Raw genomic sequence first — 144,179 nt, forward strand, 5'->3', positions numbered from 1 at the left:
AGATCCAGGAGAACTGATGGTATAGTTCCACTCCAAATCCCAAAGCCTGAGAATCAGAAGAGCTGATGGAATAAGTTCCAGTCTGAAGGATAGCAGGCTTGAGACCCAAGAGCCAATGTTTCAGTTCGAATCTGAAGGCAGGAAAAGACCAATGTCTTAATCAAGGAAGTAAGGCAGGAGTTCCCTCTTACTTGCAGAAGAGTCATCTGTTTAGTGTAATCAGGCCTTCAACTGATTAGATGAGGCCCACCCACATTATGGAAAGCAATCTACTTAGTCTACTGATTCAAATGTTAATCTCATCCAGCAGTACCCTCACAGAGTCACCCAGAATAATGTTTAACCAAATATCTGGGCACGCTGTGAACCCATTCAGGTTGACACACAAAATAAACCATCACACTGTCTTCCACCTAATACTTTTAGCAGACACTAATGATTATTGCCTATGTTAATTGCCTCATCAGGTGCTTAAAATGGTGATTTTTAAATGCCAACATTCTTTCTGCATTTATTAACTAGAATTCTATCAGTATGAACCTTTCCTCATCAGCTATTTGATTACTCTGAAATACAGTTTGTACAGAAAGGCTGTGATAAATTTGTCCTTTTTGATGACTTACTTTTCTTTTTTTTTTTTATTTAAAAAAAAATTTTTTTTTAACGTTTATTTATTTTTGAGACAGAGAGAGACAGAGCATGAACGGGGGAGGGTCAGAGAGAGGGAGACACAGAATCTGAAACAGGCTCCAGGTTCTGAGGTGTCAGCGCAGAGCCCGTTGCGGGGCTTGAACCCACGGACAGTGAGATCGTGACCTGAGCCGAAGTCGGACGCTTAGCCGACTGAGCCACCCAGGCGCCCCGATGACATACTTTTCTTTTTTTTTTTTTTTTTAATTTTTTTTTCAACGTTTTTTATTTATTTTTGGGACAGAGAGAGACAGAGCATGAACGGGGGAGGGGCAGAGAGAGAGGGAGACACAGAATCGGAAACAGGCTCCAGGCTCCGAGCCATCAGCCCAGAGCCTGACGTGGGGCTCGAACTCACGGACCGCGAGATCGTGACCTGGCTGAAGTCGGACGCTTAACTGACTGCGCCACCCAGGCGCCCCGATGACTTAACTTTTCTAAGTAGTTATCACTAATACAACCACAAACTCCTTGTCAGTTGTCTGAATCATTTTCAGTATGGTCATTCCCATCAGATGCTATATTAATTTTATCTTCCTAAACTAGGCTCTCCAAGGGCCTTCTGACTTCTTGGAGAGCCTTCTAATTATCCTCTAGACCTGGTACATGGCAGTCATTCTCAGATCTTCCTTCACCATAAATCTGGGAATTCCTTTTGACTGTTTCCTGTGTGGAAACGTCTATTTTCTGAATGCCCTCTTTCCATTAGCTGGAGCACATCCTCCAATATTTCCTTGAGAAAGGGTGTATGATAATTCCAAATTCTAGGTGGGAAATGCCTTTCTTTTGGAACTCTGAAGGTATTGTTCTATTTATCTTCTAACTCTCAGTGTTTTTCTTAGTACCTTCAATTCATTTTCACTCCTGATTCTTTGTTTTTGAACTGTCCTTCTCCTTCGAAGTTTGTAGGATTTCCAGGCAACAGTACTATGCATTGTACATTCAATTTCTATCTTTTGAGCTGGACATTCAGGGAAAGACTCCAGTCCTTCACTTCTAGGAAATTTTGTTTAATGATTTACTTAGTTATTTCCTCCTATGATTTTTCTCTTTCTGGAATTTCTAATATGTGGATGTTGGATTTCCTGGACTATTCTTTTAAAAATTCTATTTCTATTTTTTGGGGATTTTGCTCTGCATTCTGGAAGCTATCTTCACCTTTTCTTCCATTTCTGTTATCTTGTTTTTAATTTGCAAGAGCCTCATTTTAATTCTGAATATTTGTGGCATTGCCATTTCACTGATAAATCCTTCAATATGTAACTCTAAAATTACTCCTTTAAAAAATATAACAATGTTATTATCACCAAAAAATGTAAGTCTTTACTATCAAGAATCCAGGTACCCTTCAAATTTCCTCTATTGCTGTATACATTAAAAATTCTTCTCTATGTGAGTCAGTCGTGAAATAAGTTTCATATGGTTCAATTGCTTAATACCTCTCTTAAGTTTTCTTTTAATCTTCAGTTCATTTGTTTTTTTTTTTTTTTTTTTCCTTCTCCTTTTAATTTAATTATTGAAGAATCAGGTCCTTATGTAGAGATTTCCACAGTTTGGATTTGGCTGCTTGCATTTATGGTGATTTTACATCTTTCCTCTGCATTAACTGTAAACCGGTAATCAGATCTGAAGGCTTGATTAGAATCAGGGCAAAGTGTCATCAGGAGGCAAAAAAGTTCTGATGTCCTTTATTGTCATGATGTTAGCAGCCATGAGCAGCATTGTCTTTATACATTATTTCATTAGAAGGTACAAAATGGTGATATTATAATTCCATCTTTCCTTCATCTATTAGCTGTATTTCTACAAAGAGAACTTCCTCTCATCAACTTTTTTCGTTACCTTACTTACAGTTAGTGCAGAGAAGGCAGGGTAAATTCTTTCCTTTTATTTATCAGTTTCAAAATAATGAGTTGGCTCACTAGCATCCTCCAAGGGTGGCAATGAGTTGTCTTTAATTATAATCATTATGAACACGGACATTTAAACATATTTGGTTTATTTCAATACCTTACAGTTTTTATCCTTTTAGTGCTCTAATCTAATTGTACCATCTTTGACAGGAGAAAACTTCTTAAAGTTGGCTTCTGAGTCCTTTTGACATAATTCTAGTGGGGTTTTTTTGTTGTCTGTTCAATCCTAGTGTTTTTTGATGATTTCCTTGTTTCTGGTTTGACAAGATGTTGCAGGCTCATTTGCATGACTGATGTCTGGAATCATGAATTTGAACTGAGAGTATCAATATAAAGTCATGATGTATTTTAACCCTAAAAATGTCTTTCGTTGGGAAAAGCTCACAAATATGGACTGAGAAGCAAGGAGTACAACTAAAAGCCCAGACTGTGATATCTTTATACCATTTCCCTTTAAATACCATTTCCTAGGACTCCTTGAAGAAATGGCTGGGGCGCCTCGGTGGCTTAGTCTCAGATCATGACCTCATGGTTTAGGGATTTGGAGTACCCCATGCGCTGTGAGCCCAGAGGCTGCTTTCAGATTTTCTTTCTCTGTCCCTGCCCCGCTCTTTGAGAGTTGAGAATTATATCGAAATTCAATTCTATATACAGACTTCAAATTAAACACCCCTTAGAAAAAGCTACAGGGAACCACTGAATTGACATTTTACATGGTCAAGTAAACAAGGTTGGATTTAAAATTTTAGAAGTACCACTCTGACAGCAATTCAAAAATGGAGTAACATGCGTGTGAGCAGCAGCCGCACAGGTGGAGGGTGCTCAGTTAAGGGGATTAGTTGTTATTCATCTTGGATAGCGAGAAGGCCTAACAAACGACGGTAACGGTGAGGGAAATAGACTGATTTGCTAGTTATTGAGAAGCAGTACCCTCAGGTCTTAGTGATTGAAGATGATGTGGTGGGGGGCGTGTGGGAGGGGGCAGGTTCAGAGTACTATTTCTGTGCCCGCGGCAAGCTTTGGAAAAGTCCTTAGAATGGAGGGGTGGGGGGAGTAACTCGTGGAGGAAGTCCTCCCCCCCACCCCCATTTTCCTACGAACTGGTCCTATATTAATTAGGTGAATTTGAGAATGTCCTGCACAGGTGGGCAGTCTACCCTTTGGTAACCAGCAGCCCTCCCTAAGCCTGGATTTCAGTCCTCTAAGACTTCTCGGAAAAACTAATAATATAGGGGCCCTTTTGGCCTAGCGGTTGAGAATTACTGGACAGAAATCTCCTGATATGAAGCGAGGTCGCCAAGTGGGGAAGGAAGCACCTTGCAGAAGACCGCTAATCCCAGTCGAGATATTAATTATTGATGACCAAGGAAGGGGCATTGACTGTTTCTTGAAGTTACGCGTTGAGCAGAATTTTAAAGCCACCAAGCAGAACGTGTGGAGAATAAGCTGTTCAGTAAATCATTTCTTCCCTTTGCGAGGCTGGAAAATCCCTTTTTAAATGTGGCCAGGGTGGCAAGGATACAGAATGGGCAGACAGAAGACTGGTGGCCGCGCTTATGGAGGAAAAGTCAGAGGGGCAAGAGACTCCATCAATGTTTCTTCCCAGCCAGCATCAGCTGCAGGGAGCCCGGAACCTCCCTTGCCCTTCCGTGTGGGTGGCCCGCGCCTGGGACTTGGCTCCAGCCTCAGCGCCTGCGCAGCACAAGGCGTCAAACCCGGGAGAGGCTAGGAAACTTCCACGACTACCTTCCCAGGCCCCGCCCCTTCCTCAGAATCAAGAGGGAGGAGCATCGTGCGCGCTCGCACCCTTGCAAGCGCCAAAACCCCACCCCCAGCTCCTGCCTAAGGTTCTGGCCCGCCGCTTCGCCCCTCCCCACATACCTCTGCTCCAGATCCATTTCGGAGGCGCAACCAACGCGCCACGCAGTAGGAGGCACGAGCACGAGCGCGTGCGTACGTAAGCGCGCGCCGACTCGGGCGCAAGGAGGCCCCGCCTTTTCGTCCCGCCCCGCCCCGCCCCCGTCGGCCTCTCCTCCGGCTACTCTCCTGGCTTTTAGGATCCCGGCACCCGCGCGCGCTCTGCAGCTATGGAGGTACCTGGGAGCCTGTGCAAGAAAGTCAAGCTGAGCAATAATGCGCAGAACTGGGTGAGTCGGGGCAGAGAAGCGAAGGAGGCTCTGGGAGGCTCTGGTTGCAGCTCGTTCCGGAGCCGCTCCTTCCCTCCCGCCTCCTCTGCATCCTCCCTGGAGCTCGGGGGATGGTACCCGAGGCCCGCGGCGCCTTCCAGCTGGGGCGGTGGGGGGTGCCAGACGGGCTGGCGCGGGGGGGTCTCGGGCTGGGCGCTGTGTGCGGTCCGACCCACCCTTCGTGGGAAGAATGCTCCCTTACCGTGCTCCTCGACTCAGATGAGACCTCGAAGAAAATCTTTCGGGAATGAGCTGACGGCTACGGCTACGGAAGCTTGCACCCCCGACAGGGGATGCTTCCCGCATCTCTTGGAGTGGCCAGAAGGTCTGCAGAGGAGGCGAAGGCGGGCGCATTTTCATTGCGTTCGTGGTTTTCCTTGGCTCTGCCAGTGCATTTATCCCAGGTTTGGATCCATCGCCACGTCTTTCCATTTGCGAGTTTCAGTGTGAAGGGAGAGTACCCAACAATGTGGCCATTCATGAGTTGAGACTGCTCTGAACTGAGGTTCTTTGTGGCTCAGTATTAAATCGGAATGTTTGACAAATAACATGGAGTTTTAAGGACTCGATTCCTGGAGACAGTAAGGTATGGGTAGACTAATGGTTTATAACGTTTAGCAAGGACTGCCAATTGGATTTGATGGTTAAGTGCTGTCTCCTCAGGAGGTTGTTTCCTTCCTTATTTCTTTGATGAGAAACAGCCTTAAGATATTGTAAGTATAGAGCAGATTGAGGTGGGGGAGGGGGAGGTGGTGTCCAACTTTGGAGTCAGGAAAGGCGCTGGTTTTAAGTTTAGATGGGTTTTTATTTCACAGCACAATCCGATCATGAGGCTTAATTTTAAATGCAACCTCGTAAATCATCATTAACCTTGATGAGTTAAAAAAAAAAAGCCATTTCAGGCAAATATTCATTTGATGTGAGTTTATCGTATCTGTTGTTACTTAAGATTCTCACCTGATTCCTTTCTTCTTTTAATTATTTAATCTTCTGTGATAAGGAGGGAAAGGAATAAAAGGTGAATTAGAACATTGGAAAGAGCACTGGACTACTGGCCTGGTCTCTGGTTCCAGCTTTGCCATTTAGTAGCTGAGTGAACTTGAGGAAAAACATTCTATTTCTTTAACCCTTAGCTGTCTTAACAAGGGTGTAATAGTGTGCACTTCTCTAGGTTGTTTCAAGGAGCAAAGAAGATAATGCATTTGAAAGTTCAGTGAAACCACTACCATGTAACTTGGTGTGGCTCTTGTACCTCATGGTATTTTTTAGTTGGTGAAATAAGGTTGGCTAAATTAGGGTATTTACAGATGATTTCATTTACACCGTCCATAATTTATTTTTTAACTGTTTGCCAAATAGGTGTTCATTCTTTGTAGAGACCTTTGCCACTGATGGAGAAGATGAAAAATGAGGGACTCCATGCTTTCTGGCCAGTTGCTCATGGCCTGGTTGGGGCTGGAAGTGGCATTTGCCAGGTGATGAGTATTTCAGACCACAGTGACTAGTGCAAGACATGTTTTATCGCAGTTTAGAAGGGAGATTAGTTTATCCTAAATGTTTGGGGAAAGTTTATGGAGGAGAAATGTGCCCAGATTTGTGAGGCAGAGAGGAACTGTATGAATAAAGGCTGGAAATAAGAATTAATAATAATACTATTTTTTATAGAAACAAGGAAACCTTGTTTAACCACTCTGGAGAATTTTTACAGAGGAGTGGAGAGAAGTTTGAATGGGTTAGGGTGGGGCTAGGTTATGCAGTTGTTAATGTTAGTTAAGACTTGATTCCTTGGGAGATTTTTGGTGAGGCTAGAATTTTTAATTTTCTGGGCCTTATAAGTCTTTTTTTGCCCCAATAGAGAACATCCGTCATATTTTCCTTTCACATACTGAAGTCAGCTGATACACACAAGTGTGAAGAACCCATACGCCTTTAAAGTTTCCATCACATGATGAAATTGGATTTCCAGGAAGGTTGGGCTACTGAGGAAATTAGATACTGTTACAGCCTAGATGTGGAAGTCTTAGAAAACAGATAGGGTTATAGTGAGGTCTAAATGAACTAATAGATTTAGAGCATGCTGGTACATGAACACTGTTTAAGTTGTTCTTGGTATTGATTTATCCGATGCGAGGGTGCAAAGGGCCGGGTTAAAGCACCTGTGGGAATAGCAGAATAGGTGCATTAAAAACACACAAGGAACTCTCTGACCCTCCCCCGTTCATGCTCTGTCTCTCTCTGTCTCAAAAATAAATAAATGTAAAAAAAAAAAAAATTATAAAAAAAAAACAAAACACACAAGGAAGAGTAAGAAGGAGCTGACTGACTAACTAGAATTAGGGAATGAAAGAGGGAGGCGTGTTAAAAGTTGGATCCTGAGGTTTTAATCTTGAGAAATGGGGAGATAAGTTGTGCTGTGCTGGGAAATTGGGAAGTAGGCTGGAGGCTGGGGTAATGCTGATAAAAGTTAAACACTGAAGGAGAATTTACTGTGTGCCCAATACCGTTTTAAATGTCTTACTTAAGTTAACTTACTGACTTTTTGCAACATTTCTGAGGTGGATATCATGAGAGAGAGTCATTGAAAGCTGCCTGGGCTCAAATCTGGGCTCTGTTCTTTACTAACCACATAACCTTTGGCTAGTCACTTGATTTCCCTGTGCTCATCTGTAAAATGGAAGCGTTGGTCTCACTGGGATGTTGTGAAGATTTAAAGGAGCTAATATATGAGAGATGCCTACAGTGCCTGGCATATAGTAAATGTTGTGTATAGTTCTTATTTTCACAGTTATCCTATAAGTAGTATTTCCATATTATAGATGAAGAAACTGAGGCACAGCGATGTCATAGAGTTTCTTAGTGGTGGATCCAATTTTAAGCATGCTGTACACGCGAGACAGCTTTTAGTAGATATGCTCTCCATAGGAATATAGTGAGAGCCACATAATGTAGTTGAAAACTTTCTAGAGGGTCCATTGAAGAAAAAAGAAACAGGTTGAAATAAATTTGATTAATGTCTTTTATTTAACCCAACATATTTAAAACAGTCATTTCAACATAAATGTAACTTCAATACTATCATAACATAAAATTACTAAGATATATTACTTAAGGGTGTATTTTACACTTACACATCTCAGTTCAGACTAGCCTCATTTCGAATACTCAGTAGGGACATGTGGACAACATGATAGAGACTGAGGTGGGTTAAGATTGGAAATAAAGATTTGATGATTAAATTTGAGTTAGAGAATGAAGAGAAAAATGAGAGACTAAGTCCTAAGCTTTGGGTAGTATCTCCTGTGAAGGAACAGGTAAGAGAAGGGGCTTCATGAGAGCTAGGAAAGACCTAGGAAAATATAATGTTCTGGCATTGGGGAGCATTATTTAGTATTAGAGGGAGATGTCTCCATACATCTACAAGAATGGTTAAAGAGAAATCAGGAATAAACTTGCTTCGTTAGCTTTCTCATACCTCAGTCTGTCAAAGGATCAGATGTAATGCATTTCATTCTCCATCTGACTGAACCTTTCTATACTGAGACCAGCTTTTTTCTTTTTTTTTCTTTTTTTAGGTTTGTTTATTTTGAGAGAGACACAGACAGTGTGAGTGGGGGAGGGGCAGAGGGAGGGAGAGAGAATCCCACGCAGGCTCCATGCTCAGTGCAGAGTCTGACATGGGGCTCGAATTCGTGTAACTGTGAGATCATGACCTGAGCCGAAACCAAGAGGACATTTAACCGATTGAGCCACCCAGATGCCCCAATGTGGGACTAGCTTTTATCTGCCCTTAGGAGTGTGTGAGTTGGGCTGAGGGAGATGTGGGGCACTCAGTTCAGGTCCAGGGGTTACTCACCCATTTGGTAGAATCATGTTGGGTTGAATTCCTTGCTTGGACCTGCCTTACTGGGGAGTTGGAGCCTCCAGCCCACGGAGTGGTTTGACATTCAGAAGCAACCTGTAGTCTCATTCTGGTTTGCCTTTCCATACCCCTATCTCCTGCTACTCCCCAAATTTCCATAGCTCCTTATCTCCAGCCCCAACTTTTCTTCTGTACCTTTCATCCTCATGGTTTTACACAAGCCTTTCCTTGTGCCTGGGCTGCACGTTAACCTTTGTCACTTCCTAGAATCTTCGCAGAGCTGTGGGTTTCTTTATCATACGGTGGCCCTCCCTCCTGTATGCGCACACTCTTACACATTGCTGAATTGGGTATGCACCCCTGTATTATGTTGTATGCTGCCACTATCACGTATTATGTAGTGATACTTCATTACAGATGTTTTGTGTCTACACTGAGCTTCTCACATAACAAGATGGGGATAAGGAATATGGTACATAGTAAGCTTGGGTGCTTCAGACATTAAAATCCTTAGATAACATTAATATCTCTGCACAGCTTTAGAGAATATGCTTCATATGTGGTAGGATTCAAATTATAGTTTTGTCACCACCTGTGTGATCTTGGGCATATTACCGTAATACGTCTGTGCCTCATCATCCTCAAAGGTAATGATGTGAATAATAAGATACAGCTTATGGTGGACCTATATCTCCACTAGGAAATAGTGCATATCTCCTAGGGTTATAGTGGGGTTTATTTTTTTAAGTTTATTTATTTTGAAGGGGTGCCTGGATGTCTCAGTCGGTTAAGCGGCTGACTTCAGCTCAGGTCATGATCTCGCGGTCTGTGGGTTTGAGTCCTGCGTCAAGCTCTGTGCTGACAGCTCAGAGCCTGGAGCCTGCTTCCGATTCTGTGTTTCCCTCTCTCTCTGCCCCTCCCCTGCTTGCTCTCTGTCTCTCTTTCAAAAATAATAATAAACATTATAAAAAAAATTTTTTTTAAAGTTAATTTATTTTGAGAGAGTGTGCACATGCACACATGAGTGAGGGAGAGGCAGAGAGGGAACCCTAAGCAGGGTCTGTGCTGTCAGCACAGAGCCCCGTAGGGGTGGGAGTGGGGGTAGCTCCATGTAACAAACCGTGAGATTGCAACCTGAGCCAAGATCAAGAGTTGGATGCCTAACCAACTGGGCCACCCAGGTGCTGCTATAGTGAGGTTTAAGTAAGTCAGTATATTTGAAATACTATGGTGATACCTGGCACATGAACAATATTTAAGGTGTTGTTCTTCTTATTTTTTATTATTAATTTATATTTTTTGAGGGGGGGGGAGGAGGGACAGAGAGAGAGAGAGAGAGAGAGAGAGAGAGAGAAAATCTTAAGCAGGTTCCACGCCCAGTATGGAGTCCCATGTGGGGCTTGATCTTGCAACCGTGAGATCATGACCTGAGCCGAAATCAAGAGTCAGATGCTTAACTGACTGAGCCACCCAGGTGCCCCCTTGTTATTATTTATTCATCAAATATTTAACACCTACTCTGTGTGTGCCTTTGTTCTAGGTGCTAGGGATGCAGTAGTAAAAAGACAGAGAAGGTATTGTATTCTACCTGGGAAAGAGTCAATTAAAAAGCAAACAAATAAATGAATGAGATAATTCTCCCTTTTACCAGTTCTACCTTTTTTGAGCCGTTTGTCCCATACACTGTTAGATGCCTTTCACAGAAGGCCAGTAGCTCATTCTGGATTTTGGAGGAGACTGAGGTGGAACAGAAAAGAAACACGCATGCAGAACACCCAGCTTATGAAAGGCCGAGGCAGAGGCCAGTATTTTCATTCTTCAGAGCATTGGCCTGGCCATGGTCAGGGGCAGGTATTGATCTGCTGCTGGAAAAATTGCCTAAAGAAGAAGGAAAGCTGGATTTCCACCAAGAATGTACTCTTACGAATGTTGACTAACAATAACAAGAACGATAACAAGGTCTGGATCTGTGTTGTCGAATCTGATAGCTGCTAGCCACCTGTGGCAACTTAAATTTAGTTAAAATTAGTAAAGTAAGAAATTCTTTTCCTTAGCTGCACTAGCCACATTTCAGGCACTCCACTGCCTAGTGGCCAGTGTATTGGACAGTACAGTATAGAAGATTTTCATCATCTCAGAAAGTTGTATTGACAGGGCATGTCTAGATAGGAACTTTGGGGTGGCTGCCAGCATTTCTTCTACTCTCTGTGTATTTATGTATTCATGTATTCATTTTTACTCTCTTTCCAGGGCAAGAAATTTTGAGAGCTAGTGGCTACTTTGGAATCCTAGTTCTGGGTGATTCTGTAGCCCTGGCTTCTGGCATGATACCTGGCAGTATTAGCTTCCCCCTCAGCATACTTGTGTCTCTACATGTGAATTGTGAAATAAACTTTCCCAGCCTGAGCTCTGTTACATTGAATTTTGAGAAGTAGTTCTCTACTCTGGTGGCTCTCAACCAGATAAGATTTTGCCACTCCCAAGGGGGTGTTTGGCAGTATCTGGAGACATTTTTGATTGTTAGCGTGTGCCTGTGCTGGGGGTGCTTCTGGCATCTGTTGGATAGAGGCCAGAGATGCTACTAAACATCTGACAGTGCACAGAATGGCTCCCACAACAAAGAATTATCTGGTTCAAGGAGTCGTTACTGCTGAAGCTGAGAGACCCTGTTTCTCCGCTTTGTTTTGGGTAAGAAAAAGGGAAAGGAAATGGCATAGCTCTGATATGCAAAATTAGGAATTTAAAGTAAGATCCAGTTGATAATAACATTTTCTTATTCACCAGCTTGGAAGTTACCATTTTTGCTCTTTTTTTTTTTTATGTTTATTTTTGAGAGAGCACACACGTGTGCACGCACACCAGTGGGGGAAGGGCAGAGGGAGAGGGAGACACAGATTCCGAAGCAGGTTCCAGGCTCTGAGCTGTCAGCACAGAGCCCCCGCATGGGGCTCGAACTCACCATGAGATCATGACCTGAGCTGAAGTCGGACGCTTAAAACTCCCAACTCTGAATTGTTTTGAAAGCAAGTTACTAAGTAATGTAAATGAAGAGAATAACTTTTTTTCTTTTTTGGTATTTACCTAAGTGGTAATTATTTCTGTGACATGTCCTTTTCTAAGGATATAATTCCTTACCGAGTGAGTTTTAACCAATAAAAATAGTGGGAATGTTAGACATTATGTATAGAAGTCCAGTTTCAATTTAGATGATGTAGCCATTGTTCTGTGTCTTCTTTCTAGTTTCCTTGATGTTTGCATCCTTTCTCTGTGTCTTTATCTCTCGTATGTTTAAGTTTTTTTTAGTATATTCAGAGTTGTACAACTATGTTTAAGTTTTTTTTTAGTATATTCAGAGTTGTACAATCATCACCAGTGTCTAATTTTAGAACATTTTTTCACCTCAAAAAGAAATCCTGTACCCACGAGCAGTCATTCCCCTTCCTACCTCTTCCTTTCTCTCTAGCTCTTGACAGTCCATAATGTTTTCTGTCTGTGGATTTTCCTATTCCAAATTTTCCTATAAATGGAATCCTACAACATATGGCTTACTGCATCTGGCTTCTTTAACTTAGTATAATGTTTCCAAGGTTCATCCATGTTGTAGCATGTTATCAGTACTTCATTCCTTTAGGTGGTCGAATCATGTTCCATTTTATGGATATATATTACATTTGGTTTATCCATTCATCAGGTGATGGACATTTGAGTTTCTGTTCTTTGACTTTTATGGGTGATGCTGTTGTGAACATTTGTGTCCATGTTTTTTGTGTACTCTCGCATGGTTTTAGTAGTTAATATCAACATCTGAGGTAGACGTTAGTGTATTTTTGTCTGTCCAGCTTCTGAACTCCCTTCGTATGTATGGGGAGTCCCCCACTGTCACTGTGGTGGGAGATGCAGGGGTCTGTCATGGTGTAATGATTTCTTTATTTATAGTTTGTCTCCTTACCTGAAATGTTATCTTATCCTCAGTATCTAGAAGGGATCAATGACTAAAATAGTCTTAGATTCGTTTCTGACTTCTAGGAATCTTAGAGCTGGGCTTTCTACCTGGAGGTCATCCTAGGGCCCTTCCATTAAAGTTACCGACATTTTGAAATTTTGATTCAATATATAAATGTTGCTTAATCTTTAAAACAGGCTAGTTGGGTACCTATGATGTATATGCAGAGTGCATGCATGGTATAGTTGATGGCTATCAGATAAGCCTCGTAGGGACTTAGTTTTGATTCAGGAGGTCTGGGGGAGAGCCTGAGATTCGCTTCCTGATGAGCAACATCATTCCATTGTTGCTGTGCAGCATGTTTGGGAATCTCAGGGTGTTAAGTATAGTATTTTCAAGTTTTCTCAGCCTCCAGCAATGTGTGATCTTCACTTTTGCTGTTTGCCTTTGGCTTGTTAATGTTCAGAAGATTAATTCCACTTGTGGGTAACTAAGTTATCAGTGACTGTGAACTAAAGGTTTCTTCTTTTTTTTTTAAATTATTTTTCAATGTTCATTTATTTTTGAGAGACAGGGAGAGACAGACCATGAGCATGAGTGAGGGAGGGGCAGAGAGAGAGGGAGACACAGAATCCGAAGTAGGCTCTAGGCTCTGAGCTGCCAGCACAGAGCCCGATATGGGGCTCAAACCCACGAACCGTGAGATCATGACCTGAGTGTAAGTTGGACGCTTAACCCACCAAGCCACACGGCGCCCCAAGGTTTCTTCTTTTTTGTATGTACTCTGCCATGTCTTCACTTTATTCACATGTTACGCTACCATCTCTCCATAGTATGTCTTGAGACATGAAAGAAACATGACTGTTACTGTTTCAGAGATTCCCTTGACAGGGAAAAATCTGTTATATAAGATGGCCGACAGGACTGATAGGGGAACTCCAGTCCCTCCAGCCTGAAGACTCCCCTTCCGGGTTCTTCTTCCCACCCTGCTTGCTGCCACTGACACCAAATTACTACTAATGAGGAATGCAGAAGTAACAGACTATAAATTGTCCCTTCTGTTGATCTGGGCTCAGACCTCTGGAGGGTGATCTCTGAGCCCACTGGTCTAAAATAAACCTCCTGCCTTCCAAGATCTCCGAGTGCTGCTTGGTTCTTCTGCCAGGTGATCCAGACCAGTTTCCGTAACACCCTTTCAGGAATACACTGTTCAGCAGTCAGCTTAAGGTGGGTGGTGGGATGGATGATAGATGTCGAGTCCAGAATTATACTTGTTATTTGGTATATGCTCATTGCTTTTACACATTCCACTTAAAAAGGCAGAGTTGTTCATAAAGTCATGATAAACTCATAAGGCATAAAATTCTCTAAATGGCATCATAGGAGAAGTTCATTTGTCCCATAGGGAAGTGGACAAAATAATAAAACCGCCCATGTGGAAATTAAGGACGGTCCAAAAAGGCACCCTGGGCCACTTGTGTGCGTCATGACAGAAGTGTGTCAAATGTGTAGAAAGTGTGCACCACAATTGTCAGAGGCCGTGTGAAGTTAGCCTGGTAACAGGACTGAGAGTTGTTTAGCCCTGTGTGTTGAAAGTGAATAAATTCTGTTGAAATGAATCATCCCAGTTCTGCTAGACTTAAGATTGCTGAATGTTGGTCTTCATTGGCACGTTAGGCAGGGAAAACAAATCATACCTTAAAATAAGTGCCTTATATCTAACTTTTACTGAGCACTGACTAGGCACAAGAGAAGAGTTGGAACGTTGGGGAAAATACAAAGAACTGCAGCTCCCTGCGCTTGACCTACCCACCCAAGGAAGTCAAAACATATGTACATAGAAAGATACCTGCAAGTAGAAAACGGTCCCTCAAGAACAGTCAAACCATATAGGCGGTAAATGTTACAGGGACTGCCTGGGTGCACACACCAGGCCACATAAATATTTCTACAAACCACCCAGACGATTAGGAAGGAAACCATAAACCTGATTTCTCTGTCCTGTGGATAGAAGCTAGGCCCTTGAAGACTGAGCAGGAATGTAGAATCAGAAGGAAACAACTCACCCTTGGCCCTTAGTGAGTCACTAATGTCATTTCTTGTGGGTGTAATTGGGGGAAGGATTTGGCCAGCGGGAGGGTGGAAAAGAAGGGAAGGGGAACTAGGAGATTGCATGTGGGAGTGGCCTTTAGGTTCTTAGTAAAGTTCAGGCATAATTCCACCTCCTTGCTATTCCAGTAGTTTAAGAAAAGTGTTCTTTAATTTACTCTGAGAAACTGGGAGGTAGGAGATTGTGGCAGATCTTTTTTTTCTTTTTAAGATTGTTTTGTAATATGAGAAAGATCAAACATCTATAAACAATAAGCGTCCTTAGACTGCCATCCCTGCTGCCAGAATTTTTTTAAATGTGGGAGGCAAGAAACCCTGAGGTAGCATTCTTTTCTAGTGATTAAAACAGACAATCTCTGCTTATCCTATATTTTCTCCCAGCCACATCCTCAGTGGTTGGTTTATAGCTTCTCAGGTAATTTTATACATTCTACTCAATTTAAAAAGAAAGCAGGAGGTATTTTACAGGGCCAGAATGAATTAAAATTCATTAGATACATGTTTCTTCTTGCCCCAAAGCGAAATAACTTGGAACAAGTCCCAAAGCAAAATGACCTGAGTCAAACAGGTTTTGCAGCTGACTTGTGTAGCACCCCCCCCCCCACCCCCTTCTCCCCAGGCAGCCTGGCTGGGGGCTGAAACTAGTGACCTCTGGGTAGAGGTGTCCCTCCTCAAGAGATGAGGATATCTGTGTGGGGAACCTTGTTTTTGTTTAAGATCTTGGAGATGTGGAGCTGGAAAGTTATGTTTCCTTCATTAGTTTATTGAAGAGAAATAAGTCGGGTGACCCATACTATAATTTTTCATAAGTGATTATTGAACATTTATAATATAATTTTATTGGAAATCCACCTGTTAATGAGACGATTAGTGGGCGAGGGGTGTGACTCTTGTGGTGTACTTATTAAAAAGAATTGGGGGCGCCTGGGTGGCGCAGTCGGTTAAGCGTCCGACTTCAGCCAGGTCACGATCTCGCGGTCCGTGAGTTCGAGCCCCGCGTCAGGCTCTGGGCTGATGCTCGGAGCCTGGAGCCTGTTTCCGATTCTGTGTCTCCCTCTCTCTCTGCCCCTCCCCCGTTCATGCTCTGTCTCTCTCTGTCCCAAAAATAAATTAAAAAAAAAAAAAAAAAAAAAAAAGTTGAAAAAAAAAAAAAAAAGAATTGGCAGATTGTCCCTTTGGCCTCAGAGGATTTTCCACAATGAGTGATGGTAGGACCCAGAAGGGCAGAGATGCCTTTCTCTGGTGCACTAGGAGTACCTGCATCGTTGGCGGGGAAGTGGGAAGAGAGACCTGGCGCCTTGGGCAGACCGTTTTTAGAAGAGAGTACATCTGGAAGTTGAAGATCTGGATAGAAATGCACTCCTTTACAAAGGTCATGCTTCTATGCCTACAAGGGTGTTTGTTCCCCATTTTGAAGACCTCTGGGCCAAACCACAGCCCTGGTTGGATCTACTCTGACTGTTTCATGCCTCAACCTGTGTCCCTGATGTGGCTGTGGAAAACACTGTCCTAGTGACTGGTATTGCTTTGAATTTATCAGTGTTGGCTTCACAGGAGTTGTTCAGACTGCCTGCCATCCACTCTAGATTTCCCTGGTCCACGTTTTCACTTTTCTGCGTTCTCACTCTTCCTTCTGTCTGGAGGTGCTTCACCTCCCCCCCACCGCCCCAGCTCATCACAGGTCTTAAGTGTTCTCTTTTTGGTGAAGCCACTCTGTATGAACATCACTTCTGGTATTTCTTCACAATTTTGCTTTATTTACTTTTCTCCTTTCTGATATTATTTCCTGCATAACTTATATAATTAATCATTTTAGTCTTTATTCCCCCTGTTGTCTCTTCCAGTGACCAGTGACTTTTTTTTTTTTTTTTAAAGAGAATATGCAGGGGAAGGGGAAAAGAATCTTGAGTGGGGGAGTGGCAGGGGGGCTTGGAGAGGGCAGAGAGAGAGAATCTTAAGAAGGCTCTAGGCTCAACATTGCAGGGCTCCATCCAATGACCCTGGAATCATGACCTGAGCCCAGATCAAGAGTCTGGTACTCTATGGACAGGAGCCACCTAGGCGTCCCTAGTCCAGTGGCTTTCAGACACTAACTTGTGTCATCATCACCTGGAGGGCTTTAAAATACAGACTGTTGGGCCCTGCCCCAGAGTTTCTGATTCAGTTGGCCTGGAGGCAGGATCTAATAATTTCTAACAGCATTTCTAACAGTTCCCAGGATATGCTGATTCTGCTCTTCTGGGGCCACACTTTGAGAACCACTGCACTAGGAGTGAGGACCAGATAAAAGTCCCAAGAGGACAGTGATTTTTTTATTGGTACTGTAAACTGTTTCATTCCTAGAGGAATGTCAAGCGTGTAGTATGTATTCAGTAAATAGTTTTGAATGAATGATGAATAAAACTGCCTTAAAAAGAGCTTATAAACAGTATCAAATACAAACACCCTATCAAAAAAGGATGCTGTCACGTACCTATTTTGTAAAGACATGCTATTAAAAAGAACCTTAATTATGGTTTTGCTCCATAGGGAGAGAAAATAGAGACTCTAATTCATTTTGTTTTGTATAGAAAACAACATTATTGATCTAATTTGCATACCATTCAATTTATCTGTTTAAAATGCATAAATGGCTTTTAATATTTTTCAGTTTTGCAGCCATGATCACAATTTTAGAGCATTTTAATAATCCCAAAAGATCCCTCTACACATTACCAGTCACTCTCCCTGCCCTCCAGTCTCCCAGCCTGAGGCAGTCACTAATCTGCTTTCTGTCTCTCTAGCTTTTCTCGTGTTGGACAGTTCAATAAATGGAATTATACCATACATGGGTGTTTGTGACTGGCTTCTTAGCCTAATGTTTTTGAGGTTCATCCAAGTTGTAATGTGTTTGAGTACTTCATTCCTTTTTGTTGCCCGATAATCCATTGAGTGGGTATATTGTGTAAACTTTAAAATATTTTATCTAATTATCAACTGGTGGACAATTGGGTTTCCACTTTTTGGCTTTTATCAATAAAGCTGCTATGAACTTAGGTATGTATGTTTTGTGTGGACATGTTTTCTTGTGAGTATCTGGGAGTTTAATTATTTGGTCACGTGGTAACTATATTTAACATTTTCAGAACTGCTGTTTGCCAAAGTGGCTGTAGTATTTTACATTTTCACCACAAATGTATGAGGATTCTAATTTCTCTGTATTCTCACTAGCACTTGTTACTGTCTTTTTGATTATAGCCCTCCTGGTGGATCATATACGTATCTCTTTGTGGTTTTGATTTGCTGTGCATTTTTCTGGTGGCTAATGATGTCGAACATCTTTTAATCTGCTTTTTTTGTCATTTGTATTTTTTGCTTGGAGAAATGTCCATTTGGATACTTTGAGACCTGTATAAATTTATGCCATTTTTGTTGAAGAATATTTGGGAAAATGATTGCATTCCTTTTTTTTTTTTTTTTTTTGTGGAATAACTACAAATAAGCAATGAAGTTCATGGTTTGCCAATTAATTTAATTAATAATTTAATTAATCCAGCTAGTTTAATATTGGATTTAATTAATTTAACCCTCTGAGCCACCCAGGAACGCAAAAGCTCTTACTGTGCATTTCATGATGCCTACAGACATTCCTTCCACACTTTGTTTAGGAGTCTGCTTCTATGCTACCTTCTCAGAGGCCTTTCTTGATCGTCCTGTCTAGAGAGGTACTCATCCCTGATGTCTCTTTTCAGCTTACCATGTTTTATTTCTTACAGTCGCACTTGTCATGCTCTGATATGACCAAGTTATACTGCTTTGTCTCCCCCAGTGTGATGTAAGCTCAGTGAGGTAGGGACCCTGTTTAGTTCACATGGTATACTAGTAGGGCCTAAGTGAGTGGAAGACTGGGTTATGGAGTCCACTGCTCCCTTGTTAACTGGCACTTGGGCAAGTTGTTTAGCTTTTCTCAGGTTTAACATCTTCATTTGTAAAAACACAGGAGTAAGAGTTTTTGCGTTCCTGGGTGGCTCAGAGGGTTAAATTAATTAAATCAAATATTAAACTAGCTGAGTTGATTAAATTATTAATTAAATTAATTGGCAAAACACTGAACACCATGCTTAGGTACTATACCGAAAACTGTTAGTTTTAATCTTTTTCCTTGCTTTTGGCATGTTACATAGAATAGTGACAGCAAGGAATATGTGTATTTACTTTTTAAAGGACTGAGGTAAATCAGAATTCTTTTTTTTTTTTTTTTTTAATTTTTTCCAGGGGATGCAGAGAGCAACTAATGTCACCTATCAAGCTCACCATGTCAGCAGGAACAAGAGAGGTCAGGTCGTGGGGACCAGAGGTGGTTTTCGTGGCTGCACAGTTTGGCTGACAGGTAAGATCAAGAGAAATAAACCAGTTAATTTCAAAAGCAGTGTTTATAGACAGTCTTGAACAAGGATTAAGGGTATTTATTTAAATTTTGAGCTCTTTGTGTGTCTGGAACATCACTGCATGTACCTGGCAGCGTTGCTTAATTATAACCTATTTCCTTTTGGTAATTCCTTTTGTTCTTTACAGAATTGCTATTGAAGTAAAGGGGGAAACCAGAATGCATCTTAAAACTACTTTCTAGTTAATAGCTATGTTATATTCTATAAATTTTTGTATGCACCAAGACCTGGATTCTGCCTTCAAGAAGCTAATGATGTAAACGGTATGAAAAGAAACAGTGATAAAGACTTTCACAAAAAAGAATTTTTGCTTTGGCCTCGATTGGTTTTTTCGTTGGTTCTCCCAGAGTCTCCCTTCAGGTCAGCCAGTGCGGGCTGGTGAGAGGGTCAGTTGATCTAGATTTTGGAGGTGGCTTTACGAATGATGGATTCTTGGGGCACCTGGGTGGCTCAGTCGGTTGAGCACCTGACTTAGGCTCGGGTCATGATCTTGTGGTTCGTGAGTTCAAGCCCCACATTGGGCTCACTGCTGTCGGCACTGAGCCTCCTTCAGATCCTCTGTCCCTTTCTCTCTGCCCCTCCCCTACTTGTGCTATCTCAAAAATAAACATATAAGAATGACGGATTCTTTCACTTCTAGTAATTGTATTTAAAATTTTGTATTTAATTGTAAATTAAATTTAATTTAAAAATATTTAATTGTATTTAAAATTAAGCACCAAAATTTTATACTTATTTACTCCCCTACCAACAGTGTGGGAGAGGGTCCATTTCCAAGTGTCTTCTCATCAACATGGATATTAACAATCCTTAAAATTTTTGCTGATGGGTGAAATTCTGTGTGTATGCGTTTTTTAAAAATTTTTTTTCATGTTTATTTATTTTTGAGAGAGAGAGAGAGAGAGAGAGAGAGAGAGTGAGTGCATGAGCAGGGGAGGGGCAGAGAGAGAGGGAGACACAGAATCTGAACCAGGCTCCAGGCTCTGAGCACAGAGCCCGATGTGGGGCTCGAACCCACGAACTGCGAGATCATGACCTGAGCTGAAGTGGGATGCTCAACCTACTGAGCCACCCAGGCGCCCCCTGTGTGTGTGTTTTTAATTATATGCTTCAATTGTAGACAAGTCTAATTGTTTCTGTAGGAAAGAAGACCCTGTCCTCACATTCTTCTCATCTCCTCATTGTTAAGTTTAGGTTGTTAAATTGTTACTTTTCCATTGTCTACGTTCATAACACATTCTGTTCTCAAATCTTAAATTTTCATGATTGTTTTTTGTTTGAGCTCTGTAAGTAAGTTGATTCTATATCCACCAGTTCATCATCAGTCCTTTTATTATGGTGTGTCCACTCATGAGCTCTCTCTTTGGGTCTAGTTTTAAGTGTTTGTGTTCTGTTGTTGTTTCTGTAAGATAGTCCTCCATTGGATTTTGAATTCCCTGAGATTTCTTTTTTTAATGTTTATTTTTGAGAGAGAAGGAGAGAGTGTGCGCACATGTGTGAGTGGGGGAGGGGCAGAGAGGGAGAGAGACAATCTGAAGCAGGCTCCGAGCTGTCAGTGCAGAGCCGGACATTGGGCTCAAACTCTGGAACCGTGAGATCATGACCTGAGCCGAAGTCAGATGCTTAACTGACTGAGCCACGCAGGCAGCCCTGAATTTCCTGACTTTTTATGTTTGAGAATGTCTGCCTGTCTTTTACGATGATTTGGCTAGATAAAATATATATTTGGTTCATACTATGTTTTGGAATTCTTAAAGCATTACTCCATTTTAATCTGGTATTAAATGTGAAGAAGTGTGAGACTAATTTGATTTTTTTTTTTTTCTTTTTAGGAGGTTTCCTTTTTCATCTGGAAGCCTGAAAAATTGTTTCTTTTCCTATATTTTCTTTTAGCAGTTTTGCCTTTCTCATTTAGGCCCTTTATCCATCTGTAGTTGATTTTTGTGTGTATGTGAGGGAGGGGTCTATTTTTTTTCCATGCGGATAATCAGTTGTCTCAACAGCATACATTGATGAAGGGGCATCCTTTTTTTTTTTTTTCCCCTCAGTGCCAACTGTGTTATGTCCGGTTTCCACCTAGGTATGAATTTGTTTCTGGGCTCTCTGATCTATTCTTCTGGTCTGTTCCTCTGTGATTGCCACACTATTTTACTATATATTTATAAGTCTTGAAATCCAGTGGAATAAGTCCTCTTACCTTATTCTTCATCAGGACTATCTTGACTGTTTTTTGGTGGTGGGGCAGAGGGGGCTCTTTGCTTTACTGTATAAACTTTGTGATTGGTTTAACTCTAAAATTTGATAGGGATTTAGTTTGGGATTCCATTGTATCTAAAAGTCAATTTGGGGAAAATTGATCTTTAGAATATTGGGTAATCCTTTTCTTGAGTGTGGTATATTCCATTTATCTTACCACTAATGATGCTTATAAATACTGTTTATCAGATTTTTTGGTGCTTGCTTTATGGTCTAGTATGTAATCAGTTTTCATAAATATATATTTGAAGAGAACCATCAGGGTGCCTGTGTGGCTAAGTTGGTTAAGTGTCCAACTTCGGCTCAGGTCGTGATCTCACAGTCTGAGTTTGAGCTCCGTGTCAGGCTCTGTGCTGACAGCTCAGAGCCTGGAGCATGCTTCAGATTCTGTGCCTCCCTCTCTGCTCCTCCTCTGCTCATGCCCTGTCTCTCCCTGTCTCTCAAAAATAAGTAAACTTAAAAAAATTTTTTTTGAAAAGAACATCTATTCCCCCGATACGTGCAATGTTTTTAGATATGCTCTTTAGATCAAGCTTGTTAATTATGTTGTCAAATCTTCTATAGCCTTTGCTGTTTTTTTTTTTTTGACAATATTTTTGGAAATGGAAGTAAAGATTTCTTTTTCTGTTTTTTTTTTCTTTTTGAGAAAGTGCACAGTGGGAGAGGGGCAGATAGAGAGGGGGACGGGATTTGAAGCGGCACTGTGCTGATAGCAGTGAGCCCAGTGTGGGGCTCGAACTCAAGAACCCCAAGATCATGACCTGAGCCAAAGTTGGCTGCTAAAACCGACTGAGCCACCCAGGTGCCCCGGAAGTAAAGATTTCTTTCTTCTTCTCACAATTCAGTAGCTTAATCAGGATCTGTTGGGGTATTGAGTGGGTTGTCATTTTCCTGGAACATAGTTTGCTTTTTCTCAGATTGTACTCCAGATAAACTTTCTTTTATATTTCTACGTTGGTAGGTGTACTAGTTTACCAGGGCTAGTGTACTAGGAGACCCAGACAACTACACCTCTGCCAACCTCCTAAGTACTCCACCACACGTTAAGCCTGAGTGATGTTTCCTGTTCGCATACGCAATTCTCGGATCCATCTCCAATAACCTAGGAGGGGTCTTAGCCCTAATTCTCTCCATCCTAATTCTAACAGATCACATCAAAACAACAGGGAGGCTTCCAACAGCGGAAATTTATTCTCTCAACATTCTGGAGGCTGGGAATCTGAGATGAATGTTTTGGTAGGGTTGGTTCCTTCTGGAGGCCCTGAGGGAGAGTGTGCTGCAGGCCTCTCTCCTAGCTGCCGCAGGTTGCTGGCAGTCCTTGGCCTTCTTTGGTTTGTAGATGCAGTGCTCTGTCTCCTGCTTTCGTCTTCACATGGCCCTGTCACAGTGACACCAGTCGCTGGATTTAGTTCCCATCCTGGTACTGTATGACCTCGTTTTAATTTAATTACATCCACAAAAACCCTATTTACCACTAAGGTCCCATTCTGAGGTTCCAGATGTGTATGAATTGGAGGTGAGGGATTATTCAATCTTGTACATTTGGTTTCTTTTCTTCGGGTATACACATTTTCCTTATCTAAGTTTTGGATTATCTGTCTTGTAATTATCTGCTAATTTTCTCTAACTGCTTTAGCTTTTTGTCTTTTTGTCTGTGTTCACTGTAATCTCAACGAAACTTCCTGTGTCAGTAACTAAAATTTTCAGTAGTCTTTTCTTACTTTGTTTCAAACTATGTGTATGTATGTGTGTGTGTGTATATATATATATATAATAAATATACATATGTGTGTATAAATAGGTACTTTTATTATGATTTAGGTTGTTTTGTGTAAAAAGTCTAAGATTTCCGGTTTCAGGGTTTTTTTTTTTCTTTCTGATGCTTAGTGTCCAACTGGTGGTTAAAAACAATAAAAAACAGAAAACTGTTTTTCCTGTTCCTCCCTGTCTCCATCTCTTTTTTCTAGTTATTGTCTCTGTGTAAGAGATTAGCCAAGATCTAGTGGTGTAAAACAACCATTTTAATTCACTTCCCATTTTGTGGGTAAGGACTTCCGGAGGGCTCAGCTGGGCGGTTTGCCCTGATGTCTGGCTTGGTTGCAGTTCTCTGAAGGCTCACCTGGCTGGCGTCCGTGATCACGAACTCACTTGATGCCGCTTGTCAGCCGGGAGCTTAGCTGGCTGAAACATTTGCTAGTGATCTCTTGAGCATGGTCGCCTCAGGGTATTAATAGTGGGCTTCTCTCCAATGGAGTGTCCAGGTAGCATTTTCTGACCCAGCCTCAGAAGTCACACATTGTCGTTTTCACTACATCCTTTTGGCAACAGGTGAGTCCTAAGGCCAGCCCAGAGTCAAGAGTAGAGAGTTAGACTCTGCCTATTGACGTGACTGTGGCGATATCACATTGTCAGATAGTTTGCAGGGTCGGAAATGCTGTTGTGGGCATCTTTGGAAAATATCTGCTATGCTCATTAATACAATTTTAATTTAATTTTATTTATTTAATAATATTTAATTTTTAATATTTAATTTTAATATTTAATATTATTTATTTTATTTAATACAATTTTTTAATATAAAACTAATACAGGTTTTTAATGTATAAAGCAACTAATGCTATTAATCTTTTTTTTTTTTTTTTTTTTAGTTTATTTATTTATTTTGAGAGAGAGAGAGACCACATGCATGGGCGCACATGTGAGAGAAGGGCAAAGAAAGAATCCCAGGCAGGGTCCAGGCTCTGAGCTGTCAGCACAGAGCCTGACTCATGAACCGTGAAATCATGACCTGAGCTGAAGTCAGACACTTAACCGTCTGAGCCACCCAGGTGCCTCAACACCATTGATTCTCTTAACATATCAATTGTACCTTCATAATGTCTTTCAGGGGAATCCATTCATGATTATCTCTTGCCTCGTAACCACCTTAGTTATGAATTCTGTAATTACATACTCAGCAAGATGGCATGTGTTTCTGCATGAATGTATGCTTTCCTTTTCCTTCTTGTTGTTTAGTGAATAAACATCATTGGTATAGGAAGGTGAGTTGAAATGAGGATATTCTTTCAAGGTTAATTTAAATTGGACTCCCAGATACTTTTATCTATGGTTGTCTATGAGAGGTATTGATCCTAGGATATAGAGATAGCTTCATTTGTCCTTTTTCTTCCCTCACCAGAAATAATTTGGGCATGTAACTCAGTTTTTAAGTTGGCATGCAGCTCTGGAGTAGTGTTAACAGGAGGACAAAGTGCATATCTGAAACGGAGTGATTTCTAGGATGCCTTTGGGCACAGACAGGAATTATTAAAAACAAATACTTGAGTATACAGCGTTGCAGTCTTGGGTAAAATGGTCAGCAGGCCTGCTGTTGCACGTCAGGCCGGTGGCCAGAGGGTATTTGAAAATGGTGTTACAATGCTGCAGGGTTCAATAAATTGGGGTTAATGCGAAGTGTTACCATTTATGAACATGATGATGTGAAAGAGGCCATAAAGCTTCCTGAGAACCTGTATAATGACAGCTTGTTTGGCATTCAGAGAGCAGTGGACCTGACCATAAGGCTGCGTATCTTGCCTAAAGAGCAGTGGACAAAATATGAGCAGGATAAATTTTACTTTGCACCATATCTGAAAGAAGTTATTTGGGAAAGAAAAGAGACGAATGGGCAAAGAAATAATCGCGGAGTTTAAGTTGGTGGTTGTAGCTGCCCTGAAACATTTTTTTAGAAGTTGGATAAACCAGGGGCACCTAGGTGGCTCAGTCAGTTAAGTGTCTGACTTCAGCTCAGGTCATGGTCTTGTAGTTTGTGAGTTCGAACCCCATGTCAGGCTCTGTGCTGACAGTTTGGAGCTTGGAGCCTGCTTCAGATTCTGAGTCTCCCTCTCTCTCTGACCTTCCCCTGCTCACGCTTTGTCCCTGTCTCTCAAGAATAAATAAAGCATTAAAAAAAGTTAAAAAAAAAAAACCCAAAAAACAAAGAAGTTGGGTAAAGCTGAAGTGTACAATTTAGAACTATTTGAACTGCAAATGTACTACTTTACGTGAATGTATTTATTTAAAAAATATAAATGCTTACTTTAAACTATAGATGTTTTTCTAGCTAAGATCTAAATCTTGTAGAGAAATGTGGGATAAATGTTACTGAGGGATTGCTATGTGTAATGAGTTATGAAGCCAGTGATTTAAATTCTTTGTTACTAAGTGGTCTCCTAACATTGCATATGAAATGTGCTTGGACTATTCGATTTTAGGCTTGTCTGGAGCAGGAAAGACCACAGTGAGCATGGCTCTGGAGGAGTACTTGGTTTGTCACGGTATCCCATGCTACACTTTGGATGGTGACAACATCCGTCAAGGCCTCAATAAAAATCTTGGCTTTAGTCCTGAAGACAGAGAAGAGAATGTTCGACGCATTGCAGAAGTTGCTAAGCTGTTTGCAGATGCTGGCTTAGTGTGCATCACAAGTTTTATATCCCCTTATACTCAGGTGTGTGGCTTTTGTACCATTGCTGTTCTGACATCATCGAGTGAGATGGCCTCAGGCAAAACAAGTAATTGAAACGCTCACGTATGCTTCGAAGCTAAATTCAAATTAAAATAATCAACCTACAACACTTTTGTGCTGGGACTTTCTGAGTAAATTCCTTTTTAATAAAACCTGTTATGACTGCCCCTGCCTCCCAAAGTATAACCAAACTTGTTGACCTCAAGCCAGTGGCCACATTATTTCAAGCTTGACTTTTCAACTCAATAAATGTATAATGAATACTCAATGTGTGTCAGACACCCAGGGAAAGTCTTAAGTTTCTTAACATGTGCCTGACCATGGCTTCTTTGCTCACAGACAGAAGCACTCTCCTCTTTCATCACATTCCTCCTCTTATTTTAGCACTAATTCACTGTTTTGTAGTTCTCTTAAAAAATCATGTCATTTCTCACGTGAGATTTTTGTTTCCCCACCTGGAAGGCACTCTTCTCCTTCGATCAGTCCTTCTCTTCTCGCCATCAGTTGACTCCTGTTCATGCTTTCAGGCTCAGGTTAGGCATCTCCTCCTCCTGAGTGCCTTCCCTTTCTCCCTCAGCCTTTGGTGCCCTTATTGTGCCCTAACCCTTTGTTTTATTACAAATGCCAGTTCATTGGTTGGTGGTGCTAACAGTGGCAGCAATTGTAGTGGTGATGGTGGTGGTGGTGGTGGTAGTAATGAAAATAATAGCAGCTAACATTTATTAAACGCCAGCTGTATACCATGAATGAACTCATGTAGTTCTTATCACCCAATGAAGAAGACAGAGTAGTAATGAAAATAATAGCTAACATTTATTAAACACCAGCTGTATACCATGAATGAACTCATGTAGTTCTTACCACCCAATGAAGAAGGCAGAGATGAGGAAAAAGGTATAAATTACCCAGGGTCGCTGTACATGGTAGAGCAAGGCACCCAGACAATGTCATTGGAATCCATATTGTTACCATGCTTTATTGCCTCTAACCCCCACTGGTTCCTTGAAGGCTGAAACTACATCTTATTTATCTTTATAATCTTGATGCCAAGCCCAGCTTCTGGAATATAGTAGATATTTAGTGTTTGTTAAATGACAGCATAGTACAGATGTGAAAGAGCAGGTGAATTACTATGTGGTTAAAAGCAGGGACTTTGGAGCCAGAAACAATGGGTTGGAATCTCACCTCTGCCTGTTATGACCTTGGCCGGTTGAGTTGACCTTCCTAAGCTCAGATAATGCCTACCTCCCAGTGTTGTTCTGAGGATTAGGTAAATCGTGCGTTCAAAGCTTTCAGCATGGTGCCTGGTGTGTACTAAGTATTGAGTAAATATAATAAATAATAGCACAATTCTAGTGTTGTATCATGAATTTGGATGGTTACATAGACTTTTTTTTTAAAGCCAAAATAAAACATGAACTGTAAGAGTTACAGGTAAGTATCAGATGGAGTGTTAATTGTAAAGATTCACTTAACTGAACCATGGCAGGAGTCCTAAAGGGTCCTGTGAGGACTAAGTACTTTTCATTTGCCTGAAACATTGGGATCAGCATCAATACATCCGTTTAAAGTATACTGGATCATGAAGTGTGTAAGAGAATGATAGTTGTTTGAGTTCTTGAATCCTTGATATAAACAGTTTCATCGTAATGTAACAACTGATATTCTTGCACATTCTGGAAATCTTTGCAACTCTTAGAAGAGGAGAAAGTAACGTGATTTGGAGAGCTGTCAGCTGGATTTCTAAAAGTATGTACTGATCTGCTTTTTGGCCCCCTTGTTTCCATAGTACGGAGCGAAATTTGTTGCTCTCACTTCTAAAAGCACAGAGAGTGAGGTTTGGACTGTGCTTAGGTCATGTCAAAATCTGTGATATTTGCATCAAACCATATGATACAGGATATGTGTATTATTCTATGTCACCATTGAACTTGGGCATCTTGGTTCTGAAAATAAACCTGATATTTCCTAGCCAGTCTGGTGGGATCATAGAGATGTGAACAGTTACAATATGTTGAAGCAGGTGATTAGGTAAATGTATATGAGACATGCTGTGGAAGAATCGCAGAGGAGATGATGCCTGAAATGAGTGATGGAGGATGAATCAGAGCATACTATTGAGACCAGAGGGAGAAAACTATTTTAACAGAGGACATAGTACAGTGTTTGCAGCAGCACGGAAATGTGAGGGAGTCTGGTCTTTTGGGGAACTGTAGGTACTTTGTTACGACTGCCGTGCAGGGTGAATGTGAGGGGAGATGAAGCTAGAGCTATTCGCAGAGGTTCAATGATGAACCTTGACTGCTCAGGACTTTGCCCCATAGGGCAAAACTTGACAGTTTGAGATTGTACTAAGGAACGCTGTCTCTGGGTTTGCATTTTAGTAAGGTCACCTTTGAAGCTTGGAATGAGGGTGGTCTGGAGATAGGAGACTGGTGAGGAGGCTTTCAGAGTGAATTCAAACAGCAACAATGGGAATGGAAAAGATGGGGCCTATTTGAGGGCTCTTAAGCCTGTAGCATCGGTAGGACTTGGTGCCTGCTTGATTGTTGAATTTGGGGTGAGCACGAATGATGGTTCTTTCTGAATAGAAGATGGTATGATTGAGTTAGGAAATATAGGAGGGGAAGGGAGGAGATGACTATTTCATTTTAGGTGGGTTAGGTTTGAAATCCTAGTAGAGTAAGCAGGTCATTGGAAAATTGGTTCTCAGAAAAGCTGTGTAGAATTGAGATAGATTTAGGAATCACTAACTTTGTTAATTAAAACCCAGTCAAAGTTGAGTATATATAGAGTATATAGAAGAGTTGTATAGAATGAGAAGAGAGCCGTGGACAGAAACTTGGAAATACATTCATATAAAAGGACAGTTGGGATCAGTTAAGGTCACACCTTAATCATTCTACCACATGCTGTGGTTATTATAGCTAATGAAAGATATATCAGAATAAGATCTATGATAGGTATATAGCAGGTATTCTGAGAAGCCAGAGGAAGCAAGGGCCCTCCATCAGCCTGGGCATGCAGGGTGGGCTTCCTGGAGGATGTCAGCACAGAACTGTGCTATGAGGAGAACGTGCTTTAGCCAGAAGAGAGGGGTGGAGGGTTTTGAGCAGGGAGGGTGGCTAAGACCTAAGGTCCAAACACCTGGTAACAGCCAGGTGTTAATTATTAATAGAATATCAAGTGTAAGACTGAGAAGGGTGGGGCCAGGTATAGAACACCTGATGCCTCTCCCTGAGAAGCCTGGGTTTTACCCTGATGGTGGTAGGGAATCTCTGAAAAGTTAGCCACATGGTTGAATTTGCATCCTCTGCTATTCTAGGGACAGTGTTAGGGTATGGCTTTGAGCAGATCAAAGCTGAAAGCCAGCAGACTGATTAAAAGCATGTTGTTGCAGTTGACCAGGAATGAGGTTGAACTCGGGAGTAGGGAAGACGTGCAGACTGGGTTGGTGTAATAGAGGCAAAATCTGAAGGACTTTGTGGCAGAAGGCAGAGGGGGTGGGGTGTGGAACGAAGGGAAGGAACCAGAACAACTCTTGGGATTCTGGGTGAATAGTGCTGTCATCCTTGATTTGGGCAGTATAGGCAGAGATGCCAGCTGGGGAGAAAAGAGGGTGGATGCCATTATGGACATACTAAGTTTGAGGTGCCCGTGAGATCTCCAGGTGGGTATATTTAGGAGGAGGTTGGAAAGGTGTGTTTACTTCCAGGTGAGAGGGTAGGGCTCAGGCTGAAGCATTAGTGTATATGTTGTAGTCGACACCGTGAAGGCTGCTGAAGAAAGTGATCAAGGACTGACTTCGTGTGAGCAGTGGGCTCCTAATGGGCTGTGGGCAACACCATTGTCGAAGGGATGGAAAGTAGGAGGAGCCATGGGAGCCTGCATAGGAATGATTAGGAAATAGCGTCATTGGAATATATAGAGTTAGTAGTGTGAAAAGCAGCAGAAAGTCCTGTAATTCAAAGGCTGAAGAGTACTTATGATTAAGGGATTTTTGTGTGATTTGTTAGTTCACTTTTTTTTTTAATGTTGATGTATTTTGAAAGAGTATAAGCGTGTTCAAGAGTGGGGGAGGGGCAGAGAGAGATTCTTAAGCAGGTTTCTGGCTGTCAGCACAGAGCTGGATGCGGGGCTTGATCCCACAAACTGTGAGCTCATGACCTGAGCTGAAATCAAGAGTCAAACACTCAACCTACTGAGCCACCCAGGCGCCCTAGTTCACTTTTTTTTTAAACGTTTATATGAGAGAGAGCGTGCGCGCACACGCACGAGAGAGCCCAAGCAGGGAAGGGGCAGAGAAAGAGAGAGGAGGAGGAGAGAGGATCTGAAGCAGGCTCCCTGCTAACAGCAGCAAGCCGGGTGTGGGGCTTGAACACCCAACTGTGAGATCATGACCTGAGCCGAAGTTGGACGCTCAACCGACTGTGCCACCCAAATGCCCCCGCAGTTCACTTGTTTTTAATGGATAAGTGACTTGTTGCCAGGGGAAAAAGCTGGCAGAGAAGGAAGACGAGGATTTCAGACGGAGGGGGGAAATGGATTGAGGAAGGTCCATTAGAGGGGTGGCTCTGGAATTCAAAGGGAGGAAGGAGTAGCAGGAGTGAGGGAGACAAAGGTTGCTGGGCATGTGGATACATTTATATGGCTGAGAGGAGATTGAGAGCATTCGTGCCTGCGGATCTTCATTTTGAAATGCGGAAGAGGAGAGTAGTGACAATGGAAGTAGGGGCCGTAAGAAATGTGAATGGTAAAATGAGCTGTGTGGGGATAGAGTGGCGGGAGTTGCAGGGCTGACTTTGGAAATGTTGGCACTGCTTGTGTCCAGAATAGGAACGTGGAGTTGGCCTTGAGTATGGAAAGATGAGCGGATCTTAAGGGGGAAACAGTTTAGCTTAGACAGAAAGAAGAGGTTGACTTAGAAAGGAAACCGTTCCGGAGGACAGGGTGGAGCAATGAAGGTGGTTACCAGAGAGTTGGGGGGTTCGGGGCAGGACAGAAAAGTAAAGGTTTGGGAGTGCTAGAGATGAGAAGTGGTCGCAGGACCTTGTATTTGGCAAGGAGATAAACCACCTTGAGGACTCTGAATGGACTCAGACTCAGGCTAAGATTGAACATGTTATGAGAGGCCTGATAGCACCTGCATTCAGGCTGGGCTTTGACTGTTCTCCGTAAAACTTAGGTGAAAGTTTTTACAGGGCATCCGTTGTTTTCCCTCCTGGAACTCCCCAATATCTTGGATTTTTAGAATATCAAATTTTAAAATTGTTACGAAGAAATAGTTTCTTGGGTTAAATTTTTTTTGTTTATATTTAAAAATATAAGTTAAGTTTTGTCTAATATTTAATTTTCCACTGCCTCAGCTGATAAAGCACTTTTATTCATCCTTGATCATTTATAGTACCTTTGATTCGTATGAGCACCTTTTATTATGTTTCTCTACATCTTTTTTCTAAGGATCGCAACAATGCAAGGCAAATTCATGAGGGTGCAAGTTTACCGTTTTTTGAAGTATTTGTTGATGCTCCTCTGCATGTTTGTGAACAGAGGGATGTTAAAGGACTCTACAAAAAAGCACGGGCTGGAGAAATTAAAGGTAAGTTTCCCTTTGCTTGCATTTTTTTTAAGACTTTATTTTTAAATAATCTCTACACCCAGTGTGGGGTTCAAATGCAACCCCGAGATCAAGGGCTGCATGTTCTACTGACTGAGCCAGCCAGGTGCCCCTTTGCATACTTTATCTTGCCATATCTGAGACTGATCGTCTTTGCTAAGAGATTGGGAATATTCAAACAACTTGGAGCTCCTTGAGAAGAAGAAGTGGGTCTTAATACTACGCTCTTGTGTCTCTGAAGCCTACCAGTAGTACCTGGCACTGTGTGTACTACTCAGTGGGAATGGTTGGTCAGGTTGGAATCCTACTCCCAAGACAGAGTTTTAGAAGGTTGGGACTTCTGGGGCTGTTGGAAACCTACTTGGTATAATTAGGTGCATTAGACTGCATAGCAATTGCTAGCTGCTGCCACTTCTGCTTTTTGTTCTGGTGAAAATGAAGGAAATTCCATAGATCATGGGAATTGTAAACATTTTGAAAGCAAAACCAGTGCCTTGTTCTTATTTATATCATGGTGTGGAATGGTCCCTTATTCATTCGGTGTACATTTGTTGAATTAGGTTGAATTAATATATCTCTGATTCCATCAAAATGAAGATACCTTGATTTTAAAAATTTTTATGCTTTGCTCCTAGAGTTACAGCTACGATGAACATTTGGACATAGGAGACATTTAGAACCTGTCTGATGTGACCTTTGATACCAATTATATTAATCTTCTAGGTATCGTTTAACATTAGTTCTGTTCTATTATTGTTAACAACAGAGGACGTGCCAGGGATTGATTACTCAGCGCTGTGTAGGGATCAGTGATTCATGCAGGTAACTGCTGCCTTCCCAATAGGGAGTATAATAGCCTGGGACTATCACAGGAGCTCTGTGAATTCAAGATTTTGTTACTCAGCTTCTGGTTCTGCATAGCAAAAGGTGGAACAGGAAGGACTATGCTGTTATTCTGGGCTCTTCTACATTTGGACCTGGGGATGCTTAACCAGTTGGGGCAAGTGTGGGGCAAGTGTGGGGCAAGTTCCACCTGCTGTGGTGAAACCTGATTCCTTAGGCAAGGCTGGCATTCAGTTGTGCCACCAGGGAAACTCAGTTTCACCCATGAAGCCTATGCTTTCTTGACTCAAAGAGAACAGGTTGCCTGACCTGAATAACTGACGACATTAGGAGGGAAACCAGCTCAGCTCTTCATCATCTGTGTCCGCCTGTCTCTGTCGATGGCCACTTTTCATTTCAGTTTCTCAAAATACAGATTTGGCAAAGAGAAGCAAAATGATGTGTCTGGGATCTTGAAATTTAAATCTTATTTTAATTTTAGTTGGCTTTGTTTTTGCAAGGATGGATTGGTGAGGGAGGTAGATTTGTCTCTGGCTGGAGTAAACTACTTTTGAACAGGGATAACATCTTGAATATTTTTGTATCATTAGAATTACACACATAGTAAATGCTTATTGGATAGATTAGAAGATGGAGCGGAAATTGGATGTTCAACACATATTGCTCAATGCTTCCTGTTTGCAAGCTGTGTGTTTGCTGCTGAGATGCAAAGATGAGTAAGACCACATGCAAAATACCTTGAGTTATTTGTAATTTGCATTCTATATTTGGGAGTGTGTTTGTAGTAGCTTAGTTTTCTCTGTGTTACTTATTTACTTTCTTGACTGTTTTCTGTCTATTCCTCTGGGTAGACATTAATAAAATGTTCCTTAGATTAAAATATATGTGTTAGAGTCCCCGATTGTAGAGTTGTATGTATGTACACATGTATGTATGTATTTATTTAGAGCCCCACGCATGAGTGGGGGAGAGGGGGAGAGAGAGAGAGAGAGAGAGAATCTCAGCCTCCATGCTCGGCGTGGAGCCTGACATGGGGCTCCATCCCGTGACTCTGAGATCATGACCTGAGCTGAAATCAAGAGGTGGATGATCAACCAACCAAGCCACCCGGGCACCCCTGGAGTTGTTAGTATTTAAAAACCGTGTACTGGGGCGCCTGGGTGGCTCAGTCGGTTAAGCGTCCGACTTCGGCTCAGGTCACGATCTCACAGTTCGTGAGTTCGAGCCCCGCGTCAGGCTCTGTGCTGACAGCTCAGAGCCTGGAGCCTGTTTCAGATTCTGTGTCTCCCTCTCTCTGACCCTCCCCCATTTATGCTGTGTCTCTCTCTGTCTCAAAAATAAATAAACATTAAAAAAAAAAAATTAAAAACCGTTTACTCATTGTCAGAATGGTAAATACTGTTTCAGAGCTGTGATGGTAAATGTTCAAGGACAGAAGAGATTGTATACATTCAACAGACCTCAGGCTTTTAGAGGCCTTTTTGTGACACTATAACTATCCCTGTGTCAGCCATTCTAATGATTATTTTCATGATTACTGCTCAAGCAGTTGTTACTTACTTAAATATAAATGTTTTGCTTAAGCATACATTTATTATAATCATTTATGGGATAAATTAGCTAGAAAGAGAATTCCTGGGCTTTTAAAATAAGCCAAATCTTCTAACACAGTGGTTTTCAGGCTTTGCTGCACAATAGCATTATTTGAGTGAACTTTTAAAAATCCTGTGCCAAGGCCAAATCAGAATCTAATGCAGGTGGGACCTGGCGATTGCATTGTTTAGCTGCATTTGAGAATTAGAGCTTAAGAACTAGTGTTTTAACCAGAATTATTTTTCCCTAGCTATTCTATTGTGACTCACCACTAAATACTATTAGGAATATTGGTAATGCAGAAATCTCTTCTTGGATTTAGGTCTTCATGTGATACTTGGAAACATGAAATAGAAGAAAACAAGTGGGCTGTGGACTTGTCTATTACATTTTAGAACTCTTTTGGTGACTGCACCTCTTAATAGTAATTTATTTTATTTTATTTTGTTTTGTTTTGTTTTATTTTACTTTATTATATTTTATTTTAGTTATTTTTTTTTTAAGGAGATAGAGGTTTATTGAATATGCCGCAATGGGGTGGTTGGCATGACAGCAGAGAAGAGGCTGTCAATAGTGATGATTTTAACTTTTTTTTTTTTTTAATGTTTATTTTTGTGAGAGAGAGACAGAGCATGAATGGGGGAGGGGCAGAGAGAGAGGGAGACACAGAATCCGAAGCAGGCTCCAGGCTCTGAGCAGTCAGCACAGAACCTGACGCGAGGCTCAAACTCACGAGCTGTGAGATCATGACCTGAGCCGAAGTCGGATGCTCAACCGACTGAGCCACCCAGGTGCCCCAATAGTAATGATTTTAAAGTAATGTTTACCATTTTAACCCCAAGGTTGACCTAAGCACTTCAAGGCAGACAAGCCTTAAGTGACTTCTGTAGGGGGTCATGTCAAGGGTGTAAGATAGGAACAACATATCTTCAGCTCAGCTGGCCCATTCTTGGGAATCATCCTGTATTCTTTCTCTTTGGCAATTACATGGTAACATATTTAAAGGGGAAATCTAAATAGTGGTTGACACATAAACTGATTATGTTTGATTGTAGAATATATTTTGTGATGTGACAGGATTAGCTCCCTTAGTTATGTTTTGCTTAAGCTAATGGTGGTTACTTTGTCTTGAACACTTAATCCTGGTAGCAGAAGCAGCCTTCAGAGCTTCAGTTTGTCTGTAGATAATCCTTGTGAATATAATGAACAGATTAACTTGGTGTCAGTGTTTGCATTGAGAGGAAAAAAAACCTCATCTAGTTTGGTTTATGACTAGGGTTTAAGTACTGTATTCTGTCTTCCTGTGGAGACATTGAGATGCCCTGGATCGCTTGGTATTTATTCCTATTTATTCATAGGCAGTTTGGGCATTTAGTTAAAAGAAAAAAGGTGACAGAAGAAGTTATAGTCAATCCTCATTATTTGAGGATTCCATATTTGCAAGTTTTCGTACCCACTAAAATTTTTAACCCCCCACATGAGTACTCATGGTGCTTAGGCAGTCACTCGTGGACACACACAAAGTGGCAAAAATTTTAGTCCTCCCACCCGAGTACACGTTCCCAGCTGAAGTTGAACAAAGTGACACCCAGCCTTCCTGTTTTAGCTTTCATACTGTAAAGAAGTGTCAAAAAGAATCTGGTGATGACTGAGCCTTGCAGGAAGCTGACCCCATGTTTCCCCTAGGGGCCAGTGGCTTCAGTAGTCACTCACTTAGTGTCCGTGGCAACTTTGTTGAACTGTGAGTGAGAATTACCTGTACATGTTTAAAGGAGAAACAAAAGTTTAATCAGAAGTCTTCTCCCAAGGAAGAAGTTTCAATACTATATAACCTTGTAACTCAGAAGGGTTAGTGTAAATATGAACTTCATCATAGCAGAGACTTGCACCAAAGAAACAAGCCTGTTTTAATTTCTACCCCCTTCAATGCTCTGGTACCTTTTGTAGGTTTCACTGGAATCGATTCTGAGTATGAAAAACCAGAGGCTCCAGAATTGGTGCTGAAAACAGACTCCTGTGATGTGAACGACTGTGTCCAGCAGGTTGTGGAACTTCTACAGGAACGGGTAAGGGAAGGTCAAAGAGAGAATCATCAGAATAAATAATATTCATCTCGTGATCTTCCCCCGCCAAAAACAAAACAAAACAAAAAAACAGGTGATGCTAATATGTAGTATATGGTGCTGACAGTTTTCTGAGAGTGTACGTCCCTGTGTTAGGTGTTGTGGGGGCCCCAGTGTATACAGTATGAAATATGTTGGTCAACGTGAACCATAGGAGGCTTGGGAGCGAGAAAATCTTTTATTTTACCAGTAGTTTTACCACACAAATACCTAATAGAGAATATTCGGCCTTGATTATTTAGCTCTACAACTTGGTATTACTGTATTTTTTTTTTTTTATTGTTTATTCATTTTTGAGAGAGACAACGTGTGAGTGGGGGAGGGGCAGAGAGAGGGAGGCACAGAATCCGAAGCAGGCTCTAGGCTCTGAGCTATCAGCACAGAGCCTGATGTGCGGCTCGAACCCACAAACCATGAGATCATGACCTGAGCTGAAGTTGGGTGCACAACTGACTGAGCCACTCAGGCGCCCCGACATTATTGTACATAATGCAGGTAACTTTTCCTAGACATTTAGAGAGTGCCCAGATCTTAGCCTGTGCAACATGATGATATTCTTATGGTTGAGTTTTAGGAAGGGAAAGGTTCCAGGACATAAAGATCTTTCTCTGGTTCCGGAGCATGTAGAAACATTAAGAGGCTGGCTATTTTCCCGAGGACTCAAGCCATTTATTAGATACATGATTCTCTCAGAGTTTAGTCCAGTCTCCATGTTTCGAAATTCTTTTTTTTTTAATTCTTTTTTTTTTGTAATTCTTTTTTTATTTTAATTTATTTGAGAGAGACAGAGACAGAGTGAGTGGGGGAGGGAAAGACAGAGAGAGAGAGGGAATCCCAGACAGGTTCTGCGCTGCCAGAGCAGAGCCCGATGGTGGGCTTGAACCCATGAAATGGTAAGATCATGACCTGAGTTGAAACTAAGAGTCAGATGCTCAACTGACTGAGTCAACCAGGTGCCCCCTAGAAATTCTTTTTCTTTCTTTCCCTGCTCCTTTCTTCACACTTCCATGGGCCCAGTGGAGGGTCATGCACTTAACTCAGTTAGGGAGGACCTGGCCTTTGGGTGGGCGTCAGTTGTTACTCTTTCTCCTAGTCACGGTGTCCTCACCTTTGCTGCCTAGTGCTGTGCAGGAACTCCTGTTTAGTGGTACACAGACAACAATGCATCATTGTGCCCCATTCTGTTTTAACTGTGGCCTAGGGCATCTGAACCCCCTCTTGATGTTTAAAATCTTACTACCATAATCCTCTGTCATCTAGTATTTCTTACTGGATGTATTAGACATCAACTTAAAAACATTACCTGTGTCTGGATATATTATAGATGTTTGGCCTTAGAATTGTTTTCACATTATAAAATATCTGCCAGATAATTTACCTGGAACTCCCGAATGTATTTCCCTAAACGTTTTCACCAAATGAGTAGAAACAATGTGAATGTGTAATGGCACCGCTCCGATGTTTTTCTCCGTACGTGTTGGTGTACAGTCTGCAGGCTCACGAGACCCCATCCTGGGAGGTTTTCTGTGCTTCGTCTTTGTGCTGTCTGGGTTTCCTGTTAATTGCTTCTGAGCTCTGCTGCTGGTCCTGCTGCTGTGCCTCTGGCTTCCCTCTTCATTATCCATTTTTCATCGTCAGCAGTCAGACGTCTGTCAGAAGCTCACTACTTATTTTGTCACAGTCCTAAGCACTGGCAATACAAAGATTAATCAGCCATGTCTCTGTCCTTGAGGGATTTACACTGTCGGTGATGGAAGGGGGGATAAGAGGGTGCAGCTGCTAGAGATGTGTTAGAAACATGGTTTCGGTGTGCACAGAGCATTCTGGGAGGCACAGAAGCATGAGTTTGGAAAGGCTTTATTCCAGATCTTTCTCACCTGTTTGTTTTTAAAAGATTTTTTTGGGTGCCTGGGTGGCTCAGTTGGTTGAGCACCCAACTTCGGCTCAGGTCATGGTCTCATGGTTTGTGAATTTGAGCCCTTCATCAGGCTCACTGCTGTCAGCACAGAGCCTGCTTCGGATCCTCTGTCTCCTTCCCTCTCTGCCTCTCTCTCTCTCCTGCTCACGTTCTCTCTCTCAAAAATAAACATTAAAAAAAATAAAAGATATTTTCACTGGGCATAGTATTCTGAGTTGACGGGTTTTGTCCCTTTTAGTACTTTAAAGATGATGTTCTATGTTCTGTGGTCCCCTGCATTGCTTCCAATGAGAAGTTCATTTCTTGGCTCCTCTCCTTGTAATGTTTCCTTTTATTTCTGCCTGAATTCAAGATTTTCTCTTACTCCTTCGTTTTTAGCAGTTTGAGTATGGTGTGTCTGGGTCTTTCAATATTTTTAGGTTTTTTTCTTTCAGTTTCGAGCTCTTTGACTTGTTCTTTTATTACTTTCTGAAAACTCTTTTTGGCCACTATCTCTTCAAATATTTCTTTTGCCCTATTCTTTCTCTTTTTCCTGGGATTCCAGTTAGACATATGTTAGGCAATGTAATACTGTCCCACAGCGTTTATGTGCTCTGTGCTTTCATTCTTTTTATGTTAATTTGTCAGCTTTAATAATTTTTACTCTCTTATTTTCAAGTTTAGTCATTCCTCTGTTGTATCCAGTATATTGACACTTAGAATTATTAAACTTCGATAATCATTACAGAAATTATATCATAATTTGGCTCTTTTTAAATTTTTTTATTTTAGAGCAAACGAGTGGGGGAGAGGGGCAGAGGGAGAGAGAGAGAATCTTAAGCAGGCTCTATGCTCAGCACAGAGCAGAGCTTGATCCCGTGAACTGTGAGGTCATAACCTGAGCTGAAATCAAGTGTCAGATGCTTAACAGACAGAGCCACCGAGGTGTCCCTCTAGTCAGTGATTCTGAATTGTTTTATAGAACCTCAGGGAAATACACATTGATACTCTCATATATAATGTAGGGGGCTCATGAATCTCTGAAGCCATTTTAGGGACTCCAGTTAAAACCAGGTATTTCAGATACATATATGGGGCTGTTAAACTTAGCGTGTGATGGGTGCTGTGTCATCTCCCTTCTGTCTTTACTTTCATTCCTAACCACTTCTTTGAGGCCCTACATAGAATAGCATCCTTTGGGTTTGACCCTTCACCTACATAGAGGCTTTTTTTTTCTTCTTTTGTAGTGAGCGGGTGATTTTGTTGTTTTTTAAAACTATTTTGAGAAAATTTTTCTGTAAATGTAAAAGAGTACAGAGAGTTCCTTATATCCTTCACCCAGCTTCCTATTATTTTAATACCTTACATGACTATAGAACATTTCTCAAAACTAAGAAATTGACCCTGGTGAGATACTGTAAACTACATGACAAATTTACTTGTATTTCACAGGTTTTTCCACTAAGGTCCTGTCCTGTACTAGGATTTGATCCAGGATCTCACCCTGTGTTTAGTGTTAAATTGGGTTTTAACCATGATTCTGTGAAATGAAAACACAGACTTCAGGTAGTGCCTGTCATGCCCAGGACTTTTGTAGTTCCTCCTGTCCCCAGTGGTTAAAAATTGAGGGTAAACTGCCCCCGTATGATTTTCAGCTTGTACTACCTGATATTTCCTTGACTGGTCACCCCCATGTCCAGTTTGATATGCCTTTTAAAGATTAAAAAAAATTTTTTTTCTAATGTTTATTTTTGAGAGAGAGTGAGCTTGTGTGAGTGGGGTAGGGGCAGAGAGAGGGCAACAGAGGATCCGAAGCAGGCTCTGAACAGACAGTAGGGAGCCTGATGCGGGTCTTGAACTCATGAACTGCGAGATCATGACCGCTGAAGTCAGACGCCCAACCAACTGAGCCACCCAGGCGCCCCTGATATGCCTTCTCTTCCATCCTGTATCATTCACAGAGTCATCTTTCTAAAGTGTAGTCTAGGTTTTGTTTTGTTTTTTTTACTCTAAAGAATTTACTGATTTTCCCATGGTTTATAGAATTAAGGTGATCTGTGTTCAAGGTTCTCCACAGTTTGGTTCCAAGCTATGTATTGTCTTATTATTGTCCTTATGTATTTATTCTGCCACAGTATTATTACTGTTTTTTTTCCTGGTGCTGTTGCTTGCTTTAGTGTCTGTGGCTTTAATTAAAGCCTTTCTTCCAATGTGTTTGCCCCTAATCAATAATTATACTAATTGTTCTTCTTTATAGATGGTAGTTAGTCTATGTTGTACCTGCTAGACAGTCGATGATTGGACAGTTTCATTCTGTCTAGATAAAAAAACTAACATTTACTGAGTATCTAAGGGTCATATGTGTGGGACTTTGTGTATTTTATTTATTAATATATTTAAATGTTTATATTAGTGCACACACGCTTTCATGCAGGGGAGGGGCAGAGAGAGGGGACAGAGGATCTGAAGCGGGCTTTGTACTGACAGCAGAGAGCCCTATTTGGGGCTATAACTCACGAACCATGAGATCATGACCTGAGCTGAAGTCAGAAGCTTGACCTACTGAGCCACCCAGGCACCCTGCTTTGTATCTTTTAAAATATTTGTTTTGATTGTTAGAATCTGGGTGGAAGTGACCTTTCTCCTAGTTTAGCTTTCAGCTACTTCTCACTTGAGTGTGATGTGACAGTTTCCCAAGTGGTCTTTGTGCTGAGTATTTTGTGTAAGTACTGTGGTTTTATTCAATACAGTAAACCCCTGAGGTGTTTTAGAGATACTAAGTAATTCGCTTATGGACATATTGTATTATACCTAGGATTCTGGGTGTATGAATTCCTAGGATTCATTTAATCCATTTGCCTCTGGCTTTTACTTTCAACAGTGTTCTCATCATACCTAAAGTGCAATGTAATTAAATCTATAACCAGAAAGGTGTTCTGGTTATATTACTTTAAGATGGGGAAATTTTCTCTTGAAAAATTATTTATTTGTTTGTTATTTTTTAAAGAGAGAAGGGAGCATGCAAGTAGGGGGAGGGGCCAAGAATGAGGAGGGGAGAGAGAGAGAGAGAGGGAGAGAGAATCCCAAGCAGGCTCCATGCTCAGTGCAGGGCTCGATGCAGGGTTTGATCCCATGACCCTGGGATCATGACCTGAGCTGAAATCAAAAGTCAGATGCCCAACTGACTGAGCCACCCAGGTGCCCCATGAAAAAATTTTTATTTTTATCCTAAAGCTCAGTGGTGACAGAAGAAACGCAAATGGCTTCTTGATGCAATTGCTTTCTTTTGGTATCACCCTCATTTGGGGAAAAGATAGGAATTCACTTCTCATTAAAAGTACGTATTTCTGTGTTTTACTTGGTTGAACCTGTTAGTTAATTTAAAATTTTTTTAATGTTTGTTTCTTTTTGAGAGACAGAGAGCACACACGGGGGAGGGACAGAGAGAGGGAGAGAAAGTATCCCAAGCAGGCTCTGCACCGTCCTTCCATATGGGGCTTGAACTCACAAACCACAAGATCATGACCTGACCTGAAATCAAGAGTCGGATGCTTAACTGATGGAGCCACCCAGGCACCCCGATCCTGTTAGTTAATTTAACATATACTTAGTGTCTTACGTAGTGGGTACTGTTGTAAAGCACTGGGGATGTGGCATTGTATTAAATGGTAAAAATTCTGCCTCATGGATCTTAATTTTTGGTTTCAATTACCATTATTTATAGTTGTAGACTAGAACGTATAAATTCGTTTTTTCTTTTATTAGCATGATGTAGAATTTATGAATGTAGTTGAGGGAAGAAATACACACCCGTACATTACTACTTCTGTTCTGACATTTATTTTCCTTTGATTGTTTTTTTCTTTTTTTTTCACAAAGTTGAACCTCAGACGAACATTAGGGCACATGGGTAAACTAGTAAGCACCTGACGTTCAGCTTGGAGTTGATGGTTGGTGATGCAAGGAGTCCATTTGCCTGCTGCACCCTGATGGCAAGGGAACTCTGTGTGGTCTGCACCTTCTGAAGCAGATCCTCCCTGGTGGTCCAGGGTGGCACATGCAGCACAACCTCATTGTCATCACAGAGGCATTTGTAGGGTTTTCCAGAGGTGGCTCATGGGAGGTCAGGGTAGAGCTGGTTGTACAAATCTAGACTGGGAAGTGAAGGGGATGATGATGTCGAGTGCAGTGCTGAGAGCAAGGAGTGAGGATATAAAGTTAGAGGTTGTGCAGTAACCAGCATTATGCGTATGAATGGAATTGTGTGTGCTAGAAGGGAAAGTGGCAGGCAAAGATGGAAGTCCAAGAGAACTCCCACACAGGCAAGGCCTTCAGTAGTTGTTCTGGTAGCATTAATACATTTGATGTTGGGGGTGCCTGGGTGGCTCAGTCACTTAAGCATCTGACTCTTGGTTTTGGCTAAGGTCATGATCTCACAGTTCTTGGGTTCGAGCCCCTGCATTGGCTTCCAGCTGGCAGCATGGAGCCTACTTGGGATTCTCTCTCTCCCCTTCTCTCTGTTCCTCCCCCCACTCATGCTGTCTCTTCCTCTCTCAAAATAAATAAAATAAAAAAAATACGTGTAATGTTATATCAAAACTCTGAGAAGTAAGTTATAATTATCCTCATTTTACTGATGCAGAAACAAGTCAGAGAAGTGAAGCTGTTTGTCCCAGGACGGGGCGGGGCGGGGCGGGGGGGGGGGGGGGGAGGGGAGGGGAGGGGGAGGGGGGGGGGAGTGGAGTCAGATTTGAACACGGTGTGTTGCATTCTGCGATCCAAGAGCCCATTCTTCTCCCAACTGCCTTGCCTTTTATCTAGATTCTTTCCATTTCTTGTTTGTGTCTGAAGTATCAGTCTTTTCTGTGGGTCTTTTTCACGTTCCTTGACCATTTTTTTTCCCTAAGCATAGTTGGGAATGAGAACTTGAGAGTATTGGGTCTTAGAAGGAGTTCATATTTTTTAGCCTACTTTCAGAGTACTTCAGAGCAGATCAGAGGCAGCACTGTCTAAATTGGAAGGAATGTTGACCTTGTAAAGAAGTAAATTGCTTGTGCCTGTCTCTGATTAGTGTGAAATGTGTATTCTATGTAGTGTGAAATAACAAGTGATTGTCAGTTACCTAATTTAACTTGCAAAGCTGGGGCACATCGTGCCAAATGAATTACAATTTACTTATGTACTGACACCTAAATCTAAATAGTAAATGAGTGGCTTGGGTTATTAAGCCGTAGAAGAAAATCTTATTTCTAAAATAATAAAGCTAAGTACATTTTGTTTCTTTTTCGGGTTCCTCAGTTTGTTAGATTTTTGAGGTTGGTTTGTCTTATTCTCTTACCAACTAATTGTCGAATTCTCTGACACCAACTGGGTGTCTAGCAATTCGATTCTGTTCTCACACTAACTGTCCAGAGTTAGTTTGGACACTGCAGGTGAAGGGCTCCGTCTCACAAGACTGCCTTCGCTTCAGATGCCAACTGCAAACAGACACCTACATTTCTGCCTGACTGACTGTACATTCAGGGGTTACCCAGACCCCCTTATCCCCTGGTTGAATAATTCAGCTCACAGAACTTAGGAAAACACTTTACTTACCATTACCAGTTTATTATAAAGGATACAACTCAGGAAGAGCCAAATGGAAGAGATGTATAGGGCAGGGTATGGGGCAGGGAGAGCCGTGGTGCTTCCATGCCCTTTGTGGGCGTGTTGTCACCAACTCAGAACCTCTCTGAATCTAACCGTTAGGGCTTTTATGGAGGTTCCATCACATAGCCGTGATTAAGTCTTTGGCCACTGGTGACTGAACTCAGTTTCCAGCCTCTTCCCCAGCCCAGAGTTCTGGGGACAGAATTGAAAGTTCCAACGCTCTAATCTAAGTATGGTGTGGTCTTTTTTGAGGACCCCCTTAGCCTGGAATCATCACATTATCATATCAAACACACTTTCCAGTTAGGAGATTCCATGGGTTTTAAGGACTCTGTGCCAGGAACCAGGGACAAAGACCAAATATATAGTTCCCATTGTAATATATGGCAGACTTTTTTTTTTTTTTAATGTTTATTTTTTGAGAGAGAGGGGAAGACAGAGCATGAGTGGGGGAGGTGCAGAGAGAGAGACACGGAATCTAAAGCAGGTTTCAGGCTCTGAGCTGTCAGCACGGAGCTCGACACGGGGCTTGAACTCACGGACTGTGAGATCATGACCATGACTTGAGCCAAAGTCGGATGCTCAAGTGACTGAGCCACCCAGGTGCCCCCATGGCAGACTTTTTATTGGAGCAGAGAGGGATAGCATGGTTGCGGCTTTCTAGACGATCCAGCTGTTTGAGAAGTGCTGTCTCCATGATACCTAGCAAAGGAATTTTTCTATCTGATGCTTGGTATTGCTTTGGAGAGACTCTCCCGAAATGAATTCTACCAGGTATTGTTTCTTTAACGTTCTTTGAGATATGGCACTGGTTTCGCTGTCCAAGAAAAATTTGTTTTTAATGTTCTGTACAAGGGGTATTTTAGGATGATGGGTATTTTGATCAGCATAATGTTGTATATTCTCAGTCGTCCCTGGATTGTCTTATTTCTCTTTCTGTCTGGTCTTTGTACTATAATTGGAATAAGGAAATGTGTTCGTTTATATAAATACTTCATTTCTCAAGTGTTTGGTCAGAGCATCTTTATTTTCTTAATGTGCTTGTGTTGGTGTATCTTCACATTTTATTCAAGAAAGTAGAAGGCACTGAAAAATGCTGAGGATTTTGGATTTAAGTTTTTTCCCCAAACCCTTGAATGGTCACTAGATGGCCTGCTGGGATTGCATTTAACTTGGTGTGTTATGACATAAGGAAGTAGGATTCTTGCTGCTGGTTTTAATCTAAAGTGATATTTTAAATACTGTTTTTAAATCTGCTAGGAACTCTAGATTTACTACTGCTATAAATTATTTAAAGGTTTGTCTTTTTATGAAATGGTGGTTTAGTGCTCTAAATGGATTTTATACTGCACATAAAAACCTAACTTCACAGCTCAGTTTTAAAGTGTTGCCAGAATGTCGTTTGGTGTTCATGCTTTGGATGCATGTAGTTTAGATAATAGAAATTTAATAGTTACATAAAATATGAATGAGCTGTAGTGTTCAAATCTGTTGAGCAGATTTGGCTGAAGAAAAAAGTGCAGAAAATACTTAAAGGCAAAACTTAGAATGTGGAATCACAATGTTTATTAACGTGTTCACAGTTCTTTAGGAAGATTAAAAAGAGAAGGCAAGATTACTACTATTTTCAGGTAGTGAATGTTCTGTCTGCCAGTTTCCAGATAAAAGCAAACAATTGTTCTTTTGAACAAAGGTTACAGATACAGTGTGTTAGCTCTTAGATTGTGTTTAGTCAAGCAAAAAAAAACAAAAAACACCCACTTTTGAATACCCATGTAACAGTTTAGAATTAAGTTAATATTTAAACATTCATAATATTTCTAGATCTAGGTGATTCCTGGTAGCATGTGAATTAATGACCCCCTACTGAAGAGCTTCCCCTGTATTCCCTTTATCCTTAAAAGCTGGGTGACTGTGGTGCTCTTAAGACTGGACGCGAGGGGTTTAGGTATATAAACTCTTGCTCATGGCCTGGCTTGTGGTCTATTTTTGTTTTAGAGGAAATTCCCTGAAATAAAAAGTTTTCTGTGTACGAGGAGAAGAAGAACACATTGTTTCCTAACAGCTGACTGTGTTTCTGGAAATCCTAATGAATCCCAAATAGAATGGATAGCTCATGTGGCTGGGACTTCACGTTATGTTGTCCAGATATCTTGTCTCACTTTGAGGTGGTTTTGCTCCTTTTAGATGTTTGGCAGTGGTTTTGGAAACTGAAAAGATTTGTCAGTAGAATGTGCTAGAAACTGGCTGTGTCTACATTTAAAAAATTCTTTTTGTATTCCTCGTAGAGTGTTCTCTTCTCTCTACACATAGAATCTATATAGAACTTGCATTCTTTGAGCAAATGTTCCATGTTTCTTTTGATTCGTGCTGTTATGTTTGTGCTGATTCAAAAAATATTCACTTGATGTATTTTTTTTTTATTTTGGAAGGGAAAAACGGTAGCAACCTCTTGAATTTTTTTTGACTTTAGTTAAGCATTGGAAGAATTTTGTACTTAAGTTGGGAGGCTAAATTCATTTAAAAATATTGCTGGACGTGAATTTTGAAAAGGGAACAGTTATGGGTAATGCTTGTAATGAAAAGAATGATTTTGATTCAAAATGAAAAAAAATTCCCCTTTCTTGAAAGAAAGTGATTATTATAGCCTCCATGTCCATGCATATAATGTAGCAAGTTACTAAAAATGTATTCATCCCAAATGTGCTCATGGCTGCATGAGTACACAAAACATTAAAAAAATAATTTGAGCTCATAGTATTGATACTACTCTTTGATGTTCAAACAAGTTCCTTGGAGACACTTAGATTTTCTCACAAATTATTTGTATATTTGTTCTCTTAACCTAGGGTGTGGTTGGAAGGAAGATGTGATACATAGAAATATTTGTTCTCAGTTCTTACTTTGAGCGTCTCTTCAGCGGGAGTGGGTTCACATTCCCCAGTGTCCAGTGTGGTTCTGGACAGGGGTGTTTCCAGGGTGGAAGCAAGGTGCGTGCGCCCAGCCACGTGCCTGGAGCATCACGGTGGACAGTGCGTGCCGCTGCTGTTTGTCACTATTTGTGAGCCGAATCTAGTGATGCCGGCCTTGGGAACCAGCTCAGCATGCCCCGTTGCATCCAACAAGGGTAAAAAAGATTAGTCTGTTGGATGCTGTCCTCTGGCCCTCCCAAACTGTTGACAGTTTTCAGCGGTAAATGCGGTGGCAGAGCAGAATAGTCAACGCCTACAACGTAAAAAAGATCTCCCACTCTTACAATAATGTAACTTTCAGAAATGGCAAAGAAAACTTTATGTAGAGTTGTTTGTGTCCGTGAAATTCTTCTCTTCCCTGGGTTCCCTATGTTAGTTGTTGCCCGACTGTGGATTCTAGGTTTTGAAAAAAGTTGGTTGAAAATCCCTCACTTAACCTTCATGGAAGGGATGAGGACTAATTGAAATGTTGAGTATTTTTAGTTTTTGTCTAGAACTTTATCAACTTGTGAAGATCACATGCAGACCAGAATTCCTGGGAAATTATGAACTAAGAAGATAAACTAAGAACAATTTGTGTGACAGAATGTCTCATAACTTAGTTTTCATGAGAGAGACAGTAAAGGTTTGTTGTTGTTGGTTTTTTTTTGGGGGAGAGGGGATAATATTTGGACCTTAGTTGGAATCCCAGTTGTAATATTTATCACTTAACTACATAAAATACCTAATTTCTGTGGCTTCAATTCCCTTGTCTGTTCAATGAGAATTACCATACCTGTCTTAGAATTGTACCGAGGAGTCTATATGAGTTAGTATATGCAGAGTGCTTAGAGCAGCTCCTGGAACGTAGCAAGCACATTATATTTATTGAATATTTTTTGTGTGTTAAGTGCATTGGCAGATAGTATGGCAGGGACTGGGGGCCAGTTATTAACCTCTTCTGAGCCTCAATTTCCAAATCTGTTAAAGGAGAATGTTTCTATCTTCATAGGTAGGATTGCATGCAGATTAAGTGGATTCATTCATATGCCCTTAGGACAATGCTGGAATGGTAGTGGGCATTAATGTTAGTCCCTGTACTTCAGGTATTTTATTTTTACTTTTATTAAAAACATTTTTTTAATGTTTGTTTATTTTTGGGAGAGAGAGAGCATGAGCTGGGGAGGGGCAGAGAGAGAGACAGAGACACAGAATCCGAAGCAGGCTCCAGGCTCTGGGCTGTCAGCACAGAGCCTGATGAGGGCGGGGCTCAAACTCACAGACCGAGAGATCATTGACCGAAGTCCGATGCTTAACCGCCTGAGCCACCCAGGCGCCACTGCACTTCAGAGATTTAAAATTACTGAATTTCACAACAGGCCTGTACCATATATGCATATATATCTTTTAAACAGTTGAGGAGGAGACAGGTTCACAGATGCTAACATCTTTGGTTTTGAAGATACTGTGTCTCTATTGTTTCTGGTTTTAAGTCTGTTTTGTGAACTTTTATCATGGTCTTCCTGTTAATGAATGCCTGACTTTTTGTGTAATGTCATTTTAGCATTTGTTCCTAGTGTGGAGGATTTCTGGTCTTTATCTTGCAGCTGGAAAAATGGGTGTGTCTCAAGACCTCTGAGAGCTTTTGCATTTCTTAGAAGCTAATTGAACATGGTAGGGTGTGTGCAGTTCTCCTAATGCATGTCATGTTGTTTGTGCAGGAAAAGTTGATCCTGAATTTTTATTTTTTAGTTGATGAAATAATAGGTTTTGTACAGACTCCTGAAACTACCAGTGCCCTGTAATGGGAAGGGAATATACAAAAATGACAACGATAACTGTATGTGGGGTGATTTGTTTTCTCAATTCCAAATTCTCTTTACTGCTCTTTTATAATTTAAAATAAATATACTAACAGTAATTCCTGGAATTATAATGCACAGAATGGACGGCCATAAGTTATTTCTTTTGCTAGATTATAAGAAGAGTCATCTTTCATTCGGTTTTATTGAGATATAATTGACATACCAAAAAAACAAGAGACTTTGCTATATGTGATTTCCTCTTCAGGTACACAGTGAAATCAAGTATTATATATAAATTGTGAATGTATACTTACCACTTAGACCCCAATGGCAAACTTTAAGACATGCCCTCTTTTGCTTGGCATCATTAGAAATAATTTGCCTTGGGGCACCTGAGTGGCTGAGTCAGTTGAATGTCCAGCTCTTGATTTTGGCTCAGGTTATGATCTCACAGTTCATGAGTTTGAGCCCCACATTGGGCTCTGTGCTGACAGAGCCTGGTTGGGATTTTCTTCCCCCCTTTCTTTCTGCCCCTTCCCTTCTCACCTGTTCTCTCTCTCTCAAAATAAAAAAACAAACAAACAAAAAAACTATCTGCCTCATTAATACAGGTTGTATAGTATTGAAACCTACAAAGAGAAGAGAAAATAGAGGCAGGTGGTGGAAGCTGTCATTCTTCCTTCACCGTTGTCTTTAATGTCCTCACATAGTATTAGCCATATAAACACAATGAATAGCCTGCAGCTGTGGATGCCTGCTGGCTGCTTCATTGCAGAAGGCCTGGAAGGTATATGAAGTGCCCTGGGCTGTGTGCATGGTTTATGTTTTATACACTCACTTTTCCACTTGCCGCCGCCTCCTCTGAGCAGTGGGATGCTCAAGGGACAAAAATACCTTTCATGTCTGCACACCAGAGCAATTAGCTAAACTTGGTATTGTAGCAAGTGGTGTTTTTTTTTAATTTCTTTCCTGTGTTGAAATTTTATTACTTATTTTCTCTTTTCCTTCATGTTTACTCTCTTTATCCTTGGTTTTATCATGAGAAAGATCAGAGGACTTGAATTTACCAGTAGGAGGAGACTGATTTTGGCATACGATTTAGCTGATGCCAAACTGTCTCTTTTGTTCCATCTTTGAGGAGAAATGTGGGAGAGTAAATCTTTCTAATGTTTTTATTGAGTTTTGAGGGGGTGGGGAGGGGCAGAGAGAGAGAGAGAGGGAGACACAATCTGAAGCAGGCTCCAGGCTCTGAGCTGTCAGCACAGAGCCTGACACAGGGCTCGAACCCATGAACTCGAACTGTGAGATCATGACCTGAGCCAAAGACAGACACTTAACCGACTGAGCCACCCAGGCGCCCTGGGAATAAATCTTTCTAGATTTTCAGAATCCATAGGGGCTACTTGAATAGTAGCACTAGGTCTTCTATGAGATCAGCTAGCTTTGATACACATATCTGATTGCTTTTTTCCTCTACTGAAGATATTAATATAAGTCCAAATATAAGTTGGAAGTTTCTTCCCACACTTACTCCTCAGGAAAATAGAGTATGTCTTCAAAAATCTGGTTCTTCTATTGATATTTATTTTATTATTTATTTATTTTTTTAAATTAAAGTAACTATTTTAATGTTTATTTTATTAGAGAGAGAGAAAGACAGAGCCTGAGCAAGGGAGGGGCAGAGAGGGAGAGAGACACAGAATCTGAAGCAGGCTCCAGGGTCCAAGCTGTCAGCACAGAGCTGGACACAGGGCTCCAACTTACATGACCTGAGCCGAAGTTGGATACTTAATTGACTGAGCCACCCAGGGGCCCTCACCATTGATACTTTGAATTACTTTTGTTGTTCTGCATTTTTTAATGGACTAATTTTTATTATTTTAACTTTTGTTTTAGAGAGCATTTGTGGGAGAGGGTCTGAGGGAGAGAGAGAATCTGAAGCAGGCTTTGTGCTCCACTTGGAGCCTGACAAGGGGCTTGATCCCACAACCCTGGGATCATGACCTGAGCTGAAATCAAGAGTTAGATGCTCAACCAAATGAGCTACCCAGGTGCCAACCCCTCCCCACCCCCATTGACTATTTTTAAGAGCAGTTTTAGGTTGATAGCAAAACTGAGTGGAAAGTACAGTGAGTTCCCATATACCCCCTGCTCTCTTCCCCCATAAGCCTATCCTTTCAATACCCTTCACCAGAGTAGTACATTTGTTATAATTGATATACCTAGTGTAACATCGTCATCCAAAATTCATAGTTTACACTAGGGTTGTAAATTCTGTGGGTTTTGACAAATGTATAATGACACTATCTACTGTGGTAGTATCATTTCATTGCCCTAAAAATGCCCTCTTCTCTGGTTCTTCATCTGCTTACCCCCACCCCTTGGCCCATAACTCCTGGCAACACTGATGTTTTTAGTGTCTCCATAGTTTTGACTTTTCCAGAATGTCATATAGTTGGTATCTTACAGTATGGAGCCTTTTCAGATTGGCTCCTTTTACTTAGTAATATGTAGTATAAAGTTCTGTAGTGTCTTTTTCGTAGCTTGATAGTTTGTTTCTTCTACTGCACTCGTTGTCTGGATGTCCCAGTTTATCCATTTGTCTTCTGAGGGACATTATGATTATTTCCAAGTCCTGCAATTATGAGTAAAGCTGATGGAAACATCTGTGCAGGTTTTTGTGTGGACATAGGTTTTCAACTCATTTGGGTAGATACCAAGGAGCACAATTGAGTGTGTTTAGGTTTTTTTTTTTTAATGTTTGTTTATTTTTGAGAGGGGGGCGGAGGGGCAGAGAGAGACACACACAGAATCCAAAGCAGGCTCCAGGCTCTGAGCTGTCAGCACAGAGCCTGATGCAGGGCTCCAACTGACAAACCACAAGGTCATGACCTGAGCCAAAGTCGGACACTCAACTGATGGAGGCACCCAGGCGTTCCGAGTGTGTTTAGTTTCGTAAGAAACTGCCAACCTGTCTTCCAAAATGTCTATACCATTTGCATTGCTACCAGCAGTGCATGAGAATTCCTGTTACTCCACATCCTCACCTGCGTTTGGTTTTTGTCAGTATTTTGGATATTGGCCATTCTCATAGCTGTGTGGTGGTTTCTTTGTTTTAATTTGCCTTTCCCTGCTGACGTGTTGTAAGGTATCATTTCATTTGTTTCTTGGTCATTTGTAGATCTTCTCTGGTAAGGTTTCTGTTCAGATCTCTGGCCCATTTTTTAAATATTGGGCTGTTTGTTTTTCTATTGTTGAATTAAAAAAAAACTTTTTTTTAAAAGTTTATTTACTTTTGAGAGAGAGAGACAGAGCATGAGCAGGGGAGGAGCAGAGATAGACACAGAATCTGAAGCCAGGCTCTGGGCTGTCACCACAGAACCCCAATATGGGGCTCAAACTCAACGAACTGTGAGGTCATGACCTGAGCCGAAGTTGGACGCTCAACCCACTGGGCCACCCAGTGGCCCCTCTTATTGTTGAATGTTAAGTGTTCTTTGTGTATCTTAGATAAGAGTCCTTTTTCAGATATGCTTTTTGCAAATATTTTTTCTCAGTCTGTGGCTTATCTTCTCATTCTCTTGAGTATTACTCTATTTTGAATAACAAAGTATTGCTTGGACAAAATACATGTATGAAAAGTCCTTAATCATTGACAATTTTGTATGCTTATAAAGGTTACCTAATAGATTTGGCTTAAAAGAAAGTTGAAGTAATTAAACACATTTAGTAATTACTCCTTGGGGTATGATAAGTGTTGCGAACAAGCCTTGTAAAGATCAGCTCAAGAGCTATGTTGTGGTAATCACAAATACATTCTTGTATATTCTGAGAGACAAGCATTGCCCCAGTGTTGTGTAAATGCATACTTGGAGTTCAGATAAAATTTCCAGACTGCATTTCATATGGAACCAAAAAGTGCTGTTCCCCAAACTGCCAGAGTGGGAGTAAAGCTGACATACTCTTGGGTTTCATGTGGCAGGACTGAGAAGGTGATCGCTAGTGATAAAGATGCATACAAAAGCTGGAATAAAATGGTTTGGTGACATGTTAAAGATAATAACGATTGTATTCAGAGTGACTGTATTTACTTCTAAGTTCTTTCTATTGTTACCTCTTAGTTGAGGTCACCTCTTCTTTGCAGTTGCTGGGTTTTACATATGTGGCACATTCTCGGAATTCATTCTTTTCATTAGGCAATGGGACTTGATACTCAGTGACTTCTTGTATGTGGGATATTCTCTGTTGAGAGAGCTGACATGAGGAAAATTGACTGGGGAGGGGGCACCGCAGTCAGAGCCCTCTTTTATGCTTTTTTTTATAAAGTCTCACTTTGAAATGTTAGTGTACTTCCTCAAGACACCCTTTGGAGAACTTTAAATTGTTGAGGCAAACATTTAATTGTACTTTTGTTGTTGTATAGGATATCGTACCTGTGGATGCCTCTTACGAAGTAAAAGAACTGTATGTGCCAGAAAACAAACTCCATCTGGCAAAAACAGATGCAGAAACATTGCCAGCATTGAAAATTAATAAAGTAAGTGCTTTGTTGGTCTTCGTACCTAGTGATTTAGCCTTAATATATACTCACTATCTGTATACTTTGTTTTTTAGCTATGTTTGAGGACATGGGTACTGGTGGCTGGGGGTTAGTTGTAGTTTATGTCACAATTTCCAGGATTTGGAAATGTATTTAATGTATTTAATGTCATAAGATTTATCTATTTTGAAATAGCAAAGATCAAAGATTGTGTAAAAGTTTTAGGTTTATCAGAAGGAATGAGTTCTTAAAGCTTCAAAGTACTATATAGTAATTAAAATGAACAGTTTTTCCCTCCAAACATGTTTCATAATCCTCTGCCAAAACCTTGAATCTCTTATTTTGGTAAGAGTCATTATGTGCATGTTTTAGCTCTCATTAAGTGTTCTCCCCGCCAAAAAAAACCTACTGAGGTAAACTAGATACAACAACATTGGAAACTATAATTTATCATTTTCAAATATTAGAGAATTTTAAATTATATCCTTTAGATGTACTTTTAAAATTGAGAGATGAATAAGAAGCTGGACCAGAAGTTGAATTTCCCAGCCTTTCATTTAGTTACTAAAAATCCAGAACACCCAGGGAAGCACCAAATCTTTAAGCACCAACAAATTTCTGGGCTTAGAGAAGGCCTCTTTAAGTAATTATTCAAATCCCTGATTAGCAGTAGATTATTTGATGTGCTTTATGGGATTGGGTCTCTGACCAGAAGCCAGGACATTCTGAGGGAGCAGAGAGGGAGAGCCGGAGAACGGAGCCACGTAGGAAGGTGGCCGTTGCAAAGGAACAGATGTTGTCATTGACATACTTTGCATGGAGTGAACATACATATATACACACAGAATGAGGATGAATGATTGTGAATCCAGGTCAGCAGAGCTCTACAACACAGTAGCTCTTTTAATGTAGTGGCTTGTTCTTTGCACGGCAGTTATGAAAAGTAATTAACTAAAAAATCCATCTTAAGTCGGATAGTGTATTAACTTGGGGGGCCAGAGCAAATACCGTAGACTAGATGGATTAAACAGCAAAAATTGCCCCTCTTGTGGATCTGGAGATTGAAAAGTGTAAGATCAAGGTGCTGGCTGATTTGGTTCTTGGTGAGACTCTTTCTGGCTTGCTGATAGCTGTGAGCTCTGGTGTCCCTCTTCCTGTGAGGGTACCAGACCTGTTGGATTAGGGCCCCACCCTTATGACCTCATTTAACCTTGTCACCTCCTCATAGGCCACATCTCCAAATACAGTCACATTGGGGATTGGGGCTTCAACATATGAATTTGAGGGGGGACACAGACATTCAGTCCATAACACATACCATCTAGAATTGAATTCCAGTAGAGACAAATAGTGGCCACTGTCCAACGTTTAGAAATAATTGGTAAGAGGAAAACTTGAAAGTAAGTGAAACAATTTGGTCTGTGTATATAATTTTTCCTGTGACTTACAGGAGGGGAATACATTGGCCCACATACTTTGGGAATAAATGGTAAGCTACATTTTACTGCACCCAGTTGGCCAGGTGCTTTATCTTTTCTCATTTGAGAGCCACTGCTGCACACACGCACAGTTAAAAAATGAGCATATCCAGCTTCTGTTAATGGTATGTAGTCCATCAATTCCTTAACGTTCTGGTAGGATAGGTTAGAAATCTTAAAAGTCAAGACGTAACATAATCTTTATAAAATAAAGGGTGCCCTGTCATTGGTCAGGCACTTGTTCTGGTAAGTATTTTTATGTAAAGTTTGTTTTAGTTTAAGGCATTAGTTGGCACAGTATAACTTGCAGACTATCATTTAGCATTTTCTGGGAACCTATTAAAAATACAAATTCTTGGGCCCCACAGCAAAGCGATTGAAGTAGAATCTGTGGAGGTGGAACAATCTCTGTTTTAATAAAGGCCTTCCCAGGGTTTCTTCTAGCATATTAAAGTTTGAGAGCCACTAGTGTAGGAGATGCCATCCTTATTAGAAATGCTTTGAAGACTAATGTTATGCACATTTATTAGGAGAGATGCACATTTTCCTAGTGCCCTTAATCTTTATTAGATTTGTATAATCTATAATCATTCTTGAGGTGTTTCTTTCCATTGCTTTCCAAATTAAACTCTTAAAGGTTATTACTGCTTTTGTTCATAAGTATATGAAGTAGAGCATTTTCCTTTACTGTCTCATTTACTAGGTGGATATGCAGTGGGTACAGGTTCTGGCAGAAGGTTGGGCAACCCCCCTGAATGGCTTTATGAGAGAGAGGGAGTACTTGCAGTGCCTTCATTTTGATTGTCTTCTGGATGGTAAGAGCTTCTGCGTTCAATTGTACATTGAGTATGGAAGAGAAATTACACAGGGGCAGCAATTCATCACTGCCTCTAAAAAGTAGTGGTGATGTCTTTAATGGAGGTAGCATTTTAAGTGTTTTATTTATTTTTGAGAGCGAGCGCAAGTGGGGGAGGGGCAGAGAGAGAGGGAGACACAGAATCCAAAGCAGGCTCCAGGCTCTGAGCTGTCAGCACAGAGCCCATCCCGGGGCTCGAACCCACGAACCATGAGATCATGACCTGAGGTGAAGTCGGATGCTTAACCAACTGAGCCACCCAAGCGCCCTGGAAGATAGTATTTTAAGACCAAGTTATAGCGGTACTGAATGTTTGAAGTGAACTATGAGATCTTTTTGTTTTGTTTTGTTTTCTGGATTGTGATTTATTGCAGAGGGAGATAATGCAGGTTTATATATGCAGGTTTCCCTGGGCATAAGGGCTGAAAATGGATTTAAGAAACAAATAGAATTTCCCTCTGCTGTATCCACCTGATCATCAGGGAAAGCCTTTCTCTGAAAAAGTGCACATATATCCTGAATTTTGCTGTCCTGAAATCCATGCTTGCGTGTTTTTTTTTAAATTTTTTTTCAATGTTTATTTATTTTTGATAGAGAGAGACAGAGTGTGAGTAGGGAAGGGGCAGAGAGAGAGAGGGAGACACAATTCAAAGCAGGCTCCAGGCTCTGAGCTGTCAGCACACAGCCCGACGTGGGGCTTGAACCCATGAACCGTTAGATCATGACCTGGGCTGAAGTCGGAAGCCCAACCGATGGAGCCACCCGGGTGCCCCTGCTTGCTTGAGTGTTCTAATAAGGAATCAGCAAGGCCAAGTTAAGGAGTCCTGAAATAGGGGCACCTGGCTGCCTCTCAGTTGGTGGAGCATGTAACTCTTAATCTCAGGGTTGTGAGTTTGAGCCCCAAGTTGGGTGTAGAGTTTCCTTAAAATAAAATCTTAAAAACAAAACAAAGAAGTCCTGAAATAGATGGTTAAAGTGATGGTTCTTCTTCTTCTTTTAAAGCACTAAAAAAAAAAAAAAAAAATTTGTCAAAGGCATTGATGTTTAATATATTTTACTGACAATTCAGCTACCCAGAACTTTGTATACTGTTGGTAAGATTAATTTGTTACATTAAATAAAATATTTTTAAATGTCACTAAGCCTATAAAATAGCCAGCACGTTTTTCTGTGTTACGACTTTTAACTAAGGAATGAAATTGATACCAGAAATTGTAACTCCTAGTCATTCTTCTCAAGAAACTTGTATCACAAAAATTTAAGTGTTAAATATTGCTTTTTGATTTTTCTTCTTTGGAACCAATGGCAGAATCTTTGTGGACTGCCTCCTTCGGAATGATTTAGCCTTGTGTTTGCTGCAAATCTACCTATTAATTTTCCCCTTTAAACTGTACCTAGTGGTGGTAACTTTAAATCAGCCAAGCAGTTATCACTGATTTTTGTTGACCTCTTTTGTCCAAGGAAGGCAAGCCATGATTTCCAAGAAAGTATGCTTTTATCTGGTATGTAAATAAGATCCACATACGAATTTGAGAGTGCATTTTATTTTTCTAACCTGGGCATGATGAGTAGGAAAAAAAAAAAACAAAACTTTTAGAACTTGAAAGGTTGGAAACTGAGGATGTGCTTATTGTCTCACAGACAACATATTTGGATTGAAATAGACACACTTGCTTCCTTTGTTTCTTGGCCAGTAATCACTAATATTGGTCTAATTCTGATTAAAAACAAAGAAATCAAAAAACCTTTTGGGTGTTTTTGTCTTCCTCTCTCAAGGAAACCCAAGTATCCCCAGCAGACTCAAGTATACTTGCCACTCAAAGTATAGTTATCAGAACGGATTTACATTTTCCTAGAAAGGCCCTGAAAACATTTTTTTGTCTTATTCATGTATTGGAGGTGCTCAGTATATTTTGATGACACCAGGCTTAACCAGTTGACTCTTCCTTGTTAAACTGTTTCTTCTATGTCTGTGATTTTATACCACTTTTTTTCTTCCCAAAGACAGTTTCATGAATTGTTGTGGGAAGTGTGGGAAGTACATTGCTACATGGTGTTGACACTCTTAATGTTTTGCTGGTTTTTTTTTTTTTTTTTTTTAACCTGTTTGCGGTGGGGGGGTTGTTCTCTCTCCTGATTTTCTGTGCCAGGTACTGTCACTGACCCATAAATCTTGTATTATTTGAAGAGCATCCCCTGAAGTGGAAGGTGGATATATGGCCTGTTGAGTAATCCAAGCTGTGTGCTTCATGTTCTCTTGTGTCCTGCAGGGGGTGTCATTAACTTGTCAGTACCTATAGTTCTGCCGGCTACTCATGAAGACAGAGAGAGGCTGGACGGCTGCACCGCATTTGCTCTGATGTATGAGGGCTGCCGTGTGGCTATTCTTCGCAACCCAGAGTTTTTTGAGCACAGGAAGGAGGAGCGCTGTGCCAGACAATGGGGAACAACGTGCAAGAACCATCCCTACATCAAGGTCCTGAGCAAACCTTGCTGCCTTGTATCTTGATTTGCCAATAGTGTTTGTGCTGCAGTGCGGGCATCACCCGTATGTTGACTCTTCTGTTGGAATTGTTCATATTTTGCAGAATGGGGGGGGCGCCTGGATGGCTTAGTCAATTAAGCGTCTGATTCTTGATTTCGGCTCAGGTCACGATCTCACAGTTGTGAGATCAAATCCACGCTGGGCGTGGAGACTGCCTCAGATTCTCTCACCTTCTCCCTCTGCTCCTCCCCTGTTTGTGCATGCGGGTGCTCTCTCTCTCAAAAAAAGATTATTTTGCAGAAAGGACACTGGATCTTAGATTAGTGTGATGAACCATGATCTTGTCATTTTGATGCAGATAAATAATTGTTCAGTAAATCTTTTTTGCATCAGGCACTGAGCTTGGTGCCAGTTCTGGGGATATATGGCTGATGTACACAGCAGGCACGTTCTTTATAAGCTTGGAGCTTACTGGCTGGTGGTGGAGCAGACATCATGTGCTTACAGGTCGGCTCTGAAGACAGGGTGCTATGGGAGCCCGTGGCAGGGTGATTTTATCTAGTCTGGACTTCCAGTCGAACGTTGTTTCTGATATGAAAATAGTGAAATCCACTTAGTCTTTCCAGAGGGCCTCGTGTATTTTATGTATATTATGTGTGAAATGTTATTGAAGTAAAATTCCTGTCAGTTGTTTGAAAGTACACTATGAGCTTTAAAAGAAATTAAGTGAAATTTTAGTAGCTTTATCTAGAAAGTTTTTTATGACGTCTGTTTAGATCCTGACAATGTCCTAAATCTCATCCCATGAAGGATAAGAAGTGATAAACTTTTTAAAATAGGGAGATATATTGTTTTAGAAAATAAGGAATTTGAACTAGTGATGGTGTCAGATGTTTCTTCAAAGTTAAAATTCTGCCGTTATTAAAAAAAAATTTTTTTTTAATGTTTATTTGAGGGAGAGAGAGAGAGAGAGACAGTGCATGAACAGGGTTGGGGTGGGGGCAGAGAGAGAGAGAGAGAGAGAGACTCCAGGCTCTAAGTGAGGGAGGGGCAGAGAGAGAGGGAGACACAGAATCCGAAGCAGGCTCCAGGCTCTGAGCTGTCAGCACAGAGCCCAACCCGGGGCTCAAACTGAGGAGCTGTGAGATCATGACCTGAGCCGAAGTCAGAAGCTCAACCGACTGAGCCACTCAGGTACTCCATAATTCTACAGTTATTAATGGTTTACAAAACATGCTTATGTAAATTCTTCAAACCGCATAGCAAACCTATAGGATGGGTGGCATTTCTATCCTACACAGGGAGAAATTGAGACCTACAGGGGATAGATGTCTTGACCAAAATTATAGAGCTAATAAGTGGAATGAGGGTCTGATTTGAATTAAAGACTTTGCGGGGGGCCTGGGTGGCTCAGTCGGTTAAGTGTCCAACTTCAGGTCGTGATCTCTTGGTTCGTGAGTTCAAGCTCTGAATTAGGCTCTGTGCTGACAGCTCAGAGCCTGGAGCCTGCTTCAGATTCTGTGTCTCCCTCTCTTTTGCCCTTCCCCCACTCACGTTCTCTCTGTCTCTCTCTCTCTCCCCCTCCCCCTCTCTCTCTCCCCCTCCCCCTCTCTCTCTCCCTCCCCCTCTCTCTCTCTGTCAAAAATAAAAGTAAACATTAAAAATTAAAAAAAAAATGAATTAAGGACTTTGGGGCTTCAGAGCCATCTTCCATAATCTATAGCAGAGAGTAATTACTGATGTATATGCCACTTCTATTTAGAGTAATCTGCACAACTTGTTAGGATGCAACCTTGAGGAACCAGCAGGATTTCGATAAGGAACGGTGAGAAACACAATTCCAGTTTTAGGGATCAGGAGGAGCAAAGACTCCATGTGTTTGAGAAATGGCTGGTTATTAAGCGGGAGAGAGGACCTTGGGAAGAGAGAAGGCTTAGCATTCTACCCTGAGATGTTAAAATGTTCAGTCATCACATGGTTTACATATATTTATGCTTTATGCTTTTCAAACTCTTTTCTGTCGTTTGGTCCTTACAATGATCCTTGGAGGTAGACCAGTTTTCTTTAACTTGAGGAGTCTTCTTTTGGGTTTGGCTTGCCCAGACCTGCAGAGGCACCAGTTAGGAGTCAGGATTAGAGTCTGTCGTGGGTCCTTTGTGCTGCTCTGCCTTGCTAGGAGTGGAGGTCACAGGCAGCCTGGGAGCGTGAGACAGTCACAAACAAAGTGGCACTTTAAGAAGCTTGGCTTGGTGGTCTTGTGCAGGGTATCCCCATCCCACCACCACTTGCACTGGTACTGTCCGAGCTCTCCAGGTCTCCAGCCTACACCATCCGCTGTGCTCTGGCTGGAATCCCGCTTCCTTATGCCCACTGCCTTTCTGTTCTTGGAGCAGCCGGAGTGAGCCTTCAAAAATATAAATCTGAGCATAGCACTCTATCCTCTGAAACTCTCCAGGGGCTGCTCGTTGTAAATAGAATAAAACCCAAGTCCCGACGAGGTCCGGCCCTGACCTTCTAACTCATGGCCTGTCTGTCTGTCTGTCTGTCTCTGTCTCTGTCTCTCTCTCTCTCTCTCTCTCTCTCTCTCCCTCCCTCTCCCTCCCTCCCTCCCTCCCTCCCTCCCTCCCTCTCTCTCTCTCTCTCCCCTTCTCTCTCCCCTTCTCTCTCCCCTTCTCTCTCCCCTTCTCTCTCCCCTTCTCTCTCCCCTTCTCTCTCCCCTTCTCTCTCCCCTTCTCTCTCCCCTTCTCTCTCCCCTTCTCTCTCCCCTTCTCTCTCCCCTTCTCTCTCCCCTTCTCTCTCCCCTTCTCTCTCCCCTTCTCTCTCCCCTTCTCTCTCCCCTTCTCTCTCCCCTTCTCTCTCCCCTTCTCTCTCCCCTTCTCTCTCCCCTTCTCTCTCCCCTTCTCTCTCCCCTTCTCTCTCCCCTTCTCTCTCCCCTTCTCTCTCCCCTTCTCTCTCCCCTTCTCTCTCCCCTTCTCTCTCCCCTTCTCTCTCCCCTTCTCTCTCCCCCTCCCTCCCTCCCTCCCTCCCTCTCTCTCCCTCTCCCTCCCTCCCTCTCCCTCCCTCCCCCTCCCTCCCTCCCCCTCCCTCCCCCTCCCTCCCCCTCCCTCCTCCTCCCTCCCCCTACTCCTATCCCTGCTCTGACTTTCCTGGCCCTGGGCTGCTTCTCAAGGACAGATGCTCCAGGCTTTTGTTGCTGCTCCAGCACTTTTTACTTGTTCTTCCTCTGCCCGAAATACTTTACCTCCGTGGCTGGTTCCTTTTAGTCATCTCGGGTTCAGTGCCGCCCTCCTCAGAGAGACCTTTACTGACCCCTTGCTCTTACATGTCATTCACTCTGCTCCCTGGGCACTGTGTTCCATTGCCCCAGTTATTTTCTCTGTGACACTTGTCACTAGCCACTACCTGTCTGGTTTCTGTTCAGTGTCCCACTGGAACGTAAGGTCTCTTAGATCTTTCTCCCATTTTCTGCTGCATTTCCCGGTGCCCAGCAAAGGCCCTGGCATGTACCAGTTACTTGGTAAATACTTATCGAATGAAGGGTTTGATGGATGGGGAGGGACTTTATAGACCCCGTAGGAAGGGACTGCAGTGGTCTGGGTATATTATTAGTACCTAAGCTGAAGCCAGGGAGGGAAGGGTGAGTTTCAGCTGTGCTGTGGAAGTGGACAGGTCCCAGAGGTCACATCCCTACTCTCAGATGCAGGGAAGGAACATGAGTGAAGTTGTGAGAAATTAGAGGTGATGTGGAGATCCGAGGGTATGAATTTGCGTCCAGCTCCATCAGCATTGCTTTAAATAGTCAAAAGTTTAGGATTGGAGAACACAGAGGAGGGGTGGGCTCACTCAGGGTTACAAAGGTTTCTTTACAACAGCGTACAACAACAATGAAGGCAATGTTTTGTTACGTAACAAGTCATAATTACTTTGATGTTGTTTGCCTTTCCTATGTAAATATCCTAGTTGTGTCACAAGACCTCTGAGAAATTATAAAATGTATTCTAATTTTTGTTTGTTTTGTTTTTTAATTTTATTTGAGAGAGTGAGTGAGCATGAGCGGGGAAGAGGGAGGGAGGGAGAGAGAGAGAGAGTGCGCGAGAATGAGAGAATCCCAAGAAGGGTCCATGCTCAGCATGGAGCCCGATGTGGGGCTTAGTCTCATAATGATGAGATCACAACCTGAGCTGAAATCAAGAGTCAGACGCTCAACTGACTGAGCCATCCAGGTGCCCCAAATACATTCTAATTTTAATGTGTCTCTAATCCCCGTTCAGTTGATAAGCCAAACATGTTTATCATTGGCCTTAAGATTAGTTTACAACTATATGTAGCTCATGTGAGGGAAATGTTCTTCCTTATTTTGATCTTGTTTTCTTTAAAAAAAATTTTTTTTCTTCCCATTAGATGGTTATGGAACAAGGAGATTGGCTGATTGGAGGAGATCTTCAAGTCTTGGACCGAATTCGCTGGAATGATGGTCTTGATCAGTATCGTTTCACTCCTACTGAGCTAAAGCAGAAGTTTAAAGATATGAATGCTGGTAAGACATGGATCTGATTATCTAACATGATACTTAGCCTGGAGTTTCTGCTTGATGGGAATGTTCTATTTTTTCCAACACTTACTGAAGTGTGGAAGAGAATGATGAGTAAATGTAGAATGGAATGTGTTGGGAGAGGTAGTTGATCTAATCCAACCTACGTAGTTCTGTTAGATTGGTGTAATTTGGAAGATGCTTTTGCCAATTACAGATTGACCTTTTATTTGTCTTATAAAACTCATATGCTAAAGCTGAGTACAGCTGTGGAAGAGAAATTGAGTAATTCACTCTTATCAATGTGCTTTATATATTGGAATATCTTATGAGTCTAACATATCACTGCATAAACAATATCATGTTTGCTGTTCATTCAACAAATGTTTATTGTGCACCTTCATACCAGGTGCCAAGTGCTGAGGATCCGTTAATAAATAAGACTGGAGCGTATGGTGTATAAGAGAGAGATGTAAAGGAGATAACAGGAAAAGTTGTTGAAGAGTAGGTTAATAATGGTTTCAGATTTCTGGATTAGGATGAAATGGACTAGTATGAGTAGACTCCATAGATGCTGCTCTTTATTATTATTATTTTTAATGTTTATTTTTGGGAGAGAAAGACCGAGTGCGAGTGGGAGGGGGCAGTGAGAGAGGGAGACACAGAATCCGAAGCAGGCTCCAGGCTCTGAGCTGTCAGCACAGGGCCTGATGTGGGGCTCGAACCTGTGAACCGCAAGATCATGACCTGAGCCAAAGTCGGACACTTAACCGACTGAGCCACCCAGGCGCCCCGTTGCTCTTTATGACCCTATCTTATCTGGGGCAGGGATTTTCTTATCTGACAGTTTGTGAATAGTAGGTCTTTCACACAGAGGTAGGTAAATGATGTGTTTATACTGGTGCACCCACACTCACAAATTCAAGCTTCCATGTCAGGGACCAGCATTCACTGTAGAGTTTGGGAGGCATTTTTAAGATCTGAAGATTCCTGCAATCATGCTACCAATGAATTCTCACCCACTACCAAAGTGGTTAAGCCCTAAGCATTGCTGCTGCCTTTTAAAATATTTTCTGTGTAGAAATGGAGTGGACACGGCTGAGAAAAGTCCGGTGAAAATGGTTGCTTTGTAAGGAACTAGCTGGTCACTGTGCCATATTTGTTAACCAGGAGTCTCCTTCTCAAGTGACTACAGAACCTGGGCAAGAGCACTCGTTTCATGAGTCGTATTTAGCTTCAGTGAGCTCCAGGTCCTGGTAGTCGTGCTGTTCCCTGCTTCACCACCCAGAAGTCATGTGGTTTTTGAGAAATTACTTTCCTCTCTAAGGCTCACTTCCCTCACTTGTAAAAATGAGGGCAGGTGATACCTAACACATAATATTTTATTTTAAAAAGTGAAATAAGTTGCTTACGGCACTGTAAAGGGTACATGGTAACAGGTTAATGTGTCATAATTTCTGAGTCTGAAGCTAGTCTTACCTATTTGTGTAAAGGTTAGAGAAAGAATATCTTTTTATTCTTTTTTTCTTAAATGTTTGTTTTTGAGAGAGATAGATAATGCGTGCATGCACAGGAGGGGGGCAGAGAGAGAGGGAGACAGAAGATCTGAAGTGGGCTCTGTACTGACCACAGAGAGCCCTATGCGGGGCTTGAACTCACGAACTGTGAGAATGACGACATGACCTGAGCCGAAGTCTGATGCTCAACTGACTGAGCCACCCAGATGCCCCGAATATCTGTTTATTCTTAAACTCTACTGTACTTCACTGATATTTGAGATAAGAGTGCAAAATAAGTGGAGAACTGGAGGCCACACACTGTTCAGAACTGTGCAGTTCCCACCCAGCCTGCCTCATTTGTTCAGTTTCTGCTTGGCCCATGTAGGGTATCTGAGCCTAGGGCCCCTGCCCCCACCCCTCCTTAACTTCACTCATCTCTGAATTTGAAGCATGACTGAAACTATGTGTGCAGATGTTTTTCTGGATGCTACACTTGGTGCCTGCCTGTATGATAATATATTTTCTTTTTTGCTAACATGCTTTGGGCCAGTCATAGGGGAATGTGTCGTGATTGCTGTAGGTCAGTGATGGCACCTCATTCTCTTTAGTCAGCAATTTAAGGGTCCTTGTGTAAGTCCGTTCTGGCATTGAAATGTAAGAGAGAGTCCAGATTTCTTATTCAAAGACTGAATGCGTGAATTATTTAAGACACTTCGAATTGGATCTTATTTCATATGCAGCCATAATCATCTGATGGTTTAAGACATATAGGCCTTTGCTTTTTTTCCTGGTAAATAAGAACATGTTTAATGGAAAGCGTGCTGAGACCACACCATATTTACTTTAATTTTTTGCCAAAATTTGAATTCATAACTGTAATTCATGTTAGTAAATTAATTGTTGGCACTGATGAGGGGTCTTATCAAGGAATTATTCATAATTGGAGTCTTTAATATTACATCTGTTTTATGCTCTTCTTTTCGAGCCAAACATTTTAGGTCATTTAGAGAATTTGTTGCATAATGAGTGATTGCAACTTTGTTTAAAGTAGCTGAGAGCCAATTATCCTTACATCAGACAACAAAGATTGTGGAGTATTATTTTGTTTACTTTTCCATTTTAGACTAAGACAAGCAACAGACCAGGAGTTTCTTTCGTAATTCTTGTTCCCTCTTTTAGGAGGCCATTAACAAGTCCTCTGGTGATGTGCCTGTATCTCCTACATAGTTCAAGGAGAGAAAATGCAATCTTTATTTTTTCTTCTACTTGGGGTTTGTTTTGCTACCTCTCCCTCTTTCTCCTTCCTGCATCTTAGAAGAAGAATTTTGATTACCTGATGGTGGGGTGTTGTCTTGTGCTCATTATTGTTATCACTTCTGCTTCTTTGAGACTGTTCTGTAGCTTGGAAGGATTGAGAAGTCTTTAATAACCACATCAGTGATTGCAAGGTGACACAGTCCCAGAGGGCAGGTTCTTTGAGTCACTGATGGTTGATCACTGTCTTGGAAAGGAAGAATGGATTTCACTTAACCTAAGTGAGAGCCAGTTAGTATTTATTACACACAGAATATTGTTCTCTTATTGGATTACCAATAAGAAAAAGTTGACATAACTCCTTCCAGGCTAGTATAGTATCACAGTGTTGAAGAAATCTGGGAAAGCTTTGTAGAGTTGTTGAACTACAAACTATATTTTAAATGAATGGATGGAGACGGCAGGTGGATATTTTACACAAAACTGGGAACAATACATGAGAAGGCTGAGGCAGAAGCAGATAGTGTGAAGGCACTAGACTTTCTGGACCATAAATGACAGCGAACTGGAGATACCATAATTCGATGTTGGGTGCAGGGAGCCTCTGTCAGTCAGGTCAAGGCACACTCAGATGAGGCTGTCAACATAATTTAACAAAGTGAGTATTTGAAGAAGGGTGGTCAGGGTTAAGGGAACCCAGGAGGAATCTTGAGGCCTTCAGTGATTAGCAGCTTGGTGTAGTGTTACCCCTCCTGAGGCCGCTGGAAGGAGACTGTGTTTCTGAAGCTGGGTGAAAGGAACTGAGCTGTGAGGAGGGGCTGTCACCAGAATCCCCTTACTCACCCCCCAGTTGTAGGGGGACGGAGGCCAGAATCACAGTGCTGAGGCAGAATGGTGCTGGGACAGGAGCCCCCCACAAACTTTCTCTGTTCTCTGGTTGTCTGTTAATGTCTCCCACATCATGGAGGCAGGAGTACAGCCCCCATGGCCTGACACACAGATACACACACGGACACACAACAGACTAGGCAGGAAGGAGAATGGAGAACAAGTAGGACAGAGCCCAATTGGCAATACATTCAAATTTTTTTTTTTTTTTTTTTTTTTACTATAATTTGAAAGCATTTCTAGGCTTGAGAATGGAAAACAATTTATTGCTGCCATACTTTGGGGTATAAGAGTATCACTTTGTGAAAAATGCTAACTAATATGTTCATGTTTACTCAAGTGCCCTGTCTTATTGATTCCTTTTCCCCCTTCTAAGCAGTTTAAGTGAAAGAAAGATCAGTAATTTATGATGGTCCAGAGGAAGGAAGAAAAACCAAACTCTTTCTTACTTGCAACTCTCTTCAAAAAAGCTCCCAAAAAAACAAACATTAAACACACAACCTTCCCTAATAACTCTAGAACTACTGTCCGTACTCTTGTTCAGCTGCTATATTGACTTAGGGAAAATCAGAAATGCCTATTATTAGAGCTTTGGGGTAAAGTGGCCAATAATAAAGCTCGAGTGGGACTGGGAGAGACTTATTAATTAGTGCTGCATGTAGGACAGTTTTACAGAGAAGAAGTTGAAAGGAGGGAAGCAGGAAGATGTTGTAATTCTGGGTTTAGTGGTTGGGATGCATACCAAGGCTCTGACTGTGGGCTGGGCAGCGAACACTGTTTGGAGATATCTGGGGGAAGGGTGACTGGGAGTCAAGAGCACTTCACGCTCCTCACCTCATCTGTTGCTCGGAACAGCCTTGCTGCCAGAACTGAAGTTGTCTGTGGGCACTGGGCTAAGAAGCCACAGAGCAGGGTCGGAGCCAGGTTCTTTGCGCCCAGTGGCATTTGCAACCCCGCGTCCTCCTACATGAATCCGGGGGTCAGTGCTCATGCTCTTCCTACCACCAGGAGGAGCTAGTGGTTGCCATTTCCTTTCCCTGTCTCAAGTCAGCACGTGCTGAGGAGAACCTTTTCCTGTGTTCCTCCCCTCCCACCTGCTGGAAGGAAAGGGATCAGACTGTACTTGTTTCCTAGTGTGTTGGCTCCTGGACTAGGGGGAAGGGGAGAGAACTTGCTTTACTGGGTTGTCCCTTTATGTAGACATCAAATAAGAAGGAATAGGTTTTGGGGGCCAGACCTGTGTTTGGCTTGAGTAATAGTGAAGGTGGAAGGATTGACAGGAGAGGGGACAGCAGTGAACATTATGTATTGAAATGCTTTCAGTAATAAGTCTCTATAACTGATGAATTGGATGGTCAGAATTAGAGATGCAGCTAACAGAAGCCATCTGTGTGCACACAGTAATTGAATCCAGGCGAAGGGGTGAGTTTCCCGAATGAGTATGCAAAGAAAGCACTTCATAGGACACAGCAATGAACCTATTGCTCTGAGAGGACTACAGGATGTCAGAAACAAGTGATCAGCCCGAAATGGCCACACAGAATAAAAAACATACACATCTGATTACAACTTTGTAAAAAAAAAAAAAAAAAAAAAAATGTATGTATAGAGAGAAAACTAGGGGATTGTGCAAAACAACCAAAAACAGCTACGTTAGGATAGTGCATTTGTAGGCAATTTTTCCCCCCAAATTTCCTTAGTGTTTCATGGTTTTTACTTAAAAGGGTCAAGGGGAAGATGAATTAGAAAAGGTTGGTGCCATGGTTGGCAGGCCCTGAGACTGTGAAGGCCGTGGGGATGGTGTTTTTTTGTCAGAAGCAGTGGAGAGGTTGGGACACTTTATTATTTATTTATTTATTAAAAAATTTTAATGTTTATTTTTGAGAGAGAGACAGCCCATGAGCAAGGGAGGGGCAGAGACTGACTGACTCTCTCTCTCTCTCTCTCTCTCTCTCTCTCTCTCTCTGAAGCAGGCTCCAGGCTCTGAGATGTCAGCACAGAGCCTGACACGGGGCTCAAACTCATGAATGTGAGAGCATGATCTGAGCCGAACCCACTGAGCCACCTAGGCACCCCAGATCAGGACCCTTTAAAACAAGAAAGTGTCTATTGGATTTGGCAGGAGTTTCGTATTCACTAAGTAACAACGGGAAAGAATTGGTTAAGTAAATGAATCCAGTCCCATTCTTTTCTACCATCCTTTGATCTTTCACACTGTCACCAGGCGTATCTTCTGAAGACAAAGATATAATCATGTCCTTTTGGAGTTGAAGGACCTATATTCCTTTTATCATACACTTCTCCTCTGATTAGTGAATGTTTGCTTCTCCTCCTCTGACTAGATTGTAAGCTCCTGGGCGTAGGACCAGTTTCACCATTGTTACCTCAGGAAGGCATCTCTAAAACAGAATTTCTGTCCTGTCCCCAAACTGGTTTCTTCCCTGCCTCTCGCTGCCCTGGCAGGTGCACAGAGTCTGGATGGGGGAGGGGGACCAGTTCGTAGACGCGTCTGGTGAAGGGGCAGTGAAGGCTAATGTGTGCAGCTGTAATGGAGCAAGTGGAGCTGAGATCTGGGGACAGTGTGATCACTGATTGACTGCACGTGGTGTAGGAGGGCGGGAACAGAGCCTGCAGGGAGGTCGGCAGGAGTGGAGTCTCAGGTGCCTGTGGAGTGCTAGGAGGCAGCCGGGGAGACCATCTGGAGCTCAGGGGAGAGTTGTAGTCAGAGGATGGAGATTCAGGAGCCACTGACATGGAGCGCTCGGTGACCTCAAGCATGGGGGGTGCGGGATGGGGAGAGGTCTGAGGGAAGGGGTTTGCCTGTCTTCACTGTTGCCACAGTGTGACTCCATTCCCCAGCACGTAGGTTGTGTCTGTCAGACGAGCCTGTCAGAATCCTGGGGGAGGAATAAATGAAGGGTGAGGAAGAGTTGGTGGAAGTTTTATTTTACATGGAAGTGTGGGAACATGCTCCTCAGCAGCAGTCTTCTAATTCTGTGGTCTCTCTTCTTGCTGTACCTTCTCCGACGTCAATCCCGCACAGTCCTGTGGAGACCCCTTTTCTATAAAACATGACTGATTGAGTCACAGCCCCTGTTGAGTACGCTGCATCCTTCCTAACCTGGCATTCGAAATTCTACGTAATAATCTTACGCCAGGTTTTATATCCACCTTTGGCAAAGTGAATGCTTCTCTGTTCCCCAGACACGTCTCTGCTTTCCTCTCTTAACACTTTGGCTCACACCAGTCAGCTTGGTTGCGGTGCTCTGTAGACTTCTCAGCCACATTGCATTTGTCTATCGGAGGTCAGTCAACAGCAGTCTGCGGGCCAAATCTGGCCTGCTGCCAGTTTTTGTAAATAAAGTTTTATTGGAAAACAGCCATACTCACTGGTTATCCATCATCTGTGGCTGTTTTTGCACCACTCTGGCAGGGTTGGCATAGTTACAGCAGAGTCCCCCATGGCCTGTGAAGCCTAAACGATTCACTCTGGCTTTTTACAGAAAAAGTTTGCTTTTATGCGTGGTGTCAGCAGCTTCACAGTGTACTTTCTAGAAGTCAAGATTATAGAATTCCTGGTCTTTTTCCAGGAACATGGAGACAGAGGTCTAGAAAGAGATGGAAATCAGAAGTATAAATATTAAATTTGAGTCCTCTTGTAGATCATCTCCCATTTTCAAACACAGTTAAAACAGTCTTAAACTAAGCCATAAAGAATTACAAGTAGAAAGGCAAATATTTGACACTCATTGTGTGTGACAGTTAGGAAAATCATTGTCCTTTAGAAAATGAGGATGAGGATGTGAGGCAATAATGACAGTTGCTATAAGTATTAGTGGCCCCAGGTCCATAGTGGCTCATAATTTTTTTTCCATCCTTGATGGAAAATTGATGGAGGAAAATTGAATAGTGATGCATGGGGTTGTGTTAGTTGGGACAATATCCTGGGGTGTCAGCTTCCAATGGATCAGGTATTCCTATTATATTGTTCATCCAGTTAAGTTCTCTAGTGGACAAACCACATGATGGTAGGGATGAAAATACAGCCTGCAACTAACAGCTCAAACCATTTGTGTAATTCATTGATAAATAGTTAGAAGAGATTGACTAGAAGTTTAGGAGAGACCTGATAATATTGGCAAGAAAAAATGGGCAGACAGATCAAATGGTCGGTCACTGGATTTCTGAGGAGCAGATAGTAAGGAAATAATTCTACCTGGAAGAAATGTTGGCAGTAAAGTCCTTCATATGCTGCTAATGCATTTTTACTGAGTCATCTGTCTTAACTTTATCTGTTAAATGTTCAGTGTGGAGCTAGATTAATTCTTTTTGGAAAGAAAGCCTGCATAGATAATAAATTATAAGGATCTGTGAAATATGTGTCTTTGAGACCGTTTATTCTATATGTTTCCTTTTGCACAGCCTGTCGTATAAATAATCCTGCCAAATGGTGATTTTACAAAATCAGATTTGATCTGATTGAAGTCTAGGCATGTAGTGGTCATACCTGAGATATATCACCCAGGGGCCCTATTCAAAGATAGATGCCTGTTCCTGATTAAGGAGGACAGAAGCTAATGAGCACAGTGCTAACGCACCCTCATCTTGCAAACACCATCTGACAGTGTGAGTTTATGTTGGTGTGGACCTTGAGCCACCAGTAGAACAGTGGGTTTAGTTTCTTGCCAGGAATATTTATTTATTTATTTATTTATATTTTTTAATTAAAAGGTTTTTTTTAATTAAAAACATTTTTTTTTAACGTTTATTCATATTTTGAGAGACAGAGACAGTGTGAACGGGGGAGGGGCAGAGAGACACAGGGAGACACAGAATCCGAAGCAGGCTACAGGCTCTGAACTGACAGCACAAAGTCTGACGCAGGACTCGAACTCACAAACCATGAGATCATGACCTGAGCTGAAATCAGACACTTAACCGATTGAGCCACCCAGGTGCCCCCAAAGGTTTTTTTTGTTTTGTTTTGTTTTTTTTTAATGTTTATTTATATTAGAGAGAGAGAGCAAGCACAAGCAGGGGAGGGGCAAAGAGAGACGGAGACAGAATCTGAAGCAGGCTTCAGGCTCTGAGCTGTCAGCACAGAGCCCGACGTGGGACTCGAACTCATGCTGTGAGATCACGACCTGAGCTGAAGTTGGACGCTCAACCGACTGAGCCACTCAGGCACCCCAAATTTGAAATTTTTTTTAAAGTTCATTTATTTTGAGAGACAAAGAGTGTGTGTGTGTGCAGGTGGGGGAGGGGCAGAGAGAATCCCAAGCGGGCTCTGGGGCTATGCACTGCGCCCAGAGTGGGGCTTGATCTCACAAACTGTGAGATCATGACCTGAGCCGAAATCCAGAGTCAGATGTTTAGGGCGCCTGGGTGGCTTAGTCAGTTAAGCGTCTTACTCTTGGTTTTGGCTCAGGTCATGGTCTCACAGTTTTGTGAGTATGAGCCCCAGGTCAGGACCTGCTTGGGATTCACTCTCTCTGCCTCTCTCTGCTCCTCCCCTACTTGCGTTGTATCTGTCTCTCTCAAAATAAATAAAATGCCCCCCCCCCCCCAAAAGAGTCTAGTGTTTAACTGATGGAGCCACCCAGTGCCCCTCCTTGTAGTCACTTTTTTTAATAGTTTGTTTGAATCGGAATGTAAATAAGGTCCACACATTGTATTTGCTTCATATGTCTCTTGTCATAATTTTTTACGTTTTTTTAACTTTTTGTTTTGAAATAATTTTAGATGTATAGAAAAATTACAAAAATAGTATCAGGAATCCCTGTACATTCAGCCAGAATCCACAGCTACTAACATTATACTTTATTTGCTTTGTTGTTCTCACTTTCCCAGAAAGTTGTAGACATGAGGGGATGCCTCATTACCCCTTAGTATGTCTACATGCCTTTCCTAAAAATTCCAATCTCCTGCCTAACCATAGCATGCTTGTCAAACTCTGGCAAAGAATATTGATGTAACACTGTCAAGCCCATATACTCTGTTCAAATGCTGCCATTGTCTTAAGAAGGTCCTTTAGAGCAAAACCAACAACAGCAATCATGTTTTTTCTTTGCCACCTTTCCTTTCTGGTTCAGGACTCAGTCATGTCTCTTTAGTCTACTTCAGTCTGGAATTGTGTCTTTTATGACCTTGACATTTTTTAAGAGTACCTATCATTTATTTTGTGGAATGTCTGTCGTTTGGATTTATCTGCTGTTTCCTCACAATTAGATTCAGGTTATACAATTTTGTCAGAGATCCTACTGGAAGCATTTGTGAGTTCTCAGTGCATCATATTTGGTGGCTCACAATTTTGATTGGTCCTAAACTTATTTTTTTTAAGATTAACTTTTAAAAAAAATTTACATTTCTCTCTTGTTTAAGATTGTTTGCCAGGTTTTCCTGCTGTAAAGTTAACAAATTTTGTACTTACTAAGAAGTATTTTTGGAGAGAGATTTTGAAACTATAAATATCCTATTATCAAACTTTTACCCACTAGTTTTAAGGGAAGCAAAAATAATATAAAAGCATGGAGGGGCATAAAACATTAAGAGACTCTTAAATACAGAGAATAAACAGAGGGTTGCTGGAGGGGTTGGGGGGGGGGGAGAGGATGGGCTAAATGGGTAAGGGGCTTAAGGAATCTACTCCTGAAATCATTGTTGCACCATGTGCTAACTAATTTGGATGTAAATTATAAAAAATAAATAAATTATAGAAAGTAACAAAACAAACAAAAACCAGATACTGCCAAATGGTGAGTTTTCTAATTGTTATTCTTCCTACATTTGTTTGTTGACCTTCTGCCATAAGGTAGAGTATTCCATTCTCTCCCATTGGTTTATTCATTTATTTTATTCTTAACTTTTTTTTAATGTTTATTTATTTTTGAGAGAGGGAGGATGAGCGGGGGAGCGGTAGAGAGAGAGGAAGACACAGAATCTGAAGCAGGCTCCAGGCTCTAAGTTGTCAGCACAGAGCCTGATGCAGGGCTCGAACTCACAGACCGTGAGATCATGACCTGAGCTGAAGTCGGATGCTTAACTGACTGAGCCACACGGTGCCCCTTGTTTATTTTATTCTTTATGGACTCACATATTCCTGTTTTACTCAGTAGGTTACAATTCATTACTTTCATTAGCATTATTATTTACGTTGGTGTTTAACTTGTCCTGGGTTGGCCATTGGGGTTAGTCATTGGGTCATACTGGTTGCTCTACCCACTCATTTTCTGAGCACTTCCTTTCTTTATGACACACAAGATGTTCCAGCTCATGTTGTACTTGCCTTGCCCTAGCCCTAGAATCAGCCATTTTGCCAGTGGTATTTAGAATAGAAAATTTGTGCTTTTGTTTTGCTCATTGTCCTTGGGTAGTAGTTGCTTGCAGGACCTTTCAGTGGACAGAACTAAGAGGTGTGTATATGTATATGCACACACACACACACACACACACAACCCCACACATTTATAGGTGAAGACCATGAGCTCATGCCGATACTTTCAGTCCTAATTCAGTACCACATAGTCTATTCTAGCCTTTCTCCTTTCCGTATTTATGCCTTCCATCTCCGACAGTTTTTTGTTTTAATGTTTTTAATTTAATAGTCGGGGAGGGGCAGAGAGAGGGAGGGAGACAGAGGTTCCGAAGCAGGCTCTGGGCTGACAGCAGCGAGCCTGATGCAGGCTTGAACCCACAAACCGTGAGATCATGATCTGAGCCAAAGTCAGACTCTCAACCAACTGAGCCACCCAGGCGCCACCATCTCCTACAGTTATGAATCCTGGCTCCCATTATCCTTACTATATTTACGTGTTTGCTCTCCCTTGCTGTATGTAAGCAGTCTCCCAAACAGGTGGTCTCCTGGGCCGTGGTGCTGCAGGCTTGTGCTGGCCCAGAGTCCTCCCCACTCCCTGAGGTGTGAGTCTGGAGTCTCCCCCGCTCCCTATCAGTGCAGTGACTCCCATTGGCCCAGGAGGAGGATTCACTGATGCTTACTAAGTGTGTTTGTTGAGATCAGACTGTTTATAAAGAATGGGCAGCATAAAGTGAAGGGAAGAGAGGAGAGAGGTGAGTGACCAGACGTAGGCCAGAATCAGAGTGGGTAAGGTCAGGCAGTAATCTCCTAAGTGGGGAAATATATACATTCTTCATTTGTCCTTTTAGGAAGGACTAGACTATATGCAATAGAGTCAGGAGGTAAAATTGCTTCTTGCTCCCAGAGTAGGAGGAATTCTGGAGTTTTACTTAATGGTCAAAGGGATGTTTGGGGATCTTTTTATATCCATATATAAAACAAAATTTGAAGTGAATTCAGGATAGAAAAACTTTCAGGTGTGTACCCTCTTCCCATCTCCTTAAGGCAGAATAGTTTTAAATGCTCATATATTTGTATCAAGACTTTCTTATTCTTTGTACCTTGTATCAGCTATTTCATGGGTGAAAACAAGCCTTGTTCATGTATAAAAGGTAACCTAACAACTTCAAAGCATAACAATAATGCTGTAAATCTTGGAATATCACAGGATGTGTGCACACCCCCCCCCCCCCCCCTCCCCGTGCTCAAAAAAACCCAAACTGCTGGTCAGGTAAGGTGCCACAAATTTCCTCCTGTGGCCTTTTGTCATCATGATAGAAGACAGAATTCAGAACAGATTGGGGAAGACATTGTATGATTTGGCTTACAGTTGTTAGAAGAGGGGAAGATATTCTTCTGAGTCAGGCTTGGACCAACATGGCTTGATGCTTTACCACATGTTGTGAGGGCAGTAAAACACACAGCTCTTCTAACTGGGTTCACCACTCTGTTCTGTGAAATTTCTCTATGACTCCAAAGAACCATGCTTTCTAAGAACATAGCCTGTTAGCAAGCTCCATGTGGGAGTAAAGCCAGGGTTGTAAGCAGAATTAGTCTAGGAGTTTTCATTGCTTGGGTGATAGCAATGGCTCTTGTGAGGGATAGTGTTGTTGCTAAAAACTGTAATACAAAATCTAGACCTGGCATCACAAAACAACATAGGGTTCTAGTCAAGCAAAGTTAATCAGTGTATATGAGCACATTTGGGTAGTAAGTAACTTCTTTAAACTATAAATTTTTCTACCTTCCTGTCTCCTTTTAATAATGCAGTGTCTTAGGTACTATTGAGGGATTGACCTGGTGGGTAATTACGGCATAGGCCAAGAAATTATATCCATTGTGAGCAGCTGAACCAGGATGTTGGGACCAGAAAGTCTGGTGATTATTCTCGTTCCCTGTGAATGCAGAAAGCAATTGTTGTAAATCCATGACCATTCTATTATACATCCTCAGGCATGTAAAATTTGTAAAGTAAAAACATAGCAGAAGTAGAGGTCAAGTTGCCTTGGAGTAAAAGGTCAAAGCAGTATATGTTTTTCACCAGTCTCTGATTGTGGGCATGTATGTTTGTTTAATCCTAAGTATCAAGCTTTAGGAAGAATTGCTTATCCTTTGGAAGGTAATCTGTTAGAAAAGTACTATTCTTGACTCTGGAAATTCTCTTTTCAGATGCTGTCTTTGCATTTCAATTACGCAACCCAGTGCACAATGGACATGCTCTGTTAATGCAGGATACCCATAAACAACTTCTAGAGAGGGGCTATCGGCGCCCTGTCCTTCTCCTTCACCCTCTTGGGGGTTGGACCAAGGATGATGATGTTCCTTTGATGTGGCGTATGAAGCAGCATGCTGCAGTACTGGAAGAAGGAGTCCTGAATCCAGAAACAACAGTGGTGGCCATCTTCCCATCTCCCATGATGTACGCTGGGCCAACTGAGGTAGACTGCTTTTAAGATTTGAACTGCAGCACAGTTGAAATCACATTTACTAATACAGCTAGAGTGGATATTTCTCTGATCTGTTGGTCTGCTCCAGTCATTGCCTGGAGTACTCTCATGCTCTGTTGGGAATGTTCTTTAGAGGTGGCCCCAGAAAAGCAGGCTTTTTGTGAACAAGAAGACAGAGACTTCTCTTGCTCTTATTGTGGCTTTTGGTCCCAGTTTTGTGAAGGAGGGAACATTCCCTGCAGACAGATGGCTCAGTGAGCTTGGGAAGGTGTGACAGATGTACCCCTTAAAACTGTTGGCTAGGTTACAGACTGAGCTCTGATAATACCCATCTTAGTTCTTTAACAAAGTACTGTCATTCTTCCCTGGAAACAGATTTGGCCTGATTTTTGTAGCTTCTAAATTTTGGAAGGGCCACAGGTATTTTAGTGGGAAGGTAAGCATGGTACCTTTTAAAAAATTCTCAGAAAACATTCTTCATCTGTTTATAAAAGACTGGAGCAGAATACAGTCAGGAAGTAAATTACTTTTTTTAAAAAAAATTATTTTAAGTTAATTTATTTATTTTGAGAGAGAGAGAGAGAATGAGCCAGGGAGGGTCAGAGAGAGGGAGAGACAGAATCCAAACCAGGCTCTGCACTGACAGCGCAGAGCCTGATGCAGGGCTCGAACTCCTAAACTGTGAGATCATGACCTGAGCCGAAGCAAGAGTCAGACACTTAACTGACTGAGCTATCCAGGCGCCCCAAAATTACTTCTGGATATTGGGTGGGAGGAGGGTTCTGGAGTTCTCTTCAGTGGGCAAAAAGAATGTTTTGAGATCTTTTTATGAGCATACATATAGAAGAGTACTTAATCAGGTTTTTGCTTCAAGGCAGAATAGGCATTCAAAAAAAATTTTGTTGAATGGATGAAAAAATCAATGAATGACCTAAGAAACAGTATGTGGCAAATTCCTAGCCAGCTTCTTGTTGAATTTTCAAGATGAAGTGCACATTATTGTTGCACTGTTTTTCAGCCCTTGAAAGGAGATCAATTTATTTATATTTACTTGGGAGGCAAACCCTTTTTAAAAAGATCTAAATAATTTGTGTATATTCTGTGATGTCTTCCTCCAAAAACGTTTAGGAAATCCAAGCGTGTTTGGCTGTTTAGGCTCAAGCCTAAAAATTTTCATTGGAACTTAGTTGCGGGGTTGTACACTCTTACTCTTTATCCAAGAAAAACTGACAAAGATAAAACAATCATAACAAAAAAGCTGAAAGATTAAAATGTATTTGACTCTCTTCTTAGATCCAGTGTAAATGATGCATTGGAACTTCAGTAGGTAAAACTCCTCATATTCTTCTCTCTTTGTTGGTATCAAACGTTCATGAAAATGGAGCAGTGATCACCCTTTAAGTTTCCTAGAGACTACTGCGACCTTTAGTTCTTATATCTCAAAGAGTGACTAAATTGTTTTTGAGAAAAAGTAACAAATTTTGTTCCAGTAGTTCCACACCCTTTCCTTTGGTGCTGTCTTCATCATCATGTTAAAGGAATCATTTGGTCTGAAATTCTGCGGAGTTTGGATGAGTGGTTTTGAAAATGGGAGTGACCCAAGTGACCAGCGTCAGGAATAGGCTACCTAGGAAAGGGAAGGGCTTTACCATCCCAATTCAGGATATATTTTGTCCTCTTTGTGTTTCGTTTCTTTGTCCTTATGTAAAAGGGGAAGAGAGATGACATTTTAAATAAACCAAAAATTGCTTTTAAAAAGGGGCGGCTGAGAGGATAAGTAGTAAAAACAGCCAGCTATGGTAAAAACAGATTATGCTTTCTTGAGAGAACACAATAGAGGATGGAAGCATGCTGTTTTGTCTACCTCGGAAAGGTTTTTACATCTTCTGATTTCAGAACCTGGGCTGTTTGTTATGGAAGATTCAAAGGTGAAGGTATGTAAAGGTACATTTGGGGCGCAAGCTAGCATTTTGGCTTACCTAAGGGTTGAGTTTTTGGCAAGCATAGCTGACTTGGTGAGCTGGCTGCAGCAGGCCCTTCCTTGGCCTCAGATTTGACTCCTGTGGCTACCCGTCGGGGCATTGTCTGGTGAAGACACTACAAGCCTGCTGTCGGGGGGTCCAGGCATGGTTGTGGTTTGCCACTGGTTGGTTTGTAATCTCAGGTTAGGCTTCTTTGGACTTCTCTGGGTTACACTTAAACGCACAATAAATGATTATTTAACTGGGCCACAGGGAGGTCGGACTAAATGTCTGTTCCAGGTCGTTTTCTAGTTTGTCTTATTTTATTTGAACCTCATATTTAAGTGTAGCATACGTAGGAAGCAGCGCACGTTTTACAGATGTATGGTTCAATGAATTTCTCCCATTTGAACAGTTATACGGCCAGCATCCAGACTTTAAAAAACAAAGACTATTAATCTGCACCCTAGATGCTGTCCTTCCTGTCCTTCTGTTCCCTCCCTGTTTTCCCCCAGGTGGTCATTGCTATCCTCACTTCTTACATCGTGGGTCCAATTTGCTTGTGCCAAAGTGTGGATACCCTGGGAAGCAGACTCTGAGAGCAAGGTTAGAGTTCAGGAAATTTATTAGGGAGAGCCCTTGGGATCAACGCTCATGGAAGAGGAGAGAGGAAGGGAGTGGGGTTGGGTAGAGGGAAAAGTTGAGCTGTGATTCAGTCTTAGCGGAAGCCTGATTTGACCCTATGGAGTCATGGAAAGGCCCTCAGAGATGTTCCATGTTGCAGAAGAAATAGTCACTGACGCCCCTGTGTTGACCAGTGATTGGCTGCCCAGGGAAGGGGCATGCCCTTGGCCACTGTTGCTCTTTTCTGCAGAGGCAGTTTCTGAAGAAGGCTGACAGCTGCTGGGTGTGTGTTGGCCCCTCTCCCAGAAGCTAGGAAAGAGTCCTCTTTTCCTGGGGGGACCCAAGTGTTGCATCACAACATCCAGTCCAGCCTTTTTATAACTGAAATCATACAGTATATACTTTTTTTGTGTCTGGTTTCTTTCATTTTACATTGTGTTTCTGAAACTCACATCGTGTGTGGTTATTCTTAGTACAGTCACTAAGTACTACCGTACTTGTGTGTGACTACACCCGATTCTGTTGGTGGGCATTTGGGCAGTCGCCAGTGCTTTGCTATTAAGAATAATGCTGGAAAAAAAATTGGGTGTTGTATGGAAACCAATTTGACAATAAATTTCATAAAAAAAAAAAAAAGAATAATCCTGGAGGTGGCTCAGTTGATTAAGCATCCAACTCTTGATTTTGGCTTAGGTCATGATCTCACAGATTGTGAGTTCAAGCCCTGATGGTGTGGAGCCTGCTTGAGATTCTCTGTCCTCCTCTCTTTCTGCCCCTCCCCCTGGCTCTCTCTCAAAAATAAACAAACATAAAAAAAAATAGTGCTAGTATGAGGATTTTAAGTGCATGTCTTTTCATGGACATTTGTGTTGGTATATTCCTAGGGCTAGCATTGGTGGGTCATAGGGTATGCATTTGTTCAGCTTCAGCACATGCTGTGCATCAGTTTTCCCTTGTGGTTGTACCATTCTACTCTCCCAAGTGAGAAAATAAGTTATGTCCTCACTATACATGATTATCTCTTCTCTTCCATTTTAGCCTGTTTGTTCCTTTAGCCTATTTAGCCGCACATTTTATAATACTTTACTACTTCTTAGCCAATCTCAAAAATGTTTTTATTGAGCCAGTTTTACTGGAGAGGAAATGGAGAAGTGGGAAATGAGTTGTATTTATATACAATGATTGAGAAATGGAATATAATAATAGCTCATTTTCATTGAGTTTTTACTGTATTTGCCTGGCAACATTTCAGGGATTTTATGTGTAGTAGCTAACTTATTCTTTCTAGTAACACTAAGAGGGCAGGTATGATTATTCTCAGTTTACAGATGAGGAAACTGAGGTAGAGCTGTTAATAAACTTTTCTAGATCACAGAGTAGTCTATAGATAGTCTGGGTCCAGGGCCATGTACTATAACTTCCACAAATTTTTTTTTTTTAATTTTGTGGTATATTGTTAAAATATATATTTTTAAATATTTACTTTGAGAAAGAAAGAGAGGAAATCCCAAGCAGGCTCCGTGGAGGGCTCGAGCTCATGAACCATGAGATTATGACTTGAGCTGAAACCAAGAATCGGATGCTTAACTGACTGAGCCACCTAGGCACCCCAAAATATGTTTTGAAATAAGTGGCCACATATGTTTTGAAAAAGAGTTTGGAAATAAATTCTTAAATCATCGTATAAGAGTCCCAAAACAGTGAGGTCAGATGGCCCTGTCTGGTGTTCACTGGAAGAGGAACTTGTACACATTGGCTTTCAAACTTATTTTTTGTTCATCACAGCCTAGAATTGTGGGTTGTGAGATATTTTTGTCCATCTGTATTCTTGCTCTTTGTATTCTTATGATACCTGCCTCATGGTATTAGTAATATCTGCCTATCTTTTTGTTGTTGTTGTTGTTGTTGTTGTTGTTGTTAGGAGTGGATAGGATGATGTAAATCATTTAATACATTGCCTGGTTAGTGACAGCACATGATAATAATATCAACCGTCTTTACTAAAAACAATAACAAACTGCTTTGCTGCAAGTTCTCAACACCCCTAGGATTCTGTCCCCACATCATGGGAACTGCCTATACCTCAGGGCACTTGTCAATCTGTGTGAAGTCCTAGAATTTCAGCTTTGGAGGGGTGAACTCCTCTGGAACAGACTTCATGTCCTTTGGTTTGGAATGTCCTTTGGTGTTTGAGATAATATATAAATAACATGAAAATAAATAATAAAAAGACAATGAAAATAACCACTTTTTGAGTGCCTGGGTGTGTGTCTGTCACACTGAATAGATTCTTTGCCTACATTGTATAACCTCATCCCCACAACAACTCAATGAGACAGCTTTGTTCTCATTTTACAGATGAGGTTACTGAAGCTCAGAGAGGCCAAGTAGCAATGGTGTCCATCAGAGAACATCAAGAGTGGGACAGTAAAGTGGTAAAAGCAGATTTTATTCAGGAACTATTGCGATAGGGAAAAGAGTCCAGTATAAAACTATGCTCACTTCTGAATACTGCTAAAGTGGGGATTGACAGCCAAAGGGCAGAGTGGGTGGTAGTGGGGAAAGGGTGGGGAGGTGGTTGGAGGGGGCTGGTCAGTGGATAGAAAATTACCAAGAGGAAACATCAGAAGTTATGAGCAAGGGATGATTTCAGTTAAGCAGACGTCGCAGGATTCTTGCTGAAAGTAGGCCACCTGATCCAGTATCACTTGGTTGGGGGGTGCAGGTGAGGAAGAAGAATTTGATCACATGTCGAGGATGGAGAGTTTTGGATAACCTGACTTGGCAAGAATTTTGCTAAAGCTGGGTCACACGAGCTGTACATGGAAGGACACTGAGGGCTTAGAGAAGCCTCTCTGGAGTTAGGTCAAAAAGCGAGTCAGATCTTTCACCAGCATGACTGCAGAGTGGTGCTGAAACTGTGGCCTGATTCCATGGCCTGCTGTTCTCTTCTCCAGAGCTCCTTGCTGCCCGGAAGTCCCTAAGGGGCCTGTGCTTTGCCAGTGGGTGGGAGGGCAAAGAAGTCAGGTGCCTGCACAGAGCTCTCACGTTTTCTAGAAGAGTATAAAAGCACCTTAAAGTTGTATCTGCCTTGTAGATCTCTATCTGCAGTATTAGTTATAAGCTTAGGGGTGTGGCTCTTGTCAGGAAGCACTGATCTGGTACCTGAGCAAGGGGCAGTTTTTAACTTCTGAACCTTTAAAGAACAAACTAGAAGTTCTAGTAAACACCTTTGTATTTTAAACCCCTTAAATGTTTTACTGTTTATGACCTGGCAGGGTGTAAACTGTTAGATTGAGTGACTTAAGAAAACTATTTCTTTTTCTCAAGTGCAAGTGCACCCCCCCCCCCCCGAGTGTTTGACTTATTTGGCTTATTCACAGCCTTAAGTGAAAATTTTTTCTGTAATTAAAAAAACACTCATTTTTTTGTAGCTTTTCCAGTGACATCAGGAAAAAGTCTGCCAGTAATGCTTATTTGCCAACTAATAATAAAAAAATAAAAACAATGACTCTTCCTTTAATCATTTTCTGTAGGTCATTTAGAAGGCATTGGTACCAGATTTGTTTCCCTAGCACAAATGCTTTTTAGAGCAATGAGCAGCTGTTAAGCCTGTTTGGTTATCAACAGGATGTCCCTGATTTTCCAGTCTGTAAAGATTTAATGGCTTGATTCCTAAATTCCATTTTAGGAATTGGGTGGGTGGGGGAGGCATGTGGAGTGAGAGTTACTTTTCTAATGCTGAAAAGGTGTTATGTGCGTGCATTTTCATTTTTGTGAGGTATCCATTGACTGTAGGAAATTGTGGTTGTCCTATCTCACAAAATACTAAATCCATTTTTGTGAAGGATAAATAAATGCATGAGAGTGCTGAAAGTCCCATGTATTATGGAATGTGAATGTGTGCAGCTAATAGCTACATCCTTGGTTTAAGACATTTGGATGAGGTTAACCAGTCGAATTTCGGAGGAAACATACAGTTGGAGGTAGCGATTTCTCTTTGCTGTGGAAGTTATCCATGCATGAGTAAATGACTCCTTAATAGAAACTGTTTCTGTGTAAATGAGCAGATGCCCTACGTGGGGGACAGTAGGAGCATATTGCCACCTGGATGCCAGTGTGTTTATTTAATTAGTTGGTGCTTTGCACCAGGATCTGCAGCGTAAGTAGGATGTCTGTTAGGATATACATCTGTTCTCCCTGTAAGCACTTCTAAGAGTTCCAGCAACCTAAAGGGACATTACTTCTTGAGATCTGAGCCTAATTATAGGAGCCATAGACTCCCAAATTTTAATTATAAACTTTGATCCTCTCTGGGGTCTCTGATAATTTTGTCTTCTCATTTATATTATTCATCTTTCTAGAGTAGTGCAACACAGGCTTACAGTCTCTTATCCAGAATCTTTGGGGTCATGTATTACCTAATTCTCCTGGGATATAAAGCACATTAATATTTCTGTGGTGAATGACTCTTCACACCGAGTGGGATCAGTAGAGCCCGTAACTAATTTCATGTCAGTTTTGATCGGGTTTTACGACTAAATTAGTTTTAAAAGCTTGGCGTTTGGGGTTTTTGATTTTTCACAGGGATGTGTTACCTAATTGTAATTTCACAGAATGTACATATATCCTGTTGTATACCTTAAACTCACACAGTGTCGTATGTCAATTATATCTTTTTTTTTTTTAATTTTTTTAACGTTTTATTTATTTTTGAGACAGAGAGAGACAGAGCATGAACAGGGGAGGGTCAGCGAGAGGGAGACACAGAATCTGAAACAGGCTCCAGGCTCTGAGCTGTCAGCACAGAACCCGACGCGGGGCTCGAACCCACCGACCGCGAGATCGTGACCTGAGCCGAAGTCGGCCGCCCAACCGACTGAGCCACCCAGGCGCCCCTAATTATATCTTAATAAAGCTGGGAAAAATTGGATTTCAGGTTTTTGGATAAGTAGATGTGGGGTCTGTTGCACAAAAACATTTAGAATCTGTTGATGTATTTTTATTTTGAAAGTAATTTTGAGGGGCATCTGGGTGGTTCAGTTGGTTGGGCATGTGATTTTGGCTCAGGTCATGATCTCGTGGTTCATGAGTTCAAGTCCCACATTCAGTTTGCTGTTGTCACCGCAGAGCCTGCTTTGGATCTTCTGTCCCCCACCCCCCCCCACCCCCCACCCTCTGCTCCTTCCCCGCTTGTGTGTGCTCTCTCTCCCTCAAAAGTAAATAAACCTAAAAAAATAATAATAATTTTGAGGATCTGTATAGTTTGATATTTTATATATTTTTAGCTTATATTTAGTTTCTTGATAACTGAAGTTACTAATTTAATTCAGAGACATTAAATTTTATAAGTGTTTTAGGATGCTTTTCATGGTGGAAAATAATCCCTTTTTTCTCCTGATTTTTCTATAGATTCTCTGCTCAGCATCTGTTCTGGTTCCTTACTAAAGCAGCATCATGTTCTAATATTGTCTGTTAGTCTGGTTTTCCGAGGTTTCCTGCAATTATGTAATCTACACTGTTTCTTTCCTAAATACAGTGCTAATTAGAATTTTTTTCTGCTGGCGTTCCATCTTACTGTAGGGCCTGACACGGTATAAGGGCTCAGTAAGAATAGGTATGCATGGATTTGGGGGCTGGAGATGCCCAGGAATAATACTTGATCTCTGAGTTGTTCATTTTGCAGCCTTGGACATGTTACTAAAACTCTCTAAGTTACCAGTGTACCTATTTATAAAACAGGAATAGTAACTGATCAATGTGCTGTATATATAAAATGGGATAATATTTATAAAACACTTTGTGCAGTGACTAGCATATTAGGAAGAGCTCAGTAATTGGTACCTGTTTTGATCTTCTCTGACCCTGGTAAAGGACTTCATGAAATTTTCCAGTGCCTTACCACCTTTGGTTCCTTAAAATAATACTCGCTGAGAGAGTGGAGAGGCAGAAGCAAATCAAGCTCTTTGGTCTCTTTTTAAAAGCAAATTTTGGGACCCCGGGCTTGACAGGCAGGAGCAAGAGGGGCAATCTGGGCCATGGTGGATTTACTCCCACCCACCATGGGAGAGTTTCCCCTCCCCAATCCTCCCACTCCGCAAGGCTGGGCTCAACCAGGACAGCATTATTTATAAATAAAATTAGTTTGGTTGCTTATGGTTCTGAACAAATACATCTCTTACATTTGAATTGTATTAGTTCGAAGACTCAGCTGAGATTCCTTGTGAAAAAGGGGACCTTTGGAAAAACTTGTAATTTGAATGTCAGATCTCAGTTTCTTGATTTGCAGGAGGAAGGATTTGGATTCCACAGTCAAAACTCCCTTTCAACTCTGAGGATTGTGTGAGAGTAATTCTAAGTTGTGTGTAATTACAAGTTGGAGAATGAAACATCTAAGTAGAATTTGTAATTTTTGCATTGTACATCAGAAATGTGACTCTTGTCAGGACTCAATACCATACAGAGTAATAGATATTGGTAGAAGCATTTAGAGTACTAGTTGCACCATTAAGATAGAAAGCCATTAGAACCAGAATCTAATGATGGGAAGGATGAACCTCCTTTTTCATTTGTCTCTCTAGATTTTCCAGTCACTTGAAGAGTTTAAAATGATGCCTACTGCTGAGAAATCAGGAGGCAAGCCACTATGATTTGGGAGTTTCAAGAAAATAGATTAATATTTGAGTGATTAACGTACAAAGAAGAGAGGGGTATTTTAACACGCAATTCATGAGATGAATGAAGGTAGTCTTTTTACCCAACAAAAGTAGATCATGGATTTGACTTTCTAAAGAATTTTTGTGTACTATTAAAATAAGTACGTTTTTGATAGTCTGGAAAAGAAAATTTGCACATTTATGTAAGAAAATCATTTCTGTGCCTAATGTTCTTTTATAAACCAGTTGAGTATTTGAGTTTTGCTATATGGAATGTTGACTTTGATAAAATTTATTACACTTCTCTAAAAGCAAATGTCGGTATAAATATATAAAGAAATAGGTCACTTAAGTTGGCCATATATTGTTCTACTTATTATTCTCAATATTCTTAATAAGAAAAGTTGAACATATATACTTAATCTGCTAGGCTTCTGGGATAGTGGGATTTCTCAACTGGGGCAGGAGAGGATGGTGTAGGTAGGAGTTGTGGTATTATAAGAGGTGGTATTTTTAGTTACATATTTTTATAATGTAATTTTATTTTTTTTATTATTTTTTATTTTTTAAATGTTTATTTTTGAGAGAGAGCAAGAGTGAGCGAACAGGGGAGGGACAGAGAGAGAGAGAGGGAGACTCAGAATCCAAAGCAGAGCTGTCAGCGCAGAGCCCGATGTGGGGCTCAAACCCACGAGCCATGAGATCATGATCTGAGCTGAAGCTGGACGCTCAACCGACAGGGCCATTCAGGCACCCCGATAATATAATTTTAAATTTGGAAAGTTTGTTCATTTTTTGTTTCAGAAACTCCTGAAAATAAAATTTACCAAAATCTTTGCCAGGTTTGAGAGTAGGGGGATAGGTGATGGCTGCTATTTTTCTAATGGAGTCAGGGAACAAATGGACTTTATGTTTGTCAAAAGGGATGTCAATTAAAAATGGGTAAGAGAAAAATAAATGGATATGTGACACTTTTCTGGGAAAGATGGACATATTGGGATGAGCAGTATGGGACAAGAGCAATTCCAAGGTACTTACATTATAAATATTGTGTGTGGGAGAGAGAGAAGATGGCGGAGTACGAGGACGCTGGGCTCACCGCGTCCTGCTGATCACTTAGATTCGACCCACGTCTGCCTAAATATAAATAGTGTGTATGGAGATGTATAATTTGAGTTTGTGTCCATCAATAATCTTTTGGTTCATTAGTCACACGATATCTTAGTAAATCTATGAGGGTGGCAAGGAGCAGGCATTATAGGATTAATATTTGCATAGATAAATGTAATTTGAGTCAATTATAATTTGAATTATGAACTACTTCCCTATTCACACTATTGAACAGCAAAACTTAATTAATTCTGACTTGGATTACAATATAGAAATTAAAGATTTGAATAAACCTTAGCCCGCACAATGTACTTTGGGAGGAAATTCTAAGCAGATATCTATTTTACCTACAGTTATTGACTCTAAGTAGTCCATAGTCTGTGTAAAATTTTGATAAGACACTTCTCAAACCTTATTTGAAAGTGAAGTGAGATAATTGTTGGACCTCAATATTAGGTAGAATTTGAACAGGGGAAGTTTAAAGAATTACTAGACTTCAATAGAAGAGTAATTATAAAAATGTAAAGTGAACTCTGAAGGGTACCCTAGGGTTGAGGGAGATTACAAAAGTAGAGATAAACTTAGAAAAGAAATCCCCCTCCCTAAAGCTGGGCTTCAGACCTCATTGAAAAAGGCATGGTTTAGGGGTGCCTGGGTGACTCAGTTGGTTGAGTGTCCAACTTGTGGTTTTGGCACAGGTCATGATCTCCTGGTTCGTGGGATTGAGCCCCGCGTTGGGATCCACACTGACAGCACAGAGCCTGCTTGGGATTCTCTATCCCTCTCTCTCTGCCCCCCAGCCCCCATAAATAAGTAAAGAGAAAGCATGGTTTCATCCCACCACATGGTGGAGAAATTCAGTGGACTGTCTGGACCATAACTGGTTCACAGAAACCAGAAAGCAGGAAACAACCCTCTGATGAACAGGCTAGCTGAGGCTGACAGACCAGTGCTGAGTGGGTCAGGACTTTGGGAGGGAGCCCTCTTGCTGCCAGAGCAGTGCACAGAGTGTGATAGCTGTGTTGAGGTGGATGCAGGAAATAACCTTCTGGGGCACGGGTGAGCACAGTCTGGTGGGTGGGTGAATGGCAGGACTCAGAAAGCTACTGCTGCTGAGAGGCTTGGAATGCACTAGTTGCACTAGGAGGGCAGCAGTGAGGTGGTCATTGGCCTCAGGCTAGGGCTTGAGGTCGTTGAAGGCTTGTGTACTTTGGGCTTGCCCATGGGCCCGAGTGCCACCCGTATCCTCCATACACAGGCCGCTTGGACAACCCCTTCCTACTACAATAGAGGGTATCTCTGATACCCTCTACTGATAAAACTAAGCATTTCTTCTTTACAGTGAGCATAGTGTTAAAAGAGTTCAATCTGTTGTCTCAGAACAAGTACTGAAGGGTGAATTTGGAGTTGAGAGACAACTGATTGATAATTGGCACAAAAAGCTAGAGTGACATGCCCAAAAACATTAAAAACAAACTTCAGAAGGGGCGCCTGGGTGGCTCAGTTGGTTAAGCATCCGACTCTTAATTTCAGCTCCAGTCATGATCTCACAATTCATGGGATCCAAGTCCTGCATCGGACTCTGCACTGACCGTGAGACCCTGCTGAGGATTCTCTCTCTCCCCCTCTCTGTCTGTCCCTCCCCAGCTTGTGCACTCTCTTTCACTCTCTCAAAATAAATGAACGTTAAAAAAAAGCCTCAAAAAAATGAGAAGTGCCAGTAAATTACCTGTGGGCTAGAATGGAGCTATTGACACTTTAAAGGAAAACCACACAATTCAGACTCCTTAGAAGAAATCATGTGCTAGTCCAGCTTGCAGTAACAAATTGTTTAAAATATGAAGAAGCAGAAAGGGGTGATCTATAATTCAGAATAAAACTATCACTAGAAACATACCTTGAGATGATGCTGATGTAAGAATTAGCAGTTAAGAGCATTAAAACTTCTTAAAGCAAATATGGTCTAATGGATAAGAAATCTCAAAAAAAAAAAAAAGGAAACTATAAAAAAAAAGAAATGGAAATTCAAAGACTGAAGTAGATATGAAATGAAAACATTTGTTGTATGGAGTTAAATGCAGACTAGAGGTGGCAGAATAAAAGATCAATGAGCTAGAAGTCACTCAAAGTTACCTGAGAAAAGAAAAAGGGAATTAGATGGGGAAAAAAAATGAGCAGAGCCTCTGTGACTTGTGGGCAGTATCCAGCCATCTTACAAATGTGTAACTGGAGTTCTGAAAAGAGGAGAGAGAGAAAAAAATGTGGCAGAAAAGGTGTGAGGTTTTTTCATGTTGTTGTTGTTGTTGTTGTTGTTTAAAGTAGGCTTCATGCCCACTGCTGGGCTGGACCTCACTCTGAGATCAAGACCTAGCCGAGATCAAGAGTCCAGATGCTTAACCGACTGAGCCACCTGGGTGCCTGTGGCAGAAAAGGTTTTTGAAAAAATGGTTAAAAGTTTTCCAAAATTGATGGAAAACATCAGCCTACAAATTCAAGAAGCCTAATAAATCTTAGAAAGGATAAATCCAAAGAAAACCACACTTAGGCACAAGCAGTCAACCTGCTGAAAATTAATGATATAAAGAGGAGCCTTAAAAGCAAAGTGATGGGGGCAAAGAGGTCTGACTTCTCAGGAGCAATACGAAGTAGAAACAATGCAGTGACGTCTTTAAGAGAAAAACAGAAAGCCTGTTAATCTATAGGATTCTGTATTCAAGCAAAAATAAAGATGAAGTAAAGATATTTTCAGGTAAGAGTTGAGGATTTTATTTGGAAAAAGTTTTTCAGAAGTCTTCCAGCAGACTTCCCCAGAGGTTGCATTATATGCTCAGATGCCCACGCTGTATGGCAAGGAAGGGCCTGGCGTTTTCATCTTCTAGAGTGAGGTTTTTGTCATCAAGAAATAGATAAGGGCAAAGAGAAATCAGTTATTGTATAGGCAACCAGCACTATTTGCCACATGGGAGTTAAATTACTTTTGTAATCAGGAAAAAAGCCAATCTGTGTTTGGCACACAGATGCAAGTAAAGCAGAAAATAAGTCATTTGCTGTTAGGTTGGCCATTTATGGATCCTTAGAAGGCTCTGTAGGAAACCTGTAGACCTCATCTTATATTCCTTCTTCGGTATGCATTCAGTATTCCAAACATGCTTGCCACTGGGCATAAGAACACAATAATACACTTTGACCTCGGTGTGCTGGAGAGAGACCCAGGCAGCTCTCACTGGGTTTTAGTGACCACCTTCTAGGCAGCATGTCCTCTTTGTCAGAGAGCAAATGAATTTTCTTTAGAAACTGGCTAGGAAGCAATTAAATGCAACTGGGATTGTCATGGACTGTTTCACAGAATAATAGTTAGCAGCAGCGGTGTTTGCAATTGTCCTTTATTGAGGGTCAGGTGCTATCTTGAGTGCTTTCAAATCTCCCATCAATTTATGTGTTAAACATTATCTTTCCCATTTTTATACTTTTTTTTTTTTTTTTGAGATAGCGTGAATGGGGAAGGGTCAGACAGAGTGAGGGAGACACAGAATCTGAAGCAGGCTCCAGGCTCTGAGCTGTCAGCACAGGGGCCAGTGCGGGGCTTTCACTCATGAGTGAGATCGTGACCTGAGCCCAAGTCAGACGCTTAACTAACTGAGTCCCCCAGCGACCCTCTCATTTTTATAAATGGAAATTGAGGCTTCTATTAGGAAATCAACTAAGGACATTGCATCGTTAAGAGGCAAAACTATGGTTTAAATCTAGGACAGCCTGATTCTAAAGCCTGTGTTCCTAAACCGGATATAGGATGGCTGTGGGCGGACTTGGATTCTCTTGACTGAAAAATATTGTACCTTTTCGGTGGGTTGTAAATTGATTCACACCAGTCATTCTTGGAAGTGTTACATGTGATTTGCTCATTCCTGGTTGTTATAATGCTAAAAGTATTCTCATAGGGAAACCATTCACTAGAATATAAATTGAAATCATTCAGGTTATTTGCAGGACAGTATTGACTCTGTCCATGCTTGTTGTATTTATATTTAATTTACTCATTTAACCTCTAGAAGAACTCGAAGAGGCAATTCAATTTTCTGGTTATTTTATAAGACAAAATTAGAACTGGCCACTGCCACCAATATGCTTTGTGATTCAGTAAGGTACTGATTTTTCTGGGTTTGGTTTCCTCTCCTTTTAAAAGGGCAGAGGGGTTTGGATTAAATGATCTGAGCTTCCTTACATATTAAAATTAAGCTATACATTCCTTGTTCATAAACCATTTGGTACCTGAATGATTCAAGTATCTAGACATAAACATTTAATGAGCAAAGTAAGTTCACCTAAATTCAGAGAATGTAGATTGGTCTTTTAATTTAACTCTGTAAGCAGTAGCTAATTTGCATGAGGCTGAAATGATTTTCCATTTAACTGAAGTTGCAAAATGGTTCATTGATGATTTGATTCTGACTGACCCTTTGATAAAAATTCTGAGTCTGAACTAGTCGCGTCTACAGTGAAGGGGCAGAGAGGAATGAGCGGTATTTTCATGAAGGACTGAATCAGGGTGGTTGGAGGAAGAGGTGGTGTCTATGAGGAACACAAGTCTTTTATTGTTGTGTTTTGTCATCTTGTTCGTACAGAACTATTGCAGCTTGTTGCAAACAGTAGTAATGCTGAATAGAAGAGATATAGGACCTTGGGGTCCTCTTTATTTAGCTAGCATATGGGGAAAGAGAACTAGAATAGTGCACAGGCAGCTTTTCAATGGTCCTTGTTTGGAAGTGGTACACATCACTCTGGGTCTCTTGGTTGTTGTTTTTTTTTTTAAGTTTATATCTTTTGAGAGAGAGAGAGAGGGAGAGAGAATCCCAAGTAAGCTCTGCATTCTCAGCGCAGAGCCCGATGTAGGTCTTGAACTCAAGAACTATGAGATCATGACCTGAGCTGAAATCAAGAGCCAGACGCTTAACCGACTGAGCCACCCAGGTACCCTGGCTCTTATTTTTTGGACCAAATCTCTGCCACATGGCCACACTGCAAGATATACTGAGGGTTATTTTAAACTGTGTGCTCAGGAAGGATAGTATAAGGTACATAGAAATACAGGTAGTTGGGAAAATAAGTGAGTGAAAAAAAATCAAGACAGTTTTTACTATAGGAAAAACAAACAGTTCTACAAGGAGGGGGATGAAATAAAGATGATAATGGGTGACATTTACTGTGTACTTTATACCAGGTACTATTCTAAGTTTTTACATTTCCCCATATTACTTTTCTTAAAAAGTCTGAGATAAATACAGTTCTAATTACCATTTTACAAATGAATTTCACCAACAGTGATGATATCACCATATTTATTGGATAAATGGGGTAGGGAATAAGGACAATGGAGTGAGTCAAGCATCATCACAGTAGGAAATAGAAATAACATAGAAGTAATATAATATCTAAAATTAAATAGATCAGCAGTATACACATGCCATTTAGAAACACAGAGGTAGGGGCTCCTGGCTGGCTTGGAGCATGCAACTCTTGATCTCGGGGTTAGGAGTTAGAGCCCAGTGTTGGGTGTAGAGATTACTTAAAAATGAAACCTTAGAAACACAGAGGTAAATATCAGTAAGCTTAAAAAGCTGGAACTCCTCAGGGTGATCATTTCAGGTACGGGGTCTGGGATTGTCCTTGTGCTATTGCACTTTCTAAACTGTTTCAATAAAAATATGTCTTGGTATCAAAGTATTTAGAGATCAAAGGACAATGATGTGTGGGTGGTCATCATTTTTATCTTATTTTCAGATAGAGCAGAAATGGTTTTGTAAATCATTAAGTAGTGGAGCCTAACACTGAAAGGGAGCCGAGGCCAGATTTCTTTTTTCTTTCCCTTTTTCTTTTTCTTGTTTGTTTGTTTGTTTGTTTGTTTGTTTATGAGAGAGTGTGTGCATGTGTGTGTGCGTGTGCATGTGGGAGACAGGCAGAGGGAGGGGGCAGAAAGAATCCCAAGCACCTCCACACCCAGCATGGAGCTCGACGCAGGTCTTGATCAATCCACAACTGTGAGATCGTGACCTGAGCCAAAACCAGGAGTCAGACACTCAACCAGCTGAGCCACTCAAGTGCCCAGGAGCTGAGAACAGATTTCTAGACTGGGTTTCCTCTGCACTTTCTTGATAAGTCACTTAACCTTTGGGCGCTCATTTCTTCAAATGTTAGTGAGAATGATGATCTCTTACATGGCTAAAATGGTTTTTAAAATTACTTTAGCTTCTAAAGTTCCATGTTTCTGGGTGTTAAACTAATTTTGTTTTTAAACAAGCACTACTGTGAATGCATCAGAGCTTCGGAGCTGGTTTTGGATGCAGCATGGCTGTGTGGTCACAACCAACCCTTGCTATTATTCTTACCTAGCATCTTCGGTAGTAGTCACTTGGCTGTAGGGTTTCTCAGTACCAGTTTATGTAAGTATTCATGTAATTGAAATCCAGTAGCTTTTTAAAAACCTATTCAAGTGTAACAAAGAAGAGTGTGTACCTTACAAGCTCTGAATTTGGAATATACAGCTCAGTGACTATAGTTGATAATACTATACTGTATATATGAAATTTGATGAGAGTATATCTTAATTGTTTTCATCACACACACACTCCGAGGTGATAGATGTGTCCATTAACTTGGTTGTGGTCAGTATTTGGCAGTATATATGTATATCAAATCATGTTGAATGCTTTAAATATATACCATTTTATTTGTCAATTATACTCAGTAAAACTGGGAAAAAAAATTATCATTATCCCAGAAGCCCCTTCCAGTTTCTTCCCTCGAAGGTTCAACCGCTACCCTGACTTGCAATAGATTAGGTTTTAAACTATATATAAATGGCAGGTAGTGGTTTTTAAAATCGTACATATATATGCATATACATTTACTTGTTTCTTAAGTCAAAAATATTTATAAATACATGTACATAAACGTCTGTACACATTCATGCTTTGAGATTTTGCGGGGAGGGCTTGCCAATTTTGTTTCTGGCTTCCCAAGATGACAATATTTAAATTTGTTGAGTTTCCTGCTGTTATTGATTGTATAAGTAGTCCAAGTCCTCCCCAACTTACGATGGTGTTATGTCCTGATAAACCCATAAGTTGAAAATACCATTAAGTCAAAAATGCAATTAATACACCTAACCTACTGAACATCCTAGGTTAGCCCATCCTACTTTAAATGTGCTCAGAACACTTACATGAGCACAGTTGGGCAAAATCATCTAACACAGAGCCTATTTTATAATGAAGTGTTGACTCTCTCATATAATTTATTGAATGCTGTACTGAAAGTGAAAAACAGAATGGTTCTATGGGTACAGGTAAGTGTGTGGGTTGATTGCATGGCCTACTGGTGGCTGGTGAGCCCAGCATCCTGAGAGATGATCCTACTGCCTATCGCCAGCCTGGGGAAAGATCAGAATTCAAAGTTAAAGGTGTGGTTTCTACTGCATGCATATTACTTTTGAACCATCATAAAGTCAGGGACTGTAAGTTTGGGACCATCTGTATGCACACATTTATTACCCATTTACTCCTTCTAAGTATGGGCATAAAAGCATAGTTTCAAGTATGAAAACTTTTATTCTAGGTCCAGTGGCATTGCAGAGCACGGATGGTTGCAGGAGCCAATTTTTACATTGTCGGACGAGACCCCGCTGGCATGCCTCATCCAGAAACAGGGAAGGATCTTTATGAGCCAACTCATGGTGCCAAAGTGCTGACAATGGCCCCTGGGCTCATCACCTTGGAAATAGTTCCCTTTCGAGTTGCAGCCTACAACAAGAAAAAGAAGCGTATGGACTACTATGACTCTGAACAGTAAGTTTTATTGTCACAAATCTATGAAACGCCTTGTGCTCTAAGCTGCTCCCAGGGCTTTAAAGTATTGTCTCAGTTTTATAATAACTTCACTTTGTTGTACAAACTTTGTTGTACACATTTCAGAGAAAGGCCAAACCAAGGAAACTAATTTCTCAGTATTCCAGCAGTTAGAAGTAGAAGTAAAAATTGAATCTGGTTTCATGCTTCCTGGTTCATATATAAATGGCATGTAGTGGTTCAGTTTTTTTGTTGTAGAGTGCATAAGGTCAGTATTGACATGACTATTTCTGCCATATCTACTGTATGTTATGGAGCGTGTAGTAGAGATGATTACTCTGGTAAGCCCCAAAAATCTTAGCATTGAGAGAATTTAATAACTATGCAATCACTTATGTGATAGGCACTGTCCTAATTGCTTTATAGGCATTAAACTAATCCCTACAACAATCCTATGGTGCTATTATCCCGATTTTATAAATTAGTAGTAAGCTGAGGCATACAAAGTTCGAATAACTTTTATAAGGCCCAGAGCAGTAAATGGCAGCCCAGCAGTTGAACCCAAGCAGTGTGACTACAGAGCCTTTGCTCTTGACCACGAAGAGTGTAACTTCTTTCTTCAAAGATCTTAGGAGGAGCAAAACACTAACAAGCTTTTAGTACAAATTATTGGTAGTGTTGAACATGTATCTGTGTCCCTTCAATGAAAAATTGTATTAATTTTTATTTATATATAATAACAATTGTTAGTACATTCTAAATTTATTTTTAAACATTTATTTATTTTTGAGAGACCGAGAGCACAAGTGAGGGAGGGACAGAGAGAGAGGGAGACACAGAATTCAAAGCAGGCTGCAGGCTCTGAACTGTCAGCATAGACCCTGACATGGGGCTCGAACCCACAAACCATGAGATCATGACCTGAGCCGAAGTCGGATGCTGAACTGACGGAGTCACCCAGGCGCCCCAATTGTTAGTACATTCTAAATTTAGAGTGACACGTTAGGGCTCTAGAATAGGAAGTTATGGGTTCTAGCTCTTTCTTTGCTGTGTGACTAGCCTTGTTTCTTCATCTCTAAAGTGATGGCGGTAGATGAGTTGATTCTATCTTAGTTCAAAATCTGTAGTTCTTTCCATGATCTGTAGCATCTAGTTATTTTTACATTTTTAGCAGATACTTGTTTTGTTGATTGATGCTTTTTTAGTACAAATTACAATTCATGTGCAGCAAGTAGAATGGAGAAGTACTTTTTTATTTGTTTTCTTACATTTATCTCTACTGATAGGTACTAATTGAAAATTGTTCATGGTCTAATAACCTTTAATCTGAGAGTGCTCATCCTTTTTTCCATGATACTTTATAGTTAATTCTGTGTTCAGGAACAGAGAACCCTGATCCTCACCCTGTGTCCTCATTTGGTGTAGCCCATTTTGTAATAATGGGGATGGACAAGAAAGAAAAAGAAACCTTTTAAAGATCAAAACGTTCTCTTGTCTCTAAAAGTGACATGAAGTTTGGTGTCATTTAATTTCTTTGTGATAAATGGTAAATTGGGTAAAGAAATACTGCTATTTACAGTAGAGTTTGAGAGATTTATTGGCTTTTCACTTAAGGCATGAATACTGCTGGAGAAAAAAATGCATAATTTTAGATGATAGGCTTTTCTGAGTGATGAACTGGAGCTAAAATGCAGGAAAATTTTATGAGTCAGTGAACAGAAAGGGCTTATATAACTGATACAGGCAAGTGTAAAAGAACTCCTAAGTACACTTTGGGGCCTAGGTGTGGAATTCAAGACAGGAGCTATTCTAGACTATTATTCTGAAAATCTGAAATGTGGTCCAGATTCTAGTATACTTCTGAACCAAACCAAGAGAAGAATTTGCAATAATCCAGACCATTTTTACTTTTATAAAAGATCAGGATTTGCCAACACATAGAAATAGTTTTAAATCGTGGCATGTTTTGTTTTGGCCTAAAAATATATAGGCCTGTGTATGTTGTTTGTATGTCTATTTATATATGTATGCATGTGTACATACACTTACATAATGTATGTGCACACAGAGCAATGTCACTGTCTCACAAACAGGGCATCTATAAGAGGGGTGTGCTGAGAGTTGCAAATGGGCCCTTCTCTTCCAAAGGGATGCCTCAGAAGCTTTAACAAGAGAATTTTAAGTAAAGGGGCACCTGGGTGGCTGAGTCGGTTAAGCATTCAACTCTTGATTTTGGCTCAGGTCATGATCTCATGGTTTGTGGGTTCTAGCCCCACATCAGGCTCTGTGCTGGCAAAAAAATTTAAAAAAAGAATTAAAAAAATAAAAACAATTTGAGTAAACCTTGAACTATATTGCCACAAAAGGTGATTGAAACTGAAAATATAAATTAAATGTTAAGGAAAGTAAAAAGTTTCCAATACAGTCCTGTCTTTTTGTGGTTAAAATTATCTAGTGCCTCCATTAGAGATTCTAATTTACTTATTTCGGGGAGAGGCCTACACCCCAGCAGTTCTTTTGTAAGCTCCCCAGCTGCAGACCCTTCAGTGTGACTCATGGAGGGTAGCATTGCTTTCTACATATTTGTAAAACATACAGTGTCAGAGACAGAATGCTGGGCTGGGAAACCCTTTACTTCTGATCCAGCATGCAGTTGTTTGTTTAGTTTGTGTACAAGATGTTATGAACATAATCTTGTTCTGAAAGTTAACAGTCACTTACAGAGTGAGGAGAGAGAAATAGAATCGTTCTGCCCGTGGCCACATGGTTAAAACTTAGGTGAGTTTCCATGTCCGTGAGTTAAGGAAACAAAACTAAATAGAGTTGGGCTTTTCTTTTTCACTTCTCCTTTACTGATGTTTCATTACTGTGGTTTCTTTGCATGCATGATCAGGTGATTTAATCACCCGCAGGACCTAGAACCCATCTGTATGTAGTTGACAGACGTGCTGGGGGAAGCCCTTGATAACTTTCACGTTTTGTTAAATCTGTGTAGTATTGCTTTAAGTCTCTCTTTTAATCATTCAAAAGCTAAATAATTACATCAGTTCTCATAAGATTTTCCAGTGATGAATTCTATATTAGTTGCATGAGTGGCTCATTTTCTTGGAATTTTTTTGAGTTTACCAAATCTTAATAAATTGTAACTTGGGAAGCCTTAAAACTGCCTTAGTTTTCTGATTTTTTATATTTGTGTTCACATATAATTAAGTTGATGGGAACATGTTGGAAAGTGATTAAAATTTTGTGGAAAGGCGATGGTCTTTGATGTAGTGAGAAAACACAGTTATTAATTATGCACATATGAGGTTGTCTTATGTTTGATTAATGGATGTTATTCAATGCCAGCTTTTATGTAATTAATGATTTTGCAGCTTTTGATTTAATTAAATCTAGTGTAAGACAAGGCTTAGGGAGAACAAAAACAAACTTTATGAAGATTTCAAGTAAGATATTGATAGGAATTATGATAAAAATCATCTGTTTATACTTAGGAAGCTCAAGTAGGCTCGTATTTGCTATAATAGTGACTCAAGGAAATTTAGTTTTAGGACTACAAGACTGAACTCCGTTCTTTCAGATATTACAAACTTTTAGAATTCTCAGTTATTTGTAATGTTTTCTCCTTTATGCAGATCTTCTTAGTATTTGGGTAAAAAAATTCAAAGTTATGGTTCAGATTATTGAAATGGCAACTTAACAAAAAGAGCATACATGAGTGAGAGTGCCTTGTGGAAATGGGTATATGAAGGGACAGGTGGATGAAAATGTTCCAGTCTGGTTATTTCCACATTATCAGTAGAGTGCTTTCATAGCTTTAATGTTGAAGTTGATATTAATTCACATACTGTTAGTGTCATTTAAAAAATATTCTAATTATAGACACTTTTTCATATAGCTTTCCCTTCTTTTATGTGCTTTCCACAGGAAAGCTCATCTTTTCTAGTGGTTTCTGTGCAATGACTTTTAAAGCTATACTTCATTATTTCCAAGTTGCTAATTGTGTTAGTTTTCTAGTGCTAACACATGACTACAAATTTAGTGGCTTAAAACAATCCTTACTGTCTCACAGTTTTTTGGGTCGGAAGTCTGGGTGGACTGCATTGGATTCTCTGCCCAGGCTGGGCTCTCATTTGAAAGTTCTGGAAAGAATCCATTTCCAAGGTGACCCTTGTTGGCAGAATTCAGTTCCTTGCAGTTGTGGGGCTGAGGTCCCCATTTTCTTGCTGGCTGTTGGCTAAGGATTGCTCTCTGATCCTAGAAGCCATTTTAGATCCTTTCTTCTAGACACCTCCATCCCACCAACAGAATCTCCTTCATGGTGAATCCTTCTCCCACTCCAAATCTCCCTGACTTTCCCTTCTATTATTTGAGAAAAGTCTTTGCTTTTAAAGGGCTCCAATAATTTAGGTTAGACCCAGGTAATTTCACTATTTTGCCATACAAATGACCTATAGTGGTAGTAACATTATTTGTCTTCATTCTTTCATAGACCCCTCTTTTGCAGACATTCTAGAGAAGTGAGAAAGTTAAGTTTTCTAGAAGTAAAATAAAAGTAACTTTTTTCTCTGGAGGTTAATATTAGGAATAATAGATAGGACATCCTAAGGAGATGTTGTGGTATTTTCATTATAAAACCCAGTAGTACTCCTGTCCTGCCTTTTTAAATCAGTTACAACATCTGAAAGAGAGAAGACATTGGTGGGGGGGAGGGTAACCAATATAAAGGTCCCAATCACAACTCTATTGTGCTGGAATAGACTATATGGAAGACTTATTTTTTTAATGCCAAGGACGCCAAAGAAGCGTTGAACCAAAGAAGGCCAAAGATCTGCTCCTTCCCTCCACCTCAGAGCCCTGACCAGTTTTGACTACTCGTATGAGATAAACGGACATATGTGATAGGGGAAAAGTAGAAAGAGCAAATGAGACAGTTCTTGGGAAAGAGTTCCCACAGAGCTTAGGGGAGAATAATCTGGGTCTCCCCAGAGAGCAATCCAAGGTGATCTTAACACTCCAGCCTGGTGGAAGGAAAATAGGCCTTAGTCATACACCTTTGTTCCTAGAAAGTTCCTTCTTTCTGGGTGAGTGGGGTACCCTGATTTTGATGCAATTTGGGGTAACAGATGAATAGGATGCATTCTCCCAGTGGTCAACCAATAAAATCATTATGGAAACATTTAAAAGAAAAATAACACTCAGGCAGTCACCTATTTTATGTGTGTGCTTTGAGTTTTATTCTTTTTCTGTACATTGATTTAACATAGTTGAGTTTATAATAGTTTTTTTTTTTTACCCTGCTTTTAATTATTTACTTTTCATGAGCATCTTTCCATGTTAAGCTCATGTAAGCATGTATTTATTGTAAGCTCTCTGTATACATTCTATTGTTCGTTCTGATACCGTACTGTGCCACAAGTCCCAATGGTGTGTGTGCAGCATAGAGCCGAGTGAGGAAGCTTGGGAAGGTTCCCTCCGTGCTGCGGAACAAGACTGGCTGAGAGGCTTCCTCACACAACTTGTGTCCTTAGGTATCACCGAAGGCAGGTAGCATCTGCTTGTCATATCTGGTCCCACCCCTTCTACCCCGTTGTCTCGCACACATGGAGCAGAGTTTTTCCATATCTGTACTTTCAAATGCTGCTCTACTGAGACCTGGTCGTGATCTCCCCTCAGACTGTGGAGCTGTGCCGTGTTGGCACTGGTCTTACTGCAAAGAGTTCCAGGAGGAAAGAGCCACAAATCATCATGTCTGATGTCTTGATTTTTTGTTTTCTCTCTGCTTTGCTTTTTTCCCGTGACTTTTGGGGTCTCCTCATTTTTCTTATGCTTTCTGCCCTTTTGGGGTACGACTGGGATTTACTTAGTATAACAATATCAAATCAATTTCTTTCTTAACAACATGCCATTTAGCAGACAGGCTTTCTCAACCTTGGCATTATTGACATTGGGACCAGATAATTGGTTGGGAAGGGGATGCCATCCGGGGCATTCTAGAATGTGTGCCCTGGGGAGGAGGAAGTGAGGTTGCAAAATCACCTGTCTTGAGAATCACAGGTTTGTAACAATATTGGCATGTTTAGGTACTTATTTTCTTTTTAATTATTTTGTCATTAGTCACAAGTCAAAAATATGGGTTTGTTTTTGTTTTTTACTCCAGAGACTTCTTTTTACTTTTGTATTTGGAGCTGATCTAGATGTTTTGAGAGTAACAGATATCCTGGTTTCTAAGTAAATGAGGATACTCACATGTTTCTTAAAAGTAGAAAGCAAATAACAAGATGAAGAAATCCTGGTGAAAGATATAAAGGAAATTATTTAATGTAGTCAAAGCAGTGTCCTTGTCATCTAGCAGTGTCCTGGGTTTACCTAATTTTCTGGTTAACTCATGGATGCTTAAGCTGCTTGAGTTACTAATTTTGAAAACCCTTTGAAAATGTATTATTTCGGTCTCTATAACCTACTGCAACTAAACAGGCTGTATACAGAGAGCAGCACTCAGGGACATCAGCGTGTGCTCAGAAGAGGTCACTACAGTCTGCTGAGAGGAAGTTTTCATACAATGGGATTTCAGCCATGTACCTCATACCAGACAATTTTATTTGGATGATGGGCACCTGAGAGCTTCTGAGTTTAGCTTTCAAAAAATTGAGATCCACCATCCACTCTTGAGTAATCAGAGGCTTCTTTCAGAACCAGGTGAAAGTTGATATGCTCTTTCCCAGCACAGAAGCCCCATTTTGGCCATTAAGGTATTTATGGATCCTTTTGAAACCTGTCCATTGGCACTCAGTTCAAAACCTCTGTTTGTCTACACTGTGGTAGATTATAGTCTTCATGACCCTTTTTGGTAAAGAAAATTGACTTGACTGCAGTGCACTTCAGGACGGTCCTTGAAATTTGTTGGTTTTTTTTTAATGTTTATTTTTGAGAGAAAGCGTGTACGAGAGTGGGGGAAGGACAGAGAGGGAGGGAGACAGAGGATCTGAAGTGAGCTCTGTGCTGAGAGGGAGAACCTGACACAGGGCTTGAACTCATAGCTGTGAGATCATGACCTGAGCCCATGTCAAGATGCTTAACCAACTGAGCCACCCAGGCACCCCTAGAAATTTGTTACCTGTCTGAGTGTTTGATAGGAACTGTTCTCTAGCTTTTACTTAAAAGATTGGGGTGTTGGGAGGGAAGTATGATGAATTAAGGATTTTGGTTAGGTAGGTTCTAGATAGTTGAATTTTTTGTGTATTTCAGTTGGTCTTTGGTTTGAAACTAAACATTGTTAAATTTGTCATGTACATTGCCAGCCAGTAGTTTTTTTGGTTCTGAGAAAGAAATCCATAAATAACTGTTTATCTGGTTTTGGAGAGATGACTTTTTGACCTCACGCCTAAGAATTTTTAGTTTTGATCTACATAGTGTCATATATGAGCTTCTTTCAAGTTGGATGAAAAGTTAGACCCCAAATAGTTCATTTGATTCACTTAGAAGTTACCACTATGATTTTTAGTTCTATCAGAGAAGAAATTCCCCTTTGCTCCTCTGCTTGCTTATCATCTAGTTACCTTTTTTTTTACAAAGCCCATGCTAATTGAATAACGAACCCTCAAAAGGTACACTTGATGGGCCATCTGTTGACCCCAGCTCTTGTCCATTTGAACAACTCATGCTGCTGGTGGCTCTGATGACCACATATGTGGACTAAGAGACAGCAGATGGTTGTAAAGATTTAAAATCTTCAACAAGTGGCCAAGAGTCATTGTACTTCGGAGTTAGTCAAGATGCTGGCCACATGTAGTTAGTATATCCCACGTGGGACAGGATGCTGGTCCACAGGGTCCCCGCATAGCTTGCTAGGCGTGTTTTTCCTTCTCCCTGCCATTCCATCCCTTTTCTTTCTTTAAGAGATGTGGACTGTAAGAAGCTATGACCAAGTGGTTTTGAGAAGGAAAAAAAAAATCAAACATAGTTGTGTGTGTGTGTGTTGTTGTTGTTGTTGTTGTTTTTCCAGGCACCATGGGAGATTGGTTAACTAGTGTAATTAGATGGCTTATTAGAATTGCTTTGAGTGAAAGCCCTCAGGGTCATTTATTTGGTAGCCTTTCTGTTGTGGCAGATTCCTGATTACTCCCAGGTAAAGTTGAGAGCTAAATTTAGATTATTCCCCAAATGCCTGAGTTTTTACTTGACTCAGTTATTTCTGTAAGATCATGTCTAATTAAAGATGAATTGTGAAAAATATGATTTGATTCTAGATAATGTGACTCTTGTACGAAGTCCTTGCACCTGACTTCTTATAAAAAGTAAAATCCTTATGTGACAGTACAAGTATGAGGCAGAGGAAAATAAATGTGTTTTCTGTAGCCAGGGTGGAGTGGAACCGCCACCATGTGGGAACAGAAACTCCCATTTCATGTGATGAAGAAATGCTTGTGGCATGCGGGGCAGATGGAGTGTGAAATAGAGTCAGGAAAAGAGGTACCCAGGGACCTTGGTTTTAAAATGCAATTTCAGAAAGAATGCAAGCAGACTTCTGGATTCCAGACAGTTTGGCATTCTACGGGAAAGAAAGGGCTGTAATTGGTCTGGCGTTTTTCCTTTAATCAAATAGTCAAGACAGTCATCCAGAAAGCTGTGCTCTCACTTCGTTCTCATTGCCATCACGAGCAAGCACTTTATGCATGGGACACAAGCTTTCCTTTGTTGAAATCAAAGTTTAAGATTTACATGGCCATAAATCTCCAGGGTCATAATTTTCCTTAGTGAAGCTTATATAGGGAGCTGATCAGTGAACCTTCTGAGGACCTGCAACATTCAACCAGTGTTTTGTTGGGTAGATTCTAGCTAAACTAACTGATTTTACATCAGATTGGAGTGAGGATGTTTAGATACAATTGGAAAGCTCTCTGGACCCCTCCACCCTCTTGGCTTCCTCTCTGACCTCAGGTGGAACCTGGCTGACCTGGAGAGAAAGTCCGTAGTGTTGATGGATTCTATTATTAATCCATTCCCACACAGCTTCTTGTTCTCCTTGAGGGCAGTCTCAACGTCTTTATTGAGAAGGTTGGGAGTGTGCTGCATTAACTGCCTCGTCTTTTTCTCACCCCAAACCATCCCTGTTTCTACCTTCCTTCACTCCTGCTGCTCCTCCGTGTCAAAGCCCCACTTCTGTGTTCTTCATGTCAGACTTTTCTTCTTCATGTTTCATTTTTCTCCTGGCTTTCATCTTCCTTCCTTTTCTCAGTCTTGCCATTTATTTTCTTCCACCTATACACTTGCTGAAACCTCCCATTTCCTTTAAACAAACAAAAAAAATCTCATCTCTTTTTCCACTCTGTATCTCTGCCAGTTTACCACCACATCTCTTTCCTTCGCCATCTACTAAAACTCTTCAGTTAAGAAGATTTAAATTCCAATTTGTAAATCCAGTAGTTATTTTTTTCCCCTCATGGTCCTTTTCTCAGCCTCTCTGTGGCCTTAACACATTAGGATTTCTCTTCTCCTGTGACCTCCAGATCATCTTGCTTTTCTTCCTACTCCTTTGACAAATGCTTTTCCTTTTGCTGAGTCATCTTTTTTTGGAGAACTTACCTGTTTTCTCTAACACAGTCTTCATTTTAGTGTTGGTAAATTTACAAATTATGTTTCTAACCCCAACCTTACTGAATTTTTTGGAATCTTTTCTCCCAGTCTTGCTTCTTGTCTAGGCCCATCTCACATGCAGTCAATTTCTTTTCTCCCCTCAGGTTGTCATGTGTATGAGAGAAAGGGGTTGGCTTATTTCCCTGTGGTAACCAGCCCATCTGCATGGGCCAGTTTATTATAGTAGATCTGACTTGTCTGACACATTGAACAGATGATAGAAGTGAGAGAGACCCCTAAGTTTAAACTAGTTTGAATCCATCTTTTAAGCAATGTCTGTTAGCCTTTCATTTTTATTGATCATCTCTGAAAATTTATATAGACATTTAAAATATGTTTTACCTAAGCAGATGAGAGCTGTTTATATATTGAGTTGAATGCATAGGTATATCTTCCTGTCTTTCTTGTAGTTGAGGGAATAGGTAGAGCACACAGGGTGACTAGGGGAAGATGTTGCATGCCTGAATTCAAGTAGTGCCTTTCTGCCTAATAGTTAGAGATGCTTTTCCTATGACTGATGAAATGAGTCACACTATTTTGAATGGTTGTTTTTTTTTGTTTTTTTTTTTAATGTTTATTTTTGAGAGTGAGAGAGAGAGAGAGAATGTGATTGGGCAAGAGGTAGAGAAGGAGATACAGAATCCGAAGCAGGCTCCAGGCTCTGGGCTGTCAGCACAGAGCACGATGCAGGGCTCAAACTCACGGACCGCGAGATCATGACCTGAGCCAAAGTCAGACACTCAACCGACTGAGCCACCCAGATGCCTGAGTCATACTATTTTGTATTGATGTCCTATATGTATAATATTCCACAATAAAATTCTTAGATATGTTTCGAAGGGGGTTGGGGCAATCACTAAAGTCTGAGTATCTCACTCTGGAGTTGGAAAGGCCAGAACTGGGGCCAGCAGCAAATCCTAAGAGGTAAAACTAGATTCAGGACCAAGAGTCATGTTGATCTTAGGAACTAACAATTGTGATCAGGCATAGAGCCAGGCCAAATGAAAGAGGTGCACAGAGCCTGGTGGTGATAAAACCAGTTCCAAGGTTTAGAAGCCCAGTGGGCAGTGGGGTCATTGAGCACGCAGACAGAATCAGAAAAGCAGGAGAGACCAGAAACCAATGCACAGTTTGGATCATGAGGAAATCACAGTATTTCTTTCTTGGTCTGGAGTCCACAATCTGAGGGCTCATAGGTAGACAGTGAGCCAGGATAGGAAGGTGTATGTGGGTTCCCCTGCCTGAAGTGGAGGTGAGCAAGGTCAGAGAGAAGGTAGATGTGCAGATGATTATGGAAGAGATCGTTGTGAAAGTTATGGAGAAATTTCTAGTGGGAACAACTAGATAAAAGGGAATATACAAGTAGCTTAAATTAACCACAGCAATCAGAAATCCCACATTTCCCTTTTTTTTGCCAGAAGATGAAGAGTAGTGACTCATTTAAGACCAGATATGCACCGTTCTATATTGAACCAGTAAAATTTTTCTATGCATACACTTTTGCATTCTTTTATATTTCACCAAATATTTATTGAGTTCCTAATTAGAAATAGTTTTGAACGTGTTCTGTGTAGCTAGCACCATCCAGATACACTCTTTACTGATAATGCCTGGTACATAAGTGAGTTAATAGCCATTGTAACTACTTTGAGACCAGTATAGGAAGCATAATGGTATAGCAGGACCTTATTTATCTGCTTTCATCAGGGGCAGTATTTGAGGTTTCAGGTTAATTTAAGGTTAAATTTTTAAAAATTACTTAAAATCAAATGGCTGGAGATTATTTTATATAAACTTTTAACTCATTATAAAATTATTGATATTTGATATTTTTTTGATTTTGATAATTGATAAAAATCATTTTTAGAAAACTACAGAAAACATGAGCAAAATTAATAGCACTGTGGTAATACTGTATGGAGATAACCACTGTAACATTTGGGTGGGGGCGCCTGGGTGGTTCAGTTGGTTGAACTTTCGACTCTTGATTTCAGTTCAGGTCGTGATCCCAGGGTCATGGGATTAAGTTCTGCGTTGGACTCTGCACTGAGCATGGAACCTACTTAAGATATTCTCTCCCTCCTTCCCTCCCTCCCGCGCTCTCCCTCCCGCGCTCTCCCTCCCTCGCTCTCCCTCCCTCGCTCTCCCTCCCTCTGTCTTCCCCCCTTCCCCTCTGCTCCACTCCTCTGCTGGAGCTCTCTTTCTCTGTCTCTCTCTCCAAAACAAAACAGTTTGCATATATTTCTCCTTCCTTTGTTCCTTTGTTCCTTTGTTCCTTTGTTCCTTTGTTCCTTCCCTCCTTCCCCCCTTCCCCCCTTTGAGAGAGAGAGCAAGAGCTTGAGTGGGGAAGGGGCAGAGGAAGAGGGAGAAAGAGAATCGGAAGCAGCCTCCACACTCAGTGCAGAGCCAAACACAGGACTCAAGCTCACAGCTAAGATCATGACCTGAGCTGAAATCAACAGTTGGACAGCTTACGGAGCCACCCAGGCGCCCCTTGGGTATATTTGTTAATAGCCTTCTCTCCACACCCTCTGTATTTTTAACAGAATTGTAGTTGTATTGCATAGAAAGTTTTGTGTCCTGATTCTTTTATTCAGGGCTAAACCATAATTTATTTAGAAACTTTAACCTTCAGGTCATTTACAGTATTTTACTATCCTAAAACAACTTCCACTTAGCTATCTTTATGCATAACATAAAGATGTTGTGCATAGATGTTGTGTGCATCTGATTTTTTCCTTAACATAGGTTCCTAGAAGTGTAATTATTAGTTAGAAAATATACTTGGCATCTCTCTAGAAGCACGTGGCAGTTTATGATTTATGTTCCACAAATAATGAAGTGGGAGGGAACATACAGCTGTTAGCTAGGAGCAAACATAGCCTGTGATCTGGTGGCCCGAGTGATCCAGAGCTCTTGCTGGGTCCTGGTCTGCTATCTAGGTTGGTTCTTTTTGTTTGGGGGAAGAGGATAAAATTACTAGTGGACAGTCTGTGCCATAGCCATACATGCTCAGTGCTTAATGGTTTAAGGGCCTTTGTGTGTTTTTGAATATAAGAAGATGAGAAAAACCAACAATACTTTGGTGGTATCCGTGGAAGAGTATCATTTATTGCTACTTACCTGTTTTTGCTATTAAAAAATTAGTTTTCTTTTAATGTTCCAGTATACATTTAACCTTTCAGAGTCAGACTTCCTAAAGAGTTTTCTGCCTGCATAACTAAATTGGATTTAATGGGTTTTTTTGTTTGTTTGTTTTTCATTTTTTTTAAATGTTTTATTTATTTTTAAGACAGAGAGAGATAGAGCACGAGTGGGGATGGGGCAGAGAGAGAGGAAGACACAGAATCTGAAGCAGGCTCCCGGCTCCGAGCTATCAGCACAGAGCCCGACGCGGGGCTCAAACTCACGAACTGTGAGATCATGACCTGGGCCGAAGTCGGACGTTCAACCGACTGAACCACCCGGGTGCCCCTGTTTGTTTGTTTTTAATTTCTAGTTCTAAATTAGTAGTTCCCATGGGCTGAGGAAGAGGAAGTGAGGGAGGGAGATGGGTATGGCTATAAAAGGACACCCCAAGGGATCTTCAAGGTTTTGGAACTGTTAATGCATGTTGACTGTGGTGGATACGTGAACCTACATATATGATAAAATTGTACAGAACTAGGGGTGCCTGGGTGCCTCAGTTGGTTGAGCATCCGACTTTGGCTCAAGTCATGATCTCACAGTCCGTGAGTTCAAGCTCCGTGTCAGGCTCTGTGCTGACAGCTTGGAGCCTGGAGCTTGCTTCGGATTCTGTGTCTCCCCCTCTCTCTGCCCCTCCCCTGCTCATGCTCTGTCTGTCTCTCTCTCAAAAATAAATAAAAACATTAAAAAATTTTTTTTTAATTGTACAGAACTAAATACACAGAGAATTGAGTACAAGTAAAACTGGGGAAATCTGAATAAGATTGGTAAATTGTATTCATACTGATAACCTGATTGTGATATTATGCTATAGTTTGGCAAGATGCTACCATTGGGGAAAACTGGATAAAGGATAGATGAGAGCTTGCTGTATTATATCTTACAATTACATGTGAATCTACAGTGATCTCAGTAGATATTTCAATTAAAATTTGTTTCCTAGTTCTAAAAATGGGTATTTTGATAGTATGGTGGTTTTTGTTCAATGACAGATTTGAAATCAGATTGAGCATTCATTTACAAGTACAGTACTGTGTTTTATCCAGATCTTTTTGTTTCCATTAAGCTTATCTACCATGAACAGAAGAAGAAATGCTTTTTAAAATTGCACTGTTACTGGGGCGCCTGGGTGGTTCATCAGTTGAGAGTCTGACTTTTGGCTCAGGTCATTCTTGAGGTTTGTGGGTTCAAGCCCTGTGTTGGGCTCTGCGCTGACAGCTCAGAGACTGGAGCCTGCTTTGGATTCTCTCTCTCTCTCTGCTCTTCCCCTGCTTACACTGTCTCCCTCACTCTCAAAAAAATTAAATAAACATGAAAAAAAAATTTTTAAGTTTCACTATCCCTAAGATTCTAGAAATGGGATGTAATTTCTTTCTTTCTTTCTTTCTTTTTTTTTTTTTTTTTTTTTTTTTTTTCTGTTTCAGCCATGAAGACTTTGAATTTATCTCAGGAACACGAATGCGCAAACTTGCCCGAGAAGGCCAGAAACCTCCGGAAGGCTTTATGGCTCCCAAAGCCTGGACTGTGCTGATGGAATACTACAAATCCTTGGAGAAAGCTTAAGCTGTTGACCCTGTCACTCTACCTTTGACACTTAACTGAGTAACGAGGGGACCACGTAGTTCCTGTTGGCATTTCTTTGTGGTGGTGTCTGTCTGGACACACTTCCTCAACACAGACCACTTTCCTTAACTAGCGTCAGTTTTGGTCTGCCTTACGAGTTTTGTTTTGAACTAGTGTAATACATTGCTGGTTTTAATGTATCTTTTCCACTTATTATAGTTAATATTCTTACAGTGCAATTTTAAAATCTTGTCTTTTTATATTATATTTATGCTTCTGTCTTATGATTTTTTCAAGCTGTTACATTAGTTGTAACCAATAGTATACACATTGAATCTCATTTTTCATCCCTTGGAAAAAGAAAAAGTCCACTAAACAATAAACTTGGCTAGACTTCGTTTGGGGAATTTTACAAGACATCTGTAGCAATTAGGTTTTCTTTTTCTACATTGAAAAATGTAAACTGCTTCCTTCCTTCCTTCCTTCCTTCCTTCCAGGAAGCTATTGATCTCTTAGCTGTTATAATCTATTCTTATGATCTGTGTAAGCCCTGAATGAACTTTCGATCTATTCAATAACATTAAACTTTTTGGCTTCTTATTTATATGATATTTTTTGTTTTGTTTACACTTAACCTTTCCTTCTTGTGAAAAGTTTCTGATGGAGGAGGGAAAATACAGGCATCTTTCCATTCCTCGAATCTAATAATTAGCTCCTGTTTTTCATAGTGAATTTTTAAATGGAAAGATGATAATGCATCCTGTCCAAGAATTCAACCAGATTCCCCAAATATCTCTAATATTCTTAAACACCCTAAGGTGGTGGTACTAGCCATAGAGCTAGGGAGATGATGGTCCATTTGGGGAGGGGGCATCGTATCCAGTTTGCTTTTGTAGGATATCCTCAAGTAGACTATTCAAGTGGAGATATTTATTTAGGAGCTGGATATACAATTTTGGTTGAGATGCCAGCATTTTTGATTTGCAAGCATACTTTCTGTGAAATAATCATGATCTACTCTTTAAAAATTTAGCATTAAAATGAGATGGCAGAGTATACATGGAGATAGTGTATTGTCATTAAGGTAAATGAGAATAAAATATCACTAGGCAAAGAGATAGAAGGAAAAATGCAAAAATAGTAAAATTGGATTATGGAGGGAATCCGTGAGAAAGTTGGTAAATAGAAAAAAATGGAGGCTATGAGTAGATATTTTCTAGTGGATAGATTTATTCACTCGTGAATACTGAATAAAAATATTCATTAGGTGACGTAGAGAGTTATATGGATGGATATGTTTACGGGAACAATTAGAAGTGACGGTTGGTATTATTTTGGTGCCACATTTTCTAGATCTCTTTTTTAAGGGAGAACTCCTTTATATAAGTCTACATAGGTTGAAGGACACCATAGATTTTCCCTCTCCAACTGCAAACAGCTAAGGTATAACATAGCACCTCAGCTAATTTAGAAACTCCTACCTAAAGTGTTGAAAATGTGTAGGAAGTGATGCAAAGATATAGAGACAAAACGGATCACGGATTCATGGTGGCAGCGGTAGAGTTGAGATTCTGGGGACTGTGATGTCAAGTGGAAGTGGAGCCCGTGGGGATGGGGTCTCCTGTGCAGAAGTAGTATCCCGTCTACAACATTCCAGTGGTGTGACCTTGGGTCAGTCCTCCACATCAGCTTCATTTCATTCCATACCATTTTCTGAGCCTCATTCTCTTGCATTTTCCATCAATTCTCTAAGATACCCAATAGTCTTCCTATAAATTTCTTTGCTACCAAAATTATCTGGAGTTTCTCTTGTTTGCGATCAAGCTCCCTGATCATAACATAAGCATGTGAGGAAAATGTGTATTTCATATAAAAATCTTGATACTGCTAAATTTCAAGATGATTTTTACTGTCAGCTGTGTATTTAAGAGTTAAAAATACAGAAGAAAAACATCTTTAAAAACTTGGCACTTAGGAAACTTGTCCTTTATACTCCTAAAATCAAGATGAGATCATGAAGAAAAGAAGTTACGATGAATAGCATTAGGATGAAATGTGTTCTAAAAAGTAGATTTCTATTCTATCTGTAATTGTCCTTTCCTGAATCTGGTCCCCACTGTACCCCCTGGCCTCCAGCCTGCCAAAGAGAGACATGATGAAAACGTAATTCTATGCCCCTGGGCCCTTGGGATTGGCCACCCACTTGTGTGTTGCAGAGAAATGGGGAAGAAAATAGAAGCACCTAGTGATTTCCACTAGTTCACATGTTGGTATGTGTATCTTTAATCAAAAAATCTGATACACACAAATTTAATTTTTCCTCTTCCCAGTCCATAAAAATGAGCCCAAACCAATCTTTAAAACATTCAACCTTTTTACATTCAACCTCTCCTGCCAAGTGGTCTTGGAAATCTCAGTGCCATTTTTTTTTTATCTATCCATCAGCTGGAAAAGAGAATGGAAAAATACTCCTTTTTAAAGAAAGGAGGAAAAGAAAGTGCAATCATCTTGGCAAAAATAATGTTTTAAATCTGTCAATTCTCTGTTCTACTCTGGTAATCCAGACCACATATTTGAGTTTTATTTTCATCTAAGAGGGGAGCAATTATGTCTGTCTCTTGGAAGTCAGCATTCAGATACTTTATCAAGAAAAATTCGGAAGTCATGGTTCTTACACATGGTCTATTTTTATTAGGACATATGTATCCAGGGGTTGGTTGGCTCACAAAGTAAGGAAGTATTTGGCCACTGGGCCCCTTTTCTGTGTGTGGTATATTTCTTGGAGGGCCTGCAAACCTCTTGGGTTATATTTCTGCTGGATTCCATTCCCTGATCCACACATTATTGTCTTGAATATAATTATATAAAAATGGCACAAGGAACATCCTGCCCACTTAACTCCGAGCGAGTGTTTTCTGGACTGAGGTAAAAGCTGGCTTCCCTAAAGATATGTACTTGAGGAGTGACTAAGCAGGGGTGTGTTAAGATTGAAGCCTCCTTCTTATCCTGACTTCCTGCTTCCCCAAGTTCCCAAGGAAAATGGCACCAGAATTGAGGGCCTAGATTTGAGGAAATATGAAACATGGAAAATTTCATCATGGACCTCTATCTCCCAGACCTGCACCAGCACTGAGCATCTGTAATTATCTGTCTTCTCTGCACTGAAATGAATTAGAATATGAGCTCCCTCACTGCATTCCTCACAACAGCTCTGGCTTATCCTCTTTGAAAAGTGTTTGTTCTCCCCAGCAGCACAACCACTCCAATTGCCTAAAAGAACATAGGCATCTGTTAAAAGTAAGCATACTGGGGCCTTGCTGTGCAATCAGTTCCCCAAGAAAAACCAGCCACTTCAAGCAAGAGGAGTTAATGTCAACATGTCTGGATTCACTGCCTGGCTGCCCAGAGTTTGCCCTACAAGACTTTCATCTTCAGTGTGGTTAGTGTTATCTTGTGTGATCTAGGGGCATGTATATATAAGTGTTCTACATAGGTGCAGAAATAGAAATTTGATTTTCGACATGTTGTGGGCTAATTCCAATGAGCTACTCATACAGCCGTTACAGAAATTTGAGTAAGAAAAAAGTTAAAAGCTTAGATATTTAGATGTCTTGGCTTAAGCCAAGGAACAAGCTTAAGAGAATACAGTTTTGTGATTTAAGAATTCAGCCTTGGAAATAAAATTTGACCAATTCCTTGTTGGTTGTGACCTGCAGCTTCATGAAGCCTGTTTCCTTACCTGTGAAGGTCATAGTCAGGAATTATGAGGCAGTGTGTGTAAAGTAATCCTTTATCATCATATTTAAAGATGTAGTCTTTTGGCCAAGAAATAGAGTGATACCAATATCTTTGAGACAAGACCTTGTAATATGTGCATAGTAACACTGTTCTCTAGCCCACTTCACAAAGTGACTAAATACAGATACATGTTAGATAACAAATCTAAGGGGCACCTGGGTAGCTCAGTTGGTTAAGGGTCCAATTTCACCTTAGGTCATGATATCAAGGTTTGTGAGTGCAAGCCCCACACTGGGCTCAGTGCTGTCAGCTCAGAGCCTGCTTTAGTTCCTCTGTCTCCCTGTCTCTCCGCCTGTCTCTCTCAGAAATAAATAACCGTTAAAAAAAAAAAGCAACCAACAAATCTAAGACTATCCAAACACTGTTCCTGGTTCAGTCATGCTTTTTTCCCTTGCATTTTCCTTGTGTCTAACTTCTGTGTTTTCTAGATTAAGAAAACAAGTACATTTTTGCAAGGGGAAAATGCAGAAAAATACATTTGTCTAAAACACACATAGACTAATTCAAATGCAAAAGAAAGGAATCATTGAAAAAATGGTGGCACTTTGAAAAATGAGATCAATGAAATATATTTTAAAATATGAGGAGTGGTAGATCAGGATTAGAAAGAAATTATTCTCAACATTAAGTTTAATGAGGAAGGTCTGCTTTAATTAACATCAGTTATGTTAAAGCTGCATTTTACAAGCATTACACTTCAGATAAAAGCTGAGTTCAGCTTGTTTGACACCTTTGATTAAAGCATAAAATCTTAAATATATTTGACTTTTAGAATTGAACTATATAAGTGGTGCGTCATTTACTAGCTAATTATTTGCATCTCCTGGGGATAAACAGGTATTATGGTATTAGGAATATGAGGTACAAAATTATATACTGTTGCCCAGACTTTTCCACATAGGGATTCTTTTCCTGCTCATAGTCAAAAGATCTCAGAGCTAAGAGTAGGGTGATGAATAAAGAATAGCAAAAAATGTAAATTTATCTTCAATAAGCATCATTGAAATCTTAATAGCTAATGTTTACTGAGTGCTTACTATTTTTTTTTTTTTTAATATTTTTACTTATTTTGAGAGAGAGAGAGTGCACTAGCAGGGGAGGTGCAGAGAGAGAGGGAGACACAGAATCTGAAGCAGGCTCCAGAACTCTCAGCTGTCAGCACAGAGCCTGAAGCACGGCTGAAATCCACAAACCGAGATCACGACCTGAGCCGGAGTCGGATGCTTAACCAATTGAACCACCCAGACACCCCTGAGTACTTACTATTTTATTTTCAAGAAACTGCTAAGTGCTTTACATGTATTATTTTGTTTAATGCTTATAACAGTAACTGACATAGTAAAGAATATTAAGAAAGGAGAAGGGGAAAACAAAAGTTAAAAAATGAGAATTGAAATAAAAATTGAGTATAACATGATTTTGCTAGACGAGAATTTAAAAGTTAACTTTGGTAAAGAGGTTGGGTGTAAGATAAATGTGCAAAAGCCAAAATCACCCAAAATGTGCAAAACCAAAAATTTCTGTATTAATAATACTTGACTACAAATGAAAATGTCTGTTGGAGGAGGTCATCGGGTGAGCGTGACCGCTAAATGACCCAGGAACTGACCGTGGGCGGGCCGGCAGCTGGAGGGTCCTCACCCCTCCCCTGCGCTGCGCGTTTCCACGGTTGCGGACCTGAGAGAGCTGTGTGTTAGGGGGACCACCTGGACAGTATGTGTGAATGAATCCTGTTAAGGCTGTTATGTAATCTTTTAAAATTTCGGTGGGCTGATGGGGAGATCTCGCCCTCCCGCTGCCGAAGAGAAGCTTCCTAGGTAAGTTCCCTTGCTTCTTAAGCTTGCCACCTCCCAATGTAGAGTGCCTAGTCTCTTTCTTCCCTCTCTCCTTGCCCTCCGGATATGGGGGCCGGTTTCACATTTCACAGGGAAATTCTCAAGTTTGTGAACCCAAAATGTCCCAGCCCCAGATGATAGCCACATAACCTGTCCCAGATGGCAGCCACATAACCTGTAAAATACTTGGCAACAAAATTAAAAAGAAAAGAAACAGGTCTAGTTGAATAAAACTATAAAATGTTATGAAAAGCTATGAAGCAGGACCTTAAAAAATTGGAGCGGTATACTGTGGTACTAGGTGAAAAGACAATATCTAGAAATATCAGTCTTCTCAAAATTAAGTGAGGCAATTAAAACCTCAATGAATTTTTGAGGGGTGAGTTAGATGAAATAGTTTTATCAGTTCATTTGGAATAATACCAGGAATAAGTGAGAAAATTATGAGAAGTGAGGGTAGACGTAACTTGGCAGCTCACCCAGAGACTCATGAAAAATAGTAAGTGATTGTTTTAAGCCACTGAGTTTTGGGGTGCTTTGTTAAATAGCAATCACTAATTTTTAAAAAAATGTTTATTTATTTTGGGACAGAGTGAGTGTGTGTGAGAGTGGGCAGGGGTAGAGGGGGAGGAAGAGAGAGAGAATCCTAGGCAGAGCCTACTCCACGAACCATGAGATCATGACCTGAGCCGAAAACCAAGAATCTGAAACTCAACTGACTGAGACACCCAGACACCTCCAGAAATCACTGATTAATACAAGTATTACAGCTCAAGTATCCTGACTCAATTGTACTCCCCAGTGGACAATGGCTGGGGAAATTGGAGTTGTGGTTAAAGGTAAAGAGAAATAAAGGCATCTGGACTAGGGGTTAGAAACTTTATGATGAGGATAAATGATAGAATCAATTTGAATAGTGGTGACAAGATATAAAATAGAATTAGGCAACAGTGTATATATAGTAAAAAAAAAAAAAAAAAAAAAAAAAAAAAGTTACCGAGCTATAAAATGGACCATAGTCTTGATAAAATATGAAAAAAACACCAAAACGAAACAGATAAGCCTAGTTCCCCAGATCAGGAGATGGCAAACTATGACCTGGCTCACTGCCTGTGTTTGCAAACAAAGTTGTGTTGGAACATAGCTACACGCGTTTGTTTATTGTCTGTGGCTGCTCTTGTGCTCTAAAAGCAGAGTTGAGTAGTTGAATCAGATACCTTTTGGCTTGAAAAGCTGAATATATTTGCTGGCCCTTCTTTGGAAGGAGTTTGCCAACCTCTGCTCTAGACTGATGGGGTTCTGATGGCAGAGTTTCTACTAGAGGAGGGGACAGGCTTGGGAAATGGAGCAATCCACACCGTATTTAGTCTCTATCTCTCACCTTTCCATTCCCTTCTCTGACTTGGAGGGGAGTAGGAAGGTAGGGGGAGATGGCTAAGGGGAGGGCATCCAAGACCTTCAGCAGATTTAACCCCACAAAGTCAAATAAATCAGGGTGATGTATGTTCAATTGTTTCCTATTACGGGAGTGAGATTGGTTGTTTATGACACTTAAATGTCCAAATAATTCAACTGTCAGACATTCAATCTGACTCAGTTCAGGGCTATGTTAACTGAACTGTTTGCTGAATAGACCAGAGTTTTTAGCATCTTGTTGATTCAGCAACATTTCTTCTGGTCATAGAAACTAAAAATTTGTGATTACAAATAATTATATTTTTAAAGTAGATAAATTGCGGAGAGTAAAAATAAATATGAATTTTAATAAGCAATAATTCCAATAGTAGTTTGTTCACTTCTGTACTTATAACAACTGCCCAGGAAAATACAGATTCATAAAGGTTGGTGGCCAGAAGGTCAACTTAGCAGCAGAAACACCAGATGCTAGTAGGGCTGACACATGATTATTATGCCTGTGTTCAGTGGACACGAGCTAAGTTTCCTATGAAATCATTCACCTCTGCATTTCCTGACTTTGATGTTTTAATCTGTATTCTGTGCATTGTATTAACACTTTTCTTTGCATTTAGTTTCCTTATAAAAAATGAGAACAAAAGAAAAATTTTAATGTCCCAATCTCTCAAGGCAGTCACCATATAGTGAATAATGGCTGTACTGGGGGTCTTAAGTTCTTTATATTTTTAAATGTTTGGAACAATAGGGAAGGGATTTTGTTCCTTTTATTCATATCTCTAATGGATTAAAAATATTGCGCTCAAGGTTTTCATGAAAAGTTTTCTATTACTACCAGAGATAAATAAAAGAGAACAAAGAACTTCAATAAAAGAAAATATAGCTTAGAGACAAACTTGAAAACTCCATTTTGACTGATTAAAATTATATTAAATGGAAAGTTTTAAAAGGCAATCTTTTTAGAAAGGGCTCTAGAGTGAGGACTATACTTGGGTAACTCTGAAAGAGAGCAGAGGTGATATGGTAAAAGCAAAGAGCTTCATTTATAGGGGAGTTGGGGGTATTACGTTAAATGAGATTTTTTTTATAATTTATTATTTTTTTAATTTACATCCAAGTTAGCATATAGTGCAACAATGATTTCAGGAGTAGATTACTTGATGCCCCTTACCCATTCAGCCCATCCCCCCTCCCACAACACCTCTAGCAGCCTTGTTTGTTCTCTATATTTAAGAATCTCTTGTTTTGTCCCCCTCCCTGTTTTTATATCATTTTTGCTTCTCTTCCCTTATGTTCACCTGTTCTGTATCTTAAATTCCTCATTTGAGTGGCATCATATGATACTTGTTTTTCTGTAATTTTGCTCAGCATAATACCCTCCAGTTCCATCCATGTAGTTGCAAATGGCAAGATTTCATTCTTTTTGATTGCCAAGTAATACTCCATTGTGTATATGTACCAGATCTTCTTTATCCATTCATCCAATGATGGAAATTTGGGCTCTTTCCATACTTTGGCTATTGTCAATAGCATTGCTATAAACATTGGGGTACATGTGTCCCTTTGAAACAGCATACCTGTATTCCTTGGATAATACCTAGTAGTGCAGTTGCTGGGTTGTAGGGTAGTTCTATTCTTAATTTTTTGAGGAACCTCCATACTGTTTTCCAAAGTGGCTGCCCCAGCTTGCATTGCCACCAACAATGCAAAAGAGATCCTCTTTCTCCGCATCCTTGCCAACATCTGTTGTTGCCTGAGTTGTTAATGTTAGCCATTCTGACAGGTGTAAGGTGGTATCTCATTGTGGTTTTGATTTGTATTTCCCTGATGATGAGTGATGTTGAGCATTTTTTCATGTGTCAGTTGGCCATCTGGATGTCTTCTTTGGAGAAGTGTCTATTCATGTCTTTTGCCCATTTCTTCAGTGGATTATTTGTTTTTTGGGTGTTGAGTTTGATGAGATCTTTATAGATTTTGGATATTAACCCTTTATCTAATATATCATTTGCAACTACTTTCTCCCATTCTGTTGGTTGCCTTTTAGTTTTGCTGATTGTTTCCTTCGCTGTGCAGAAGATTTTTATTTTGATGAGGTCCCAATAGTTCATTTTTGCTTTTGTTTCCCTTGCCTCTGGAGATGTGTTGAGTAAGAAGTTGTTGCAGCCAAGGTCAAAGAGGTTTTTGCCTGCTTTCTCCTCTGGGATTTTGAAACCTTCCTGTCTTACGTTTAGGTCTTTCATCCATTTTGAGTTCATTTTTGTGTATGGTGTAAGAAAGTGGTCCAGGTTCATTTTTCTGCATGTCACTGTCCAGTTTTCCCAGCACCATTTGCTGAAGAGACTGTCTTTATTCCATTGGATATTCTTTACTGCTTTCTGAAAGATTACTTGGCCATACGTTTGTGGGTCCATTTCTGGGTTCTCTGTTGCATTGATCTGTCTGTTTTTGTGCCAGTACCATGCTGTCTTGATGATTACAGCTTTGTAATACAGTTTGAAGTCCGGGATTGTGATGCCTCCAGCTTTGGTTTTCTTTTTCAAGATTGCTTTGGCTATTCGGGGTCTTTTCTGGTTCCATACAAATTTTAGGATTGTTTGTTCTAGCTCTGTGAAGAATGCTGGTGTTATTTTGACAGGTATTGCGTTGAATATATAGATTGCTTTGAGTAATATTGACATTTTAACAAAATTTGTTCTTCCTATCCAGGAGCTTGGAATAGTTTTCCATTTTTTTGTGTCTTCTTCAATTTCTTTCATAAGCTTTCTATTGTTTTCAGTATATAAATTTTTCACCTCTTTGGTTAGATTTATTCCTAGGTATTTTATGGGTTTTGGTGCAATTGTAAATGGGATTGATTCTTTGATTTCTTTTTCTGTTGCTTCATTGTTGGTGTATAGGAATGCAACCGATTTCTGTTCATTGATTTTATATCCTGCAACTTTGCTGAATTCATGATTCAGTTCTAGCAGCTTTTTCATGGAATCTTTTGGGTTTTCCATATAGAGTATCATGTCATCTACTAAGAGTGAAAGTTTGACCTCCTCATGACCAATTGGGTTGCCTTTTATTTCTTTGTGTTGTTTGATTGCTGAGGCTAAGACTTCCAATACTATGTTGAATAGCAGTGGTGAGAGTGGACATCCCTGTCTTGTTCCTGACCTTAGGGGGAAAGCTCTCAGGTTTTCCCCATTGAGGATGATATTAATGGTGGGTCTTTCATATATGGCTTTTATGATCTCAAGGTATGATCCTTCTATCCTTACTTTCTTGCGGGCTTTTATCAAGAAATGATACTGTATTTTGTCAAATGTTGTCTCTGCATCTACTGAGAGGATCATATGGTTCTTGTCCTTTCTTTTATTGATGTGATGAATCACATTGTTTGTTTCATGGATATTGAACCAGCCCTGCCTCCCCGGTATAGATCCCACTTGGTCATGGTGAATAATTTTCTTAATGTATTGTTGGATCCGGTTGGCTAATATCTTGTTGAGGATTATTACATCCATGTTCATCAGGGAAATTGGTCTGTAGTTCTCCTTTTTAGCGGGGCCTTTGTCTTGTTTTGGAATCAAGTTAATACTGGCTTCATAGAAAGAGTTTGGAAGTTTTCCTTCTATTTCTATATTTTGGAACAGCTTCAAAGGAATAGGTGTTAATTCTTCTTTAAATGTTTGGTAGAATTCCCCCAGAAAGCCATCTGGCCCTGGACTCTTGTTTTTTGTGAGATGCTTGATTACTAATTTGATTTCTTTAGTGGTTATGGGTCTGTTCAAATTTTCTATTTCTTCCTGTTTCAGTTTTGGTAGTGTATATGTCTCTAGGGATTTGTCCATTTCTTCCAGATTGCCCATTTTACTGGCGTATAATTGCTCATAATATTCTCTTATTATTGTTTGTATTTCTGCTGTGCTGGTTGTGACCTCTCCTCTTTCATTCTTGATTTTATTTATTTGGGTCCTTTCCTTTTTCTTTTTGATCAAACTGTCGAGGGGTTTATGAGTTTTGTTAATTCCTTCAAAGAACCAGCTTCTGGTGTCATTGATCTGTTCTACTGTTTTGGTTTGGTTTGGTTTGGTTTGGTTTTGGTTTTGATAGCATTGATTTCTGCTCTAATATTTATTAATTTCTGTCTTCTGCTGTTTTTGGGTTTTATTTGCTGTTCTTTTTCCAGGTCTTTAAGGTGTAAGATTAGGTTGTGTATCTGAGACCTTTCTTCTTTCTTTAGGAAGGCCTGGATTGCTATGTATTTCCCTCCTATGACCACCTTTGCTGCATCCCAGAGGTTTTGCGCTGTGGTGTTATCATTTTCATTGGCTTCCTTGTACTTTTTACTTTCCTCTTTAACTTTTTTTTTTCTTGTGGTTGATTTCGTGTTTCATACCGTTGTGGTCTGAAAGTATGCACGGTATAATCTTGATCTTTTTGTACTTACTGAGGGCTGATTTGTGTCCCAGTATGTAATCTGTTGTGGAGAATGTTCCAGGTGGACTGGAGAAGAATGTGTATTCTGCTGCTTTAGGATGAAATGTTCTGAATACATCTGTTAAGTCCATCCAGCCCAGTGTGTCATTCAAAGCCATTGTTTCCTTGTTGATTCCTGTTTAGATGATCTGTCCATTGCTGTGAGTGGGGTGTTGAAGTCCCCTACTATTATGGTATTATTATCAATGAGTTTCTTTATGTTTGTGATTAATTGATTTATATATTTGGGTACTCTCACATTTAGAGCATAAATGTTTACAATTGTTAGATCTTCTTGGCAGATGGACCCGTCAATTATGACATAATGCCCATCTTCATCTCTTGTTACAGTCTTTATTTTAAAGTCTAGATTGTCTGATATAAGTATGGCTACTCCGGCTTTCTTTTGTTGACCATTAGCATGATAGATGGTTTTCCATCCCCTTACTTTCAATCTAAAGGTGTCTTTACATCTAAACTGGGTCTCTTGTAAGCAGCATATAGATGGATCTTGTTTTCTTATCCATTCTGTTACCTTATGTCTTTTGATTAGAGCATTTAGTCCATTGACATTTAGCATGAGTACTGAAAGATATGAATTTATTGCCATTATGTTGCCTGTAAAGTTGGAGTTTCTGGTGGTGTTCTCTGGTCCTTTCTAGTCTTTGTTGCTTTTGGTCTTTTTTGTTTATTTGTTTTTTCTCATCTTTTCTCCCTTCAGAGAGTCCCCCTTTAAATTTCTTGCAGGACTGGTTTAGTGGTTATGAACTCCTTTAATTTTTGTTTTTCTGGGAAACTTTTAATCTCTCCTTCTATTTTGAGTGGCAACCTTGCTGGATAAAGAATTCTTGGCTGCATATTTTGCCAATTCAGTACATTGAATATATCCTGCCACTCCTTTCTAGCCTGCCATGTTTCTGTGTATAGGTCTGCTGCAAACCTGATCTGTCTTCCCTTGTAGGTTAAGGACTTCTTTTCCGTTGCTGCTTTCATGATTCTTTCCTTGCCTGAGTATTTTGCGAATTTGACTATGATATGCCTTGTTGATGGTTGGTTTTTGTTGAATCTAATGGGAGTCCTATGTGCCTCCTGGATTTTGATGTCTGTCTTTCCCTAGGTTAGGAAAGTTTTCTGCTATGATTTACTCACATAAACCTTCTACCCCTTTTTCTCTCTCTTCATCTTCTGAGACTCCTCTATGATTTTAATGTTGTTCCTTTTTAATGAGTCACTGATTTCTCTAATTCTTAAATCATGCTCTTTTGCCTTAGTTTCCCTCTTTTTTTCTGCTTCACTGTTCTCTGTAAGTTTTTCCTCTATATCACTGATTCTGCTGCTTTGCATCATCCATCCTGGCCGCTGTGGCATCCATTTGAGATTGCATCTCAGTTATAGCATTTTTCATTTCATCCTGACTAGCTTTTACTTCTTTTATCTCTGTAGAGAGTGATTCTTCTATCTTCAACCCCAGCTAGTATTCTTATTATCATGATTCTAAATTCTGGTTCGGACATCTTGCTTGTATGTGTGTTGAGTAGGTCCCTGGCTGTCATTTCTTCCTGCTCTTTCTTTTGGGGTGAATTCCTTCATTTTGTCATTTTGAAGGAAGAAAAGGGATTATTAAGGTAAAAAATTAAAATTAAAAAATTAAAACACCACAAAATTCAGATAAAATATACTAGATCTTAGGTGTGTTTGGTCTGGTTGTTGAAAGGAGCTTGATAGATTAGGGGAAAAAATGGAAAGACAAGAAAAGAAAAAAGAAAAAATAAGGAAAACTTTTGAAAATTTGAAAAATGAATACAATAAAATCGAATAAGATGAAAGGATGGAAGTAAAATACAATTTAAAATTTTTACAAAAAAGTAAAAGATATAGTAGAAAAAAGTAATGAAAAATATTTTTGGTAAAAATAGAGAATAAAAAAATGGTTTTTCTCTTTCTGTATTCAAGAATAAGAAAAGAAAAAAAATTGAAAAGATGAACGAGAGAAGAGACTTTAATACAATTGAAATTACATTGGTTTCCCTTAGAAGTCACACTATGAAGTGCTTTATAGTCCATAAACTAAGCAGGCGGAGAGACTTATGGTGTTCCTGAAGAGTAAGGTTGGCCCAGTTGGGCAGGGCTCAGTGGAATGGCTTTGTTCTCCACTAGGTGGTGTTGCTTAGCTTACTTGCATGGATTGCTGTGGCACCTGTAGGCATGTATGCACATGCATGGGAGGGGTGAAAATGGTGTCACCCAGCTACCCAGTCTTAGTATCAGAACTCTGTGCTCTCCCTGAATGGCAACAAGCACCCCTCCTTTGTCTCCGGTTTCCATCCACTTCCCACTTTTACTCTGTCCATGACCAAGCCGACAAGTTGCCAAGTGGCACGTCCCTCCTAAGTTTTATCTGAGATGCGGCTGTTTCCCAACCCCTCACTTCTGACAGACTGTGCTTTGTCCCGCTCAGACTTTCTGGGAGAGGGTCTCACCAAGCCATTTCCAGGTGCTGGCTGCACCCAGGAATGTTCGTGGGACCGTGTTGTTGCCGTTGCCCAGAGACTGCGGCTGGGTGCCAGCTTGCCCCAGAAAAAGTTCACGTGATTGTAAAGCAGCAGCATTTCAGGGATTATGGAAGATCTCAACAAACGTCTGATATCAGTTCCACCTTAACGTCCTTGTTCCAACACCAGCAAATGTGGTTGTTCTTTAGGGTCTGCTGGGACCTTTGCCTGTGAAAGGGGGGCGGGGGGCCGCACAGCCTATACCAAATGTCCTTCCAGCAGGGGAACCACCTCTCCCCGTGTGGCCGGAGGACCCCTTGGACCTCACTCTCTGCTCCTGGAGATTCGCCCTTCCCACCACAGCACTGCCAGGTATCGAGCTGTGGAGTTTCAGACTCTGTGCTCCCCATTTATAGAGTCTTAATGGAATTTAAACTCTCTTCTTTCTCCTTTCTCCCTTTTTTTTCAGTCCCTTGCTTACTCTTTCTTTTCTCTCTAGCTGCTTTGTGTGTGGGGGGTGCTTTCCTGTACTCTCCCTCCATCTCCATCCTCTCTCTGTAAGCAAAAACAGCTCTCTACCCTCTCTCTCCCAGTTCACCTTTCCATGCCATGTGCCTGCCGAGTTCTCTGGTTCAGATTGTGCAGGTTGTTGTGTTAATTCTCAAATCAGTTTTCTAGGTGTGCTAGATGGTTTAATGTTGATCTGGCTACATTTCAGGGATGAGAGATGCAAAAAGAAACTTTCATGATATTCTGCCATCCCAGCCCCTCCTCAATGATATTTTTTAAAAAAAGTCTAAGTACTTATTCCAGAACTTTCCATGTAGTAGGTATTCAACATGTTTGCTTCCTTCCCTTTTGAGGTAGACACTATGAGTTGTTTAATCTTCATTCCATCTTCTTTTCAGACAGGGTTCTGATTGTATTGAAGGTGGCAATGTGCTAAGCCCTAGAGGACGGGTCATGAAGCACCTAGAATGATCATTGACAGTCTTGTTGCTAGGCTTCTTAGACTCCCTTGTAGCTATCATTGCCACAAGGACCAAATTTGGGCCAAGGAGCCATAAGAGAAGTTCTGCTGGGGTGGGGGCTTTGCTTGCCTCATAAGAGAGAGGACACAGCTAGCCACACAAAATTTCTTTTTTCTTTCCTGTCTGGTAAGCAGACAGGAAAGCTTCCTTGGCAAGCTCCATAACAAGATAGGATGGATGGTATTTAGCAATTTCTGTTCAGTTGTCTAACGTCTAAAGAAATGTTTTTCAAATTGTAGCCTTGACTCATCTGTATTAAAGTCACCTAGGTTGATATTTCTGGTTTGAAGCTGGAAAAACACATTTTATTTTCATTTTATTTTATAATGTTTATTTATTTTGAGAGAGAGAGAGTGAGAGTGAGAGCAAGAGAGAGTATGAGCAGGGGAGGGGCAGAGAGGGAGAGAGAGGGAGAGAAAGAGAGAGAGAAAGAGAGTCTCCACACTGTGAGCACAGAGCCTTGCATGGGGCTTGAACTCAATGACCATGAGATCATGACCAGAGCTGAAATTAAGCGTTGGATGCTTAACCAACTGAGTCACTCAGGTGCCCCAGAAAATGAATTTTGAATATGTGTTTTGTGTCATTCTTGTGTACCCTACACTTTGATATCTGGATCCAATAAGCTGAGGAGGATAGTTCTTTTGAATTGGTTTGTTTAAAAGGTTATATATTTTGACTTGGGTATGTATTCTAATTAAAGGCTTTATTAAGCTTTGGAATTGATTATCAGCTTCAGAAGTGTGGTTTATGGAGAAAATATTGTTTAGAATCACAGAATAAAACCCTAGCTCTTTGGACACGTTGAGAAATATTTGAGTTGAAAGAAACTTACGGGGCACCTGGGTGGCTCAGTTGGTTGAGCATGCTATTTAGGCTCAGGTCCTGATCTCACAGCTTGTGAGTTCAAGCCCTGCATCAGCCTTTGTCCTGACAGCTCAGAGCCTGGAGCCTGCTTCAGATTCTGTGTCTTCCTCTCTCTCTGCCCCTCCCCTGCTTATGCTGTCTCTCTCTCTCTCTCCAAAATAAAATAAACATTAAAAAAAAGAAAGAAACTTTCATATTTTCAGCTAGAGCCAGAGGTGGAACCTGGATCCTCTCCTGAACCAAGGCTTTGAGAAGTCTTTCTCCTTTGCTAAAAGGTTAAAACATATTTGCTTTCCCGTAAATAATTCTCAGAAAAATACTCAGCACCAAAGGCCAGTAGGCAAGCTTTTCAGTGTTTATAGTTATGTCTTTTTAGTTTTGTTGTTGTTATTTGTTTGTTGCTGTTGTTGTGATGAGTTTTCTTCATGCTCTGAGAAATGCAAGGCGACTTTGTCACACTTCATGGAGCCTGGGCATCCCCTTACCACTAGAGACAGCTCACTGCCAAGGATCACTTGTGGAGGATTCCCACCCTATAATCCTGAAGTAAGACACAGGACATGATTATGGGAGAATCTATCCAAGCAAGTGACTTTTTGCAATAACCAGGGGAACATACTTAAAAGCTGAAATTGATTTAAAAGAGAGAAAATTGGGTGGCTCAGTTGGTTAAGTGTCCGACTTTGGCTCAAGTCATGATCTCACGGTTCATGGGTTGGATCCCTGCATCAGGCTCTGTGCTGACAGCCCAGAACTTGGAGTCTGCTTTGGGATCTCTGTCTCCTTCTCTCTCTGCCCCTCCCCCACTCACACTCTGTCTTCCTCTCTCTCTCAAAAATAAATAAACATTAAATACATATATATATATATATATATATAGAGAGAGAGAGAGAGAGAGAGAGAGAGAGAAAGGGAGAGAGAGAGAATATCTTGCCACAAAAAGTAATAAAATGTAAGCAGTGAGAAAACCAAAAAATTGGAAAATGATTGGATATGCTAGATTTATTATTAATGCATATTAAAACAACCTAAAGGATCTTGTTATCTTCTGGCTAGAATGCAATGAGATAAGATGTCAGGTGTCAGGGTATGGGGAAATTTTGCTGGACTCCAAGTCGTCTACTTGGGCCACCTGCATGTTCGAGAGAGCACCACCTTCACACACCTCTGGTAGTCGGGGAATTGCTGATGTTGTTATGAACATGTCTGAGAGGAATTTCATACATGTGGAGGGATAAAGCCTACTGCAGTAAGAATGAGACATTTATATCGGACCCAATAGGAGCAGCCACTATAGGTTTTTACCCACAAGTGTAAAAGGAGGCAAGCAGGGTTTGGTAAATAACTGTGCCACGCTGAGCTGAGTGGAGAGGAGGGACTGAAGAACAAGGGGCAGAAGGACCAGGTAAAGATCTTTTTCAGATGGCAGGCTTGGAGGGCCTGGCTTAGGTTTGAAAGAAGTCATGGAGAAGAGAGGATGCCTCTACCATTAACCCAAATAACTCCCTGGGCCTCGCAGCTCTGACCTGGTCTGTGGTGGCCACAAATGCTTTGCATTCAGTGTTCTCACAGGTGAGCTTTGGGCAATGCAAGGCCAGCAAAACTAAGTTTGTTCCTTTTGGTGCAGCTCCAAATACTAGATGTGTCTGCTTTGAGAGTTGGTGCCTCAGCAAAACCTCTAGGGAAGGGTCCTCTTTTTCCTTTCCTCCAGTGGTCCTGCCTCTAATTTTTCTATTAACACTGTCATGTGACAGGATAATCCCACCAAATTCTAAGAACACTTGTGATGCAGCCTTACCATTGAATTTCTAGGTTGTTTCTTGGAAAACTGCAGGTGTTCTTTTCTTGATTGAAATTTCAGGGTGTGTGAGGATGAGCCTTGAGGAAATAAAGCTAATAGGCAATATTTGCTCTGGTTTACAACGTGCTAAGCATTGGGTGAAGAAGGGCTTTTCATACATTAACTCTTCTAATCTTTACAACCCTGTGGTATAAGGTCATACCCCCTTGTTCCCGTTTCACAGATGCAAAAACTGACACTTGGGTTAAGTCGTCACATGCTAATAGATGTGGGGTTTGGAACAGGAACCAGGGTATGACTGATTCCAGAGCCTAACTTTGTGTGACACAGGGTTTCTGTTGAGGGGTTTGAAGGTGTCTAGAAATGCAAATTAGCCCTTTGAGAGGAGAAGCTAGCCATTTATTTATTTATTTATTTATTTATTTATATTTTTAAATTTCTTTTGATGTTTATTTATTTTTGAAGGAGAGAGAGGCAGAGCATGAGTGGGGGAAGTGCAGAGACAGAATCTGAAGTAGGCTTCAGGTCCTGAGCTGTCAGCACAGAGCCTGATGTGGGGCTTGAACCCATGAACTGTGAGATCATAATCTGAGCTGAAGTTGGATGCTTAACCGACTGAGCCACCCAGGCACCCTGAGGAGTAGCTATTTAAAGGTAGCAATATAAGAATGAGACAAGAACAATAAATAGTTAAACATCTGTGCACCAGGTTATGTGTTGAGTGCTTATCTCATTTCATTCTTGCAATAGACTTAAGAGCTCAATAAAATTCCCATTTTATATTTAGGAAAACTGAAGCTTAAAGAGGTTAGGGAAATTATTGAAGATCAGGGAGCTAGTAAAATGCAAAGTCAGGACTAGATTCCAGCTCAAGAATTTTGCAAAGTTGGCACACATTTTAGGCTCTAAGTGAGCCTTATGAGTTCTTATGTATTTTCTGGTTCTTATAATATGCTTAGACTTCAGTTCCATAATCAAGATCCACAGGTTTTCTGAAGTGTTATCTGAAGCCTTCCTGAATCAGAATTGCTTCTGATGCTTGATAAAAATGTGTACCCTTAGGGGCGTCTGGGTGGCTCAGTTGGTTGAACGTCCGACTTCAGCTCAGGTCATGATCTCAGGGTTGGTGGGTTCAAGCCCCACATGGGGTTCTGTGCTGGCAGCTCAGAGCCTGGAGCCTACTTCGGATTCTGTGTCTCCCTTTCTCTCTTCCCCTCCCCTGTTCATGCTCTGTCTCTCTCTCAAAAATAAATAAACATTAAAAAAAAATTTTTAAAAATGTGTATCCTTAGACCCACTGAAGCAGAATCTCTGAGGGAAAAGGCTGAGAGATTTGCATTTCTAAGAAGCCTCTACTTGATCACCTGGTAGCTGAATTCCAAGAGCAAGAGCAGAAGCACTCGGTGTCTAGGGACCCATACTTGAAACTTGCCCTCTGGTGTTCCTGCCATAGTCCATTGGCCAAAACAAGTCACAAGGATGCCCAGATCCAAGGGGAGGGGAAATACAGTTGACCCTTGAACAACATGGGTTTGAGCTATGCAAGTTTTTTTTTTTTTGATAAATACACTAAAGTACCATAAATGTATTTTCTCTTCCTTATGATTTTTTCTTTTTTTAAATTTTTAAGTGTGTATTTAGTTTTGAGAGAGAAAGTGAGAGAGCACGAGTGGGGGAGGGGCAGAGAGAGATGGAGACACAGAATCTGAAGCAGGCTCCAGGCTCCAAGCTATCAGCACAGAACACAACGTGGGGCTCAAACTCACGAACTGTGAAATCATGACCTGAGCCTAAATCGGGATGCTCAATTGACTGAGCCACTCAGGCACCCTTCTTCCTAATGATTTTCTTAATAACATTTTCTCCCTAGCTTACTTTGTTTTAAGAATACAGTATATAATACATATACAACATATGTGTTAATCATCTCTTTATGTTATCAGTAAGGCTTCTAGTCAACAGCAAGGCTATTACTGGTTAAGTTCTGGGTGAGTCCAAAGTTGTAGGTGGAGTTTTGGCTGGTGGGCAGGGGGTGGGGGGGCATGCCTAACCTCCATGTTGTTTGAGGGTCCCCTGTAGTCTCTATCTCTTTATATATACATATATATGTATATATATATTTATTTTTGAGAGAGACAGAGAGAGACAGTGTGTGACAGAGAGAGGGAGACACAGAATCCGACCGAAGCAGGCTCCAGGCTCGGAGCTGTCAGCATAGACCCTGACGTGGGGCTTGAACTCAGGAGCTGTGAGATCAAGAACTGAGCTGAAGTCGGTCGCCCAACCTACTGAGCCACCCAGGCACCCTTGTAGTCTCTGTCTCTTGATGGAAGGAGCTGCAAAGTTAAATTGCAAGGCCAGATTATGGGGCTAGGAGGGAGATAGTTTTGGACTATTAAGCACAAATCCCACCAAGTAGTGAGCTTGACTTGGCCCCCTCACTCTTTCATTTGCAATAACCCTGTCCTGAAGTATTGCCTTTTCCATGATACAGAGAATACTGGTACACTTAGTTTTACAGAAACAAAATAAAATAGTGGCTCTTGTAATGAGATGGAGAGAGGCTGTGGAAATCCTTTTGTATCCTAACAGTTGTACTACATTTCTCGTGGCAAGACACTAAAGAGTTGTTTGACTTAAAGATGAATTTTGCATTTTTTTTAAACAAAAAGACAAGTGTTCTAAATTTGCTGTCCTTTTCTGTGCTGACAAGTGGTGGTCAATAGTATGCTACCCAGCAGACGTTTTTTGAAAATATAAACATACTTAATCTATCCCCCAAGTTTAAAGTGATGTTTTAACAATGAAAAAGAAAGTAATTGCTTTTCAAAAGAAACTCCTGCTATGAACAAAGCATATTGAAATTGGATGTTTGGAAATGTTCCCACTGTTATGTGATTTTATTGTCAAAAACAATGTAAATGTGTCACATACAAATTTTCTTCTCTCAAACTTAGAAAATTGGAATCCAATTTTTCTGTTGAAAAACATCCTTCAAAATGGAGAGTGTTAGCGAGTTTTGAAACTATTTGATAATAATAAGAAAATGCAATATTTTCAGATTCATTTACAAAGAAACAGACTAATATCAGTGGCATTTTAACAGGAAAACATTGAAAATTAAACTTCTGGGTTTATAACCAATTATATAGTTTTTCCATGTGGGTATAAATATCTGCATAGGGGGCTTTTTTTCAGATGATAGCCATTAAAACTCAGTGATATCACAAAATGTTGAAGTGAGGTCTAAAAAATAGAACAAGTTATATTTAATCACCTGTGTACAGTAAAATCATTAATATGAATGTTAAGTTTGAAGTATGAACAATGTTCTAAGAAGCATTAATAAATAAAATTTAAATTTGTTTAAAAATATAGATTATATTTATCTTTTTCAAGTTTAAAATTCAGATTTTCTAGTTTTATATTTCATAAATAACAAAGACTTATAGTAAAATGGATACATGCATTAAAAATAAATGACCACATCCATTAGGTTGGCTGTTATCCAAAAAGCAGAAAATAAGTGTTGGTGAGGTTGTAGAGAAACGGCAAACTGTGCAAGGCTGGTGGGAATGTAAAATGATACCATAATGGTGGAAAATAGCATGATGGTTCCTCAAAAACATGCTACGATAGGGATGAACCTGGAAAACATGCTGAGTAATATGCCAGATACAAAAGGACAAATATTGTATGACCCCACCTATATGCGGTACCTAGAACAGACAAATGCAGAGGAAGAAAGTATAATAGAAGTTACCAGAGGCTGAGTGGAACGGAGAATGGGGAGTTATTGCTTAATAGCTATAGAATTTCCCTTAGGGATGATGAGAACATTCTGGAAGTTGTTGCACAACATTGTGAATGTACTTAATGTCACCCCATTGTACACTTAAAGATAGTTAAGATGGTAAAATTTATGTTATGTGTGTTTCATCACAAAAATATAAAAAAGATACACATTTATGGGGGTGTGTGTTCAAAAACTACCAGTAAGTACAAACGTACGATTAAAAAAAAAAAAAAGAAATTGCAGATCACTGAGGGAAGGGGCTGTTTGGTGAGCTTGACTCTTATAAATAAATATAGAGAGCAGAGGTTCACCCTGGCTTCTTGGTGTCATACAATCAGGGATGTCAAGAGCACAGAGTTGAATAGTCACCAAAAAAGCTTTTTAAAGATTTCTTTGTAATTTCTCCAAGTTACTACTTTTGGTCATCGCTGGCTTATTTCCAATAGTAATGAACAGTAAAAATCCATTTGGACAAAGGAGCCCATGATATTTTCCTTAGAAGAAGGTTGGGGCAAGTGGGGACCCTGCATCATACTCTTTGGTCAATCTGTAGGGAAGGTGAAGCCTGTATTCATTTTCTAAGGCTGCCATCACAAATTACTACAAATGGCACTTTAAAACAGCAAAATATTGGGGCACCTGGGTGGCTCAGTCGCTTGAGCATCTGACTTCGGCTCAGGTCATGATCTCGCGGTCTGTGAGTTTGAGACCCGCGTCGGGCTCTGTGCTGACAGTTCGGAGCCTGGAGCCTGTTTCAGATTCTGTGTCTCCCTCTCTCTCTGCCCCTCCCCGGCTCGTGCTCTGTCTCTCTCTCTCTGCCAAAAATAAATAAACATTAAAAAAAAATTAAAACAGCAAAATATTGTCCTTTCATAATCGTGGAGGCCAGAAGTCTGAAATCAAGGTGCTGGTAGGACCATGCTCCTGCTGCAGTCTCCAGCAGACAATCCTTCCATGCCTCCTCCTGTTTCTGGTGGCTCCAGGTGTTCCTTGGTTTACAGATGCACAACTCCAATCTCTACCTCCCACTTCACATGGCCTTCTCCTGTGTGTTTGTGTCTTTTACACTTCATAAGGATCCTTGCCATTGGATTTAGGATCCACTTGGGTAATCCAGGGAAAGCTTGTCCCAAGATCCTTAATTTAATGATATCTGCAAAGACCCCTTTTCTGAGTAAGTTCACATTCAGAGTCTCTGGGGAATAGGTTGTGAACATGCCTTTTTTGGGGTGTGGGGTGAGAAATATGTCCCATTCAACCAACTAAAAATCTCAAGATATTAACATGATGTGGCAGCTTCTGAAAAGAAAGAGCTAAATGTATGGAACAAGAAATGAGTAACAGAGGGTCATGTCAGGAATTCTGCTAGAACCTGAAATAGATCCTGGAGTTTCAATGATCTATAAGTTTGTATAATTCTTTGCTAGGGCTTCAAAAATTATTTTTTTCTACCTTTTGTTTTGCCAGGATTAAAAGGTAGAACAATAGGAGCTTACTTAACACATAATCACAATAAGCAATACTAACTGGTATATCAATCTCAAAATCTTGGTACTTAATACAAAAACAGTTTCTTGCTTGCACTTACCACAGTCTGCAGGTAACATGTATATCATTATATTTTTTGACACTGTTGCTTTCAATTTGTGATTTCCTTGGTCACTGTGGAAGAGCAGAGCAGAGATGATCGTGCAAAGGTTTTAGGGCCAGGCCTGAAAGGGGTCTTTATGGCTTCCTTTCTACATTCTACTGTTCAGGATTGGTCACGTCATTCCAAATTTAAGGGCATGGAAGTCTGGGGAATGTATTTTCCCTGAATTCCTGGGCATAATTAAAGAGATTATTGAGCATTTAACTAGTATCTGTCACAACTTAAAAAAACTTCTCTCTCTCTTTTTTCTTTTGAAGCATAGTTGACACACAGTGTTACGTTAGCTTTCAGGTGTATAACGTAGTGATTTGATAAGTCTATACATTATTCTATGTTCACCGTAAGTGTAGCTACCATCTGTCACCATGTAACATTATCACAATACCATTGATGATATTCCTAATGATGTGCCTTTTATTCCTGTGACTTATTCATTCCATAACTGGAAGCCTGTGTCTCCTACTCTCCTTCACCCATTGTAGCCATCCCCTATACCCTTCCCTCTGGCAACCATCAGTGTGTCCTCTGTATTTATGTGTCAGATTCTGCTTTTTGTTCATTTGTTTTGTTTTTTAGATTCCACGTATAAGTGAAATGATACGGTATTTGTCTTTCTCTGTCTGACTTATTTCACTTAACATAATACTGTCTAGGTTCATCCATTGTTGCAAATGGCAAGATCTCATTTTTATGGCTGAGTAATATTCCATTGTATATATATACCACATCTTGTTTATCCATTTATTTATTGATGGACACTTGTAGCTATTGTAAATAATGCTACAATAAACACAGGGGGCACATATCTTTTTAAATTAGTGTTTCATTACCTGCGGGTAAATACCCAGTAGTGGAATTACTGGATCATATGATACTTCTATTTTTAATATTTTGAGGAGATTTTATACTGTTTTATACAGTGGTTATACCAATTTCCATTCCCACCAATGGTGCGCAAGCGTTCCTTTTTCTCTACATCCTTGTCAACACTTGTTTCTTGTCTTTTTGATTCTAGCCATTCTGACAGGTGTAACGTGATATTTCACTGTGGTTTTGATTTGCATTTCTCTGATGATTAGTGATGCTGAACATCTTTTCATGTGTCTGTTGGCCATCTGTGTGTCTTCTTTGGAAAAATGTCTATTCAGGTCCTATGCTCAGTTTTTAATCAAATTATTACTATTATTTTTTTGGTGTTGAGTTGTAGAAATTCTTTATATATTTTGGATATTAACCCCTTATTAGATATATCATTTGCAAACATCTTTTCTCATTGAGTAGGTTGCCTTTTCATTTTGTTGATTTATTTTGTTTTGCTGTGCAAAACTTTTTATTTTGATATAGTCCTAAGAGTTTGGTTTTGCTTTTGTTTCTCTTGCCTTATGAGACATATCTAGAAAAATGTTGCTACGGCCAATATCAAAAAATTATTGTCTATGTTTTCTTCTAGGAGCTTTATGGTTTCAGATCTCACATTTAGATCTTGAATCCATTTTGAGTTTATAATTGTATGTAGTGTGAGAAAGTGGTCTATTGTCATTCTTTTGCACGTAGCTGTCCAGTTTTCCCAGCGCCATTTATGGAAGAGACTATTTTCTCCCGTTGTATAATTCCTGCCTCCTCTGTCATAGATTAACTGACTGTATAAAAGTGGACTTATTTCTGGGCTTTCTATTCTGTTCCATTGATCTATGTGTATGTTTTTCTGCCAGTAGCATACTGCTTTGATTACTACAGCTTGGTAGCAGATCTTGAAATTTGGGATTGTGACACCTCCAGCTTTGTTCTTCTTTTTAAAGATTTCTTTGAGGATTTGGGGTATTTTGTGATTCCATACAAATTTTAGTATTATTTGTCCTAGTTCTGTGAGAAGTGCTATTGATATTTTGATAGGGAGTGCATTGAATTTGTAGATTGCTTTGGGTAGTATGGATGGACATTAAATTTTTTTCTTGATTTTTTTCTAAAAATACTTAAGATATATGATGAGTATTCATATGGGAAAACATGATAAAATAATAACTGAGTGAGAAAATTAGCACAATGAGAAAATGAAAGTGAGAGATATCTTGTACTGGCATTTATATTTTATGAGCTTGAATTCCTTTTCCTTATTTATCATACAACCAAAGTTGCTTCTCCATCCTTCATTGTACCTGCTTAGAATTCATACTCCAGATCAAGGTCTCTGTGCCTGAGCAAAACAAGGCATTAAAATGGAAATTCTGTTTAATTAGCCCCACCCACAGAACCTGTTTTGGCTCTTGATATTTGCCTAGGAAGTAGGAAAGAGTCCGTTATTGCAACTTCCCCATTTCATATAAAATGGGAGCATAGAAGCCTTAGGTAAGATTGTCATGCAAGGAATTGTCACAATGTTTAAGTTCCCAAGACAGATTGAAGGTGGCCCTGGAAGGGATCCTTAGCAAAGTATTGTTGAGGGATCTTGATTTTAAGCTCATAAACTGACAGTGTCCTTGACTGTAGCTCACGGTTGGCTATGGTTAAACAGTTATTTCAATAGGACTCTGAGCCAAATGTTTTCTTTCTCTGACAAGAGTCAAAGACAAGTATGTCTTTGGGGAAGTTACTTCACTTCTCTGAGCCTCAGTTTTCTCACCTATAACATGAAAATCTCACAGGAATTTTGGGGTTGATAAGCTAAAATATTTGAAAGTGGCTAACTCAAAGTTCTTGGCACATAATAAGAGATTCATAAATTTTCATTCTGTATCTTATTTTGGTCTTACCATATTTTCTAGGCAGAGCCTGCCTCCCTCTCTGATGTGGCACTTGGGTGGGCAAGGAGGATGTAGACCATGGAGGCAGAGGGAACAAACACCAGTTTAAGTACTCAAACCTGCTCCTCCAACTCTGTGCTACAGCACGTAGTAGCCAGCTTGTTTTGTGACATGTGGGATTCCAGATATTTGTATTTATAACCTTAAACATCATCAAGTTTTAAGTGAGCCTTTCAGTCTTGTGGGAGTGGGGGAAAGAATGGTGGGTTAGGGGGCGGCATAAATAGGCTTATAGTTATAATCCGATGAGTATATTTTGGGATGAGGAGCTAGGATGAGAGAATATGGCCATATATCTATGAATGATGATCTGGTTCAGTGTGATGTGGTGGGGGCTTCCTGGCAAGCACAGCATGGAGCATGTCAGAGCTCTGAGGGTCTTCTTTGTTCTCTTTCTTGTTCAAGTGTCTCAGATTCATTTGCCAGGGAAGATCTGAGCGAGAGGTTGGTCCCATGCCTGGAGCTGTCTCATCAGCTTTGCTTTACTACATTTCTATTTTCATCCCTCTGGGTCAGGACTATACACAGGGAAGAAGTAATTGCAAAGAAAGCCTTTAGCTTCTCTTTTAACAATTTAGAGGGGAAGTCAGGATTATGCATTAGTCTTGAGGAGTTCTTCATAAGACTGCCATTTTTCTGGATATGAGAAAGAATAAGAGAGAAAAAAAAAGAAAAAGTAAGAGCTGCTATACTTGAAAATTTCGTAGTGGACGATCAATGGTGCAATTTCTACCGTCTACATTATAGAGTTTTATTGAAGCTTGAGGAGAAAAAAATTTGTTCTGGCTCCTTTTTGTGTAATTAAGCTGTATGTTTTCCTGCCAGTCAGATACTCAGATACTATTACCCTCTGGAATTCATGTTCATGTTTAAAACCAGGGGTACATGGATAGGCTTCATAGATTTCATGAACTCCCTGAAACTTATGTTGCCATTGCTCCAGAAATGCCCTGAATGCCCCCTTCCAGTCATTATTTCTCCTTCCTTCACAAAGCAAACCACATTCTTTTTTGGGAGGTCATTTCCTTGCTTTTATTTGTAGTTTTATCATCCCTAAGTATCAGAGTTTGGTTTGCCTACTTTTTAAAAACTTTATATATATGCTGTCATATGGTATGCCTTCTTTTGTCTGGAGTCTAATGCTTGCTTTTGTGTTTGTGAAATTCATTCTGGTTTTTACCTGTAGCTGGTAAGTTATTTATTTTCATTGCCATAAAGTCTCCCAGTCTGGGTCACAATTATGAGCTGTCGTCTACCCTCATCCCATTACAATACCTGAAGCGATTTCATATTTTTGTATGTCTTTATAAATAAAGGAAAGAAAACAAAAATTTGAGTATCTACTTTAGGTTAGACACCATAAATCTGAATGTTTGTGGGAGAAGAGAGCGAAGGTTATGTATTTGCGCTTCAGTTTTTATTTGGGGAGTGTTCAATAAGGGACATAACTAATATACAACATGTGAAAGATAATCTCGGATCCAAATACTTGCTCCTTAGTTTGAAAACACAAAATCATACATGCATGTGTGTGTGCATTTACTTGAGTGTCTATGAAAACCTCTTTTTTGGGGGCACCTGGGTGGTTCAGTCAGTTAAGCATCCGACCGACTTTGGTGCAAGTCATAATCTCGTGATTCATAAGTTTGAGCCCCACATTGGGCTCTACATGGACAGTGTGGAGACTGCTTGGGATTCTCTCTCTCTCTCCTCTCTCTCTCTCTCTCTCTCTGCCCCTCCCCCACTTGATGCATGCATTCTCTCTCTCTCTCGAAATATATAAATAAACTTAAAAAAAGAGAAAACCTCTTTTTTGTGCGTGGAAAGAAAAAAATGTTTTTTTTCAGAAGTTGATTGTCAGCCCCTTTTGAAAGTGTGATGAATATTTCTGTATTTAGATACCTTAATATACTTGTAGTATATATATATATATATATATATATATTTTTTTAGGATTTATTTATTGTTGAGAGACAGAGACAGAGCATGAGCAGGGGAGGGGCAGAGACAGAGGGAGACACAGAATCTGAAGCAGGCTCCAGGCTCTGAGCTGTCAGCACAGAGCCCGACACGGGGCTTGAACCCACGAACCGCGAGATCGTGACCTGAGCTGAAGTCGGATGCTCAACCGACTGAGCCACCCAGGCGTCCCAATATACTTGTAGTATTAATAGGAATTTGCTTTGTTACAAGCTTAGACCAAAAGTTATGATCTTTCCTTGATAAAATTCATCCAATTGTATATATTTGAGTTAAAAACAGAGACACAGAACTTTCACATTTATAAAGTACAGAGATTTTTGAAGCGGATGACCTCCTTGTACCTTGAGCAGACCCATCTTTATATACTGATTCGTTTAAAAATAGAACTTCGGCTCATACGTTTGCAACTGAAGGCACGATGGAGTTTCAGAAACAACAGCACCTCTGTTATCATTCTCGCATTATTTATGAAGAATGATTTTTTGTATCTTTGACAGCATTAAGGTCTAAATCGGCGGGGTCACAACACGAGGTCCCAGCAACTCTGAGCACATTTCCAGCTCACGGTTCACCAAAGTGAACTTACTCAGTCACGGAGTCGTGGATATGCCTTTTGTAGTGAAACAAAGGTCTTGCAGGCTCTTCATCGGGTACCACGTCCACTTGTGAAAAACTGCCTTAGCACTTTCGTGTGTTCATTTTTGACTCCAAGGGAAGACGAATTAGGACTTTCTGTTTGTTACCTGTGTTTAAACAATTAACATAATCTCAGTACATGGAGAGCCGTCAGGAAATATTTGGATGTTGTTACTTTAGGCTACTGAATTCTGGTAGCCAGCGCCTGTGCAAACAGCATTTGTTACAGCATCCACAACCTTTGATAGCTTTTGCAACATTACAAAGGCCTTCTTGCCACCATGGTATTTGCTGACATGGAGAGGAAAAGCAATCTTCTGACCTTGTTTATCCAATGAACATGTGCCAAAATGAGAAGCAGTTAAAGCTTGCTAATTTCTCAGGATGTAAGAATGTACATGGTGGGGTGCCCCAGTAGCTCAATGAGTTAAGCCTCCGACTTTTGATGTTGGCTCAGGTCACGATCTCACAGTTTGTGGGTTTGAGCCCCGTGTCGGGTTCTGTGCTGACAGCGTGGAGGCTTCTTGGGATTCTCTCTCTTCCTCTCTCTCTCTGCTCCTCACCTGTTCATGCTTGTTCGTGCATGCTCCCTTTCTCTCAAAATAAATAATAACTAAAACTTAGAAAAAAAAAGAATGGACATGGGTACTTTATGTTCCCCTAAGACAGGGTGACCAATGAATCCTCCTTGCCACCCGAGTTACTGAAATAAAATGAAATGTAACTTTTGTTAAAAAAAAGCTGATGTTAAAATCAGAAAATTATTTTTGAAACTCTGATATTCTGTACAACAAATGCTGACTTGGAGCTCACTTCTTATCACTTTAAATAGGAAATATAAGTATGATATACCACTCCCTCTCCACCAATTTCCTTAAGTGGAACTAAACCAGTAATTATATATATTACTTATGTGAATAAGTAATAAATGCTTACCGTATTGTGTCCTCATCACCAAACAACAAAAATAGTCGTTGATAAATAATCACTTTGCATGCTGCAACATGTTGAGTTTCCCCTGTGTGAGTATTCTTCACCTTTTAAAAACATTTGTATAGAGTCTGACATTTTAACAGTTAGTTGTATTTGGAATTGCAGAATTTTCCTATACATCATTTTGTTTAATATGTTGTAATGAATGTGATGGTTAATTTTATGTGTCAACTTGACTGGGCTAAGGGATGCCCAGATAGCTGGCAAAACATTATTTCTGGGTGTGCCTGTGAGCACATTTCTGGAAGAAATTAGCATTTGAGTTGGTGGACTGAGTAAAGAAGATCGACCCCACCAATGCAGCTGGGCATCGTCCAATCCCTTGAGGGCCTGAATAGAACAAAAAGGCAAATTTGCTGTTTGAGCTGAGACATCCATCTTCTCCTGCCCTCTGACATCAGCGATCCTGGTTCTTGAGTCTTTGGACTGGGACTTACACCATTGGTTTCCCTGGTTCTTGGGCTTCCAGACTCATACTGGACACCACCAGCTTTCCTGGGCCTCCAGCAGGCAGCCAGCAGATCAGCTGATTTCTGGCCTGCCATAATCTTATGAGCCAATCTGAGAATAAATTTCCTCTTATGTATATCTATATATATCCTATTGGTTCTCTTTCTATGAAGAACCCCAATACAATTAGTTTTAGAGATACAAATAGAAATCTTTTTTAGGTAAACACCAGCCAAAATAAGTTGTGCTGAGAGGTATATATATGTGTTCCATGAAGTTACGTATTGAGAACCAAAAGATGTTCCACCGTAAAACATTAGCTAGGGAGATGTTCTGTGGCGTATGACTGTACAAGACTCTATTTAAAAAAATTTTTTTTAAAACATGTATTCAGTTTTGAGAGTGAGAGAGACAGAGAGTGAATGGGGGAGGGGCAGAGAGAAAGGGAGCACAGAATCCGAAGCAGGCTTCAGGCTCTGAGCTGTTAGCACAGAGCCCCATACGGGGCTCAAACTCACGGACTGTGAGATTATGACCTGAGCTGAAGTCGGATGCTTAACTGACTGAGCCAGCCAGGCGCCCCCTTAATTGTAGAGTTATTAATCAGTTATGTTCTGACCTTTGAATGTTTACTATCATTGGGAGGTCTATAGGAATAGCCATTTTACCTTGCAGACCTGCAGGTGCCATTTCATAAGGGTGTGAGTTCCATTTCTATTTCTGTTTTCCCTAATGTCCAGGGTCCTCCAGCCTAGCCCAGAATAAGAATAGTGCATCCTGAGATTTTGTTACTTGTACCCACCTGTGGGTATGTAGGGAGAACTGAGCATGTAACTATAAGGACCAAGGATGAAGTGAAGAACTGGCACTGAACAGCATTTCTTGCAGGTTTTCAGGAGCAAATCTCTATTTGACTGATGTGAGCATAGTGATTTTACTAAGAGGTCAGCTGTACCTCAAAAACAGTGGTGCAGAGAAGAGTGAGGCAAGCCTATAACTTATTGATCACCCCTGTGCCACCAAGGCCTACAGATTTAGGCATTCAGTAGAAGAGTAACCCCTTTGAGCACCCCTCTCCACCCCCTTGCTCTCTCTCTGTCTATCTCATCCCTGTTCCTCTTTCTGCAGACTTCTAGTTTCAGCCCTCAAATCCCGATATGTTTTCTTTGCTCTGGGAAATTTCTCTGATTTTTACAAGTGTTCTGCAAACTCCAATGGCTTTGGTATTTACTCATGAGCACTGTCCTCTGGCCAAACTTGACTGAGTTGAAAGAGAAGAGGAACATGTAGGGGATGAGAGCAAAAGGGGACGCTGGACTAAACCTCATGCTCTGGAAGACCCTGTTTATCATAAATGCACACACACAAAGTAGATTTATTTAAAAGTGTCTGGGCACCTCTGCCCCCCGAGTTCTGGAGCTCAGTGCAGTTACAGCATGACTCAGGGTCCAGGGCCTGTGAAATGCCTTCTTCATCTCTTGCCCTCTGTCCTTGAAGCAAAAGGTGGCCATGTCTGTATGCCACATGGGTTGTGCTGCTGTCATTATCAGAGATAGAAACTACTTCAGCATACAGGAAGGATCTGAACGGCAAAGATGCCTAGGTAAGAGAAAAGACGAATTAATGAACTCACCAAACTCTTCTTCCTCAAAATCAGCTTTTCAGATAGAATAAATGCAACAGCTTCTTGCAGAGTGAAGTATCATTTCCCATCAGTGCTGAGAGCCCATTTTCTTCTCTTTATGCTCCAATTTCTGGGTCCAGAGATACATAAGAAATTAGTGAGCCACTTCCAACCGTTTGTACACGATTGCTTAAGATCACTTTTCTGTCTTTTTTTTTTTGATTTTTCTCTTTTCTTTTCTTTTTTTTTTCAATATATGAAGTTTATTGTCAAATTGGTTTCCATACAACACCCAGTGCTCATCCCAAAAGGTGCCCTCCTCAATACCCATCATCCACCCTCCCCTCCCTCCCACCCCCCATCAACCCTCAGTTTGTTCTCAGTTTTTAAGAGTCTCTTATGCTTTGGCTCTCTTCCACTCTAACCTCTTCTTTTTTTTTTTTTCCCCTTCCCCTCCCCCATGGGTTTCTGTTAAGTTTCTCAGGATCCACATAAGAGTGAAAACATATGGTATCTGTCTTTCTCTGTATGGCTTATTTCACTTAGCATCACACTCTCCAGTTCCATCCATGTTGCTACAAAAGGCCAGATTTTATTCTTTCTCATTGCCACGTAGTACTCCATTGTGTATATAAACCACAATTTCTTTATCCATTCATCAGTTGATGGACAATTAGGCTCTTTCCATAATTTGGCTATTGTTGAGAGTGCTGCTGTAAACACTGGGGTACAAGTGCCCCTATGCATCAGTACTCCTGTATCCCTTGGGTAAATTCCTAGCAGTGCTATTGCTGGGTCATAGGGTAGGTCTATTTTTAATTTTTTGAGGAACCTCCACACTGTTTTCCAGAGTGGCTGCACCAATTTGCATTCCCACCAATAGTGCAAGAGGGTTCCCGTTTCTCCACATCCTCTCCAGCATCTATAGTCTCCTGATTTGTTCAATTTGGCCACTCTGGTGTGAGGTGATATCTGAGTGTGGTTTTGATTTGTATTTCCCTGATGAGGAGCGACGTTGAGCATCTTTTCATGTGCCTGTTGGCCACCTGGATGTCTTCTTTAGAGAAGTGTCTATTCATGTTTTCTGCCCATTTCTTCACTGTTAAGATCACTTTTCAACATTACAATTCCTCACTTACATTTTAATACATGTTGGATTATATGTACTATATTGGTGAAGAATGATAGCAATTCTTTACATTGGCAATTGGAGGGATATTGAATGCTAGAATCACAAATAATTAGACTTTTATAAATGTATTTAAGAAGATTTACTTGTATTTTAAAGTATTAATATTTATATTGATTTACATACTTTTATTTGATATTTTGATATTCCATAATAATAATTTTTATTTTGCCTTTTGATTTCTGAAATAATTTTGAATATATTGGAAGAAAAGAATTGTTTTTGAAAAAATATACAGAAGATTTTAAGTTAAAATATTTATTTTATTTCTTATTTTTGATGACGGTATTGCCAAATTTTATGTATTTCAATTAATTTTTAAATTTGTATTTTCAAATTTTATATATTTTAAATATCATTATATTTTATTTTAAATTTATTAGATTATTATTGGTGGTAGAACACACATTATGTAAAAATGGTCACTGTAACAACATATTTAATGATTTTTCTGAAATGTAGCTAAGAAAATTTTGTGAAACAAATACATAATAATTTACAAAAAACACAGGTATTTTATTAGTCACACAAAATGTCACTGACTCATCAACAGAACATTCATATATGCAATATAGTGATTAAATTCTGTCATTTAAAAAAATTTTGCCAGCTCTAAGTCATGTGAAACCACAGCTTCATACAATCTTTTCAATTTTGTTGTTATGAATGTATTTGTCAAGGTAGGAGGATTAAACATACTTCTTTCAATGGTTTGGTTGAGATTTAACGCTTAAATACTTAGATAAATGATATATGGCCTGCATCTTTGCTGGGAAGGAGAAAAACAGCTCTGGACATCTGAGATCAGGTGGCTAGGCGCTGACCTGGTTGCAGCCAGGCTGTCGTGTCGATGGGACAGAGACGGTTTCACAGGACGCTGACATCAGACCAGGTCACCCTGTGCCTGTGATGGAGCAAGACAGAAACGGGACCACTCTGGAACCATGTTCCGGGTACAAGAATATTTTCCAGTGTAAATTATATTTCAATAATAAAAAAAAAAAGAATATTTTTCAAACTGAAAAATGAGCAAACATCTCCTTCTTCTAGCTATTATGAGAGACTGCTACTCTTTACCAGCACTTCTTTTCCACTCTCTTCTCATTTTGTAGATAAGAATATTAAGATCCTCAAATATAAAATTATACCCGTTTCCTGCCGGCATCTAATCCTGAGCAAAGTCTCACTGTCTTAAACTCTCCTCAAAGTCACCTAACACAAGCCCAAATCCTGAATGTTCTTTCCAGTAACCTGGTAACTTTTTAAAAATTTTTATTTATTTATTTTGAGAGAGAGAGTGCAAGCACGGGAGGGGCAGAGAGAGAGGGAGAGAGAGAATCCTAAGCAGTCTCCACACTGTCAGTGCAGAGCCCAATATGGGCTCGAACTCATGAACCGTGAGATCATGACCTGAGCTGAAACCAAGAGTTGGACGCTTAACCAGTGGAGCTAGCCAGGCACCCCACCTTCCAGTACTCTCTTAATAAGAAGTCCCACATTCCCCATGATAAACATTCCCCCCAAATTCCCATCGCAGTACAGAGGCCTCCCTGGTGATCTTTGGCTGGAGGGCTTTGCCAATACTCCTGCTCTGGATCCTGCACATATTAAGGGAGGTCCTGCCTGGCATGTGGATTCCAATTCCAGCTCAGTTTCCCCATCAGTTGGAGTTGTTGCTGCTTCCTTGCTAGTTACCAAGGACCAAACACATCTCTAAGGTCATGATTAATTCTACCCTAGACAGCACAAGAGGAAAGGAAATTCCTTCTGTTAAAATAACCTCAATCCTGTTCCTTGTGAAATGATAAAGCTGGTGTCATTTAGTTGTTCATGGAAGACTTCAATAAATATTTATCAAGCAACCATTATGTGCTAGTCACTATTATAGTTGATAAGGACATAGTAGTGAATTGACGATTGTCCCTGTGTTCATGGCGCTTATATGCTAGGGAACATTATGACTTCTTCCTATGTTTGGTTTATGTGTGTGTGTGTGTGTGTGTGTGTGTGTGTGTGTGTGTTTACAATATTTATTTATTTTTGACAGAGAGAGAGTGTGCACGTGAGCAGGGGAGGGGCAGAGAAAGAGGGAGATAAATGATCCAAAGTGGGCTTTGCACTGACACCGGCGAGCAACCCAATGAGGGGCTTGAGCCCACGAACCGTGAGATCATGACCTGAGCCAAACTTGGACACTCAACTGACTGAGCCACCCAGGCGCCCCTATGTTTGATTTGTATTAACAGAGTCCCTGTATTAGATGCAAATGGCTTTTTTTAGTCATTCAGGATGGACACCACCAACGGAAGGAAGCTTTTTGATGATCAGTCTTATTCTTATCCATCCCATCTTCCCATCTGGCTGTATCCCACCGCCTCATTGAATATGGGGGAGGAGGGTATAAATTTCGAAGCACAGAAATTTTAGGGCTAACTTCTCTGAAAGTTCATCTGTTTTGGTAGTTTAAAGTTATTTGCTATTGGTAACATGTATTTGCACACAGATAACTTATTAAATTTTAAAAATTGGTTTCCAATTAAATTTGTCTACTTTCATCTCTAGCATCTTGCTGGCACTATTTCAGGAAATCAGAGCTTTTCTTTGTAGTTACAAAAGATAACCTTAATTCTAGCACGGATGAGGTTATCACAAAATTGAAAATAATGCAATCCAAATTTAATTCAATGCCACAAATTTGTATTGAATATCCTTTAAAGGAAAGGATAGTATCTTTCTTTTATAAAGGTTATAATGCTTTGCAAACATTAGTGGACATTTTCAAGATAATGCCTAGATCTGATCTCAATAAATTTGTAGCATACAGTATATATATAGCTTACTGTATATACAAAGCAACATTTTTAGTAATGACTCATATATAATAGTGTCTGCAATGTGGTTTCCATTATAACTTTATTCCTCATCTGCTAGTAACTTTCTCCAAATTTAATCTTTTGGGTTGAAATTTTCCATGCCTGGTTTAAGCTCAAAGGTATTTAAAAAAATTATTTTTTTTTAAGTTGCAGGGCTATTCCTTTGGCTATCATATATACCCCTTCTTGTTTCAATGGGGGCAAG

At 40.5% G+C, this 144,179-nt stretch overlaps 1 protein-coding gene and 1 pseudogene across 2 annotated transcripts; both read left to right on the forward strand.

The window, feature by feature from the left end:
- The first annotated feature begins 4,637 nt into the window (after positions 1-4,637).
- Positions 4,638-108,877, forward strand: PAPSS1 (3'-phosphoadenosine 5'-phosphosulfate synthase 1). Of its 2 annotated transcripts, none has more exon segments than NM_001290602.1 (12): positions 4,638-4,750; positions 18,955-19,069; positions 25,637-25,872; positions 31,351-31,489; positions 35,891-36,009; positions 52,792-52,905; positions 55,090-55,201; positions 57,513-57,718; positions 62,129-62,264; positions 75,423-75,691; positions 93,663-93,892; positions 108,139-108,833. In NM_001290602.1, coding segments are annotated over 12 exon segments (1,875 nt in total). In that variant the 5' UTR covers positions 4,638-4,690; the 3' UTR covers positions 108,278-108,833.
- LOC102971399 lies at positions 24,665-25,062 on the forward strand (annotated as a pseudogene).
- Positions 108,878-144,179: the final 35,302 nt, after the last annotated feature.

This window comes from Panthera tigris, chromosome B1 (assembly GCF_018350195.1).
Source record: "Panthera tigris isolate Pti1 chromosome B1, P.tigris_Pti1_mat1.1, whole genome shotgun sequence".
NCBI lineage: Eukaryota > Metazoa > Chordata > Mammalia > Carnivora > Felidae > Panthera > Panthera tigris.

Bases quoted from the DNA above. Each gene is read 5' to 3' on its own strand.
- PAPSS1 (XM_042982623.1), top strand. From the start codon at position 5,083: ATGCTTCCCGCATCTCTTGGAGTGGCCAGAAGGTCTGCAGAGGAGGCG. The intron at 5,194-18,954 runs GTTTGGATCCAT...AATTTTTTCCAG, and splicing joins TGCCAGTGCATTTATCCCAG to GGGATGCAGAGAGCAACTAA. The intron at 57,719-62,128 runs GTCCTGAGCAAA...TCTTCCCATTAG, and splicing joins AGAACCATCCCTACATCAAG to ATGGTTATGGAACAAGGAGA.